We start from the raw sequence: 144,179 nt of genomic DNA on the forward strand, positions 1-144,179 counted from the left end.
CTTAATGTCAGATGCTTGGGAAACAAGAGGTGGGGATGAATGGGCCTTGGAGCTGGCTGATGGGAGGGCTCGGGGCAGGTGGGTGGCCAGTCTGCCTGTGACGTCTCCCCTTTGCTTCTCGAGATTCACAAACAAATTCCTGGTTCCTGGTGCCCTGGCCGCTCCCTGTCACCCTCTTTGTTGTTCTCTGCCTCCTTCAGGTGATGGTGGGCTCCTGCTCCACGTCCTGATGGGACTCTCTGGAGCTGACAGAACCCTTTACTGCCTACAACTTGGGCCTGGTGCTTCTTTCAAGGCATATGTTTTATGAGGTAAGGCTGCTCAGCGCTTTCTGCAGAGTTCCAGCATCTGTTACTCCTTGGAGAGCCCAAAGGATAAATAAAGCCATGAGCTTCTGACACAAAAAGTTCCAAAGCCTAGGCGGGGACATAGGCAGGGGCTGGGATTCTGTTGGTCTTTGACTTCTCCATCCCTGTTACCAACTTCTGTCCTCCATTTTCTTAAATAGAGGAGCAGAGGTCCTCACCGGCCTCCCTCCACATACAGGGGGGTGGTCAGGCCCCCAGAGCTGGGCTCCATAACTTAGTGGAAAGCAAGAGTGGAATTCCTAAAAGACCCCTCTCCCCTCCCCTTTCTATCTGAGGTGCTAGCCTTGGCCCAGCTTTCTGAGCCCCGACACCCGGTGTTCCACCCAGTTGCCTGGTCACTCAGAAAGTGACATTGAGCATATACTTTGTGCCAGACCCGCTAGGACCTACAGAGAAGGTCTGCCTGCTCCTGAGGAGCTCACAGATTAGGTAGAAGGGTAGGGACAGATGTGGAACTGGGCCGTGGCAATTCAGTGTTAGCAGACAACAGAGAGCAACGGAACAGTCTCTGGGCCAGGAAGTGGGGGTCCAGGAAAGTTTTGGAGCGGGTGGTGGTAATCAGGGCTTATTAGGGGCAAGAGGCTGCTCTGGGCACTTTGTGAGGATCCTTTCCTCACACTGCTGGAGGCACAGAACTTAGTGACTTAGCTGGTGGCAAGTGGTAGAGGCAGAATTCAAAAGCACTGTCCTTCCTGCAGAGCTCACATCTTCCACCCCAGAGCTCCCCGTCCTGGTGAGCCAGGGGGAAGCAGGGCCTGGAGAAGGCGGTCCCAAGCTAAGCTCCTTCCCCTTCTCTCCCTTGCTGCCTTCATTAGCTCATCTTCAGTCCGACCGCCACATTACCCACAGAAAACACCAAAGCATCCAAAGGATCTTACATTGCATTCTGGGGACCCTGATGGCTTCCCATGTAGCAAGAAAGCACTGAACTTCTTGGATGGGCTCATGAAGCCTCAGGTCCTTTCTGGCCTCTGCCTTCCTCTCCAGTCCAGCCTCCGTCTGCCCCCTCTCAGCAGCCCTCATCCAACACCCTCCCACCGGCCTCCCTCCACATACAGGGGCGTAGTCAGGCCCCCAGAGCTGGGCTCATCGCTGTCTTTCTACCAGTCTTTCAACCCCGGCTGCCCTTCTCCCCTGGCCCCCTGACAAATGCCCACACAGCCTTTAGACTCAGGTAAGTGGTCGCCTCTCTGCAAGCCTTTCCTCTCTCTCCCAGACCTGGCTATTAGCTTCCTACTGGGTTTCCACACTCTCGCTACAGGCCTCTATCCTCAGCAGCGGGCCGCTGGAGCCCACTCCACCAGCTGCGGAGCGCTGGTTGGTGGGTCTCTTCCCAAGTCCATGTTCAGGGATGTCTTGCTAAATAGCACGAAGTCAGCCCCTGCAGTATTTACACCACACAAATTCACAACACCACAGATCAGTGCTTCTTCTCCCACCCTGAGAGCCTGGCTGGCATGTTTGTCTCCTCCCCAACTGCAAGTCCATCAAAGGAAGGGCTGGGTCCTACTCCTGTTTGTAAAGGCAGGCCCAGCCAAATGTCTGGTATCAAGTGAGAAATAACTTGCCAGACAGGAGACTTGTCTTGGGGAATTTGTCAATTGTGATGACAGTACATTCTGTTGCCCCCCACCCCCATCCTTCAAACACTGCCACACTCTTGTCAACTTCCTTCTTAAAGCGCTTAGGAGCTGCCTTTGCCTATAAGACCAGAATTCAAAGCCTGGAGGCTGGGGATTTTTTATCTGCCTTGCTTTGTCCCTGTGAATGGTGTGGAGAAGTGATTAGTACAACACTGCCAAATGAGTCAATAAGTAATCAAATCTAAGCTCCTTAACACAACACTCAGGCCCTTCACTAGACCACACGACTCTCCCTCAGTCGCTGTGGTTGCTTCCTCTGGGTAGGAATCCTCCCACTGATCCTCTCGCCAGCACACAGGGTTAGGACCCAAGGCCAAGCACCACCATAAAATCATCTCTCCTTCCCCTCCATTTGCCAAAGGCCTCTTCACTCTTGCATCTCTGCTGACTTCCAGAACACCCTGTGTCCTTCTGTAGTAACAACCTCAAAGATTGGGATTATTTCCTCCATTCTTTGTGGGGCTCTGAGCTCCTTGGAGGCAGGGCACATGTGTGGATGGCCTTGGGTTCACCCTGGCCCTTCATCAAACTTAGTATCTCACATGTGGGGATCCATATCTGTGGTCTATGGTTTACTCACATTAAAAAAAAATAGAGACTAATGAGATGTGTGCAAATCCTGTCTGTGATCTATCCACTTCAGGGAATAGTATGGGTTAGGAAAATCTAACCTAGTATCACTAGGGGTTGGAGGGGGACAGTGCTGTGGGGAACATGACCAAATCCAGAATCAGCCTCACTGGCCCTGGTGTCTGATCTCATGGTGGAGTGGCCTTATGACTTGATAATTTCCTTTTTCCTCTTTCCTTCCAGTTCATGACCACCTTGCTCCTGGATGACTGTAACTACTTCTGCCAGCCAGTGGACTACAACTGAGCAAGCTCAGGGTGAGGGTACAGCAGGAAGTGGGACAATTAAGGCTGAAGAGGGAGGGTTGGTGGAAAGACCCTCATATAACAACCAGAACTGGATCAAGACAAAGTACCAAGCTTTCTGACGGGAGGCTGGGGACTGGCTGGTTAGGCACAGGCTTTGGAATCAGAGGAGCTCAGACCTCAGTTTGGACATCAGATCTGCCAGTTACTGGCCATGTGACATACTTTTTTTGGATCTCAATTTTCTAATCTATGTAATGGAGATAGGAACACTTACTTTATAAAAGGAAACTTTGGGGAGAGATTGAATTAGACGATGTCTGAGTGTTTAGCTCTGAGACAGGCGCATATTACTGGTATCTAAGTGGTTGTTATTTCATTATTGCTAGCTGTTCTCAGTTTCAACTGGAAGTAGAACAAAAGGCTTCCCAGCAGTAAGAAAGCTAAGCTTTGACAGGTCACCGAGTAGTGATAGGGATGTTGAGTCACTGGAGTTCCAACAAGGAGCTAAAAGTCTTGCCACTCAAAATATGGTCCACAGATCAGCAGCATCAGCATCACTGGGAGCTTGTTCAATAAGCAAAATCTGTGCCCCACCTCATGCAGCAAGCACATGGATTAAGAATCTGCTTTTCAATAAACAAGATCTGCATGTGCTTAGGATTGAACTGAGCACATTTGGAAAGTCCTCCTTTGACCACTCGAAAGCTGTGCCACCTTATTCCTGGGCTAACAATCAGACAGGTAGGTAGGCACTTTGGGAACACAAAGTGTGCAGGAACAGGGAGGGCTGAATCCTGCCCTGCTGGGCAAGCTGTGCCACCAGCAGGACCAGAGTCTGATGGAACTTCCCCTTCATGCCCAGCAGATGGCGAGGGTGTGCTGGTGGTGCTACTCAAAGGCTGCTGAGTCTCTAGGCAAGGTGAGACTCCCCAAGCACTGGCTCCTTTACAGTTCTATCAGCCAGGTCTCAGACAGTGTTTCACCTGCCCAGTGTGAATGCTTTCCTCCAGCATCCCTGTTGGATGTAAAGCCTTGGTTCCAGTATCTGACTGAGAAAGGATGCTCGGGGACTGATGTAGCATCTCACTGCTACAGGCTTCCACTGAGTCCCCATTGTTCATCTATTCACCTGCATAAAAGTAGTCATTTTCCCCCAATAGCAAATCCAGAGGGTTTGTAGGACCTAGTGGGTCAAGATCATAATGTGGGGTGGTGGTGATGAGAAGGTGCTGAATCCTCCCTCCGTCCACTGCCCTGGGTGGCAGGATAGGATGTTGGAAAGAGGCAAGTCTCAGAAACCCACCGCTCCAATACTTTTTTGGTCACCTATTAGTTGTGTGCCATTAGGCACATTACTTAACCTTGGATGCCTCAGTTTCCCCCACCTATAAAATGGATATAATGGGAGTATAAATTGCATATTATTATGCAGCATTTAAATTGTTTCTTGATACATATAATGTACCTGGCACATAGTAGATGCTAAAAAGGTGTTTGACTACTTTTTCCCTTTCATTTTAGTCCCTCCTTCAGTAAAGCAGGCAGAATCATTACCTGTCCTCTCTCTTTCTTTTTTCCTTTTTTTTTTTTGAGGGACTTATTAGGGATTGAACCCAGGACCTCACATATGTTAAGCAAACGTTATATCCCCAGCACACCCTGAAGGAATACCTGAGGTCCCAGGAGAAGATTCCAGAGAAAGCCTGAAGCATTGATACCATATTTTCTTCCTCTTCAGATTTTCTTTACATTGCAGAAGAAGCCAGATTAACTTAGCTTCTACTGGTGGGTTGGAGTCCAATATGTGCCAGGTGGTTCAGGTTAGTGATGCAACACAAGGCAGACCCTTGTGTGGAAGGTCTCTGCTGGGCTCAGTGATGGCTTGGGAGAGGAGCTTCCCTGTACTATGACGTATTGTCTCTGAGGCGTCCCTTCTCTGAAGCCATGAAGCCAGAACTCTGCTCCCTTTCTATCTCTGTGGCTCCTCAGAGCCACCTAGCTCCTCCTCCCTGGGGTGGGGCAGGCAGCTGGGAGATGCTCATAGTTATCAGCCCAGAGAGGGCCCAGGGAGGTATAAAAACACTCACTTAACCATTTGACCCAGCTATCCCACTCCTCAGTCTATACCCAAAGGAATTAAAATCAGCATACCGTGGTAACGAAGCCACATCAATGTTTATAGCAGCTCAATTCACAATAGCTAAACTGTGGAACCCAACTAGATGCCCTTCAATAGATATATGAATGGATGAAGAAATTGCAGTATATATATATATATATACAATGGAATATTACTCAGCATTAAAAGAAAATAAAATTATGGCATTTTCAGGTAAATGGATGGAGTAGGAGAATATCATGCTAAGTGATGTTAGCCAATCCCCCAAAACCAAAGGCTGAATGTTCTCTCTGATAAGTGGATGCTGATCCATAATGGGGGGGGATGAGAGAAATGGAGGAACTTTGATTGAGCAAAGGGGAGTGTGGAGTGGGGAGGGGATAGTCAAAATGCACTTTACTGTCATATATACCTAATTAAACTTAATTAATTAATGAAAAACTTTAAAACACTAACTTGGCATCCAGTTTCCCCAGGCCTCCAGCGTGACTTCAGATGGCTCAAGCCTGACCTCCTCCATCTGAGACCTTCCCAAGGATTTTCTCTGTAGGGTTTGTTGGAGTGCTCTCAGAAGACTGGAGGGTTGAAACCTGGAAGAGAAAACCCTAATCACATCTGGGCCCTGCTCCACTTATTTTCCTCCACCTCCTCACCCTACTCTGCAGTTTTCTCCATCAGGATGCTTCATTCTTTGGTCCACATCTTCATGCACCTATACTGAGGACGGGCCAGCCTGGGGCCTCCCATGTGGCTATACCATGTGGAAATGATATTCTATCATCTGGTGAGAAGACTCCCAAATCTCCAGAGACCTAAACTGAGCCCAGCTCTGTTTTTGGCTACACCAGTGACTTGGTATCTGACCATGAACACCTAATCTCTGGATCGAATCTCTGGATCTTCCTTAGTCCCCCAATTTGCTAGTGTCTCAGTGGCTGTCTCAGATCTTGGCACCAATCCTATCTTGAACTTTGAGCAAGAGACTTCCATGTTGCGGCCTCAACATCATCACCTGTAGAATGAAGAGCTCAGCTAGATGACCGCAAAGCACAATGTCCTGTAAGTCTGTGAATGGATTCATCACAGATGCTGGGGTGTCCTGGAGGTTAGAGACCATCATTGCTAGATGATGGTGATGGACTAAGCTGTCCCTCAGGGAGCTTGGATGGATGGCTTCATCATCAGCACCAGCATGACATGGCTAAATGGGTGTAAATGGGGAACCAGACCAAGAGTGGGGACAGGAAGATTCCAAGAGGAACCATGGATTGGGCTTCATCATTCCTCTTCTTCCTGGTTGTAAAGGACTATACCTCTGGTTATCAGGATAATAGTGTGGACATTATAAATCAGAAAGCTAATTGCATTTGGCAAAACAGTCAAATTCCTCCCCAATGTAGAAGTTCATCTCTCTGGACTACTGTAGATAATGATAAGGAAAGGTGCTGGCTGGAGTTTTAAAGATACACTATAACAGGGCTCAGCTAAATTGCCCGATAGTGCCCATTTGCCCAGGCAGGGGGTCCCAGAGTAACAGGTGGGACAGGGGAGGTGCCACTGATGGAAGAGGACCTGCCCCTTTACTTCCGTCTCCCAGAAGGGTCCAATAGCTGATGTCCTAGCTATTGCCTCATAGATCGGGGTGCATCTAATTGATGGACTTTTCAGTCCACCCTAAATGGAACAGTTTCACGGGACCCTTCCAGCTCAGTATTCTGTAAGGATATTCCCTCCCTGCCTTCCCTCCCCATCCCAATTTCTCTCTTTCTTGCAGTTTCCTTATAAATGGAAACACCCGCTTATAACAAAGGTAACTTCTGTCTTTTGTCCTCCGTCCTTGAATAGTTGTGTTAGTTAGCTTTGGTTTTCTATGACCAATGTACTTGACGACAGTAATTGGAGGAAGAAAAGTTCATTTGGCCTCATGAATTCAGAGGTTCAGTTCATGGTTGGCTGTTTCCATTGCTCTGGGCTTGAATTAGGCAGACCTTCATGGTGGGAGGGCATGGTAGAGGACATCTGCTTAGCTTGCGGCAGCCAGGAAGCAGGGGGGGGGAGTCTGAGGAGAAGATAAACTCTTCCGGGGCATGCCCCTAGTGACCTGCTTTCTCTGACTAGGTCTCACGTCCCTGTAGTCCATTCAGCCATTAATAGATGGATGGACAAATCCACTAATGACATCAGAGCCCTCATGATCTAAACATTTCCCCAAAGCACCACCTCTGGGCACATGAAATTTTGGAGGACATTCCAGATCCAAAACAGAACAGTAGTCACTGGGTAAAATATAAATTACAAAAGAAATGGAGGGTGTTGACTATTTGTTTTGGAAATTTAAACCCTCACTATCAGGATCTGGTGTCTTGTGGGTGTGAGAGCTTCAGGTGGTCAACCAGATGCATCATGGATGTGTGGTGGGAAGAGGAGGGATAAGGGACCAAAGGGATACATTTTAGTAGCTTCAGAGAGATCAAGGGATCATGAATAAAATCAGGGAATATTTATTTAAAGCAGACCACACCAACCCATCCTCAAATCAGAGACTCACTTGCAGAGCAGGTATCCCTGTTGTCTCAGAACCCCTGAGTTCAGAATCCTCCCTCTTCCTGTCTAAGGGAGTGGGGTGCTGCTAACATCATCTGCTGGTGACTTTTTCATGGACAGAATTCAGAAAAACAGGTGTTTTCAGCTCTAACGAACTCTGACAGAGTTGGAACATTGACACATAGTACAAACCCTTTCTTTAAAAAACACAATTTAGCAAATATAATATTAAACAAAAAGGGAGAAAATGCCAATTTTGAAAATAATTATAAATAAAACTGTAAACAGATATGGTAGCTGGTGAAATTATGGATATTTTAAAATTTTCTTTGTTGTTTTCCTTTTTCTATAATGCCTATTCTTTTTTAATCATAACATTTTAATATTACAATTTGCTGAATTCAGAATACCGAGGCAGCTTTTTTTTTTCCTCCTGAGAATTACTGAAGGATTTATTTGATCTGCTCATTAGGTCTTCATCTTTGACCTAGAGGACATACCTGACCCTACTGAAATATTAAGGAGTCTGGTGTTAGAGACCTAGACACAGGACCAACCTGGCTTCCTTTGTAAGGTCCCTAAATGCTTAGAAAGTCAGATATTTAACAATATCTACTGCTTTGGGGAAAGTTGGGAATAAGGCCAGTCTCATCCCAGTGTGGGAGTGAAATCTTTGAACAAAAATTTAAACAAAATACCAAATGTGATTATGGGGCTGCTTACCACCGGTCCAGTGGACCTGATTCAGAATGGAATGGTGACTCCATTCCTTAGGCTGAAGGGAGCTCCCAGGACACCAGAACACCAGCACATAGCCAAGTACAAGTCTAAAACGCCCTCTTAAAGGCCACTGAAATGTTAGGCACTTTTTAAATTATCCACATGTAAAAACTAACTTGCACAGATCATGGGCCCATTTGGGGTTCATAGAAAGGGCTTCTTGGAGTAAGAATCCAAGGAATATTAGAGAAAAATTATTCAATGATACTTATTGAAACCTGGAAAGGAAGATTACTCAGGACATCAAGGTAAGTGTAGGGACCCCTGCAGTGGGGTCCTGCACTGGGGGAAACTGAGTACGCTTAACTCCAAATACCACATGGGCATTGGGAATTTATAGCCAAGAGCTGGTGTGTCAGTGGATGGAAAATGACTAGGAGGAAACATCTGGGGTAAGGGGAATTCTGGCTAAACTGACCTAATAGGAGGATTCTTGTAGATGGGCCAGGGTGGTCATTTGGGAGATGGTAGAAGACAAGGAACCTGATCAGATAGGGAGGAGGGTGAGATAGTGAGGACTGGCATTTTATTTTATATTTTGGTTTGCTAAAACTGCATTTTATATGAGGAAGTGCACAGATGGACCTAGGAGAAGGGTCAGGAGCTTAACCAAAGTTTGGCCAAGCAAAGCACTTTTACCAGGGGAAGCCTTGACGACTGTCTTCATAAAATATTACAACAGATCCTCAACAGTAGTGAAGGGTGGCAATCTTTGAACTAGCTCTTTCAAGTTAAAAATGACCATTGTATTTACAAACTTTTCTGAGAAATGAAGAAAATGTTTTTTTTTTTTTTTTTTTTTTTTTTTTTTTATAGATGAGAAGAGACTTGGCCAGAATCCATAGCGTGACAGACTAGAACTGGGACCTCAACACATAACTCTCTTACCAGCACTCTGTGTCCTCTAGAACTGGGTCAAGGTGAAAAGAATATTTACCCACAGGGTCATTTAGATATCCTGGATCTGAACCCCAGCTTCTGATATAGCTCATCCATCTGGAAAACTTGATAATAGACTTCTACTTTCTATTACCTCCCACCCTCATGTATCTCTTTCCTTTCAAATATATACATGAAGAGAGAGAGAGAGAGAGAGAGAGAGAGAGAGAGAGAGAGAGAGAGACCCACCTTCTATGCTGATTAAATTTACCATTTAACTCAGTTGTGAAATATCAAGATAGGATCAGGATGGGAAAAAGTAGAAGAGAGAAAGACACAAAGGAAAGAAATTTAAGTAGCCTATTTTTAAAAGGAAGAGGGGGGAAATGGTCTGTATCAGTGTCCATCTTCTCAAGGAGTCACAAAAGAAACACAGGGTGTCTCCCAGACCTGCCGCATCAGATCTGAGGACAACAGCCTTACAGAGACAGGTTCAGCCAGCCCCCGCAGTGGCACAGCCACATCCCTGTAACGAATTCCATATTGCACATGCCTCCTAGCACTTCTGCTCTCCTGACAGCTGGTTTCTGCAACTGGTCTCAAGGCTATAGATGTCCTGTAGAAACCTCCTCCACTCACTTGTGAATTCCTATGCCCTTCATGCTCAGCCTAGTGGAAAAACACATTTCCTCCAAGTTCCCTAAAATTAATTAATTAATCATCTCATTGTTGCATTTTAATTAAACACCCACAAGTGTATGAGAGGTCCCTCCATATACACTATATAGATGTTGCCTTCCAGAAGCATTTGTGGGGCTCCAATGCAGCATAAATGAGGAGAAACCTTTAGTTAGAAAAAAAATTGCTCTGTATATTTGAATTGCAAACCTTGTGGCTCACTGTACAGGGCTCATCTAGGGTTTCAAACAATTGCTGTGGCATCTTTGTCAGGCATTGAGTCAGCCAGGGTCACATAAATTTCCCAGAGTTCCTTTGCCTGAGTGTTTCCAGTTAGAGTGGGGGAGGGGAGTCATTTTGCTTGAGACTTAAGGGCACAGGTGAAGCCTCAGCCCTGTTATTCTTCACTCTTAAAGGGTCGCAGCAGGTGCTTTTGCAGCTCAGCCCATTGCCGCTCACCACTTTCCCCTGGAAACTTCTTCAGCCTGTGTGTCCCAGGCCAGGCCTGTGCTTAGTTCTGAGACAGGACACCAGTTCCTCCTTCAGGACAGAGAGAACAGAGCTGAGCTCCATTCTTCCGGAGGGTTCCGAGGGTTCCGCTTGTCCTTGCCTCCTCCCATTTGACATCTTCCCACTTGACATCTATCCTCCCCTCCCTGCTGCCTTCCCAGGAGACCTTTATCTCCAGCACCAGAGGCCAAGATAGCCTCACAGAAACCATTCAACCAGCCCCCTCGATTGCAGAGTCAAGTCCCTGAAACTAATTCTGCACTTCCCACTGGTTCTGCTTCTCTGATTGAACCCTTGCTGATACAATGTCCTTGTGGCACATCCCAGTGCCACAAACTCCCCCAAAATCTCTGGAGAAAAAAAGGAAGAGAAGTTGTCTTGTAAGGAGAGATTAGAATGTGTAGGGGATCAGGGCTTTCCATTTTCTTCCTATCCCTTCCTACCCCCACCCTATAAAGCTGTAGGAAGACAGAAGAGCTGGAGATTAGGCAACTATGCTTCATTTTGTTTGGAATCTAAGTGGGGAGAGACTTTAGGGAAGGCTAGGGAGGTAACAAATCTTTGTAGATGAGGGACTGAATATACAAATCAATAATAGCCAGATCATGAGTGAAAATACAACTCTGGCCCACAATTGGCAGCAACCCATCCAGAAAAATAAAACATTATCTATAGGAGCCATCCCAGGAAATCAGCCTGCTATTTGGAAGTCAGACAGTCTTTCAGAAGGTCAGACTACTATTTCTAGCAATTGGGACCAGGAACAAAAATAATAACTCCTCTAAGATAGCCAACTTTCTGTTACTATATCAAAATACCTGAGATAATTGTCCTATAGAGAAAGGATTATTTTGGCTTTCAGGTTTGGAGGTCCCATTTCATGATCTATCTATTGACCCCATTAGTTTGGGGCCTATGGTGAGGTAGCAGGTAGCACATGGCAGAAAATAACTGCTTATTTCATGTTCAGGAAGCAAAGGAGAGTGCTGGGGGACCAGGGTCTCACCATCCTCCTCAAGGACACATCCCCAATCACCTAAAGACCTCCCATTAGGTCCCACCTCATAAAGCTTCCACTACTTTCTAAAAAGCACCTTCTCTGGGACTAAGCCTTTAATATATGGGGCCTTTGGGGTATATTGAAGATCCAAACTACAGTATCATGTAACAATTGACCTCAAGTGGCCAGAACTTAATTATTAATTGACCTCTTTCCTAATTTTTGTCTCTGCTTCTATTTTTGGACCAACCAAATGAGTCAAATATGAACCCTTCACGGATGGCATAGCATGCCTACTTCTAGTTACACCACCTACAGCTTCCCATGCAAATAGCCTCCCAGGGCACACCTGCAGTCTTCCTTTTTTTTTTTTCCAATAAGGCTTTTCCCACTCTTTTTTCTGCTTTTGAGTTTCTGCAAAAACACAAATGACACTGACTGGCTCCCTTGCTTTGGTGAGCTCTAAATACGTATCCTTTCCTGTTCCCATGTGGCTGGTCTCCACTGAGGTCCATATAAGGGAGGCCTCTGGCACCATGTAGCAGCCTTAAGATCAGGTGTTGGGAGGGCGTGCCTATGCTGAGGAGTGCTGGAGATAGTTCCCTGGTGTCCCATGGCTTTGTCATAGTCCAGGAGGTGGAGATGCAAGATGACAAGGCAGGATGACTCTTTCGTTTGAATTTCAGGTAAACAATGAATAATTTCAAGCATGAACATGTCACAGGCAGTATTTGGGACATACTAATGCCAAAAAATGTATTTATTATTTCTGTGGAATTGGAATGTAGCTAAGCCTCTTTATTTTTATTGGTAAAGCCTGGTCATCCTACAAAGAGGGCGATTAAAAGTTCTCCTGTCCCATTCCCATACTGGAAACAAAAAGTGAAGAGGGGGAGAAGGAATGTAGGAGGACTCCCAGGGGATTCAGAGAGAGGAAGGGACACCATATCAGAGGTGACATGGATAGCCCTCCCAGGGACTGGGTGAGGACACAGATGTATCAACAGATTGCCAGGGTAGAAGGGACCTGTCCAAGAACCACTGGAGAAATGACTGTCTCTTTAGACAGCAGTCTAAGGCCCAGGCTTATGTGGGTCTGCATGCCTGTTCCCCATGAATGCTACACTACCTTAGCATTAGCACCATTTGCCACCCTGTTCAAGATTGACATCAACTCCAGAAGGAAGGAAAGCGAATGGGAGAAATGTACTGAAAACCACTGAGCGGTCAACCTGTAATGAAATTTTAAAACTTCTAGGGGGATCATGTCAACACTGCTGAATGTGACTAGTTTTACCTACCAATGACTGGGTTCATTTTCTGCCTCTGTAAATGAACACTCAATATTTTAAAAAAATAATATATATATATATATATATATATATATATATATACACACACACACACACACACACACACACACACACACACATATATATATATATATATATATATATATATAATGATCAGAAATTAATATTTTTACATATGAATTTATTGAGGTTTTCCATCTGGAAAGCAGTATGGAGATTCCTTGAAAAACTTGGAATGAAACCACCATTTCACCCAACTATCTCATTCCTCAGTTTATACCCAAAGGACTTAAAAACAGCATACTACAGTAACACAGCCACATCAATTTTTATAGCAGCACAATTCACAATAGCTAAATTGAGGAGCCAACCTAGATGTCCTTCAACAGATGAATAGATAAAGAAACTGGTATATATACACAATAGAATATTACTCAGCATTAAAAGAGTATAAAATCATGGCATTTCGAGGTATATTATGCTAATATTATGCTAAGTGAATATTATGCTAAGTGAAGCAAGCCAATCCCCAGAAACCAAAGGCTGAATGTTTTCTCTGATGCGTAATGCTGATCCATGATGGGGGTGGGGTGCAGAGCATGGGAGGAATGGAGGAACTTTGGATTGGGCAAAAGGGAGGGAGTGGAAGCGAAGGGAAGGGAGGGGGTACAGGGGTAGGAAAGATGGTGGAGTGAGATGGACATCATTACCTTAAGTACATGTATGGCTGTGACTCTAATTTGTGTACAACCAGAGATGTGAAAAATTGTCCTCTATATGTGTAATATGAACTTAAATGCATTCTTCTGTCATGTATAACAAATTAGAATGAATGAATAAATAAATAAATAAATAAATAAAACTGATTCTATTCATTTTTTTCATGTATTCTACATTGAATCAGAAAATGTCCCTCTTTAATCCATTAAATATGTTGGCCTTAAAAAAATTTATTGAGATTTAAAAAAAATCATAGCCACCATATGCCTGAGTTTTTGATCTTTTTAAGTACATGCTTCAGAGAGATATGACACCTTTTGAAAATTAAACTCTTCCCAGCCCATCCCCTCACCTTGACTTTCCTATCTGGCAATTTTCCAAGGAGTCATTTTCTGCAGAGAGATAAGTTGAACATCACTTTATTTGGTCTATTTTTAAAAAATAATAGTGATTTTTTTCTCTTTCTAACCATCAATCTATATTACGTTATTGAATGCACTTTTCAACCTTCAAGTTTACCCCCAGCCCTTTAATGTTGATGTGCTACCTGGAGTCTTTACTTACACTCACACTCTTAATTCTTGCTGTGTTTTTCTTCTTATTTCTAGGCAGAAAAGATGGGGACAGTGGTGACAACAGCAACCCCTGATTGAGGGCTGGCTGGGTCATAGTTACTTTCATACATATATCACCATCTGGGGGATAACCCTATACAAAAGGTATCCTCATCTCCTCTTACAAATGAGAGAAGTGACGCTCAGAGAGGTAATGTGACTTGCTCGAGGTAACACAGACAGTAAGTGGTGAAGTGTGATTTAAACTCAGACTTATCCTAGAGTATATATATATTTACATTCTGACTTACTGCTTAGCTACCATGGTTCCCTAATTCACAGGAAATTTTTGTGCCTTTGGTTGGCTCTAATTATAGCCTTCCTAAGGAGGAATGTATTGGGTTCTTCTCCTGGTATGGAAGGTACCTCCACCCTAAAGTGTCATTATTAATAAACTTACACATAGTGCCTGCTGTGTGTCAGACACTGGTCTAAGCAATTTACAAATATTAACTTATTTAATCTTTCCAAAAACCTCACAGGTTAAGATGCCATCATAATTCCTCTCATTTTACACATACAGAAAATTAAAGCACAAAGAAGTTAAGAGACTCACCCAAGATCACACAACCATTACATTCTGCAAAGTCAGGTTTCACACTTATAACCATGCACACAGGTCTCTTTCCTTCAAAGATTTGAACTTCCCATCCTAGCCCATCTCCTACTTCCTGTTCAGTGATGAGAGGGTGATGGGGTCAAGGATCCAGAGTTTTCCCAAAGGAAGGCCCTGAAAAACAATAAGTCTTTATAAAGTTCATCATGAGGGGAAAGCTAACATGGTCCATCTATAGCTCCTGGCCACTGAGTTCTTTCTCAAAAACAATGATCACGGCCTCTAGGAGGATCCTTCTTTTGAGATTGAAAACCAAATTCACAAGAGTCTTTTTTTTTTGTATTAGGATTGAACCCAGGTGCAACTAACCACAGAGCTATGGCCCCACTCACCCCTTTTGTTTTTTACTTTGAAAGAGGGTCTCAATAAATTGCTGAGGTTGGCATTCAACTTGTGATCCTGCTCAACCTCCAGAGTCACTGGGGTTAAAGGCACCTGCCACCATGTCCACCATGATTCCTGATAGCTTCCTTCTCACCTCACTTCCTCTGATCTCAGCTATGTGCATGGATCTGACTGTGCAAGAGAGAAGCCATCAGGTGGGAAGAATTCTGTCCTGGAGAAGCAATGTGGCTGCCCCAACATCAGAAGTCACAGAAAACCAGATAAAAGATCTCCACCTCTTTGAGTCACTTAGTTTTGACAAGATGCTGGACCTCCCTCCTTTTAGAGGTTGTTGTGTGATAAAAAGCAGAGACCTGGAGCTGTCCTTCACACCTTGCCCTGGTTATTCTCCAACTGGGTCAGGGACTTGAGGGAACCAAGGGCATATTGGAAGACCACGGAGGGACAGGAAGGGAAACCCAGTGGAAAAGGTCCTCTCCCCTACAGCTCTTCAAAGGGATGTCCCAATAATGCACAGTAATCTGCAGTTAGCAGAGCTCTGCCATTACTACTCAATAGATCTTCAACAATCTCCTTAACTTAATGAGCTGTCAGTTTCTATATCTAAAGATGAGGATTGATAATGGCAACTACCATCCAGGATTGTTTGGGGGGGATTAAATGTCACAGTGTATGTAAAAGTTCGGGCATACGATAACAGCTCAAGAAATGTTAACCAATATACAGCAAGATATGCCTGTGCCTGCAAAGCTGAATTGACCATCAGGGTCTGCAACCACCAACCATCAGTTCTTAATCTTGTCTGAGGAATTTTGAGCAAGTTGTACATAATAGTAGGCAGGAGTTTATTTGAAGGGAAAGGAAAAGGGATAAAGGGACACTCAAGGGAGAAAGGGAGAGAGTATTTCCTCTCAAAGAGAGGAATAGTGTGTCTCTCTGATAGGTCAGTTTTTTGGGGGGTCTCAGGGAAGTTTCCAGAGACTCCCTCCCAGGAGCACCATGTAATTTTTGACTGACAGCAGGATCGAGTCAGACCTTCAAGTTCCCATTGCATAGGGTCTCATTTCATGAAGGGGAGATTTTGTAAGATCTGCTGAAAACTCAAGGCAACCCTGAGTCAGCTGGGCCCAGGCTGACTTGTTCTAATTGGAACTTGTCCTGGAATCTGGTCTGTGTAAAGGTCACAAAAGTCTCCCTTTAGAGTACTTTCTGTTCTTCTAACTGTCTTGGAAGAGTGTTTGGTCTGCATTTTTCCTGCAGATAACAGATTGTTTGCTGAGGAAGGCAGCATATCCTATTGAGTTAAGTCAGCTAGGGTCGAGAGTGGTGTCAAGTAAACTGTTTTTTACAAAAAAAAAGCATGTGTGTGTGTGGGGGGGGGTCAGCACAGTAGGCCCAGTGCCGTGACATGTGACTAAATTAGTCAGGGTCACTCCAGGTGAATTGGGCTGGCACGAAATAATCACTCAGGGACAGAAAGTACCTTTTTATTGGGGTTTAGCCATGGCTCCTCTGCCCCAGCTCCCACAAGGGAGTCAAGGGAAGCTGGCAAAAGAGAGAGCGAGCACACCTGAAGCCCTATTTATTGAGGGGAAAGACACTCGAGAAAGTTCCACCCAAATGAAGAAAGAGATTGGATTTGGGGGGGGTGTAGTCCAGTCTCATTGTGTGACGCCCACTCCCAGAGCTTTATTCCCCTGTGGAGTGAGGTGAGATCCACCTGTTTCTGCATGCAGGAAACCAGTCTCACACCTCCATTGCTCAAAGGTAAGGGTCCATGCTCACCCTTTTGTGGCAGCTCCCGACAGCCCAGTCTATGAAATTATCCATTAACCTGATGTTCCCATTGCTCATGTCTGTCTGCGATCTATCATTAACTACTATGATAACATCATTCTGAAAATATAAGGAAAAGAACCAAACTCGGTCTCATATTTCACAACATGCATCTGACACCGAGTGTGGTGGGGTTTTGCTCATCCAGCTAGCAATCTAGGCTGCAATAGCGGAATTTAATTCTGACACCGTCTACTGGGAGACATCATTAGATCCCACAGGTGGATGGCTCAGTTCCCCAAACTTGTCACTCCACCCCCAATCCAGATGCCAATCACCAGTCCCAGTTTGTTTCACCTGTGCTTCTGACCCAGAGTTCCCAGAGCTTGGGGAAATACTTAGTCACATTCACTGGCTTATTATAAAAGATATTACAAAGGATACAAATGAAGTAATGAACAGCGTGATGATTGGGGGAGGGGACACGGAGCTTCCAGACTCTCCTGGGGGCAGCCTCTAGCTTTCATGGGTTCAGCCATTCAGAAGCTCTCCTCTCTCTCTCTCTCTCCCTCTCTCTCTCTCTCTCTTTAAGGAGGGGGTTTCATTACATAGACATGACTGGCAAAATTATTGACCATTAGTGGGGTCAAACTAATCCTCACCCTTCTTTTCTTCCCAGAGTTGGGGGCTGGGGCTAAAAAGTCCCAACCTTCTAACCCTGCCTTGGTCTTTCTGGTAACCAGCCCCCATCCTATAGCTAAACTAGGGGCTGCCAGCTACCAGCCAACTTGATAGCATACCCCCCCAAAAAAAAATTAAAAAAAAAGAAAGAAAAGAAGAAGAATAATTATCACTTTGAACTTGCAAGCATTTAGGAGTTATATGCTGGGAAATGAGGATGAGGACCAACTCTGTATTTCACCATGTTACAGTAGACCCCAGTTTAACCACAACGTGCCCTTTACAGGAGACCCATTATAACCTATGATTTGAATGCAATATTTCCTATTTAATGGATTGAAAAAAGATCTGAGCAGGCAAATTACTTACCCAAACCTTGTCACTAATAGAAGTACAAAGTGGGACTCAAATCCTGATTTTCTGCCTGCCAACGTCATGCTCATTACATTATTAAGAGAGTTAGCAGCAATCCTCTCCTCACCCTTAGCATAACACTCTCTCTCTCTCTCTCTCTCTCTCTCTCTCTCTCTCTCTCTCTCTCTCTCATATTCCAATTTTGTCTTACTCTTGAGCTCTAGAATACCAGCCCATACCATTTGATAATTGACTTTCAAGATCACTCAGACTAGTCGAACAATATTGGGGAGCTGAGAATAGCCAGGCAGTTCATGAAGCCAGCAGCCTTGGGGGCTTTCATCAGCCATGTCTTTGTTGCAGAGACAAAAACTCTAACACTCAGTTGAAAAATCCAGTGGGTGATGGCTGAGCCCCAGCTCAGTGTGAAAATCCTTACTCTGATCCTCATTATCATATTCTCACAAGTGGCATCAATCCACTAAAAATAAGAAAGTTATTTCCCAAGATTAATAAAAAGAAAGAAAGAGGGTGGGTGTGTGGAGGATTCAGCACTGGGCTAGGGCAGGGGGAAACAGAAGAAGGCAGACATTAAAATAGCAGTAAATGGACACGATGTAATTTCAAACAGTCGATAATGTCACACTGCAAGGTTGGTAATTCTGCTTAGATAATTGCTCTTCCCAAGATTACTGTCTTTACCAGAGAAAGAAATGATTGTTGTGTGTGAGAAATCTCGCTGTCTCCTGCTTCATGAGAAGTGGCAGTGACTAATGAGAGACCAGGCTTTTGATTTGCAAATATTCCATCCATGCACAGGAACTTTCAGTTGTAGAGAGACAGCTTTTATAGAAGAATCCTTGGGATGATTCAGCCTTTGGTGTCACCTTTTATTTTCGAGGAAATTTCGGTGGCACCATGGAGCTAGATTCCATAAATCTAGGTTTAAAACCAAGGTCTCGGGTTGCTTAGCTTCTGCTGCATCTCCAGAGAAAATCTCCAAATGTTTGTTAACTGCAAAAGAAGATGATTTGATTAGTTAAACTCCTGGATCCTTTGCAGTACTCCAAGATCCATCCTGGGAATCTCCTTAAATGCTTCATAGGGTTGAGAACAATACAGTAAGCACAATAATGATCTCCCCCAAATGTCCTTGTCTAGTCCCTGAAACCTATACTGCATGGGGCCAATGTCACCACAAGGGTCCTTAAAAGATAGAAGTGCCAGAGGAGGAGACATGACAAAGGAGCAGAGGTTGGATGAAGGAAAATGATTGTTCACTTTGATGAGCCAAGGAGTGTCGAATCCTCTAGAAGCTGGGAAAAGAAAATGAATTTTCCTCCATTTTTCCATCTAACCATCCCTGCCAACAGTTTGATTCTAGCACACAGCCATTTTGGACTGCTAACCTCAAGAATTGCAAGATAGTAATTTTATGTTGTTTGTTTGGAAGTTTGTTATAGCAACAATAGGAAACTGCTACCACCAGGAAGGTTCAGGCCCTGGTATCTCTTGCCCTGATACCAGCATCAAGGCATCTGCTGAGGCTAATACCCAGGGATCCATTTGTCTAATTTTCACTAACCTGGAAGATCATGACTACCTCATTGGATCAACAAAGAGAAAGGCCAGTGATTACCTTTATGGTCACTCTAGACAACTAATGTGTATAATTTAGGGACCGTATATGCATTTTCCAGCTATTAAGTACATAGACCACCTAGCATTAACAAATGAGCTTCTATTTATTGAGTGCTTATGATTTGCTAGACATGTAATACTTCATTACAGATGAAGAAATGGGCCTAGCAAAGCTGAGTGTTATCATGAGCTGTGGGGACTCTGTACAGGCCTATGTCAATCCAGGCCCCAAGCCATTTTCCAGAGTTTATTTCCCAGCTTCCAGATTCCTTATGCACCATAGTATCCAGTAAAAGGACCAGAATCTCACATGGGACAGTGTTTCCCAACTTTGGTGGGTATCAGAATCATGTCAAGAGCTTGTTAAAATGGATTCCTGGGCCACATAGATACTCTAATTCAGTGTGCCTGGGGAGGGGCTTGGGAAATTATTTTCCTAGTAAGTTTCTAGGTGATCTCAACATGGCAAGTCCATGGACCACACTTAGAGTAACCAGGCCCTAAAAGCCATCCTATCTCAGCCTTCATCTCTAGAACCAGCCAGCCACATTGATGCCATAGGTGAGCCTTAATTGTGTTCCATGACTAAACCAACATTTTGCCAAATCAGAATACAGAGGATTTATTTTCAAAGGGTCATTGAGAAAAAAATAGATGCAAAGATCTGGCCTGCATGAACTGTGATAGTAAAAGCAAAAGAGACTCCATTTTGTTTAGTGACTTCATTTTGTAAAACAACCATGCCAAGTAGAAGAGTCATGACTGGGGCAAGATGTTCTTTTCCTTTTGCTATAGAAACCTTTAAGAACACGGAACTACCTAATGAGGTATTATTTCTGTACCTAGGGTAACGGGGCTCTGTTTCTGTAACTGGGGTGACTGGGCTAACTGTGATTAGTTACGCTTCCCACCGCTTGACTGCACTGTCCCGCTTTTGTAACCTGGCTTGCTTGCATTGGCTAGACCCCCCGAACATTCCTTTTGCAGTTTTCAGGCTTATAAGGAGCGCCCTTGCAATTGTTGGAGACTGATCAGGGGAACAGCTTTATGTTCTGGTCAGTTACCACCGGTGTGCTTCAATAAAGGCTTGATTTGATTATACATGAGTGGTCTAGAAGTAGATTTATGAAACCCCAGGACGAAGCTTTAACTATAACTACTCAGTGGTGGGCTGGGGATGTGACTTAAGTGGTAGCATGCTCGCCTGGCATGCGTCCGGCCCAGGTTCAATTCTCAGCACCACATAAAAAAAACAAAGATGTTGTGTCCGCCGAAAACTAAAAAATAAATATTAAAAAAAAATTCTCTCTCTCTCTCTCTTAAAAAAAAAAAAAAAAAAGAACTACTCAGTGGTCCCATGTTTTTTCCAGACTTATTATGCTGGTTATAGAATAACAAAACTGTCTTACATTTGTTTAGCATTTTTAGAATAAAGTTTTTTTTTGCATATATCTTGATATATACCCTAAATTCATAAATACATTATGCAATATGGGCTCTCATCACGGAAGAAAAGCCATTGAATATAAAATGCTCAACTTGTATCTTTCTTGGTCTGGGAGCATGAGCAGAAAGTTAGAAACCAAGAACTGGAGCTGGTACTGAGAAAAGCAGACACACTTCAAACATCTCTAACCCTCAAGAGCAAGGGAAGGTATTGATTCACAATTTCATAGTGAGTGAATTTCATGTTATGTGAGTGAATACTATAGTAAGATATTTGAGAGTGGAAGAGAGGGACATGAGAAAAAAAGAAAGAGAAATGGTGACAACACAGTTCTAACCATCCAGCTTGTCAGTGGAAGAAGGACAGGCAGGGAAAGAAGGAGAGAGGGAAAACTAGTTAGTTCCCAGGGCAAGCTGTCCCTTGAGCCTCCCAGCCACTGTATTTAGGTCACCTCACTCTCTGTTAGGCCTCTGAAAGTGCACTGAACCCATTAATGAATTTTTTCCTGGATTATATCTAGGGAGGAATGTGGGGTGGGGGAATGGAGAAAAAGCCAAGCTCCAGATGTGAGCTTTGATTTGTGAATGGTCTCTCATCTTAATCCTCTGAATAGGAAATCCTGGGAGGTCTCTCTCAGGATCTGGGTCAATGGAAGTATAATCTCTCTGCTCCTCTTCCCTCTCCCTCTTGGATGGCTCTTCCCGCCTACCTGCTCCCACTTCTTGCAGTAATTAAACGATCTCCAGTCCCTAGCACATGCATATGTTTTGTACACTTGTTCTGCTCCACTCCACCTTTGGGTTTCCACCAAACAGCAAAGGAAAGTCATTTTCAGGGCTTCCTTCCCAAGGTGTTAGACTGAGGGGCAAGTGAGAAGGGAAGTGGAGGGAAAGGAAGAACATCTGCTCCCCTTGTTAAAATATTTGCTTTTTTTTTTTTTTGCTACAGATCTTAGAAATAAATGCATCTGGGATAGAGGATTCAATGAAAGAACTTTACTATTTTGCTGATTGATACTCTATTACCAATTATTGCTAATCAGATATCCTTGCAGTGTGTTATTTAATGGTATCATACCATAGAATTGCTTGCTTCATAATAGCAGTGAGACCCAGCCTACCAAGGATCTATTAATCAAGTTTTCCTTTTTTTTTAAGTTGAGAAGAGGTGCAATTTTTTAATTTTGACACTGCCTTCTCTTTGGCTCTCACTGGTCCAGCCTGAGAAGTCCTGAACCTGCTCCCCCAGCTAATGACACCTCTATGTTCCCTTAGAAAGATGCTGTTGGGGAGGTTAGATAAAACAAATCTTCCCAGTCTGGGGTTGACAGGTCCTTGAGGAAGGAGATACAATGGTGGTCTGACTAGTTTCCCTTTTTAATGGAAAGGGGATCCTGAGACCCAGGGCAGATGTGTGATCAGGTTATTTGGAATAACTAGTTTACCAGGATCATAGAAAAGTGAGGGCTCATTGTAGAGTGTGCTTCTCTTACTTTATGAAATCTGACCTCCCTCCATGGAACCTGGGGTTTGGTTGTTGGAGCCCCCCAGAGATGGCTGGATATACATTACAGGTGTGGTTCTTGCAACAGCACCCATTTGTCCATCTTCTTAAGTGAAAGGAGAAGTAGGCTGAGTCCTGAGACTTAGACTGTGTAGTTAGTAGTGTTAGTTGGCTTGTAGCATTTCAGTGCAGGTTATTACCAGGACTCACTCCAGAATCCCAGGGCAGCACCAATGTGGCTCCCATGGCTGTCAATCACTTCAAGGAGGAGGGGCAAAATTCATGTTTGACAGGTAAGAGATGAATGGCATAATTAAAAAAATATTATTTTTTGTCTCCTCCTTGACTCTTCAAATTCTGTCTAGAAATGAAAGGTTTCCCGTTGAACTGGGTGAAAATCCAACAGGTCTTCATGTTTTTGTTTGATTCTAATATAACAAAAACAGAGCTACAGTAACTTTAGGCCTTACAAACACTAGGAATTAAATTGCACAACCCAATATACTAAATTATTGTTTTACCCACACAGCTGTTTTTATCTACACAATTGAGGAGGCTTATGCAACAATAGATAATACAGTGATATATATAAATATATATATATATATATATATATATATATATATATATATATATATATATATGAACAAAGGGCCAGAGAAAATTTAATTTACCACTTAGCCTATTTGGCCATTCAAATGAGTCTTCATTATTTAAGTGATTTCAGAAATTACCCTTCATTCCTGTCCCTCAGTTTCCCCTTCCTCCTTGCTGCAACAGGTGAATTTCTTTATCTTAGTTCAATTGCATTCAGCACATATTTATTGAAATGCATGATGTTAATTCAGCACCATGTTTGGTGTTGGAAGGAAAATCAGATAAGTAAAGAGTAGTTCCTGATTTTATGATCTCTGTCTTTGTGTATCTGTCGCCTACTGTCCATTTATCTATTGATACACAAATAGATGATAGATAAATAGGTCAGCAGGTAGACAGATGGATTAATGGTGTGGAAGGTACCAGTTATAGATAAGATAGATACATACATATTCACAAAGATTAAACCAAAGATATATTCTAATAGGAATGAAAGGAATAGGGTACAAAATGAGCAACTGGAAGCTAAAATAAAACCATATGGTTTTATTTAACAGAGAAACAAGCAAAGAATCTGAATACAGAAGAAAGAAACTATTATGCCATCTTGCTGGGGACATGGTGAAATGTGATGGAGCAGGCTTTTCACGACTTTATGTTCATCTTTCTCTCCGACTCAATCTCACAAAACTCTTCCTTGGCCCTCTGTGTCAACGACATTAGCTTTCTTTTGTTCCTCAAGGCAACCCTGTCCCTTCCTTTACTGGTGTCTCAGGACACACTCTTCCTTCCACCTGAAATAGCTTGTCTTCCCCATCACAACCTCAGGAAATCTTCCCTGAGCCCTAGGTAGAGTCAGGATCCCCACTATTCTCATAGTACTCCACATTCTAGTTGGTGCCAATCATCAAAACTGTAATCAAACAATTAATTTAAGATTAGATGCTCTGTGTCTTTTGCTTTCCCTAGGATGTACCATCTAGGGAAATGAATCACATATATCTTGGTCATCAAAGGCTTGTACATAAATCAGGTACTCTGTAAATACATTTGGAATGGATAATAAACTTGACATTTAGGATTCCTTCTCCTCTTCCTCTTCTTCCTTTCCTTCTCCTCCAGCCCAGCTCTCTCTCCCTTCAATACCTGTCTTAAAATCACTCTTTTTCTCTTTGGTTCTATATTCCTTCCAAGTCCTCCTATTATATGATAGGACCAGTCCAATGAATTAACAGAAGAACTCCCATTTGTTCTCCTCGGTGCATGTCATTCTAGGAACATATCTAGAAATGGAAAAAATGCTAGAAACTTTGATTGGATCTTGTCTGAGAAGAGGCTGATGGTCAGATCTGTAGATAGGAACAGCAGTATCACCTGGAAGTGTGTTTGAAATTAGTCTAAAATGCACACCAGAGCAGACTCTGCATTTTAACAAGATCCTGAGGTGATGGTCCACCTTTAAACACTACTATAAAAGAACATATTTTCTAGGACTAGATGTGTAGAAAAGAAGGCAGGTTTCAGTTATGTGATGTGTCTTCTGGGGAGAAGATAAGAGATGGAATGCAAGAGGTTTATTGGAAGATGATAAAAGACAAAAGTGATAGGAAGCAGAATTCCTTAGGTAAAGCATTCAAACAATGATGCTGATACAAGACTTGGGAAAGGAAAGAGAAGCCAAAGACAGGTTGGAAAGGGTGAATCTCAGAATACAACACAGATCTCAGTCTTGGCTGACTCAATGGGGACCTCCAGAGCAAAGGTTACTCTTAGGGGAATTTTGCATTGGGCAGAAGTGGACAGGTCCTTGCAACTCTTCTGTGCACAGTCATTGGCCGAGGGCTGCCTGGGGGTTGGGGGGGAGCGAGACGTCTGCTGGAAAGCTGAGACAGAGTGAGAAGGTGCTAACAGATGGGAGTTGACAACTAACTGCACTCCTGCAGCTGATAACCAAGTTCTTTCTTAAGGGAGATCTCCATGGCTGCCAATTATGACATCTGAAGGTAATTTTGCAAGAAACTTGGGAGAGATAGTAAAAGCACAGGAAGTCAATTTAAGAAAATACCACCTTAAAGGAAGCCTGACTTAAGTGCAGGACTGTTTATGTTGTATTCTGATTCTTCAGAGAACAGTCTTCCCCAAGGTGCCTAGAAGACAAGAGACTCCAGAGACTCTTTCCCTTGGGGAATCCAAAGGGGATTAATATGGCATTTACAAGATGCTTGATTTAGTAAACAGGACACCGTGCTCATGAGTGTCTGACCTCATCCTCCACAAGCTCAGTAGGGGCAGACCTGATGCTGACTGGCAACTTTAAAGAGCCACAGAAAACAAAAGGGGCTCAGGGCTTGCTCAGAGGTAGAGCACTTGCCTACCATGCACAAGGCCAATGCTTAAGGACCTGAGTTCAATCCTCAGCACTCCCCCACCCCCCGAAAGAATAAAAGCCCAGTAGAGATGAAACAGAGTTTGGGGGAGGAGAATACAAGTCCCTGTGGTTAGCCAGTGATGTCTCCACATACTGATTTTCACATTCATTCCCCTTCTTCATTTATGCACATCTGCAAAGACAGCAGAGTCACACACAACAAAAAACATTTACATGAACCCGATTCACAGCAACTCTGGCACAAGCTTGTATGTCTACACTCTGCTATTTCAACAAAAATTTGTACACCCAGAACCAAGTTTCTGATCATCCCCCTGTGTAGATAAATTCATAGACCAGAGGCTGTAACATCCACAGCTATAAATCCCCAAACAATTACAGGAACAAAAATAGACAATCTAATGAGATATTCAAGAATTTAGTGACTATGGTCATTTAAAATCAAGAATCTGTAGGCTGTGTCTGGAACAGCCAGACATTCCTGGAAAGATTTCCCTTGGTTTGAATCCCCAGCTTTGCCACTTTCTACTTTTGAGATGCTGGGCAAATTAGCTAATCTCTCTGTACTTTTGTTTCTTCATTTATAAGATGGAAACAAAAATAATACTCACAAAATAGATTGCTGTAAGAATACGTGAGTTAATATTTGTAAAGCACCAAGAATTGGCTGATACATAGTAAGAGCAAAGTAATTCCCTCTCATCATCCACCCTTCACCCCATCTCCCTACACCATGCACCATGCAGTTGCTAACTATAAGGTTCACCAGGCAGGATCAGTCCTCACCAGGATTTTTAAGTCCTTCCTTCCCCTCCTGTTATGATTTTTGTAAATAAGATTTGGTTGAGAGGGCTGATGGGTTGTGGCAGGGTTATGGGACCAGACAGCTAATCTCATGTTGAGGCTGCCAGCCTGGGGCTGCCTTTGGATCTGTCCTGGTTCACCACTGCTGTCTGAGCTGGGGATAGGACTTTTCCCAGGTCAAGGGCAGGGGGTGCTGCAAGGTTCAGCCTAGTATCTTTTTGTGGGTTTGTAGATAAATGGGAAGACAGATGCGTCTCTCTCTCTCTCTCTCTCTCTCTCTCTCTCTCTCTCTCTCTCTCTCTCTCTATATATATATATATATATATATATATATATATATATATATATCAAGGTCCATAGCTCTGCCATGCCCCCTCCTGTCTGTAATTCTTCCCAAAGAAAATATCATTATTCCTCCAAAGGGAAATATGTATACACACACACACACACACACACACACACACACACACACACACACGGAACTGTTGTCTCCTTTCTCCTACTTTGACTCAGCACAAAGCTTAGTGCTTTCATAGCATGATAGTTGATTTCCCCTCAGGTCCATTCGGCTTTCAGCGGGTTCCCAGGTGAACTGAAATGCAGAGCTGTTCTCATCTGGTTGCCCTGGGAGTTTCTACGGTCTCAGTACAACCAGTTCCTCTCTCGCGCGGCTCCCTCCCTCTCTTCCACCCTTCGCGGGTGTGGGGACCTTTTTGCCCCCCTCCTTTCTCTAGCCCAGGGCCCCAGCTGCGCCCTCTTGGAAGACACCCGCTGCCACATACTCGGGAAGGGAAGCTGGAGAAGAAGGCGGAGGAGGCACAAAGGGTGGAGGCCGTGCAGCAGCAGCGCAGCCAGAGGGGCGGCTGAAGGTTGCATCTGCTGGAAGGAGGCTTTTCGGCTGCCTGGTAACCAGCTGCCAGAACAGAGAGAGAGAGAGGGAGAGAGAGGGAGAGGAGCATAGAGCAGGGCAGCAGCTCCTGACGTCAGGACTCAGGGAGAGGATCGTGCCAGCAACCCCAGCCCGCCCCAAAGCCAGACCAGCGGACTGCAGGAGAGGAGCCCAACAAGAGGTGCAGGCGGAACCTGAGTGGGGGGCGCAAGAGCCCTTGGCTAGGGAGCAGCATGCCCCCTGCTCCGGGGCCATGGAGATCACCCTGGTGCCCCTGGAGAACGATGTGCCATGACCATCAGAGGAGAAGGTGAGGCAAGAGCAGGCTGTGGTCAGACCACCGGGGAGGAGAGCTTCAGTATCCTCCGACGGCTGGGCTTAGCGATGGGCACAAGGAGCAGGCTCCAAGGGGGCGCAGCACATAGAGGGGCAAGGACCCAGGAGGGCGACCTTTGCATCCGCTGCCTCAGGAACAGCCTCAGCCTAGATGGCCCACTCCAGAGGATGAGGAGGGAGAAGGCGACCCCAGCTTGGGCATGGTGGAGGACCAGGTACCAGTACTGGGAGCGGGGTCCCTTCACCACCAGCGAGTTCTCATAAACATCTCTGGGCTGCGCTTCGAGACGCAGCTGGGCACCTTGGCACAGTTCCCCAATACCCTCCTGTGGGACCCAGCCAAGCGTCTGCGCTACTTTGACCCTCTGAGAAATGAGTACTTCTTCAACTGCAATCGGCCCAGCTTCCATGGCATCTTCTACTACTACCAGTCTGGAGGTCGCCTGCGGAGGCCAGTCAATGTCTCCCTGGACGTGTTGGCAGATGAGATCCGCTTTTACCAGCTGGGGGAGGAGGCCATGGAGGGCTTCCGGGAGGACGAGGGCTTCATTAAAGAAGAGGAGAAACCCCTGCCCCGTAACCAGTTCCAAAGTCAGGTGTGGCTGATCTTTGAATACCCGGAAAGCTCTGAGTCTGCACGGGCCATCGCCATCATCTCCATCTTAGTCATTCTCATTTCTATCATCACCTTCTGCTTGGAGACCCTGCCTGAGTTCAGGGATGAACGTGAGCTTCTTCAACATCCCCAGTGCCTCACCAGCCTTCTGCCCCCGTCTCAGGGACCAATGGCAGTGGGGCCATGGCACCTCCCTCTGGCCCCACAGTGGCCCCACTCCTGCCTAGGACATTGGCGGACCCTTTCTTCATTGTAGAGAGCACGTGTGTCATCTGGTTCACTTTTGAGCTGCTTGTGCGCTTCTTTGCCTGTCCCAGCAAGGCAGAGTTCTCCAGGAACATCATGAACATCATTGATATTGTGGCCATCTTCCCCTACTTCATCACCCTGGGCACTGAACTTGCAGAACAACAGCCAGGAGGTGGAGGAGGGGGTGGCCAGAACGGGCAGCAGGCCATGTCCTTGGCCATCCTCAGGGTGATCCGCCTGGTCCGGGTGTTCCTCATCTTCAAGCTCTCGAGACAACCCAAGGGGCTGCAGATCCTGGGGAAGACCTTGCAGGCCTCCATGAGGGAGCTGGGGCTGCTCATCTTCTTCCTTTTCCTTGGAGTCATCCTCTTTTCCAGTGCCGTCTACTTTGCAAAAGCAGACAACCAGGGGTCCCACTTCTCCAGCATTCCTGATGCCTTCTGGTGGGCAGTAGTCACTATGACCACCATGGGCTATGGGGACATGAGGACCATCACCGTGGGTGGTAAGATTGTGGGCTCTCTGTGTGCCATTGCTGGGGTCCTCACCATTGCCCTGCCTGTGCCCGTCATTGTCTCCAACTTTAACTACTTCTACCACCGGGAGACAGACCATGAAGAGCAGGCAGCCCTGAAGGAAGAGCAAGGCAACCAGAGATGGGTTTCTGGACTAGACTCCGGAGGCCAAAGGAAGTCCAGCTGAAGCAAGGCTTCCCTCTGCAAGGCTGGGGGGTCCCTAGAGAATTCCGACAGTAACCGAAGGGGCAGCTGCCCCCTGGAGAAGTGTAATCTCAAGGCCGAGAGCAATGTTGACTTGCGGAGATCTCTGTATGCCCTCTGTCTGGACAGCAGCCGGGAAACAGACTTGTAAAGGGAGGCAGCAGATTGGGGAACAGGGGTGGCCTCTGAAGCTGGAGATTTACTTTATACCACAGAGTATTCCAAGTCCACCTTGTTTCTGAAGCCTGTTTTTCTCTTCCTCCTACCCTCTAACTCCCCATTTTCCCTCTTTTTTCCGTGACACCAAGGGTCGCCTATTTTTAAAAAGTACCACATTCCATGACGCAGGAGCTGTTGAAATGGTGAGCGCTGTGAGATGGATGTATTTGTAGCCAGTTTCCTATACCCAGCAGAGGGATAACCCAAACAAAAATGACTTTAAATAGCTCAGATCCCAAGAGATTTTGTAGCTCTCCCCATCCATGTGTTCCAAATTTGTTTTACATATTATTATATTTGTGTATAGGAGACAATGCTATTTTTATGGCTGGTGAGTGAATTTTTGTACTGTAGTTCAGAGGGAGAATATTTGCATTTATTCCCAAGATATATGTTGAATTTATGGAAAGGAGTTTTTTGATGTTTTCCTGGGATACTTGGAGCCAGAGATCCTGGCATGGCTGTTTCTTCAAGTCTCTCTCTTTTCTGGGATGTGATATGGGTGCTCTGTATCTAGGGTAAGGAATGTTCTGGAAAAAAAAAACAACAAAAAACAGATATGACTTTTTCTGTGAGCCTTAAGTGATTGAAAAGCATTCTAATGGTGTTAGAGGAAGACTTCTGATAATCTATTTTCCTTATTTTTAATCCCAGGAAATAAATTGTGACTTACTTGGGGCAAGTGTTAGTTTTTTTTTTTTAATTTTAGATAATAGTCTGCCACTTGTTGTTTCTGGTTTTGGAGTCAGGGCAAATGCCTCGACTGGGGGTAGAAGACTTGGAAAGCTAATAATGGTTTCTCTGAGCCTCAGAGGCGATGGTGGATAGATTCTGTTTGTTTCAGGCTGCCTTTGACACAGACACACTGCAAGGTGCTGTGTGATGCGTGGTATCAGACACCCCATCAGTATGGAATGTGCAGGGGGCTAAAAGGAAGAGGATGGTGAGTACACACCCCCCCCGCCCCAGTGGTTCCCTGGGGTCTGAAATCTGAAGTGTCCTTTTCTGCAGGTTTTAGGACTTCCTTGGCACTGCTCTCAATAGCTCTGAGAAACAAATCTGATTTCCACAGGCATGAAATCTGTTCACAAAAGCGCAGATGAGTGTGAAAGTCACACAGGGAACAGTGCCTGATGCCCACTGCCCTATGGCACAGCGGAGGAATGAGCAAAGCCTTTATGGTGGACAGTAGCAGCAAGAGGCCAGGGGAAAGATTTTCCTGTTCCCATTAAAGGCTGGTTTTGACAGATTGTAGCCTTGCCCTGAGCAGTCCCTGAAGTTAAAGCAAATCCCTTTGTTTCCTTTATACTGAGTGGCTGTGGCAAAACATGACAATAGGAATAACCCTGGCTACAATTTCTCTCTGGGTCTATATATCAAGATTCCTGCCGCTGCTTTTCCTGCTGGATAATCCAAAGACTGGTTGTTTTCCAGTTTCAGCAGGGAGGGCCTGTGGCCCATAATCACAGGTCCTCTCCTCAAGAGTGGGCTTATTGACTGATTCTGAAGGTGTGTCCAGGTGGAGGATCCACTAACTCCATGTCTGGGAATTGTGGATTTAAATAAGATACAAGAATAAAAGCCAGTGTCTGTGAATGCCCGAGTCATTTCCACTCAAGAGCTGTTAACAACGATATCGGGCAGGCAGGGCTCTGTTTTTTTTTTTTTTTTATTTCATGCTAAAGCAAAGGAAGAAGAACACTCTATTTATTTCTAATTTACAGTCTGCCTGAAAGCAGGGCATCTTGCCAAAACTCAATCCCACTCGTCTTACCTTCAAACCCTCTATGTCTTTAAAACCAGTGCTTGTGGCTTAGCACTGACATAGCAATTGGGACTGACTGATAACCTCTAGACCTCTACCCTCCCTAAAAAAAACAAAACCCATGTCACCACCTTCCATCTGAAGGGCCCTTCTTTTAGGCTTAAGTAACGCAGAGCACTGAGGTCCTGTACCTGTCTGTGTACCTGACTAGGTGTTGTTCCATTCAGATGGACTGCTGCATCTTTAGATGTCCAATGCGTGGGTATAATCTTATACACATCCTCAGTGATAGCAAGAAGGAAATGAGAAAGTGAAGCCCCCCCCCCCAATTTTCAAGGGATTGGAGGCTGGTATCTCAAGTTGATTTTACAAAGGGGACCAAGCTGATTTAAGAGGGAACCCTGGAGTCTGTCCAGCCTACCAGTCTCCTATTACAGCCTCCCATCCTGAGGGCCAGTGACATGGGACCTGTCCTGCAGCACCGGGAGGAACATTCACTAGACAGTTCAAAGTGTCTCAGTCTCTCCATATTCTCAGTGCACCTGTTGCTCTGATTCTGGAAACTACTCCACTGTTCCACCCAAGCCATCATGGTTTGTCTTTGTAGGTAATTAGCAGGAGCAATCTAAAGGTCAAGGCTCTTCCCCAGGCCAACTGAGGTAAGGAGACCCTTCCTGCCCTCTGCCACTCTCCCTTCTCTGCTGTCACTGATTTTCCATAACCTTTACCTTCCTGAGGAGATAAAATCAAGTGGCCTCAGCCAAGCTTTTTATCCAGATGTTACTTCTTGGCTCCCACAGCAGGAAACCCTTTCTGGGTTTTTATGATCTCCCAGTTTTGGCAAATGAGACACAGAAAGAAGAGCTATACTTGGGTGCCAGGCACTTTGTGAATTCAGCAAAGCATCTGGCCCCCTCTTTTTTTTTATTTTTTCAAAGATTGTAAAGAAGGTGACTTTAAAAAAATGTTCTAATTAGTTATACATGACAGTAGACTGCATTTTGACACATCATACACAAATGGAGCATAACTTCTCATTCCTCTGGCTGTACATAGAGGTCCCCTATTTTATCACCACTCAGATGTTTCTTTTTCTCAGTGCATGCTCTCTGAACCCTAAGGCATTACAGTTTCAGGAAAATAAAACAAAACACCTTTTTCACTTTCTTTAAAAGCCCCAGCTCCTTAGTTTGCCCTGCAGCCTGCTGGGATACTCCCTGGAGAGAGGAAAGAAATAAAACAGAGTACTGGCCCTTGCAGAATTTTCCCAGAGACTTAGGATTTGCATTATTCTAAGGGGATGATGTAAGACTCCAGGCTTGAACTGGATTGAGCAGAGGTTTGGGGCAGGGACACCTTGCTCTTGATTTCCTCCAGAAATGGCAGGTTTGTGCACAGGGAGTTTGACTGTAGATGAGGGTCAAATGCTCTTTTTGTATTGAACTTGAGCAGCACACGTCTACTTGGCCAGTTGTCTCCTAGGTGTGGTGAGAGATACTGGGTAAAAAAGCTGGGATGTGGTCCCTGTCATCAGATAGCTTACAGTCCCATTGGGAAGCCATCAAAATAAAACAAAAACAAGTTGTATAGGCCAGGAGTATTCAAGTATCATGTAGAGGTTCTAAGATGGAGAGACAAGGGTTAGGGGTGGGTGGGGAAGAGGAGAAAAGAGAAACTCCTGCAGATCTTGCAGGGTAGCCAGGAAGAGGAGTGGACAATTAGGTGAGGGAAGTAAGGGCAGTGATCCAGAGAAGAAGCACTGCCCTGTCCCCATCACCGTCCTTCAGGATGGAGTATCGAGTCAAGTGTGGGTAACCCCATTGGAGCTCCAGTTTTAACAAGAGCAGGATATTCAGCAATTCTTAGGGCCAGGACTGGCAAAATCTGAAAAGGGACAGCAGGTAAATATTTGACACATCTGAGGCCAAGAGGCAGAATTGATGCTGTTATACAGTTATTTATATAACCATTTAAAATGTTGCTGGTATAGTGGCACGTGCCTGAAATCCCAGTGACTCCAGAGGCCGAGACAGGAGAATTACAAGTTTGAAGCCAGCCTCAGCAACTCAGTGAGGCCTTAAGCAACTTCGTGAGACTCTGCCTCAAACAAAAACAAAAAAAGGACTGGGAGTGTAGCTGTGTGGTAAAGTCCTTGGGTTCAATCCCCAGTAACAAGACAAATAAATAAAAAAAACAAAAACAAAAGTGAAAAATATGTAACCCTTAAAAAGTTTATAAAACTATCCATACTCAAGAGCTGTCCATCACCTCTGTCACGTCCGTTTATCCATCTCACAGAGTGGTGCCTCCTTGGTCATGTTTGGGAAGCTCTGATCCATCTTTGATTTGATTTTACTCAATTCAACTTGTATCTATTTGCAAATGCCAACCCTTGGTTTGTGGAGGAAATCTTATACCATCATTTTTTATATGATTTGCCCAGGGAACACTATATAAGGAATATTTAGCTTTCTTCTATCCATCTTAAAAAAATGCGAGTTTCCTGCATGGCTATGGGATAGGATACTCTATTTCTAGGAAGGAAGAAGATGTCCAAATTGGAAATTCTTCCTGGACAGTGTTGGCTCTGAGTTGTTAATAGAAGTGGCAGTCTGGGCCACTCCTCCTCCTTTGGTCTCTGAGGCTTTTCCTTGACATGGTATTGCATAGGCACCTGGAGGATGCACTTCACCTGCCCCTCTTTGCCTGGTGCTTTTTTTTTTTTTTGGCTGTAGAGAGACACCTCAGGAAGTCACAGCTTCTGTGTGTACATAGTGTGAACCTGTCCAGCAGCCTGCATGGATAGTAGGCAGCATGGTCCAGCCTAGAGAGATTCAACTCCAGACCACAGGCCTCCAGACAGAGCATGATAGTCATTACCTTCCCTTAAGTTGATGTTTATTTTCTAATGTGAAACTATGCACCATGTGTTAATCTGGTATTTCCCACTCATTTTACAGATTAGCCAACTGTGGCCCACAGGGGTGGTTTATCCAAGGCCACAACCCCAGTTCAATAAAGTAGGATTGCAATCATTTCCCCTGATTGTGAGAGTGGATTTTTCTTAGAAAGTCCACTCAGCTCCTTCTGCATGAAAGTCTCCAAGTTCTCATTCAGCTGTCTCCTCCTATCTGCTCTGCCTCCCAAGGCACATCTCTGCCATGTCAGTTTATTTACATCCAGCTGCCTGTGAGGGCTGCCTCCTGGGTTTCCCATCATGCCTGTGGAATTCTGTTCTGACTCCTCTGATTTAATTGTATCTCATTCAACTTGCAGCATTTATTGAAAATTTGAAGCCTGCATAGGCAATGGAAATCCAGCCTTGTGATGAACAGGGTCTCATAAATAAGTGACTCATTGTCTGGGGAAGAAGGGAGGGGATCAATATTTCCAATCCAGTGTACTTAGTATTATCACTCATTCATTCGGCAAATGTTTGACAAATATTTACCATGCTAGGCATTAGGAATAACTGGCATGGGATCTGCCCTGACTGTTTTTCCAGTCTAGTGGTGAGAAATTTGCAATCAAGTAAGCAAATGAATAAAGAGATAATTGTCAAACTAAGGTCCTAGCCATGGAGGAAATGAGGAGCCTCATGACTGGGGAGAGACGTGCTAGTGAAGAGAGACTCATGCTATTGAAGAGGTAACAGTGAATGAAGCAAAACAAGGCATGGAAGTGGGGGCAAAAAGTGGGGACAAGGATGTGGGGACTCTGGAGACCTAGGAGGGAGTCTATGTTTCCATCTGGAAAATGGAAGGTTTCCCATCCCAGCACCATTCTTGTAAGTCACCATGATGAGCAAGAAGGTGACTTTGGCATTGTGGCTGGCCAAAGAGATGCTCCCAATTCTGCTGGAAGCAAGCAATGGGTTTCCGTCTGATTCTTTCCCTTTAACTTGAAGGGAGGGCAGATAAAGCTCCTCAAATACTTCTTGACTATTTTCCCAGCTGATAGGGACCCCAGTAGATTTTGAATTGGTGTCAAGAAGCAGGAATGGGAAATTTGGGGCTACCAATGAGGCAGGCCTAGGAGGAGGGGTGAAAAGAGGAGCACATGGGGAGAAGAAGCCCTAGAGACAAATTGTTCTGTACAGCTATTGGAAGACCATGAATGGAAGTTGGAAAAGATAAAGACCGATCATAGTGGGTCAAGAAGAGAGTGTGAGGACAGCTGAACTTCTTGGTGCAACACATGCCATTGCCTGCTAGGGTGAAGGCTCCACTCACCCTGGACTGAGAACTCAGCTGGGACCCATTCAAGAGTATTTCTTCATGTTTCTTTCAGTACTGAAAAGCTCTGAAGGACAATGAGATCTCCACGTCATCCTGCCCATATTGCTTCTTCCTTCTGGTACCTCTCAGTAGGTAGGATCAGTGTGTGTGTGTGTGTGTGTGTGTGTGTGTGTGTGTGTGTGTGTGAGTGTGTGTGTGTGTGAGAGAGAGAGAGAGAGAGAGAGAGAGAGAGAGAGAGAGAGAGAGAGAGAGAGATTGTGATCCCACTTTTGGGAGAAGCAGAGAGGTGTGGACAAGTTAGAAGCTAGTGACCAGATGAATGGGGATGCTGAGCAAGCCCCTTTGACTGACCATCAAAGGGGCTTGCTCAGCGTCCCCATTCATTCACTGCACTCTCTATAACCTCTCTTATGGGTGATGACCTGGGCACTGACAGAGTCTCTCTGCCTCCAGCAAGGGTCTTGAATCTGGTGGCACAAGCCTGGAAGTCCTAGGTATGATGATGGGGATAGAAATGGGACAGATTCTGCCCTCTGGAAACTTATCAACTGATGTCTGCAGGTTACAGTTGCCTGTACTTCAAGGAGATATGTGTAAGAATCCAAACAAAACCAAAAAAAAAAAAAAAACCCACAAAAACCCAGCTGTCAATGTCCCTGGTTAATATAGTTCTGTGTACAGGTCGGGATTGGTGTAGGTACAGTGAAGTTATTTGAGAAAGAATTCCTGGAAGAGGAGATTTTCAGAAGAGCTTGAAGGGAAGATCACTTTTTTTTTGTTAGCTATTGTAAGTTATCCTGATTCTCCTGCCCCTGTGAACCTCCTCTCAATTCCCACAGCCTTCACCTGTCACTTGTTTCTCCATGGCCTGAACTGGTTGTTTCAGCCCTGTCTTATCTCCTATGCTGAGAGATGGCCTCCTCAGCAGATGGTTTCTTGTCACTCTGTGGCTCTTTCTACTCCTTAGAAACAAATCAAACCCTGTGCCCTGCTCTAATTTAAAGGTGAGAGATCAATAATGGTCTGTTGAACCCCAAGGCTACATAGGAAAGCATGAACTTGGCCTTTCTTCCTCTTAAATATCCAGTTTTACAGTAACTGATCTCCTGGAACCAGGCTACTTTCAGGTTTTTTCAGCTTCATGGTTTAGTAATTGTATGAATTGTGTCACAACATAAGACCTGCACTTTAGAAAGTTCCAGGTGCTTGTAATGTGACACTATTGCAATGTAATGTGTATACATTTCCAAATTACTATTATTATGAAGCCAAAGATTTATACAGCAGCTTTGTTCCAAAGAGTCCAAACAGCTGTCCCTTGGGCCATGTATTGTCAACAGTGGAGATCATTACAACTTGAATGCTATGTCTCAGTAATTTATGCCAGTTACAGGAAATGTATTTTAGGTGCCCATGCTGGTGTGTATGCTCCCCGCCCCCGGGGTAAACTTTCTGTTCCTGCAATCACTTGCATTTCCTAAGTGGACATTACCTAGACAATTGAGACAGGGTGGTCCCAAGTGTACTTAGGTAGCCAAGGCAAACCTTTGCCCTGCAAGTTGATATCTTAACATGCACAATGGAGAGTTGCCTATATGCCTATTTCTCAGTTATACTCTCTCTGCAGTGTACTATTATAATTATGCTATTGCTGTTTATTGTTATTGTTTGGTTGTAGTAAGATCATCTATAGCACGTCACTTGGACACCAGTATTTTTTTTTCTGTAGTTCTGGGTATCAGACCCAAGACTTGCCCATGCCAGGCAAGTGCAACATCCAAAGCCATATCCTCTGGATACCAGTTTTGAACTAGAGTCTGGAGTGACCATAATCACCTCCTCATAGTCCTTCTACTTTCTATCTTAGTTTTCTTTCACTTTATACCTTAGTTCATCCTACATAGGATTTCCAAATTAATCTCTCCAGAGGACAGCTCCTATCGTCATATCATCCCAGGGCTCCCCAAAAGAATAATTTTGATCTCTTTAACTTGACTTTGAAAATCCACAGTGTGATGCCAAAGACCTTTTCTCAAAGAAGTTGTCTTCAGTCCCACCAGTTTAAAGCCATTTCCTCTTCTTTGGTATTCCTTTCACAAGCACATTCTGCCCCAACCATGGCTAGTATTTATCTACTTCCCTACCACCCAAATGCAACCCCCTCCTTGATAATAGAGGATGATTCCTCATCTTCTTATTCATCTTGGCACCTAGCCTAAGGCCTTGACTCTAGCAGGTACTCAGCAGGGATTTCTGAACTGTGCTGACTCCTATTTGTTTTAAAATACAGCCACTTCTGGGCCTCTTACTTTCATGCTGTCCTTCAGCAATTGATACAGAGACTCCTTGGCAATCAGGCAGCTGTGAGTAAATGGTGTTTGTTTGACAGACAGCTCCCCTTTCTCTGCCTGACTCACCAGGTGTGTGGTGCAGATGGATAATAGCATATAATGTGAGCTGGGGCTTCCAGAATTATCAAGGGCAATGGTTTGGGCAAGGATTCAGGGGAGTGTTGCAGAAATCAAGGATCTAGAGAATGGGGATGGAAGAGAGGTTGAGGTGAGGGATAGAGGTGAAAAGTTAGAGAAATCAGAACTCTGAGTTAAAAAACAATGTTGATGAGGGAGAGAATGATCAAGTTTTCCCAGGACAACCCAGATTGTCTTGTTACCTGTTGTTGACCACTTTCCTCATTTGAAGATGAATTACATGGTCACCTAAGAGAAGGTGGATGGGGCGTAGTGACAGTCCTCTTCCCATTATATTCTGCTGTCATTTTCAGGAGGGAGCCTGAGTCACCAGGTTAGTTAATGATAATACCAGTAGCAGGTGGTGCATACTGGGCCAAGGTCACCTAAGCCACTGTGTATACTCTGAGCTACCCCATGCCAGCTACTCTGCCAGATGCTGGGATTTAGGCATAAATAAGACATTAAAGGACCCTCTCTGGCATTTACTCCATGTCTTCAACCCCAAACCAAGAAATATACTTCTGCAATCCCCAGCCTAAGGCTGGATGGAATCTTTAGAAGTCCCAAGAACTGAATAGAACATGATGCTCCTCCTGCATATGTAATTCAAAATAAAAAACAGACCAACCGAAACATACATTAAGAATGCCATCCCCCCACCTCCCCAGTTCTAATATTTCCCTTTTTAATGAAATGTCGAATGTCAAATAATTTCAAAAATATTTTGGACCTCCTGTTGAGCTGGCGCCCTCAGCTCAGGTTAACCCTTCTAATTGTTAGTCCTAATCTTTGCAGGTCCCCTACCCTTCCCTGTCTTGTCATCCACAGGGGACCCTCTCCACCCTCCCCCTTTGACCACATGCCGGGGTTCAATCATGGGCAAGTCAGTTCTGTCTGGGTGGCTTTGCAAGTGGAAATGCATTCCAGATGTTGACAGCTGGTGGCTACCAAGGCAGACCTGAGTCTGAGTGGGGTTTGGAATTTCCCAGAGCCACAGAGGTCTTTGTTCTGCAGCTCTGAAGGGGACTATTCTGATGTCACCAGTCCCCCAACCCCAACAGGGTCTGTTCATTGGTGTTTTCTGGGAGAACTCCAGAGAAGTAAAAAAAAAACTGAAGATGATGTCTCTGCAGTGAATTAGAGATGACCTGTATCCTGGGTGGTCCTCTCAGGTCACCCTCATGTGGTGGGCAGCAGAGGGCGAACACTGCATTTCAGAGATGGAGGAGACTATCCTGAAACAAAGGAACAATGAATAATATGATCATAATGAAACTTGTTCATTAAGGAGACAATTGAATTGTATGATAATGTGTGTGTGGAAGAGATCTGGCCATAAACTCAATAGAAAAATTTTAAGCAAATATATTCATATGGAGCTAGGCATACAAATAGGTAAATATTCAAAGGGGTCATTTTGGAGAAAGTTGGGCATATAACTAGGAAATATTATCATTGCTGGAAACAATGCTGGAGTTGTTCTTGGGGAACACATTCAAAACAGTTCTTAGAGTTGACAGATAGCTCTTTTCAAATAGCAGTTCCCATTGAACTTTAAGGAGTTAATAGTCATTCACACTTTAGTTCAAGCTTCTTAACTCAAAAGCAGCTAACTAATCTGACACTTTAGGAGATGCGAGCTTATGCTTAGGGATGAGTATAGGCAGAGCTTTGCAGTAGCATGCTGGAATAGGTTAAAGAATTCTGGGGAGGACTGAGGATATAGTGGTAGAACTCTTGCCTAGTATACACAAAATCCTGGGTTCAAGTCCCTGCGGTGCCAAAACTATAAAAATAAATAAAGGGAGAGGGTAATTTAGGGCCTCCAGAGAGCAGCTGTACAGCTTGCCATGTCCAGAAGGTAGAATATTGAAGGGCTGGGTAACAGTGGAAGAGAGAACTCGGAAAAGTATAAAGGAGCCTTCACACTGCACTGAAAGAAGTATGCAGCAGTCTAGCACCTTGATTAAATGAGTGAGGTTTGGAGGCTGGTTAGATCTGAGTTCAGATCCTGATATTGGTCATTCATTAGCTATGTGACTGTTTTAGTCAGCTTTTTCACTGCTGTGACTAAAAGATCTGACCAGAATAATTATAGAGGAGGAACAATTTATTTGGGAGCTCACAGTTTCAGAGGTCTTAGTCCATAGACATCTGGCTTTATTCCTCAGGGCTCCAGGTGAGACTGAACATCATCAGGGGAGAGTGTGGCTGAGGGGAGCAGCTCACATGATGATCAGAAAGCAGAGAGAGAAAGAGAGAAACTCCACTCTCCAATCACAAAATACATACCATTAAGGCACACCCCCAATGACACACCTCCTCCAGCCACACCTTACCTGCCTTAGTTCCACTCATTTAATCTCTATCAGGGGATTAATTCACTGGAGGGGTTAAGGCTCTCACAACCCAACATTTCCCCTCATTTTACCTTCTTGCATTGTCTCATGCATGAGCTTGAGACACCTCACACCTCACCATAATAGTGACCAACTGTGATATCTTTCTAAATGGTCTACTATGAAATAGTCTTTTTCAGATATAAAATATGGACAATAATAGGGTTTTCTTTCAGAGCTGTCATGGGACAAATGTAACAAACTACATTAGGCTGGGGTGTAAGTGGTGGAGCTCTTGCCAAGCATGCATGAAGCCCTGTTTTTGATCCTCATCACTGAGAAAATAACTAAGTAAGTAAAAAGATAACAAAACAACCTACATAGATGTTTGTCAGGCAGTAATCCCTCAGCAGAAGTAAGTTATTGTTGTTATTATCAACTAAATCTCTAAGAGAAAGCCTAAAATAGGCTTCCTTTGAAATAACACTGTCAAATTTAGCTCAGCAGTGTTTACTGAGTATTAATTTCAAGGGTGCTGTGCTAGAGCTATTAGATGTAAAAAGATTAATTAAAGGAAATTATCTGCCCAAAATCTAGCCAGTAGCCCAGAACAAACACGTAAATGACTCAAACAGGCATAGGGGTCAGGAAGGATGTGTCAGATTTAGGATTTCAGGTGAAGACGAGGGTCAGACATGGAAGATGCTATCAATAGGTTTTCCTTACTGAGGAGGACTGTGTTTGAGAAGGATCTGAAGGGATGGAGGTGTTGAGACAGCTAAGGAAAAGGACAGGAAGGGCCAGGAGAAGGATTGGTCTGAGCAAAAACTCAGAGGTGGGAATATCTGTGTATGTGATGGAACCAATGACAGCTATGTAGTGGCAATAGAACTCTTATGTCACAACACATGTGAAACCCTAAATATGATGCTGGCTTTGGGGGCTGAGGCAGGAGGATGGCAAATTAAAAGCCAGCCTAAGCAACTTAGTGAGACCCTATCTCTAAATAAAGCAAAACCAAAACAAGCTATTTTTTTTTAACTTTTTGATTTGCCCAACTTGAGAAACTAAAATATTTTTCAGATTGCCTTCTGTCTAAGAAAAGTGGCTATTTGGTAGGATACTGAAAAAGGTGTGAGCATCTGGGTACAATTATGCAACAGATGCAATTTAATACATGCATATGGATTCCAATAAGTCAAAGCATAAAGCATACAGTTGCCATTTTTGTTTCTGTCCAAGACCTCAAATCAAGGCAGGGTCTTTCATGTGTTCATACATGCATAGGAGTTGAGGCCACGTGGTCTGGTAATAGAGTACCCAGGTTTAAATCTGAGCTGTTTTGCTCATCTTCTGTGAAACCTGTTTATGTCTGTCACATAGGACAACAGCAACTTCCTCATATGGCGGTCATAAGAATTAGATGAGATAGTGCATGGCATGTGCTGACTACATTGGCTGGTAGATAGTAAACAGACACTCTTACTCTCCTACATTCATTCAGCATCTATTATGTACCAGGTAATGTGCATTAGGCTGTGGGTGAAGTATAGGCCTTGACCTTAACTCAGAGACACAGAAAGTTACAGGAGCAGCAGCTGTGTGTTCATTTCCATATCCTTTGTGTTTCTCTAGGATTTATCCACAGGTCTCTTCATTCATTTCTTACCTCTTTTGACAGACTATTCATACCAACCCTTCAGAAAGACTGGCCTCCAGCCCCTCTAACCTCATCCATCTCTGAACCTATATTTGTTTACTGTTTGCCTTTTTCTCCTACTAGAATATAAGCTCCGTGTGCACCTTACCCTCTGTATTCCTGGCACACAGTGGTGTTTAAGAAATGTTTGTTGAATGACTACTGGATGAAGGTCAGCAGACACAGTCTTTGGGGTGGCTTTGGGCAGATCTGATAAAACAACGTGACTTTAAATTAGTCCTTGAAGATTGTGTTAGCAAGCTTTTCATCACTGTGACCAAAACACCTGACATAAACAAGTTAAAGGACGAAAGATTTACTTTGGCTCATAGTTTCAGAGGTGCTCATGATTGGTTGGCTCCATTTCTTTGACTCTGAGGCCAGACACGACATCATGGAAGCAGGGTGTGACAGAGCAGAGCTGCTTACCTCCTGGCAGCCAGGAGAATCAGAGAGAGCTTAAGGAAGGGGCCAGGGACAAGCCACGCCCTCAGTGACCCATTTTCTCCCTTGAGGCCCTATCACTTACACTTTCCATCATCTCTCAGTAAACCCTCAGTGAATTAATACATGGATTAATACTTGGATTAATAATGGATTCTCACAGGGATGAGGCAGGAGCCTCATGATCCAATGCTTTCACCAAATCCCTCCTCTGAATACTGTTGCATTGGAGACTAAGCCTTGCACCCATGAGCCTTTGGGGGACATTCCAGAACCAAGCTACAGAGGCCAAGTTTTCTTCTGTTATCTTTCTTGGCTGCCCATGGAACTCTGGATTCAAAATAAAGTATGATAAATATTTACAAGTTGATTGATGAGTTGGAGGTTGAATGCAGAGGAGGTGCATCCAGATACCCGGATGGAGTAAAAGAACTATTGAGATTATGGGTCTTGAGGTCAAAACATTTTAAGAAATAAAACTTAAAAAAAGGCATAGGAAATTGTTTTTAGTGTATGGGAGGTTTTATTATTCTAGTAGGGTAAGGACAAGTAGATTTGTAGTTATTTTTCCTGCTTATAAGTTTAAAAATATGGAACATGAGCTTATACAAGAAAGCTGGAGATTTCACAATTTTTTATCACTTTGAAATAGAGGTGACTTCCAACCTACACTGGCATCCACCCCTTTGGGCCTACGTGACATTTACAAGTCATTAATCAGCACTGAACTCCCAAGAGCTTGCTCTGCCATTCTCCAAGATGTTGGCTGACATTCCCTGACAGGAGATGACGGGATGTGTTTTGACAACCAAGTGGTTTCCTGAGCAAGCTGCCGGCATTGTCAGGCAGTGCAGCAGAGTTTCAGCTTTCAAATCAAGCCTGCAACTCTCAAGGGCTTCCCTTTATAGAGCACATGTTGATTGCAGTCTATGTGTTGACTGTATTTGTTCCTGGGCTCCATGGAGCTGCCTTGTCAGTTGAGTGCACAGTTGGTTGTCCCTCACCCCCTGTGATTTTTCCCTTAAAAAAGCCAGTGAATACATAGCACAAACACCCGGCAACCTCAGAAAAACATCTCCTGAATCCTTGCTAAGCAACGAGAAGTGAGTGAAGTATTGTAGTGGGAGGGGGGTGCGGAGTACAGCAAAGACACCAAGTCATACTGAGGCATGACTGCTTCACAGATGAAGAGAGGTACTACTGTCACTGTCAGTTACCACTTGCTGAGCACCTACTGTGTGCCATGCATTATCATAGGCATTTTATATACATTATCCTAATGACCAAAGTAACCCTGACCGGCTGAAGGGACAATGAAATTTAGAGGGGGTGATGGTGTATCTTCACAACGCCAAATTAGTTGAACTGGATTTCAATTCATGCTCTTTACCTCCAACTGGATGTCTCCCTCCAACCCATCGGCTACAAGAGTTGAGCAGGGAAGAGTGGAGGTCTGAGTCGGTGGCTGTCAAAGCAGAGCAATGGAGACGCACCTTCAGGTAGAGAGGTAGAGAGGAGGGGCCACGTGGGAGCTCTGTAGCAGGGAGAGGAGATCCAAGCAGCAGCAAAAGCCTGCAGGTGGGCATATGGGAAACACAGAGTGAATCGCTGGCATAGAAGACTTGTGAGCAGTTGAGAGGGGTCCTGGGAATTGTGAGAGCCAGCTTTGTTTAGACTTGCTGAAGCTGGGCTGTGGTGAACTCTGAATAGCAGACTAAGGAATTCCATTCGGAACTGCCACCACACTTGCAGTGAGGCTGTGGAGGTTTACAAGAGGTGACCAACCTAGCAAAAGTGGAATTTTAAAAGGGCATGTGGATATCTGAGGCAGGGAGGCTAGAGATGAGGCCCTATAATGCAGAAGGCATGAGGAAGCTGGCATGTCCCCTCTCCTGCTCCACCTCAGTGCCATGTCCCATCCTCTGTGCTCAGCTTAACACAGCTACTGCTGATCAATTAACAGACTTTGCTGGGTGTTCTAAGCAGCTCCTGCTAGGGGGGCTGGACTCTTTGAGACCTGGACCAACCCTGGGACAAGCTTGTCTAGTCATGCTGGGCCTCACATATCTGAAGAAGCATGTTGCCCCCTATGCTGAGGGAAGCCTGCCAAGGAGGTTCGAATACTTTCTCTCTTACAAAGAAAAAAAAATGTTCCTGGTTGTTATGGAAGCAACTTGGACATTTTAGAATATCCTTTATTTCCCCTGTTCCATTCTCAGAAAGATGAGATATTGTCTCTTGTTTAAGAGGAAAAACCAAGGTCACATATTCCATAACCTCATGCTTATCTTTGCTGAAAACTTCTTGCACATGAAGTAGAGATGGGATGTCATGGGTTTCCCCTGCTATGCTATAATTTGGATAAATGGACCCCAAAGGTCCATGTGTTAAGGACTTGATACCCAGGGTGGTGGAACCTTTGGGAAGTGGGGCCTGGTGGGAGGTCCTTAGGTCATTAGGGCATGCCCTCCAAGGGGATAATGAGACCCCAGTCTCTTTTGGCCTCTCTCTGCTTCCAGGCTCATGGGATGAGGAGTTTGCTTTGCCACACATTCTCACTCTGTGAAGTACCAACTACCCTTGCCACAGGCCCAAAGCAATATTGGATATTAGACTGAATACTCCAGAACCATAAGCCAAAATAAAACTTTTCTCTTTAAAAATTTGTTGCCTCAGATATTTTGTTGTAGTGACAGAAAGCTAATATCCCCTGTAAGGGAGTCAGGACTTCTAGAAAAGACAGTGTTATTTTGAGCAAAAAAGGTGCCAGTTCCCTGATTGTGGATTTTTATGAAAGCATCACAGGCCTAAGTGACACACCTATAACAGCTTGGATACTTCCAAAAATCGAAATTGCTGGGCATACTCCCAGAGCTTATGTCTTAGGAGGTCTGGGAAACCTGATTTATTAGTTGGAACTCTTTATTGTCAACAATAAGAACTGATTCTTATCTGATTAAGCTGTGTGGGCAAGATTATTCCTGGGACTACAGACTCTGCAAAGGAGGAGGTGTAATGCCATCTGAGAGGGGGTCATCTGGTCAACCTGATTGCATCACCACCATATGCAGCCTTATTCACACACTTTATATCCCTTCAGAAGGGCATAAAGCTCTTCCTGAACTTCCTGGTCACTGGCCTTCTGATTCTGGCCTTTTTATGTCCTTAACTAGGACGCCAAAGCATTGACCACTTCTTATAATTTTATGTAGGACCTTATTTTAGACTATCTTCCCTTCCAGATAAAGGAAATCCCTTGGTCCACTGGATAGAGACAAATTTTGTGTTACAAACTCTTGACATTTTTAATTAGAACTAATATAGTGTTATGAATACTGTTAAACGTCAGTCCTTGTAATAACCAGAAAATGGCTGTCCTGTTATCATTCCCATTTTATAGATGAAGAAGCTGAAACCCAGAGAGATTAAGCAACATGCCCAAGAATGACTTTGATGGGGTTTAAGCTTAGGTGTTTTGACTCCTGTTTCAGAGGTGTTAACCACTACTCTGCCCTTGAACTCTCCATCTTTGGAAGGACTGATTCTGTGAACCAACTCAATTATGACTTTTATTAGTCCTCTAGCTATTACATCTGGGAGGTTTTTTCCCTAAGGAAAATAAGCTGTTTTTGGAATACCCACTTAATATATCTTGATCCTAGATGCTTATCTATTATCAAAAGTCTCTATGGTTTACATCTTGATTTCTTCAGCAATATCATTGTCTATTAAGGTAAACATGTCTGCCCTGTCTCTTGTTATATCTCTAGATAGAACCAGTGTCTTAATTTGACAATTACAGTTAGAAAATCTTTTCTGTTTTAACTCTCAAGACTGCCTCCTTGGATAAATGTAATGCATAGAATATTTCCTCCTGTATTGAAAAGAACAAAATCAAATCTGCTCCTTTAGTTATCCACCATCTGAAGCAGACTGTAATTAGCTAATATTTATTGAGTATTTACATTTGCAAGAAACTATTTTAAGAGGGTTATATGGATTATCTCTTTTACTCCTAAAAACAACCATAGGGAATAGGTACTACTATGATCACCATTTGGGACTATAAAATGAGGCAGGAGAGAGAAATTTGTCTAAGGTCTCATAGGGAATAAGTTGCAGAGCGAGGATTTAATACCACACAATCTAGCTTCAGAGCGAGTGCTGAGCTAATCCTTTCTGTCATAGCTTAAGCTCATTCTCTTTGCTATGTCAGCAGTGAAAATTAATCCATCCATTCAATAAATATTGATTGAGTCTCTACTCTTTGACAGATGGGGGGAAACTGTATAATCTCTGACTTTGTATAGCTTAGTCTAATGGGGTAGAAAGATCCAATAGTCCTACAAATTCATGTCAAATTGCGTGTGTGGAAGGGCATCTAAGGAGGTGTCTGCGATGCCATGAGAGTGGGTCATAAGATTCTACCTGGTCTGGGAGATGGGAGATGGAGGCAGAAACACCCAAATCTCTTATGATGGGCCCAACAAGCTTATTTATGCCCAACTGCTGCTAGGAATTCTGAGACTTAACCCTAGCTATGGAAGACTTGGTGTGGAAGGAGGATAGATTAGACAGGAGAAAAGGCTATGAAACCTGTTAGGCAGCTTCTCTTCTGTCCTCTCTATGGTTTCCTTTTCCAGTCTTTGGCAGATTTCTTGAGAGGAGTGAGAGGGCCAGGCCCCCCGGAAGGACATCCTGAAGTTTGGTCTTTCCCAGTATGAGAATTTGGTGTCAAGCCCTCTGAGATAGAAGAAAATTCTTGAAAGGTACCAACCACATATCAATCTACTAGACGGGAAATGGGTGTCAAGCACACAGATCCCAGGGGAGGGGAGGGTGACAACCCCAATGGAGTGGGGGGTCCCCAAGGCAGATGTCAGGAACTCAGGGCTGATCAGAGAGCTGGATTCCAGTTTATCAAGGTTCAGGGATGCATTTTCTTGTAGACCTATCAGCCAGAGTGATTCTATTGCTTTGGGAGCCCATGGTGGAAGCTTTCACCCAGCTGTACTTTCTCTTGAACAATTGATTTGCAAAAAATAATTATGAGGAGGATCTGATTGGAAGTGTTCCCTACTTTGAGGAAACATGATTAGAGTAGATGGAAACAAAAAGATACTTCTGTCTAAGGTAAGGATGCTGAAGGAAAAGTAGTACAGTTGAATTAGTTCCAAATGTGGAGTCCGGAGTCCCAGTTTTGTCCCTTACTGGCAGCCTTATGTAGTCCTTTAAGCCCGATGTTCTCACTCCCTTGTTGTAAAATGGAGCTGATGCCATCTGCCTTATAAAGTTGTGGATCACAATGATGTAATGTTTTTTTAATGTAAGAGCTTTTTAAAAACTATAAAGTATTTCGTAATTTAAAAAGTTCATTTTCTTCAATCTGAAAATTAATTAAGTCCAAGCATTAAGTAGAATTAGAATATTTCCCAATACTGTTACAAATTTAAAGTAGTCGTGTTGCTAGTCACATTACATTCAACATGAATGATGCTTTTAGAAGCATAATGTGATGGTGTCCCCTGTGGTGGCAATGTAGTGGTGTCCAATCAGATAGAAGTAATCATACTTAACAAATGGAAAAGCATTTTAGTACACAATTCCAGTTTATTTTCCTTAAATTATTAAATCAGCAAAACATCAATATGTATCAGTAAGGATTGGTTAGAGTATGCTACAGTAACAAAATAACCCATTTTCTTATTCATCCATCATGGGACAGCAGGAAATTTTGGTTATCTAGTCAATGAGGAACCAACAGTGACGGAGCAACCATCATCTTGAACATTGTAAATCATCATGCCAAAGGGAAAGAGACCTCTAAAGAGCATTGCATTGGTAACTATATTTGCTTAGAAATGACAGACATTACTCTTATTCCAAATCATTTTGGCCAGAACTGGTCATGTGACTCTGATAACCTGCAAATGATCCTGAAATAACAATTCTGCCCAGAAGAAAGAGAGCCAAAAGTACTCAGAAACAATAATCACTACCCCAATTAGGTATTAAAATCTAACCTATCAGCACAATAATAGATTTATAAGGCACAAAACCCCTAAGGATGGCCAGTGTCACCTTCTAAAATGACACTGGGGTATGATCTAATTCTTCATTTTATTAGATGTCTAAATAGTCTATTTAAAGTATTCTCATTGCTATGAAAACTAACTTTAACTAAATGCCATCTGTTTTTGTATTTATCAAGCCCTAGCATGGCACAGGTAGACAAGACCTCAGAGCTCAACCAGTTTAGAATTAGGGCACAGATCCAGGTGGTGGCTGAAGGGGGTTTTCCCTAGTTACACTGCCCCTGGGGACCAGCCTCAGACCAGCGCCAGCTTTCTTGCTCACTGGACTCCATATCATATTTCCTCTAGCTCTTTTCCCAGAACCAGATGTTTCCATTTTGTGATACCAGTTCTGATGCTATTTTTACTGAGACAGCTGGCTCATCTAACAGAATTCATCTGCTGTTACCTCTTTTATCAAACAATGGAATATCTGCTTGGTGAGACCAATATGCGGAGGCCTCTTTGTGGAGTGGCCTTTTCTCAAACTGTTCACAAGCCATTTTTGGGGACTGTGGTTGACTTACTGAGTTTATATAAGAAAACTGTCAGTTGCAGCTATTAGACAATTAGAAGGATGTAATTGTCCTCTGATCACGTGTTCTAATGATCTTTAGTTATGTGGTTACAAACAATGCCAAGAACAACCATGCATCTTTTCTTAGATGGCAAACCCCATGAGAATAGGGACTATTTTCTTTGGTCCATTACCACAATTACAGTAAAATTTGTGACATCAATAATTCAGCCAACTACTTAATTCAGCCAAGTACTCAAAAACAATGATCACTTCCCCAATTAGGTATTAAAAACTAACCTATCAGCACAATAATAGATTTATAAGGCACATTCAGCCAAGTGCTTAATTAATGAGATAGCTTGGCCTCACAGAGACCTTGCTATATAGTTCCATTTTACACATGAGGAAACTGAGGCTAAGCAGTGAAGGCCATATAACTAATAAATGAATGATCCAGGGTTTAATAAATATACATATGGCTTCAAAGGGTGCACTGTTTCTACAGAACCAGTTTTTCTTCTTTTTCAACACTTAACCTCTATTTTGTCCATTTTTCTATCATTTTAAGCCAGTTCTACATTACCATAGTGAGTACTTACTTTCCTCTCTGTTTGTTGTTTTCCAGGCCCTATCTATGTATAATTTTCTTTAAATAATACTTATCAGTTAATATGATCTCTTAAAAATCATACTACAGAAAAACTATTGTTTGCCTTATAAAATCCATGATGGTTGAAGTCATGTTTGTGAATTGTCTCTGTACCAGATTGTTCCATTGTAGGTTTTCAACCATTTTCTTCTTTGAAAGAGCTTCTTCCCCCAGCAGCTTGTCATCTCCTAGTATATACTGGAAAAATGCCTTCTGAATGTTTTGTGTAGTAGGGAAATTAAGTTAAAATTTAATGTCAAACTGGCAGATAATAGGCACTCATCTAATATTTGTGGAGTAAAGACCTGTGGGTCTTTCAGGTAGACTCTGCACTCCCTGGGGACAGCTAGTGTCCCCCATTCACTTGCTCCACCTAGCACAGGTAGTCATTGTTTGCCCAAAACATGCAGGAACTAGACAAAGGTAGTGGTTGTACAGTATTGTGAATGCCCCCTGGAGGGTGCAGACTTCTATGAAATAATGCAACAGTCACTAAACAAGTCAGCAAATAACAAGGCCCAAGGGTAGAAGAATTCCAGTATCCAGAGTTGCTAAAATGTATTTTTCTAAAATATTCATCAGCCAATAAAACAGGATGTGCAAAGAAATATCAAAGTATAACTCATTCATCAGATAAAAGGAGGCAACAGAAACCACCTATGAGTACAACTAGATGGCAGACTTCAGAGTATGTTCCAGAACTCAAGGAAAGCTTAAAGAAGTTAAGGAAGGGTTGGGATTGTGGCTCAGCGGTAGAGCGCTCACCTAGCATGCACGGGGCCCTGGGTTTGATCCTCAGCACCACATAAAAATAAATGAATGGAATAAAGGTATTGTGTCCAACTACAACTAAAAAAATAAAAACGAAGTTAAGGAAGGCATGGCAACATTGGACTGAATACAGAATACCAATAAAGAGACAAATTTTAATAAAGAATCAAATAGAAATTCTATAGTTGCAAAGTACAATAATAGAAGTTAAAAAAAATTCACTAAAGGACCATGTGATGGTCAATTTTATGTGTCAACTTGACTGGGCTAAGGGATGCCCAGATAGCAGGCAAGACATTTTTGGATATGTCTATGAGGGTGTTTCTAGAAGAGATTAATATTTGAATTGGTAAGCTGAGAAAAGATGATCTCTCTCACCAATATGAGTGGAAATCATCCAACATATTGAAGGTTTAAAGAGATAAAGATGGAGAAAAAGCAAACTGGGAGGTGGTGGAATCTTTAGTAGGTAGGGTCTAGTGAAGGCAATTAGACCACAGCCCTGAAATGAACTTTTGGGGCACTCCCCCACCCCAACAACCTTTGCTTCCTGGCCACCATAATGTTAACAGGCCACCTCTGCCACACACTCCCCTGCCATAATGTATAGTAAAACACCTCCACAGGCCCAAGTGACCACAGACTGAACCTCTGAAACTATGAGCCACAGTAAATCTTTTCCTCTTCCAAGTTTATTTTTTGGGGTTATTGGGTCTTGGTGATAAAAAGCTATATAGACAGTATATATACAGACACATATGGGCATACAGACCCGTGTGTATCCATATAAGGTAACACTGCTCATCCATAAGAAATGAGATGCTGATACATGCCATAAGATGAATGAATCTTGAAAACATTATGCCATATGAAAGAAGCCAGTCACACTATACAATTTCATTTATACCAAAGTCCAGAAGAGGGAAATCTACATAGATGGGAGGATTAGTGGTTGCCTAGGGTAGGCAGACAAGATGATGAGAACCAGGGCAGTGACAGATACAGGGGACAGGATTTCTTTTTTAAGGTGATGAAAATGCTCTAAAATTGACTGTGGTCATGGATGTAGACATCTGTTAGCATACCAAAACACACTGAACTTTGAACTTTAAATGAGTATAATGTATAATATGTAAATTATGTCTCAATAAAGCTGTTGATATTTTTCTTAAATACATTTTTGCAGAATGAATCATTTACCAAATGTTTACTAAACGTGCATTAACCACCAAGCACTGGTCAGACACACCAGATTTAATACCAGTCCTGGTCCAGGGATCTATGACTACTTAATTGGTTTTGCCTGGTTTCTCGATTGTGGTCAACCAAAGCACATTAGGTGCATTAGGATCCCTACCACCACCAGCAAGTGAGACATGTAATTATTCTTGTCCTACCCTCACAATGCCTACCTATAACCCTCCCAAACTAGCCATCCCACGAAATTAGAATTCTGCCTTATTTTTAAGTAGAAATCCTATGTTACCTGCTAAAACTGGTACCCTTCCCAGCTTCCTTAGAGGTATTCCTGACATCCTCATCAACCTCTGCCAATCTCATGGGTCAGTTCTTATTCTTCCAAGTGGCGAATTAAGATGGACAGTAACTGTACTATGATTACCAACTAAATTCAAGACAGCCTAGGAATCCCATGTGCCAGGTATAGTGTCTCATGATTCCAAAGTATAACTGGTCTACCCCCCTTCAGAACTTGTAATTGTATGCACAAATATTTACTAAATATATTTACTAATATATATGTACCTACAGCTGCCTGCATCTGGTATATCCACTGACCCCTCCTCTGCCTGGAATGCCCTTCACATTCATCATTTACACTCTACCTCCTCTGTGAGACACCTGAAGAATTAGCAGCCTCTGTGCTCTTCTAGGTGGTAGACCAATACCTCAGAGCCTAAGCTCTGAAATCATCTACCTGAATTCAAACTTCTCCACCACTTAATAACTCTGATTAAGTACTTCAACCACTCTGCCTTGGTTTTCCCAACTACAAAAAAGACATGAAAATATTTACAGGGTTGTTATGAGAATTAAATGAGATACAAATGTTTAGAACAAGACAGGCACTGTGACTGTCTCTATCTAATTCTGTCTGATGGTACACTTGTTTACATACCTCTTTCCTGCCAGTCCCTCTTCATAGACATGTCATCTGTTTTTTTCATGTTCACAGCATATAATACAGTGCTAGGCACAGGTGAGGTACATGTAAAAGGCCCATGATAAAAATAACAACTCTTAGTCCAGCAATGGCAAAGGTTATTGAAATCACACTTTGACAATAAAAATGAGGGCACATGGTTTGTGTGTAGTAGAACTGAATATCTAAAAGCAGGCCTGCCCTGGAAAATCCAAGCTGTCTGACTGCCTGAACTATCTCGAAAGAATCCAAGGGCTCAACAGTGAAGAGTGGTTACATAAATGACAGCAAATCAACACAGGGGATTTCACCCAACCATAACAGGAGGCCTGTGCTGATCCCTCAAAGTCTGGACAAAACACTGAGCAGAACAACAGCAGAAGAGTAGGCACAGATGATGCAGAGCTGTTCAAAGAGCCATGATCAAAGAAAACAGACTGTGCATCTAATACTACAGAGACAGATCCTTTACATTCTTTGAATTAATTTTGATGCTACAGACAGCTTAATAAGAAACTAATAATAATGCCTCTAATGCCTTTACCTAAGAAACAAGACAAATGACCTGGAGATTCCAAAACTTTAGAGCTCTTACATGAGACACAGGGAGAAGGGTTGAGCTTATCTATTACTATCTCTGAACTGATAAGTTTCCTGATAAGAAAAAAAACCACCTACTACTGTTACAGTCAATTCTCTTTTTCAGAGGTAGACCCTTCACAGCCAGTCACTTCTTTTGTTTATGTCAAGGATTAATAATCTGATTAATCAAGATGCTTCCTGATTAATACTTCTCATTTGGCACAATTAAATACTAAAATCTAAAAAGTCTGTATTTGTACACAAAGAGATTTCCTTCAGCAATATTTCTCTTGTTTTCCCCCTAAGAGTCCATTCCCCAAATAAGAGAAAGACAAACACTGGGAAAACAATACTATACTTGCTTATACATAGATCCACAGAAGTATATATGCACAGAGATCTATATACAGAAACAAACATACACCAAAAAAACTGAGTCAAGAAACAATCTTTTCAATTTCTTCATGAGACAATACAATAATGTCAGCAATAGCATCTTCAAATAGCCCAGGTGATGATGATATTATAACTTGACTAATAAAATAAATCCCAACACCTCCATCTTTCTTGCCATCAACAGCCTTAGATTAATATGAGGAAAGGAGCAAATGAAAGGAATTTACTCCAAATATTCTCTCTTCAAAAAAGAAAAGGTGGAAATTCATTATTCCTCAATATAACAATTTCTAGCAGTGAACAGATAACTTTCCTTTAAAACACAGTTCAATAGTCTAAATAAAAAACTTTTAATATTCCAATCAGCATGTCTCCTCACCAGCTTCTCAAACGCTTTTGCCTAAGCACCAATCAGTCCAGGCCTGTGGTTTAAATAATTAACTACACAGCACCAAATCATTAGCATAATTGGCCTGTAAATTTCATGAAGGCACTGATTGTGTCCTTTTAAGTGTTCTACACAACAGCCAGTACAAGAAAGCTTATTAAACATTTATGATGATTAGCTAAAAAATAAAACAAAATACCCAAACAAAAGTCTTTGTTATTCAACTTGGCTGTCATGTGTAGTGTAAACCACTGATCAGTATCTGTTTCTCCAAGTGCAATTATAAGACATTGAAAACAAAACAAACCCCTTTGGAATTAGAAATTCTGTCTCCTCTGTCCAAGAATACATTGCATTTCTGTGTCAAAAGAAACTGCCAGCAGAGAGCAAGCAAATGCAGGTTGCTAGGATATTTAACTTGAGCATCAGTGCACCATTTACAAAGCAAAAAGCCCCCATATTTCACGCACATATCCACAGACATTTTCCCTACCTTTCCAATTTGCCAAGATAAAGTGAGGAACGACGTGATAACTGCTAAAGCAGTGGCTACAGTTCCATTTCTGAGCCTCATCTCATTTCACCATCACACTGGTTCGTATGTTTGTGATGACAACCAAGACTGATTTCTTTTTAGCCTGAAGTCAACTGAATCCAGTACTCCTGGCTCCAGGCCAAACAAAACAATCAATGCAAGAGGTTCATTTCAGATGCTCAGGCAGAAGGTGTCTAGCAAGAATACCATTCACAATTGCTACTCAGGATTGTCTTCGCCATCTTCATGTGCTCCTGTCTTGGGCTGTTTTCTCCCTATCAGTGGGAGAAGAGAAAGAAAACTTGTTCAATAATGCAGAGCACAGGTTTCTTCACTGATTACCCCACTCTGAATGGATTTTTGGCAGGGCTAAGCTGTCCTACCTCCCAACTACACATTTCATATACCAGAATTATGGTCTTTCCCCTCCAAGGAAAAAGTTTCAAATGATATTCCTTCTTCACTGGTTTGGTTATGTCTGTGAAAAGAAACTTCCGGTTTCTTATTTACATGAAGAAGTTACAGGGCTTAGGAGACTCTAGTGATCATACAATGGCTCCTGAGTAACAATCTTGACTCTCCCCAGTTTTCCTATGGCACAGTAACAAGAAATATTTAGAAACACACACACACACACACACACACACACACGTGTATTTGTGAAAACTGACAAACAATATAGAAGTGTCAAAAGACCTGAGTCCTAGATCCAGGTCTGACATTACTTACTCCAAGGTTCACCTATAAAATGAGAAAAGCACTTGTCTTTCACATATTATCTTTCACATATTGTCATAAATAGTAAAAAGCCTACAGTTATTATTACTGTTCATCATCATCGCAAAATAACCTCAGTCTTCCCAGTGACTAACCTAATTCCTAGGGGATAAATTCAGAATAATTAGCATTTAGAAAACGCAGCAATCCAGCCCCTACCTTATCACCCAGGGCCTATCACTTCACATTGTTTTAAGTCAGGAAATGTGGGAGATCACCACCAACCTAACAAAACTGCTGAGAAAATGAAAAGAAATGAGGTCCTTACAAGTACTTAAGTATAGTGCCCAGCACATAATACACTCCCAATAAATGTTAACTACATAAAAATATAGAAGCAAACAGCCACTCCTTCAGTCTTCTGTACATATAAACAGTCCCATTCCCCAGGGGTGTGTCAGGCAATCTGAGATGTGCATGGACTCCTGGTTGCCTCGAGGGGACCACAGAGATGCTCTTGGCAATATACTAAATGATACTCTAGTGGAGTGAGTTAATGCATCCCGAAAATGCCTAACAAACCCAAGGGGCAATTCTCTCAGTGGAAGACCATGGCAGGCAATTCAGAACTACCACCTCAGCTACGTCTCATCACTGAATACTACTAGAAATCTCCACTAGTAAAGAAAGGTCACAGGTACACCTAATAATGACAAATAGAACCACAACTCACTGAATGTCTCCTATGTGCTGGGTCAACTATGTGGTCTAAACCTTTACAAAATCCTACAAGATGGGCATCATTAACACTATTTTACACACAAAGAAATCAACATAAAGAGAAAAGCTAGATTTGTATGATCCCAAAGTTCAAACACTTTGCCCCTCAAATTCAGCCACCTGTAGTACAGCAGTATAAAGAGAAGAGCCAGGGATACTGGAAGTCTCAGGTTAAACTGGACGATCTTCCCAAAATGTTAATTTTACCCAACTGTAAGTGTGAATCTCAAAAATGTTTTATATTCTAGAACAAATATGGATTCATTATGGTAAAAGTTGCAAAATTCATAGTAATTTTCAAAGTCTAAACATACAACTTTTAACAAATTTCTCACTTCCTACAGCTTTTGGCTAGTTCCCCATCCCAGAACTCCCAACAAAGCATGCCTGTTTCCCGGCTTTGGACAGCAGCTCTTATTTCCATATATCATTCTAAAAATACCAAACCCCACTCCATTGGTTCCTCTTACTACCTGAGCACAAAGACATTATCACATAAAGTTATCACTGCTAAACCAAATGTGTTGACCTTTCTATAGTCAAGATAACTTAATACTGAACCGCTTAGAATCAAAATCTTTGTGGCAAAAAAATCTTATAATTTAAAATTCCATAGAGCATCTAATTGTCTGAAATCAATAAGCACCCAACAATGAGTTCTGATTATAAAAATAGAGGTGATAATGGAATGAATTATATAACTTGGAATTCTCATCCTGGTATGATATTACACAAAAATGCTTGCAAATTTCTGTTGATATGCACTTAGCCATATTTTACTTCAGAAAGAATTTTTTTCTAGTAAGAGATCTAAAAAATATACAGGTCATTAGAGTAAACACTCACTAATGGAGAAGCAGAGAAACAGAATCATTGAATAAGGATATTTCAAAATACTGTTTTATTAAGTAGGGAAAAATCTGCATAAAATTCAGTACAAATGTGTGAAGGCAAACTCTAAAATTAAAATCGACTATAGCTATGCTATCCATAATACATGAAAAACATAAGTAAAATTAAATACTGGATTCAAGAAATTAGCAAACTCAGGTTTGAAGAAGATACTTATAATGAATTTTACTAATAAGACCTGAAATTTCACAAGAAAAATATGAGAGCCTTTCACTCAACAAGAATGTAGTCATACATTTTTAATTAGGATTTCTAAACTAATGTAGTTTAACTGGGCAGCACAAGTGAATGAAATCTCCAGATGAGGGCAAAACTAATGAGCTACAAGCTCTTAAATCACCACAGGCAGTATCAGGCTGGCTTGTCAGACACAGGTGACCCACATTTTTATCAGTGTCCACATATGCAAACATTTTAATCTAACACCTGAATACTCTCACTTAACACATTTGAATCTTTAAACCACACACGCAGGCGCACACACACAAGTAGTGGCTAAAATTACTTGTCATTTCTCTAGCCTCCCAAAGATGAATGGAACTTTCAACTCCTGACCTCATGATGAAAATTCTGTTTGGTTAACAGACTTAACAGTCTTACGTCGTTAGTCTTATACTGCTGGATTCAAAACCATTTAAAGTGTTCACTGAAATATTTAGCATGCTCCATGGCTGGGAGAACACTTTGCTGAACGTTTGGCATATTCCTTAATCAGCATCCCACAGACAGAGGTGCCTGAAGAACAGAAGGCACAATCCGGATATCCACAATCAATGAAAACCATGACGTAAGCTTTGATAACTTTACCACCACAATTATGTTAAAATCGTGTTGTTTTCCCTTTATAAAGGGATGGATCTTTTTCTTTAATACAGCTGACATAATTTCGTCGTCCAGTGCGTTTTCACATTTAACTCTTGCGGATTAAAGAAACCCATCTCACACTAACCTGTTAATCACCCTATTTTTTTAAAACATTCAGCAAAAGAAATAAACCACACCTATTATCTGATTCTAAATGTAGACTTCTCTCTTCCAACAAAGGGCTGTGTCGTCCTTTTATCAAGATCTCGTCCAACAGCAAAAGGCACAGCAGCCTCTGGGACGCACAGGGTCCCTGCCCTCGGCTCTCGGTGCGGAAGGCGAGCACCGCGAGGGCTCCAGGAAGCAGGGTCCTGCGAGCGGCACTGGGGCCAGCCACAAGAGCTCCCCTTCCAGATGTCACCTGGCCCCAGCCTCAGGGTCCCGCTTGGCCCAGTCCGGACAGGGAGCTGAGGCCTGGGGCACTGGGGGGGAGGTGCTCTCTCACCCCGGACCACCAGGTCGTCACTTCACGGCAAATCCGCCACCCTGGCGGCTCGCCCGGTCCCCTCAGCGGGAGCAGCCCCTGCCCAGGCGCCCTGGAGCCTCGCGGGGCGGCTCCCGGTCCGGCGGGCAGCAGACCCCGGCCCCCCGGCGCCCCTCCCTCCCGCTCCCCACCCTTGGGAAGCCCACACACTTTGCTCTACTTTCCCCCAAATTTGAGGAGCCCGGCGAGCGCCGGGAACGCACCTGGCGCTGGGTAGGCCGCCGGGAGGGCGCGCGGCACCGCGCAGTGCTGGGCGATGCGAGGAAGGCATCCCGGCCCGCGCCGCGCCCCCAAGGCCCAGGCAGCGCCCCTGGCCAGCTCCGCGCGCCAGAGGCGAGAGCACCTCCCGGCGCACCAGCTCCCGGCCGGGCCGCGGCGCCCGCGGCTCGGTTACCAGCAGCTGGATCTCCCACAATTGCAGCGCCCCTCAACCCGCTCCCTCTGCGCAGCCGTCCAGCGCTCCCGCCGCCAGGCCGCCTCGGGCCTCCGCAGCCCAGAGCCGCTCACCTGCCGCTGGCGCCTGCGCTCCCGCCGCGGCCACAGGCAGAGCTGCGCCCCGCCCCCCCGCCCCGGCTACGCCCCGCCCCCGCCCCGGCTACGCCCCACCCCGCCCAGCCCGCGACCCCGCCAGCCATTGGCCGCCCGTTGCCGCGCCAGTGGCCCGCCCAGCTGTCACTTAGGGGCGCCGTCGCTTGGCCTATATAACTCTTGTGAGATCTTTCCCCGGGCACTGGGCATCACAGCATGGTCCAAGCGGTGCCTCGCTCCCCGCGCCCAGGCTCCGGTGCTCGGCGCACTCGCCGCCGCCTCAGCTGGCTTTGGTCCTCCGTGGCGTGTGCGGAGGCAGCTCCCGCCGCCAACAAAGGCCTCGGCGCGCGACTGGACCGCCCAGGGCTGCCCGCGAGTTCCATCCCTTCCCTCAGCGCCCGTCGCATCCATGGTCCTCATTCCCAGGGACAAGTCCCGGCCCTAATCCAGGGTCAGCTTCCAGGCCCTGGGGTTCCGGGCATTTCACTGACAGCCCCAGCGGGAGACATCGTTGTCTCCAACTCACCAATGAGGAAGACGGGACTGGAAAGATTGACTTAAACCCCTAGGACGAGGAAACAGGGCTAGGATTTAAATGCATATCATTCGGGTGCTCATGCCCCTAGTTTTCCCGTTAGGCCACGCAGTTTTGCCCCTTTCTCCTGAGCCCTAATCTATCACCGTTTCATGAAGTTTGAAGTTAATTTTAGAACCAAATAGGAAATCATCCATAAAAACCTGGGTGGGCTGACCCTCCTTTTTTGTAGTGTCTGTGAGCATCGTGACTTAATAGTAACTACCCGTGGGCACACCATCTTTTGGATACTTACTATATACCAAGCCCCATATTACATATTTAATTGCATCCTCTCATATTTTAACTCCCATTTTTTCCCATGAGGAAACTAGAGCACAGAGAAGTTTAAAAAGTTTACCCAAGGTCACAGGCCGGTAAGCGATAGATCTCCTTTCAAACACAAAGGATGTGTTGTCTTTGGTGCTACAATAAAGCTTACAACAACCCTGCAAGATAATTTGCAGGGAGTAGAGGGGCAAAAGATCAAGGAGACAGGCTTGTCCGTGCCAATCTCCCAAGGTAATAGATTCTATTCAGAAAACAGTAATTCAAATATTGAAAACTAAGAGAAAACATCAATCAGAATGAGTTTATACTTTCCAACATAATTCTTTTATTTTTGTCTCAAGATAACAGTAATTAATAATCAGCTTTGACATGTGCAGGCATCTTGATTCTCTCATGTTTAGGTTTCTCCCCATGACTGTTAAACTGTTTTAAAAGTGCAAGGCAACACATGACACCCCTCTTCCCATGGTTCCCCACTGACTGAGGAGGAGCAGACAGGTTTTGTCCACTCTCCAGCACTGTAGACATGACTTGTGCATAACAGTCATAATACCCAATGACAACTTTGCTCTCTACTTAGGGAAGTAGAGCCTGGTTTCTTATATTATATGGCACACACATTGCCACATAGCAAGTTGGTGACAGATTTCATGTCGGATGTATACAATAAAGACAAACCATTCCAGGATACACCTGACACATTGTTGGATATATCATGCTTAAAACATCTAGGAGTAGACTACCCTAGGCCTTGCTATGCAGTGCTCCCCCTAAATCAGTGAGAGACCAGGGGAAGTGGGTGTCATGTGTCTCCTCGGACTTCTAAAATAGTTTAACTGTCATGGAGAGAAACCTGAGCATGAGATCCAAGAAACCCACGCATGTCCTAACTGATTATTAATTACTGTTATCTTGAGACTAAAGTAAAAGAATTTTTGGGGGAATAAAAAATTCTGAATAACGTTGTCTATTAGTTTTCAATCTTTGAAACACTGTTTTCTGAACATCCTCTTCATGACAGACAAGCAAACTACTCCTTGCAGATGAAGAGAGCATTGCCTTTCTTAAAAACTCTTATTTTTTTTGGACACAATATCTTTATTTATTTTATGAGGTGATCGAACCTACTGTCTCATGTGTGTGAGGCAAGCTCTCTGCCACTGAGCCCCAGCCCCAGCCCCAAGCATTGCCTTTTGAGAGAAAGTTCCCAAGCTACTTCCACAGGATTGACCAAAAGACCAAACAGCACAAGTAACTATCATAATCCTTATAGAGGAAGAAACTTGAGACCCTGAGAAATTAAGTAATTTGGCAGATGCAAATAGTAATTTAGGCAAGTAATAAATGGCCAAGTCAGAATTCAAATCCAGGTCTGTTTGATTCCAGAGCCTGTATGATACTCCATTGCCTTTCTTCCTTCTTTAGCAATGGGCAAAATCTTGTTGTGTGGATGAATAGTAAAAAGATGTATTTCTCTCCCTCTTCTCCATTTTTTTCCCTCTTTGTGAAGATTTGAAACCATATGTTAGAGACATATGTCAAGAGGAGAAAGGAAAGGAAAGAGGACATATAAGTTTCAGTTACAGCCTGGCTGACTTATTCAGAAAGACAGCAGAAATTCCTCCTAAGCTCTGGTTAGTGGCAAAGCTCACAGCCAGGACAAAAAGCAAACAAAAACAAAACAACTGCCTTGCTTTGAGGATCTATTTGATACTTTGTCACTACTTCAACTGGCAGCAGAAGGACCATATGGTTAAACTTGTATCGGACTATTCACCCTGTTGCTCAGGGAAGAGTAGAATTCAACTAGTGTCCTAACCAATCAAAATACTCAGGAATACAGGCTTCCCAGATGTGGGTGTGAATTGGTGATTCATCTTACTTTTGCAGAGTACAAAATATTGAATTTTTCCAACTATATCTGTTCAATTAACAATCAAAGACCGTCAATCCAAACCCCATGGAGTCCTATAGATTTCTTTCTCCTTGTTTTATCTTTTTCATGATGATTTCCCTTCTATCACCTTTTTTGTTTGTTTGTTTGTTTGTTTCTTCTCCACCTCTGCAGTGTCTGGGTTTACCTTCTCCTGACCTTTATTTCACACTGTCAGTGGAATTATTGACAAGAAGTTCTGCCTATAATCTCACCATTCTATAGTCTGTCCCCAACAAAGCTGCCACGTGGTAGCTCTCCTTTCCAACATTTTCATTATTCCATCCACTTTTTCTGAGGCCTGTGATTACAGAGGCAGCTGGTGCCTCACCATGGAGCATTCACAGACTAGTGGAAGACATTGGTAAGTAATTAAACCACAGTACACCATGCTGGGACAGCAGATAGGATGGGGTCATTAATCAGATCCTCTGGGCAGGGAAGCCTTCCTGGAAATGACATTAGAGCTAAAAGCAGATACCACACAGGAAATGAATCTTTGCCATTTATCTCTTTGATGGTAAGTGTTTACTGGTGGGGCCATGTCTATATCAATCAGTCTCTAAAAAATCAAGCTCAGGATCTCTAGTTCTTTTCTACTCTGCCCCTCATCCATGCATTAACAATCAGACTTGCATCATTTATGAGCATTTATAAATGTGATTCTGGAGTCTTCTACTACAGGCTCTAGTGGGACCTTTTTGAAGTATACAATCTACAAGAGGCATCACTTCAGGAGGTTCTCCCTGGCTTTTTAAATGATGCATGTAGATGTGGTAGAAGACATCTTATTTTAATTGGTAGACAGTGCATTCAATGACTTTCAAGCAAAAACTATAGTGGACCTGGGACCCTGATGGGCCATAAGAGTCTATGGACCCTTTGCTAGCTGCAAAATGTTTCAGATGTAGTAACAATTTCTCTAATGTCATCAGACAGGGCACATGCCGTCCCAGAAATCAATGAAAGGGAATGCAAATGGAACCAACCACCACATTTACAATTCAACTCTACACGGAAATTAAGGTCCATACAGATGAAGAACAGCAGAGAGCTAAATTATTCTTAATTTTTATTCTCCTTCCTCTCACCTTGGCTCATGAAAGATGCCTGTCCTAAATCACATTTATATCACTGGAATAAATGTACCTACTGGATTATTCAGACAAAAGCCAGATTGTGTGCCCCCCAGTGATGGAATCATAAGATCTTATCGTATTTAAATGCCTTGGCCATCGAAGTTTACATAATGTGTACAAGGCATTGCTGAAGTTTTTCAAGGAAACCCTAAAACAAAAGAGAATCCATCTTGCTGGGAACAGCCTCTCTCCCAAGCACTGTTAGAACAATCAGCAATGCTGGGACAGAAAAAGTCCCTGCCAAGACAGACTAAGAAGCTGTGACAGCTACACCATTAAAGCTGATTCACTTGTTTTTATTATATTTGATGTATACTCAGAAGGCATAATGGAGAGAACAGTGTGACAGAGAATTACGAGCTTTGGATTCTGTTTTTGTTGGTTTTTCCTTTGTGAATTTTGTACTTGTAAAAGGTGTTGGATCAACAGCTATGCATCTGAAATCCATCCATGCATAAAACCAATCTAAGGAGTCCAACCCTGCTACTCTATCAATACATTTCAAACAGGATAAAAACCTTGACTAATCTAATATACCCAGGACCATGACCGTCAATGCTGCGGTTCTAGGTATCTGGAAAATCTCAGATTTTTTTTTTTACATTCTTTTAGGGTAACTGAACATACTTAACCCTACTGGTAAGTGTATTGGATTTCAGTCTGGAAGAGGAGGAGGAGAAAAGGAGGAAGCTGAAGAGGAGGGAGGGAGAAAAAGAGAAGATGGAAAGAAGAGGAGAGGAGGAGGCAGAAAACTCGGAAGGAGAGAAGGGGAAGGGGGAGGAAGAGAAGGAGCAGGAAGACAATTTTAGGTATTTTGGACAGAGTGACTATCATACAGGGGGTTGGATGCAAAGGTTTTGGGAGGACTGGAAGAACCCAGTTGGGGGGGGGAGAGGGACCTGAAGAACAAAGAGGAACAAAGAGGAAGCAGGATGGATTCCCAAGGATCAGAAGCTTCTGTGCTGGTGACCCTGAGCTCACCTCTGCGGATGGACTCTTGATGTTGGTTCTGGAAGCCTGAAAAACCTGGACAGCAGGAAGTAGGGCTTGCCCTCCCCCACTGCTCTGGCAACCACCTGCATCTGTTGCCAATCACCTGCATCAACTGCCACACTTGTTAGGGGGAGGCAAAAGCAGGAAGTCACTCTCCTTTCTCTACCCTCTGATCCCCCGCCACAGCCTCCCCCTTACAGAAGCAAACAGAAAGCCATCTGGTGATGGAACCCAGGATCTGTAGCTAGCTAGCCCCAGTGTGGCAGGTTGGAATACAGAAAGGCAGCGCATGAGACTGAAAATGTGGGGTAAATACCAACCAACATCAGAATAAAAAAAGCACAGTTGGGCATTCTTTCAAGCTAGACCATAAGTTTGTCCCGGAATCCAAGGGGCGAGATAAGTGTAAGCCTCAGGTCTTTCAGCTTAAGTGAGACTCATACAAACTCTAGAAAACATCTCTCATGCTGGCATGGCTTCACAAAAAGACTGTTCTCTCTCATGGCTACTGTCACAACAGTATCACTGGTAGAAACTTTTCTACCAAATAATGACGCTGTATTGAGCCTCCATCTAGGGATCAACAGTTCCAAAAACCCAGGATTGTAAAAATGTGATCTTGACCCTCAAGAGATCAAAGTCTGGCTGGTGGAACCAGGACCCACCTCATCTCACCACTAGGGCTGCCTTTTAACCACCCCTTAAGCTGAGCCATGCTCACCTCTCCACAAAGGGCACATGCAATGGCCTCTGGCACACTCCCTCTCCACCCCCACTCCACTACCCTCTTTAACATCCTTCAAGACTGAACTTGTTGTCACCTGTCCTGGAAGCCCTCCCTTGCCCCAAACCTGGGAGAAGTACCCACTGCCCAGTCACCCTGCACCTACCAGTACATTTCGCACACGGTAGCATCACCCCAAGTTTCCAAGCTGGTGTGCTCTACACATCGTGATTGGAGGAAGAACACACTTAAGAGCCTTTCATCTTTTGGAGTAGCTGAGTGTGACCTGGAGCTGTTGAAGCCTCCAGGTACAAGCAGACCCCAGGTGCCAAGGTGAACATAATTATTTTCTCTGTGTTTTATTAAGTGAAAAAGACTGGTCAGCCCAGCATCATTATCTGCTGACTTATCTGCCTCCTGCACTCAGCTGTAGGCTGCTTGAGGTCAGGGATGATCTTATTTATCAATAAGGCACTTGGGAGCCTTCCTGTGAACAGGAAAGACTGGGTCTGAACCTCAAGGAACAAGAGTAGGATTTGGACAGTTGTAGGGAGAGGGAAATAAGCTTTACAAGAGAAGCAGCACAGAGTCCCAAAGAGGGCAGGGCCTCCTCTGTGTTCCAGGCACCTGGGCAGGATGGCATGACCAATATGGAGGACAGGGACAGACACCTGGCAGGCCAGGAGAGCTAGGCAGGAGAGGGTGCAGGTGAGCAGTGGGTAAGAGGAGAGCTCTGAAGATACCCGAATAGAGAAGCAATGTGATGGCAGAAGTGTTCAGAGGTGACTATTTGAACCAAAAACAAAAGTATGAAAATATTCAAACATAAAATATATGGGAAAAGGACGAATTAGGTAGCCTGATGTCAATGCTGCCAGCTAGATAGTCACTGTAATATTTTCAACTTGAATGAAAAAATGGGTCTTTTAAAAATTAAAAATTACTGAGTAGCTATAGTACACCCAGGCTATATATCTCTAGTAAAGGCGCACAATAAATATTTGCTTCTTCTGTTGGGTTTGCCTCCTAATTTAAATTTTACAATGATCTAGGATTAAAATCACAAGGTTTAATAAAGGATAAAGGAGAGTGGGGAAGGAAAGCTCTCTTCCGGATGTGATTGAGAGTTCTAATATTAATGTCTCAGATGGAACTGAAAATGCCAGATTTTTGAGAGCCACAGCCAAAGGGGCCCCAGCAAACTTCCAGCTGCCAGCAAACTTCCAGCTGCTGGCTGATGATTGGCTTACAGCGGCCCCAGCAACATCTAGCTGATTGGCTCCTCTGCGGTGATGTTCATTGGGCTGGTTCCCCGCCCTTCAGACTGCCAGCTGATGATTAGCTCACAGCGGCCCCAACAACAACTAGCTGATTGGCTCCTCTGCGGTGATGTTCATTGGGCTGTTTCCCCACCCTTCAGACTACAAAGCTGATGATTGGCTCACAGCGGCCCCAGCAACATCTAGCTGATTGGCTCCTCTGCGGCGATGTTCATTGGGGTGTTTCCCTGCCCTTTCAGACCACGGAGCTGCTCATTGGGGGACTTCTTTGGCTCCACCCATGCGACCCAGCCAATCGGCCTCAAGAGCAGGAGGATTGAGGGAGGTGGACAGGCTTGTGTGGGGGAGAGGCTTGTGGAAGCCGGTGGTGGCAGTTGGGCTCTGAGGGTTTTTTTTTTTTTTTTTTTTTCCTGAGGAGCTGTTTTGCTTGGCGTTTGTAGTTCTAAAAATAAAGTTAGTTTCTTTTGACAAGTGGCTCCTGAATTGTGCCCAGCCAGACTGCGGCACCAGATCACTTCAGAAGTGCCTCTTTAGAGAAAATAATCTTCCAGAACTATGAACACTCCACTCAATAGACTTGTTCAAGTCCACCTCTATGTAAGGAATATGGGAAGACAGGGACTGTAAGAAATCCAGAATGCTGTCCAAAAGTAACATCTCAGCCTACGGAAGTATCAATAAACTACTCCATGATAATCTCCATAGAGTGCATGGTAAACCTAGTTTTATTTTGCTTTCTGGTTTTTGTTTGTTTGTTTTGGTACCAGGGATTAAACTCAGGGCCACTCAACCACTGAGCCATATCCCCAGCCCTATTTTGTATTTTATGTACAGACAGGATCTCACTGAGTTGCTTAGCTCCTCACTTTTGCCGAGGCTGGCTCTGAACTCATGATCCTCCTTCTTCAGCCTCCTGAGCAGCTGGGATTTGGGGGAAAAATAAAATAAAATCTTTAAGAGCATTTTGATAGCAACGTGTTTTGTGTTCTTAACAAATGTTTATGGAAGATACACACTGTAAGAGTAAGCTTCCTCTGGTTCCGCATGGGAATGGAATCGAGGAGCAAAGTTTACAACTTAGCCTGGAGCTGAGAAGATGCCAGCAAGTCCTTCCTGGTTATAGAAGAGAAGAACAATTTTTAGAGAGTTGCCAAAAACCTGAACACAGTTGAGTCACAAAACAGAGGCCTCTTCCCAGCAGAACTTAGGTCTCACACCATCCAGGTTCCAGTCCTCTTTGGGACCCCAGGCTGGTTCATAGTTTGGACCCAGCCTCCATCCAGCCCACCGTGATTTCCCGAGCTGTCTTATTTCACCAACTAAATAGTTCCTCCATCCTTTCTTTCAACACCAATAACATTTTGTTCCTGTTGTTTTTCCTCCTGTGGACTCCAAGTCATCTGAAGCTTTCTTACATCAAGTAGGCAAATGTATTTAGTATCATTTCCTTATTATCCACCAAATCATACACAGACATACAGATTATATAGTTCTGTGTGTGATCCTGGTATGGCTATCACAGAGATAGCCACTAGCAGAATACAGGGTCATATCCCTTGGACCCACCCCATAGGGATGATTTGAATTGGACCAAGACCAACAGAACTCCCAGATCTTACCTAGGAAGGCCTTTGACATACAGTCTCATTCACTGTCAGAGCAGAACAGAAACACAGGACAGAGTATGCAAAAGCTGTGAGTGAAGCAAGAGGAAGCCAATGGCAGAGAGGAAAGGAGTGGGTACCGGTGTAGGGTAGCGGGGAGAAGTGAGCCAACAATAGGGGAAGAAGCCGAGAATCAAAGGAGAAACAGACAGAGGGATCCGGTAAGGCTGTTGTTGGAGCTACTTTGGAAGCCGAGTTGCTGTGGGACTCTAGAAGGATCTGCTCTTGCAGGACAGGAACAGACAGACTCAAATGTGTTCATGAGGCTGAAGGACATTCCTGTCTGGGTTCCTGCTCTTCTTAAGACTTACCATCATCAAGGGCAGTATAGAGGAGTCTGGGCATTGAGAAAGGGTGTTGGGTCATTAGGAATTCACAACTCTTTGTGAAGGACGGTGAATTCTTACAGCATCACATGTGCAGAGCCAAATGCAAACGAGAAAACAATCTAGAATGAAAGGCTTCTGGATTCTCCATGGTGTGTGTTATGTGTTCTGTCTGCCCATTAGTTAGAAAAAGACTGTAGCAGGGCTGGGGACATAGCTTAGGGTGGAGCACTTCTCTGTCATGCATGTGACCCTGGGTTCTATCCCCACTCCTACAAGCAAAAACCCTGGACAAAGAAGAACTTCATTAAGTATAATTTAAATTTCATTTTAAAGTTTGAATGCAAGACAAATGAGCATACAGTAAAGAGGTAGAGAGATCAAACTTCCAAATCTCATCAAGGCACCAGATAGCTGTGAGGCCAAAGTCTAATAATGTGTGACTTACCAATTCTTTTTTTTTTTTTTTTTGCAAAGGAACCTCCCAACAGAGTGAACCCAGGGCACTTGACCACTGAGCCACATGAACTGCCCTATTTTGTATTTTATTTAGGGACAGGGATTCACCAAGTTATGAGAGCCTTCATAAGTTGCTGAGGCTGGCTTTGATCTCATCATCCTCCTGCCTCAGTCTCCTGAACCACAGGGATTACAGGCATGGATCACCATGTCTGACCCCAAATTATCTATTTCTAATAATCAATATCATGATATTCCTGTTACATTCATTTTACCAAAAAACAAAATACTGTAAAATGATCAGATCATCCAGATTCATTCAGCATTCACTGGAACCATCTATGTGAGATTATTTTTTTTTAAATCATTCTTCTTATTTTTGTACATGAATCCTATCTCACTGGCCACATTTTTGTCATCATTCAGCAATAACAGAGGAGGCGATATTCAGAAGTATTGGGGAACTTCTAGCAGGATGTGGATTTGGCATCATGGGGTTATAGTGAAAAAAATATAAAACTGCTCCCAGCTAATAGAAAAATAAATTGGAATTGTGTCGGGAAAGTGCCCAAAAGAACTCACCTCAAATAAGAACTGGGTTTTTATTAGAAAAATCTGAAAAGAGTGAAAAAAATCCCCCCCAATAATCCGATGATCTTTATATTTCATTGTTTCATGACCTTCCTACAAAAGGATTTTCCGTTTCTTCTACCCAGAAAACTTAAGTAATTTTTTCTTTCAAATGAAAGCTTCAACCTCATGGTAAATAAGTCCATGTGCCAGCCTGGCATGGTGGCACAAACATGTCATCCCAGTCACACGGGAGGCTGAGGAGAAAAGATGGCAGTTTGGAAGCCAACAAGGGCCACTTAGCAAGACTCTGCTTAAAAAGTAAAAGGACTGGGGATGTTGCTCAGTGGCAAAGAGCCCCGAATTCAACCCCTAGTAGAGCGTAATAATAATAATGATAATAATAATAATAGGGGCTGGGGCTGGGGCTCAATGATAGAGTGCTTTCCTAGCATGTATGAGACACTGGATTCAATCCTCAGCACCGCAGAAAAATAAATTTTAAAAATGAAGGTGTTGTGTCCATCTACAACTAAAAAATTTTTTCTTTTAAATTATAATGATGATAATAATATCCACAGACTGGTTTCTTCCAAGCACTGAAGGCAGAGCAATCATCTTGACACAAATACTTAGGAAGCTGCTTCTTGTGGACCTCAGTATTTGCCATAGTGGCTCTTTGATTATATATCCAGTTCCTTTCCTGTTTAACAAATCCTTACTAGATGATTTCCTTGTGCTTGGCCCAAACCCTGCTTGACTGTCACACACTGAAAACACACAGCTGAAAGGCTCTTGGTACAGGTGGAAATGCTGGCACAGGAAGATGGAAATGGGAGTCTCTGTGCTTTTATGTGTCTATGGGAAGATGGGGCGCATCAGGGTTGACATAAGGAGCTCGGATTGTATTCTGGTTGATAATTTGAGCTCTTTTGAGAATGACCTGGTCAGAGCTGTGGGTCAGGAGAGTGTCTTGGTGACAGCCCCTGGGTGGGAGGACAGGGAGGGTGGGGTCATCTGAGCAGGAGCTCGTCAGTGCTGACTTAGGGCTACTGAGGGGGCAGATAAGAAGAGAAGGCACACGTGGCATTGAAGTTTTGGAATAGTGTCAGAAAAGTGCCCAAAAGAACTCACCTCAAATAAGAACTGGGTTTTTATTAGAAAAATATGATAAAAGTGAAAAAAAATCCCCCCAATAATCTGATGATCTTTATGTTTCACTATGTCAGGGCTGATGGCAGCATTCCACATCAAACCAGTGATCCCATGCCGATGTAGGGAGGAAGATGACCTCTGTGTTGGCTCCTCTTAAAGTCAGCAGTCAGAGACATGTTCATGCTCACTTTGTTGCTCTTTGGACAAAGTAGAAATGAGCATTAGAGCTTAAGAGAAAGACCTTGTCCAGCTTAAGAGAAAGTCCATGCCTATCATCCCAGTGGCTCAGGAGGCTGAGGCAGGAGGATCCCAAGTTCAAAGCCAGCCTCTGCAATAGTGAGGGACTAAGCAACTCAGTGAGACCCTGTCTCTACATAAAATACAAAATAGGACTGGGGTTGTGGCTCAGTGACTGAATGCCCCTGAGTTCAATCCCCAGTATCCACCCCCCCCCAAAAAAAGTGAAGGATCTGGTGACACTGGCAAGATGGAGAGAGATGGAGCCATGCACAGAAACTATGGGGTCCACCCACTCGGTTCTGGTCATCTTTGCAAGAGCCACTTCAGCAGTGTGCTATTGGCCAAAGGCACATGGCCATTTGTTGGGGGTGTGAAAGAAATGAGGCAGAGACAGTGAGCTTGAGTTGTGATTTTATAGGGTTTAGCGAACGCATTCTGGTTTTCTTAAGAAAAGTTTGAGGGCTAGGGTTGTGGCTCAGCAGTAAAGTGCTCGCCTAGCATGTGTGAGGCCCTGGGTTCGATCCTCAGCACCACATAAAAATAAAGAAAATAAAAGGCATTGTTTCTGGCTGCAACTAAAAAATAAATATTAAAAAAAAGAAAAATTTGATGAGTAATAAGAAGGGGGTCTGATGGATGAACTGTGATCTTTTGCAGGATTGACTCTGTCCTGCTAGGCGTTCCCTTTGGATTTTTCCAGCTAGTTTTCCTAACTATTCCCAATGCCTCTGCTATTTTTTTGTAATTGTAGAATGAAATAATAGTAAAAAATAGCTAGCATTCCAGGGTGTTCCTGCCCTACCAGGCTTTGCTCTAAGAATATCATTACATTTTAATTCATCTGATCTTCAGAACGCCCTTGAAAGGTTGAGGCTCCTGGTTTTTTTGTTTTGTTTTTGTTTGTTTGTTTGTTTGTTTGTTTGTTTTCCTGTTTCACAGATGAGAAGACCAAGGCAAGAGAAGTTAAATAACTCACATCAACTCACCCAACTGGGAAGTACCTGAGCTGGGGTTCGCTCAGGCTGTCTGCTGAAATCCACGTGTTTTATCAGGATGTTGGCTACGACCAGCCATTGCACAGATATAGAAGGAGTCCTGGGACGTTTGCAGATACTAATGTTTGGAAAGCTCTCAAACATTTGTTTTATTTATACACTGGCTCATTTGAGAGAGGGGAAACAGGCTAAGTTCAACATCATGGTTGCTTTAGGATAAATCGTTATATAGGACTGCTGAAAGATCTGCCAACATCTTTTTTTAAAAAGAAATTTTTGATAGTTGTAGATAGACATAATGCCTTTATTTGTTTATTTTTATGTCTTGCTGAGGATCGAACCCAGTGCCTCATGCATGCTAGGCAAGTGCTCTGCCACAGAGCTACAGCCCCAGCCCCCAACATGTTTTTTTTTTTTATTTGCTCTTTTTAGATATACATGACAGTGGAGTGCATTTTGACGTATTGTACACTTGTGGAGCATAACTTATTCTGATTAGGATCCCATTCTTGTGGTTTTACATGATGTAGAGTTACACTGGTTGTGTATTCATATATGAACACAGGAAAGCTATGTCCAATTCATTCTACTATCTTTCCCAATCCCATCCCCACATCCATTCCCCTTGGTCTGATCCGAAAATGAACTTCTATTCTCTCCAACCCCCACCCCCATTGTGTGATAGCATCCACGTATCAGAGAGAACATTCAGCCTTTTGTTTTTTGGAACTGGCTTATTTTACTCAGCTTATTTTACTCCAGTTCCATCCATTTTCTGACAAATACCACAATTTCATTCTTCTTTATGACTGAATAATATTCTATTGAGTAGAGATACCACAGTTTCTTTATCCATTTATCTGCTTAAGGGCATCCAGGTTGCTTCCATAGTTTAGCTACTGTGAATTGATCTGCTACAAACATTGATGTGGCTGCATTACTACAGTATGATAATTTCAAGTCCTTTGGGTATAGAACAAGGAGTGGGATAACTGGGTCACTTGGTGGTTCCATTCCAGGTTTTCTGAGGAATCTCCATTCTGCTTTCCAGAGCCGTTGTACCAAATTTTTCTGCCAACATCTTAAGCCTGGAATCAAGGACTCTTGGAGCTGGAAGAGACTTTGAAGACTCTCTGGTCAAGTGTCTTCTTTTACATACGAAAAAGCTCTCATCGGGGGCAGTAGAGAGTGGCTTGGCCAAGGTCCCATCACAGCTAAGAGCTGAGTCTGGAACTCAATGAACTCCATGCCAAGGAGCTGGAGGTGGAGGAGATGGGAAGGGCTGCAGGCAGACAGGAAAGAGGCACCTGGGATGAGGCTGGGGCAGAACCTGGTCAGGTGGAGGGTTCTGAGGTGCTGCCTGCTCACAGGCTGCAGGCCTGGCCTGGGCTCCTGCTGAGAGTCCCCCTGAGTTTGCATGTCCCTCTCTGCCATTTACCTCTCTCTCTCTCTCTCTCTCTCTCTCTCTCTCTCTCTCTCTCTCTCTCTCTCTCTCTCTCTCTCTCTCTCTCTCTCCCACTGGGGACCTTACACTATCTGAGCCCAGAATAAAGTGCTGGTGGGGCCTGGCTCCTGAGTGCTTAATTAATATTTTTAATTAATTAATTGATCATTTAAGAGGCCATGATCAAAAGAGAAATGCACAGGAAAAGTAGCTCCATGTATCTGTCCTTGGAGAAGCGAGACTCGATCCGGAGAATCCTTTGGAATCCTACCAAAAAAAACGTTCTGTACAAGTGACTTGAACTGTGCCGTGATGGCTCTGGCTCTTATTTTATTCTTATTTTTATCTTTTTTTTTTTTTTTTTGTACGTTGTAATTACACATCATGGTGGGGTGGTGCTACGTCTTCGGGTACTGGTGTCTTTAAAGATTTTGTCCACTTCTTTAACATGGAAGGTGCAGGCAAAGGTGCTGCAGTTGATGACTTTCACCTTTTAGTGGCATTTCATCTCGCTGCCAGCAGGAAGGCAGCAATGTGAAAACACCACAGGAGTGTTTCTTGCGAAAACAGCCTTCCATCCAGGGGAGAAGTTCACTGTGCAAACATGGCTGGCCCCTAAATGGCGCCACACGTAGGCCAAGAAGCAAAAAGCACATTTTACAAAATAACCACTTCTCCCAAAACTCTGATAACTTTTTTTTTGGGGGGGGGGGGTATTGGGGAGGGGATGGCATTAAATCTTACAAACAAGAGCAGGAGAAATGATTCCCAGCCAACCATCATCTTATGCATTCACGTACGGCATTTGGAAGCCATTCCACGTGCATAGTGAAGCTCAAGGATGTGAGGAAAATACGAAAGCACTTTTCATATCCAACATATAACTGGTTTCTGGCTGGGACTGGACAGTATGCAAAGCAGGCAGTGATTTTTATGGGTTTGATTAAGGACATCAGAGCCACCCCAGACCAAACAGAAGACTTTTCTTGGGGGTCCTCTAAGGCCTGAATGTGTGCCCTTCTTTATGAATGGTGACCCCAGTGTGGGCTTTCCCTTGGCCAAGAGTGAATGCCCATGGAAGGGACAACGCATCACGCCAAGGTAGACACGAGCCCGTCTGTGGGTGCAAAGAGCTTGGTCAGAACTTCCCTGTCTGGGCACCGCTGAGGACCGCCATGCCTGTCCAAGTCAGGGAGGCAGGAGGGAGGCCTGGTCATGGTCTGAGGGGGCAGCCACCACCCAGCTCCACACACTTGTCACCTCCTGGAATAGAAGCCAGATGAGTCACATCTTCCCCTTTTTCTGAAGACATTGAAATTTTGATGCTGACATTAATTGACCCTATGTTAAGGTAGCAAGAGGACAAGGTGGGTCACCTTTTCTAGCCATATCTGGCTTGGGGACCTCAGCATCCAACCTCTGAGAAAGCCCCTTGGTTATCATTGTCTCAATGTGAACCTGTGGATTGAGTCCTTAGACCTGGTCAGAAGCCCAGACTTTCCATTAAGTATCTGGGTTAAATATGAAAATATGGCTTATAATATATATGCTGCATATTAATGTCATAGATTATATATTTATTAATATATATGTACATTATTATGTTAATATAGTATAATATATACTCTACATATTACACTAGTGAAATATACAATATATACCCAACCGGTTCTGTATGTTATATTAATATACTTGTAGAAGCTCAGTTTTCACATCTGTAAAATAAAAATAGCCAGCTTTTCATTACTATAATGAAACACCTGAGGTAGGCTGCTTTATAAGGAAAATAAGTTTATTTTGGCTCATGGTTCTAGAAATATAAGATCCAAACATTATGGCATAAAATCTGTTGAGGAACACGCTGGGCTGCTTCACATGATAGCAGGAATGCACATGTGTCTCTATGTGATCTCTCTCCCTCTCATGAAGCCATCAGGATTCTATCATGGGGACTTCACCATAATAACCTAATCTAATTGCATCACTTCCCACAGCTCCCACGCCTAACACCATAGTTAGATTAAGTTTCCTCTCTCTTAATCCCACTCATGTACAACTTTGGGGATGAAACTCTTGCATGAGTTTGGAGGAAATGAACCCTATTTGAAGTGCAGCAGCAGCCACCTTGCGGGGCTGTGGTGCTGACGGCAAACTTGCATGTTTTAGGGGAGCTACCTGAAACCTGGGGCCTCCTCAGTTGGATACTTTGGGGGAAAAAATCTTGTCCTAGAGCCAGAGTGAGGCACACAGGAACGGATCTGAGACGGGGGAGTTGGGGGACATTGGAGCAGCGGAGGAAGGGAAGGCGGAGGGGCAGGTTTCCTATCCCCAGCTCCTGGCTCCTGTTTTCTTGACAGTCTGGACCCTGGTGTAAGGCAGGTCCTTCCCAGGAGCACTGGGCTGTCAAACTGGACCAGAGGTGAGTGGGCAGGGTTTGGGGTAGCAGAGAGGAACTGGGGCAGGAAGTGACCCCCGCCTGCCCAGGTGGGTGTGTTCTCCCAGGCTGGGCACCGTAGCCCTCCTGCCTCCCTGACGTCTGATCTGGCCCAGACCCATCCAGACCCCAGGATTCGAAGTTCACCAAAGTCAGCCGAAGAATCCTAACTTCATAAGAAGAAGAGCATGTGCACACCAATACGGGAAACCTCCTGTGTGGGACTCGCCAAAATGAGGGTGGGAGGGGAGCTGGGAGAGTTCCAGTTTTATCTTTGTGTTGGCCAAATGGACAGTTTTCCACGGCATCCATGAGCTCCCAAATCCCATGTTCTCAGGGTGCATTTCCCGCCCTCCCCAACAGCACCATCCTCTGCTCTCCCCTACACTGCTGGGCCCTGCACCTCCCTGGACTTTCTGCCTTCTTTCTGCCTGCCATGGTGATGGGTCCAGGTCCTCATCCGAGTCCTCTCTGTTCTCTTTCTCCCAGAGTATCCTTTATTCCCTCTTCCACCCCCGTTTCTGCACCTGAATCAGACCCACTGGTCCATCTCCCTGTGAGGAGTATCTGCAGGGGGTCTACACTGTAAAATGCAGACACAGAACTAGCCCAGAGTGCAAAATGGGAGGACCCAGCTCTCATCCCCTTTCCCTTCTGAAACCAAACACATCATTTCCCCTCCCCCAAAATGCATCTTTGTTCTACTGAAATTTGCATGGGGTGTGTCCCCCCCCCAAGAGTTCACACATGAGAAGCTTGGTCCCCAGGGGGGCAGTGTCAAGTGGTGGTGGAACCCAGCCGGCCAGTGGGAGGTGACTGCATCATTAGGGGCATGACCCTCAGAAGGAGCTAACCTAGTTCTTGTGGGACCCTACTTAGTTCCATGACGATGAGTTTTTTCTAAAAGAAGTAACCCTGAACTCCCTCTGTCACTGGCTTTCTCTCTCATCATGTGTGAAGAGCAGAAGAGCCCCTGATCATCAGCTGATTCTGCCTCCTAGGCAAAGGCAAGCCCAGGAAACATTCCTTGCCAAAGGCGAAGATGTTATCAGCTTTGACTCTTGGCTCTGATGCTCATAGTTATCAGAAGTCCCAGGACAATGGGTGTCCTGGGTACAGCAGGATGATTACAGAATGTTCTTAGCACTCTAGGACAGTGCTACAAAATGTTGCTAGCTCTGTAACTTTTTAGTGTACAAAGAAGCCTCTGACAGTTTACAACAGTTCACAACAATGCCCCTATGTTTAACTTCTGGATAATCAAACTCTATATAATAAACTTGTGAGCTAGTTCTCGGTCACTGTTACTCCATCAAAGTACAGTTTTCCCACCTGGCCCTGGCTTTTCATAAAATTATCTCTGTGTCCTTGTCTCTGTGTTTTTCTTTGTCTCCCATCCCCTACTTGAGAGTCCTTCCTGGATGCTGCCCAGGTTTCGGCAATCACGTGATCCATGTGGCACCCCTTCCTGCTGTGACAACAGGTAACACCTAATCTCCGACTTTCAGCTTCCAAAACTGTGATCTAAATAAACCTCTTTCTTTATGCACTACCAGCCTCAGGTGTTTGGTTATAGCAACAGAAAACAGACTAATACATCCTCCCAACTTTCCTAAGTGGGACATTGCATCCTCTTGCTCACCGTGACTGCAGTCCACATCTCAGCCTCAGCTCTGTTGTTCTTTCTTGTCTTGCACATCAAATCAGTTGCCAACTCCCACATGCCTGCCTTTTTAAGCTGTCATTGATTATTTTTCTCAAATACATCACAAAGTTTCTTGCTTCTTTCTTCATACCATTCAGAAAAACATGATTTTAAATTGCAAGGGCCTTTATAATTTTTTAAGAGAGAGAGAGAGAGAGAGAGAGAGAGAGAGAGAGAGAGAGAGAGAGAGAAAGAGAGATTTAATATTTAGTTTTTGGTGGACACAACATTTTTATTTTTTTATTTTTATGTGGTGCTGAGGATCGAACCCAGTGCCCCACGCATGCCAGGTGAGCACGCTACCGCTTGAGCCACATCCCCAGTCCTCTTTATAAATTTTAAACAAGAAATGTGAAATACAAAAAGAAACATGTCTCTTTAAGGTGAAGACCTCATTTTCAGTAAGACACATATAAACCTAAGGCTTAATTTGCCTTGACCTCCGAAAACACACTCTTGTTTTAAATAAATTTACAATCAGATGCATGAAAGAAGTTTCCTCCACTGTATACTGAAGGGATTCCAGAGATGTGAAGGTATGCTCCAAATGTTCCCACCCCCTGCAAATTCCTATGTGGAAGCCCCAACACTCAAGGCGAGGGTATATGCAGGTGGGAACCTTTGAAAGGTGATCAGGTCATGGGAGTAGAGCCCCAAGAATGGAATCTTGCCCTTATGAAAAAGGTCCCAAGCTGGCCATGGTAGTGCATCCTGTAATCCCAGCAGCTCTGGAGGCTGAGGCAGGAGGATCACAAGTTCAAAGCCAGCCTCAGCAAAAGTGAGGTGCTAAAGCAACTCAGGGAGACCCTGTCTCTAAATAATATACAATATAGGGCTGGGGATGTAATACAGGGCCATAGTGTCCCTGGATTCAATCTCCAGTGCCAATACGGATCAGTCTATCAATCAATTAATCAATCAAAGAGATCCCATAGAGATCCCTCACTCCTCCCATCATAAGAAGACACGTAAGTGTAAAGATGGTCGCCAGACATGGAATCTGCCAGTGCCTTGATTTTGGACTTCCCAGGCTCTCAAACTATGCAAAATAAATTTCTGTTGTTTATAAACTATCCAGTTTATGATATTTTATTACAGTAGCCCACAAGGATTAAGGCAGAGGGGAACTCTAATGGGCTTCTGTTGATTGTTGTTGGACAGGCATTATAAATAACCATTATCCACTCTTCCTCACTAATGGAACCCTAATTTTCAAGGGATGGCAATATGCTCAACCACACAAATACATTTCCCAGCCTGACCTTGTAGATGAGTGACAACATGATGAAATTCCTGTCACTCATAATCAATCCGAAGTTTCTAGGTGTGGCTTTTACCCCGGGTTCTTCTTCTTATTTGAGGAATGTGGATCTGATGTATGAGGCTTTAGCAGTCATTTTATGACTATGAGAAAAAAGTAGAGCATAGATCTGGGAGAAGGTTGGGTCCCTAATGTTCTGTGAAGCTGCCACACCAGCCCTGAACTGACTAACTTCAGATTTCTTTCTTTGTGAAAAATTAAATAAATAGAGCCTCTAATCCATAGTTCCCATCTTTGGTAGCCCAATGGGCCTTACCAGAGGAAGTTTAAAATTATTGCTACCCAGATCTCACCTCAAAAGATTCTGATGTAATGGATATGGGGTGCAGCGCCAACATGTAGTTTTCCAAAACTTCCAGAGAATTCTGTGTTGCAGCAGCAGAAGATGAGTACCACCACCCCACTTTGTTTAAACCACTGATTTCTAGTTTTGGGTACTTCCAGCCAAATAAAATGTTTCATAGTTACTACTTTTTTCTAGATGGGTATTCCAGCTAGAATCATAATCAGGCATGTAGATGTGGGGCATACAAGATGTCACACAGAATTAGTAGGGGGGACCAGGGGCTAGACCAATAACCCAACCAGGACCAGTCAAACACAGTTTTAGAAGCAGGGGAGGAAATTCCATGGTTCTAGGGCAAAAGATTTATTCAACAGAATGTAAAAAGCCCTCACCATAAAAGAAAAAAAAATGGCAAGATTTTTCTTTTATTTTATTAAAATAAAAAATCCAGGGCTGGGGATATAGCTGAGTTGGTAAACAGCTTGCCTTGCATGCACAAGGCCCTGGGTTCACTCCTAGCACCACAAAAAGAAAAAAATCCATTCACAGAAAGATACTGGTAAATGTATGAAAGGAAAAAACCTTGGACAGGAGAAGATATTTGCAATCTAGAACAAAAGACTTATATCCAGAAAAAAAAATAGTGCATGTCGATCAATAAATAAGAGGGAATCAGCCCAATAGAAAATGGATGGAAGGCTTGATCAGGCACTTTATTAAATATGATGTTCAAATGGTCATCAGTTCCTGAAAAGGTGCTCAATCTACTTGATCCTAAGAAAAATGTCAAATAGAGTCAGACTTAGTGGTGCACACCTGTAATCCCAGCAATTCAGGAGGCTGAGGCAGGAAGATCTCAAGTTCAAAACCAGCCTTGGCAACTTAGCGAGGCACTAAGCAACTCAGTGGGACCCTGTCTCTAAATAAAATACAAAATAGGGCTGGGGATGTTGCTCAGTGATTGAGTGTCCCTGAGTTCAATCCCTGGTGCCCCCCCCAAAAAAAAAAATTTCAAGTGGAACTACAGCGTGATCCCTCTCCATAGCCACTGTCCTCTGCTGTAAGACCAAAAAGACTGACAAAACCCAATGTTGCTGAGAATATGGAGTAGCTGGAAATCTGCATTGCCAGTTGGTGGGTAACGAACGCAACAGCATTGGAAAACTGTCCAGCAACATCTGTAAAAGCTAAATCTTGAGCCAGGTGCGGTGGTGCATACCGGTAATCCCAGCAACTCAGGAAGCTGAGGCAGGAGGATCTCAAGTTCAAAGCCAGCCCCAGCAACTTAGTGGGACCCTAAGCAACAAAGTGAGACCCTGTCTCTGAAAAAAATATAAAAACTGTGGGGATGTGGCTGAGTGGTTAAGTACCCGTGGGTTCAATCCCCGGTACCAAATAATAATAATAATAATAATAATAATAATAATAATCCTAAATCTTGAATTTTTTGAAGGGAATAATGTGGAATAATTTTTTTAGACACCTTTTATAACCACCCAAATCTTTCTCGGCTCTCAAATTCAATATACTTTAAAAAGAAAGAAAAACAACCCCACCTTCGAATCAGTAATGCTGTAGGACCAAGTAAACAGTATAATGTGTTTTATAATGTGTTTATAGCAATGACACATGGTGATGCCACCTCAGCTTGGAGACAACATATCCATCCAGGGGCTAGTGGGCCAGCTCAGTGACAGAGCACCTGCTTTGACCTGCTTTTCATGTTCAATGCCCCGGGGTCCATCCTCAGCAAAAACATACAAGGAAAAAAGAGTTAAAGGTTTTGCTTTTATTTTTGTTTTTTGGTTGTTGGTTTTTTTTTTTTTTTTTTTTTTTTTTTTTATTCTGGGGATTGAATCCAGGGGTGCTTAACAATTGAGCCACATCTCCAACCCTTTTTATGTTTTATTTTGAGACAAGATCTCAATAAGTTGCTCAGGGCCTCACCAAATTGCTGAGGCTGGCTTTGAACTCACAGTTCTCCTGCTTCGCCTTCCAAGTTGCTGGGATGACAGGTGTGGTGTGTGCCACCACACCTGGCCTATAAAAGGTCTTTATGAACTCATCCCTGGTGTAAAATGTAATTGCTGTGTGTACGTAATTTATTTGTTTTATTTAGTGACGCCTGGTTTAGCTTCACTGTAATAATTAGGACCACTTTGGTTGCAAGTGGCGGAACCCAATTAGAACGACACTAGCAAAAAAAGGAGGATTATCAGTCAGAAGTCATTTGGGGATAGGGAGGAAGATGACTTCAGGAAGGAGTGGGTGCAGACACCCCTGGGAGGCCCTCTCTCCCTGGCTCCTGCCTCTCTCCAGTGTGGCCTTACTCTTTGTGCTAATCATGGTCTTGCCTCTGTCTATGTCGTCTCAGGTTATAATTCTGTCCACTGGGCTGACACTCACAGTGCCTTCCCAGGCAAAGAGGCTGATTAGCCCAGTGTGGGTCCAGACCCCACCCTTGAATCACTCCATTATTGCCTGGGAGTGAGGCATGACAGAGGCATTGTGAAAGGGCAGCTCTGGCCAGGTGCCCGGCTTCATACCAGTTGATCAGGGCTCGGAGGCAGATTCTCAAAATGCCTGCTCCTGAATCACCAGGAAGACGAGATGAGCGCAAGGAGAAGCAATGCCAAGAAGTGGGGAGCACCATATGATAGAGCAATGGGAGGCCCTGCTGCAGGGAACAGGGACTGTGACCATTGAATATCAGGTGGCCTGACTGTGTTTTCCTGTATGGCCAGTTCTCCAGGGTAGCCTCTCGAAAGGCTGCAACTGGTAGAAAATCAGCCACAGGCCCTTTGAGAAGTACCCAGGAGAACATGGGATGCTTCAAACATGTGCCCCACATCTGTCAGCTATGATATGCAACTGAACTTACAGACTAAGAAACACAGAGAACCTGGAATACAAAAAGACAGGAGCTCATTGAAAAATACAGACCATGCTGTGTTCCCTAAACCAGAACCTAAGGGGTGCTAGAGGAAGCTGAGTGACAAAGCATGGATGACAGAAGTGCATCCCCATCCTGCAGAGTCCTGGAGGAGCACCACACGCCCCAGGCATGGAATGTGTTCTCTGGAGACAGTCAACTTGGGAGACCACGAAATGCAGCTCTGTACTGTCCAAGACAAAATATGGAGGCAAAAATTTGTATGTAAGCCAGGCACAGTGGTGCATGTCTATAATCCCAGCAGCTTGGGAGGTCGAGGCAGAGGATCATAAGTTCAAAGCCAGCCTCACCAACTTAGTGAGGCCCTAAGCAACTCAGCAAGACCCTGTCTCAAAATAAAATATTTTAAAGAAAGTACTCTTGAGTTCAATCCTCAATGCCAAAAAAGAAAAAAATGTATAAGACAGAATTTCTGAATACATCAAATCCCAAAGAGTGGAGATCAAGCTGTTCCCTAGAGAAAAATTTGAAATGTCTTTATTAGGGTCACTATAGCTGCATATATCTAATGAAATCCCACAAGCTCCAAAACGTGGCAGACATACCTTTAAAGAATGAATTGTATACATGTGACTGAGACTCAGACCACAACAGTAAAACTCTGCCTTCCTATCATGAGTTTTATCTTCCAACAGTTAAAGCAGTTTATAGAACTTATTCTTCCCATATGTTGACCAGTACAGAAGATGTGTGGTACTGATCTCCCAGCCTGCCACCTGCACTCAAGGTCATGTACACTCACAGTAGACCCCCCACCCCCCACCCCGACAAACAATGGCAGACTTCCCGATCACATCTTGGTTTATACACAGGTTGAAAGCAAATATTGCTTCATCCAGTGTTTCTTAACCCATTTCCTCCGCAATTTCAGCTGTCTTCTTTCAATTCCCCAAAATGTTCATTAATATTTATGATAGTAACATTGTGATTCCTAAAAATTTGACTCCTGAGTGTCATTAAAGAAGTAGCATACATAGAGCAAAGGGACCCTGCTACACTTGCTGCTGGGGGTGGTGTAAATTAGTATAGTCATTATGAGATGCCGTAGGAGGGTCCTCAGAACATTGAAGAGAGAATTACCATATGATTCAGCCATCCCATTACTCTGTACATATCCACAGGAAACAAAATCAGTGTGCTGAAAAAGACCCACACTCCTCTGTTTAGTGCAAAATTTTTCATACTCTTCAAGATGTGGAAGCAATCTAATCACTGGATGAATGGATAAAAAACTGAATGAAACACTATCCAGTCTTAAAGAAGAAGGAAGTCCTGACATTTGCAACAGTGTAGATGAACTCGGAGGACAGTGTGCTAAATTGAATAAGCCTGAAACAGAATGGTAAATACTGCAACAATATCAATTATAAGTGGGATCCAAGAAAGTTGAACTCCGTCGGGTGTGGTGGCACACACCTGTAATCCCAGTGACTCAGGAGGCTGAGGCAGGAGGATTACAATCTCCAGGCTGGCCTCAGCAATTTAGGGAAGAACTAAGCAACTTAGTCAGATTCTGTCTCAAAATAAAAAAGACAAAAAGAGCTGGGGGATATGGCTCAGTGGCTAAGCACCCCTGGGTTCAATCCCTGGTACCAAAAAAATTAAAAAATTAAAAAGTTGAACTTGTGTCACTAGAGGGTAGAGGCATGGGGTGGAGATTAGGGAAAGAGGGTTGGGTGGGGAATGGGAAGATGTTGGTCAAAAGATTCAAAATTTCAGCTACACAGGAGGAATCAGTTCAAGAGATCAATTTTATAGCATATGACTACAGTTAATAACAGCATATCTTATCCTTGAAAATTGCTAAGAGAGTAGGTTGCACATGTTAATTAATTTACTTTAGCCATTCTACAATATATTCACATATCAAAACATGTTAAACTCATAAACAGATAGTTTTATCAATAAAAAAGTAATCTGGATCTACTTCCAATTGACCGAGCCAATCTGTGTGTCAATATTACAGGGAAATAATTTAAAAACAAAGAACTAAATAAATTGCCTGTTAGCATCAAAAGAGCCATTTATCAAACTAAATTCTACTGGAAGATTTTGGATACTACGCAGAAAGAGCCTAGGATTCTCCAGGACCTCAGAGTTTTTATCATCAAAGACACATTTCTCTGGTTGAATGGAGGCAGGGTACCAAAGATGGTGGACAGAGAGAGCCAGGAACATGGCCAGATGGGGTCTCAGCCACCTGTGCTCAAGAATGCACAGAAGACAGTCTGGATGAACTAATGTGCATTTACCTGCTTTCATGTCACCTTAAAACAGAGACCTGGAACCCAATGTGAATTCTCCCTGCTTCCCTACAATGCTGGTCATACCCTGGTAATGCAGAAGGTGAAACTCAGGAAGGAAGATTTAGCTACAATTTTTAAATCAATGAGGACATGTGGTCAACATTGGCCAGTGTGTTTCCTGTTCATACTGCCCCTGGTTCTCCTAGAGTCTGGAGAACTTTGAGAAACAAAGAGAAAAAATACAGGAAGAAAAATCTATAACAGTGATCAAGGAGGGGAGTTCACATCTAACTTTAAAAATCATAGTTTGTGCAAGTGCTCTGCACCATGCAAGGAGGGATGAAGGTAGAAGAATCCCAAGGAAAGATGGGAGAAATAGAAATTAGAGTTTCCTCCCATGAAAAGCTACCACTTGTACAAGTATACAAGTGAGATAAGAGACTACAAACAGCCTGGGTGAATTGGACCAGTCGACAGGTGTATTCAGCCCGGTGATTTGAAACTCAGGAGAATTCCATATTAATGGGACTCTGACTTTTTGTGAGGATGTGCAACACCAGGGGTGTCACTGAAACACCTGTGTGAGTCACACAGCAGCTGGTGCTATTTAGTTAGCCAGAGTGACCCCCCCCCACCCACATCCCTCTTGCATTCCTCTTCATCAGCAGAATTGTTTGGACCCTACAGGAATTGCACACTTCTGGCCATGACACCTACAATGTGAAATTCAAGTACAATTGTGTTAATTCAACAAAAGGCTACTTATTACATGGCCACCAGTAATTCTTTGTAGATGGAGGAACAGCACTAAACGATTTCATAAATGATCCCAAGGATGACTGCTGAATGGATTCATCCATCTTCTGGCAGTTGGACAGGGAAACCTAATCGTTAGTGGCCAATTGAGTGCCAATCACCCGCCCTGAGCCCACTTGGGTGAGCCCTCATCATGGAGAGGAGGAGTGGACTCTAAGATGAGGCACCAACTGTATACACAGCTGCTCAGCTCAGGGCTCAGAGAGGGGAACCATGGGTCCTGTCTAGACATCAGCCTTCAATATGGGGGGGCTTGTAGCTCAGTGGTGGAGAGCTTGCCTTGCATGTGGGAGACACCGGGTTTGATCCTCATCACTGCATAAAAATAAATAAAGGTATTGTGTCCACCTACAATTAAAATTAAAAAAAAAACACATCAGGATGGGATGGAGGACCCCATGAATCATTCATATCACAAGCAGATTGGTGCTCAGCAAGCCTCCATGGGAATGAATGGCCTCGTGTGCATTTCCTGCCCAAATGTCACTGTCTTTTTACTGGTTCCTGGGATGAGCTTATGAATAGCTGCATTCTCTGATCCCTTTGCTTTAGGGGATGTAGTTTTAGAATCTGGGCTCCAGTTTCCAGTTTCTGACATGGCTACTTACAAACGGTATATCATATGATTTCAAGTGACACATGACTAAAAATCATACCCCTCCTTCAGAGGAATCTGGATGGGAAGAGAACAAGGTTTTTTCATGTATCTGGACCATGCAAACCAAAGTGAGGTGGGCCGGGTGTTCTCATGTGGAAAGGGGAGGGGATTAACATGAACATATTGCAAACTTTGCCTACAAAGAAACCTCAGAGAGATTGTGGGCTCAGTTCCGGAGCACTGCATCAAAGCAAACAGGGCAGTAAAGTGAGTCTCATAAATGTTTTTTTTTTTTTTTCTGATACACTCCAAAGTTAGGTTCACACTGTACTCGACTGTTAGTTGTTAATAGACAGCTAGAAAAACAAAAAAACAATGTGCATACTTTAATTAAAAGCATTTTATAGGGTTAGGGTGTGGCTCAGTGGTAGGACATTTGCCTAGAATACGCAAGGCCCTGGGTTTGATCCCCAGCATCACAAACTAAACAAAACCAAAAGCAAGAAAACTTAAAAAGCCCTTCATGCTAAAAAATTGTGATAGTCATCTAAGTTGCCAATAACCTGGTTTGATGCAGGGTTACCACAAACTTCCTTCTCCTTTTTAAATTTTGTATTGGGAACAGAACCCAGAGGTGCTTAGCCACTGAGCCACATCCCTAGGCACCCCTGCCACTTAAAAAAAAAATTGGGGACAGGGTCTTGCTAAGTTGCTGAGGCTCGCCTCAAACTTGTGATCCTTCTGCCTCAGCCTTCCAAGTAGCTGTGCAGCACAGGTACGCACCCCCACACCTGGCTCCAGGGATGCTATAAACTTTCAACACACAGACGATGCAATATCTGGACCCACAATCCTGAGAGGCACAGTCAGAGTATATATGCCTGTAATGAAGAATCATCTGCTTTGGAAACACTTTTGTTCAACAGAAATATAATTCAAGACTTGCTTGTAGTTTAAAAATTTCTAGTAAACATGAGTTGGAGGTATTACTCGGTGGTAGAACTTTTGCCTCACATGCATGAGACTCTGGTTTGATCCCCAGCACTGCAACATAAATTAAAATAAAGTTTTCTAGCAGCCACCTTCAAGACAAAAATAAAAAGGATAAAATCAGTGGCGCGAGGTGGGTGCACATGTAATCCCAGAGACTCTGGAGGCTGGACAGCAGGATTTCGAGTTTATAGCCAGCCTTAGCAATGGCGAGAACCTAAGCAACTGAGTGAGACCCTGTCTCTAAATAAAATACAAAATAGGGCTGGGGATATGGCTTAGTGGTCGAGTGCTCCTCAGTTCAATCCTCAGGACCAAAAAATAAAAAATGGTAAAATTAATTAGAATGCTATATTTTATCTAACAATATATCAAAAACAAACATTTAAGTATGTAGATGATAAAAATACTACTGAGATATCAGCCAGGCACGGTGGTACACACCTGTAATCCCGGCGACTTTGGAGGCTGAGGCAGGAGAATCTCAAGTTTGAGGCCAGCCTGGGCAACTTAGAGAGACTCTGTTTCAACAAAATTTTTTTAATAAACAAATGATATGTTTTGTTATTTTTTTGGATAAAGTCTTCAAAGTTCAATGAATTGCTTTCACTGAGAGCCTAGACAAATCAAGGGTGCAATGGTTACGTGAGGAAATAACTTGGGGAGATGAATGTACTCAAAGTTGCATAATGTTGGGAAAATTGCTTCTCTGGTCCCCTATTTCTTTTTTTTATTTTTTTTATTATTAGTTGTTCAAAACATTACAAAGCTCTTGACATATCATATTTCATACACTTGATTCAAGTGGATTACAAACTCCCATTTTTACCCCATGTATAGATTGCAGAATCACATCAGTTACACATCCACGTTTTTACATACTGCCATACTAGTGTCTGTTGAGGGGAGGGGAGGGGGGATAGTAGAAGATAGGAAGGGCAGCGGAATACAACAGACACTAGTATGGTCCCCTATTTCCTTATCATAAAACGTGAACATTAGGTTTTCCCCAACACAAGTGTGCCTGCACAGTTCCTCCCAGGTCAGAGGATAACAGATAGGCAGGACACAATGATCTTTGCTACATGGGCATGGATTTCTGCCAGTACAAACAAATAGAAAGATTATATTCAAAATATAATTAGAAGTTGGATCTCAGTTCCGGGTCACATGGACGGTTAAAGGTTGACTCAAAACCACATTCACCTTGGGGTGACACGGTGGCATTCAAGGCCTGCTCAGCTCCCATCTCAGGCTTCCAGCACGCTGTCAGGCCTCGACCTGCACAGGCAGAAGTCCAGTGCCATCTCCGAGGATCTGGAGAGAGGACAGTTTCTTCAACCTTATCACACTGAGATGTGTGTGGCCCACGCTCATTTACAATGATCCCCGAGCCAAAATGACAAGATATGTGCAAAAGTGTCATGTGAGCTTGTTTGGATTGAAGTTACTCAATTTCATTCAGACCATTTAGGAAATATTTTTGGTATTGTTATTCAAATAGTTCAATTGAGGCAAAACCTTAGCTAATAAAAGTTAGCTAGAATGAAATTTTTACAGAATGTCGAATATCTTTTGTTTCCAAAGGGAAATTTGTCCTGATAAGAAAGCCCAAGTACAGAATAATGTGCAGTTTAAGAATATCATGAGGGGCCGGCTGTGGAGGCAAATGCCGCTGAGGCAGGAGGATCGAAAGTTCAAAGCCAGCCTCAGCAACTTAGGGAGGCAACAAGCAACTTAGTGAGACCCTGTTTCTAAATAAAATATAAAAAAGAACTGGGGGTGTGGTTCTGTGGTTGAGCACCCCTGGGTTCAATCCCTGGTACAAAAAAGAAAAAGACTATCACAAGAGGTCAAGGTATGGAGGGACATAACTGGAGTCACATCCTACACTCTTGGGAGGCTGAGGCAGGAGGATTGCTTGAGTCCAGGCAATTGAGACCAGCCTGAGTAATATGGTAAGACCCTGTCTCCAATAAATAAATTAATAATAACTGATCAATCAGTCAACATGATTGGGGACAGCACAGAGAGGGGAAGGGCATGCCTTTGGAGCCAGCGTCTTGCTCTTCCATCTTGTTTTTCCCCCCACTTTTTCTTTTATGTGACTTTGTGTTCTTACCTTCAAAATGGGAACGATATTTACTTTCCAGAGTTACAGAAAGGATTTAAGTTCTTAGCACTGATAGTTTCCTTTTTTTTCTATATTGGTTAGAAAGAATGGAGTGAAACAGTGAAAAAAAAAAAACCAACACACAAGGGCTTTTATAGTGTTGTTATTTGATTTTGCTTTTTGGTGACCTCATTTTTAAACAACACATAACTAATTATCCTGCTGAGTAGAAAAGTACCAGCATGAGGAGGTCTCTACCTGAACCTTCCAGGTTCTTGACCATGTCATAAAAAAGAACTTAAGCAGGGGTTAGGAATGAGGGTCAGAGCAACGGGTTTGTTACAAAGGGAAAGTGTTCCACAGTCGAGAACTGGAATGTGGTCAGTTTTAGAGAAAGTGAGTTGGGTCTACACTTTAATCTCATAATCTTCATAATAACCTTCAGAGTTGTGTTAAATGTTGGTTTTATAGGAATAAAACTCCACTTTTTTATACCCTACATTTACATTAAATTACTTAATGTTCCTAATTTGGCATTCACACTTCATTTAGAATGATTGTTTTAACTTGGTAAGAATATAACTCTGAGTTCTGTTAATTTTGTTATTCTTGTGTAGCTGGCTTTTACCAATTGCCTGGAGGCAGGTATTTTCTTGTTGTCCAGAAGGCGGGAGTGTGAGTCTGACTCCTGCTCACCTTTTAAGAAAGATAAGGTGTAGTATGTGTCATATTGACCCATTCTAAATGAGTAACAGACAACCTCAGACATTTCCTCACTTGTCAATGGTTTTAAAAGCCCATATCTGTGTTGGTTTCCTTATTTTGAGAACAGTAATATGATGTAAGAACTAGTTCTAAGAAGCTTTGACTTTGAAAGATGCCTTTTGCTGTGCCTTTTGTCACAATGGTATGAGAATATTTAGGCTTCTGAAATGGAAACATTTGAGAATTTTTATGAGAATTGGTATGAAAGGGATTCATATTGGCTGTGTTGAAATAAAAAAATGTGCTTATTATGTATAATAATCTTTAGAGTTTGGATGAGAATAATTTCAACATTACATGACAAAGTAAAGAACTTCTAGTGAATGGAGTAACTCTCAAAAAAACTTAAGTCTCAGCTTAGCTGCTTAAGTAGTAGCAGACCTTGAAAAAGCCTCTTTATACTGTTTTAATCAAATCATGATAATAATATCTATTTATATTGTCCTGGGATTTAAATTACATAAAGTATTTTATACATTGCTAAGTACTGTACAGATGTGCCAATATTAGACAGCATTTTTATGATTTTCAATGTCAAAATGATTGTTAAGGCTTATTACAATTTGCTTTTATTATTGATGCCTCTTTACCAAAGACTTAACCTGCTTGTTTCTCTCCTTTATTAACTTGAAAGACGTCAAACTATATTAGGGTTCTGTTATTTTCAGAATAAAGAGACCTTGTTTCTGAGTAATTTAACAGATGTATATCAATCAGCATTTCTTATGGCTGAATGCCAGAAAAGATCAGTTAGAGTAACTCTCAAGGAGAGGAGAAAGTATATGCTAAAGTTTCCAATAAATAACATTTCAAAAAATAGCAATACATTTGTGTTCCTAGGTCCTTTTGATCTTAAATATTTTAACAAATATTAATGTATATCTGCTTACTAAAACATGTGAAAGTAATTTTTGTTGTAGATTTTGTTTCTTAAGCAGAATACTTAAAATTATCAAATCATCTTGTTTTGGTTTCTTTTTGGTTCTAATTCTTACTTTTTTTGAAATCTTGAATAGTGTTCAAAGAAGAAATGAGATTTTTATGTTTAACAGAGGAGCACAAGTTAAAAATAGTTAAGTTTTCATTTCCAGAGTATGCACTCATTTCCAGATGAAGAGACTAAGCTCCATGAAGTTTGCATTTATTGTACATTTTGGTCCAATTATAATGGGGAAATGAAGCCCAATCAGAAGTCTGGAATATTTGGGTTTGGTTATTGTTTTCCTCTCTCTCATTCTGCTAATATTTTCCAAGTACAAGTGTTGTAGCAATTCAGAATATGTGAATGACTACCTTTAGCTTGTTATAGTATGGAAATGACACTCTCTTTGTCAATGATAGAGAAATTAAACATCAATTAAGGCAACTGACATGCCAACAATTTAAATCTCATTTGCTGCTTTGAGGAATGTGTCATTTATTGTATATAGGGTATTCCTTGAAAAAGACTGTGTGCTTCAGAGGAAGTACTTTGCTGAGAAAGTACTTGTTGTTGTTGTTGTTCCTTCCTCTGAATAATTCTGAAATATCAACCCTTTTGACATTTATTGGTGATTTTCTGTGCCATTTCTGTATTCATTTTCTTCTTTTTTTATGGCAAAATGTCTTAAAGTTATAATAATGGAAGAAATTAAATCTTCTTTCAGAGTGATCTATGAAAGTCCATTCCATATATTAAACGTAGTCCATTTGGAAATATCACTGTATTTCTCCATTTTATCTGGTTTCCACACCTATGAGGACTGTGTGTGTATGTGGGGGAAGGGGAGCATGCATTTTAGTTAATATATCTTAAATTCACCTGCTTATGGAAACTGAGCATTTCTCCTCTTTCTTAGACACAGGTGTGGTAACAATGTCTTTTTTTTTTTTGTTTGGTTTCTTAGGATCCCAACCAGGGGTCTCTAAAGGCATTTGCAGTTACATCAACTTTTCCAAGTTAACAACTAGAAATATTTTAACTTGACTATAGCTAAGCTACTCTTTGATCAGTATTAGAATACTGATCATTTGAATTGTCTTAAGTTTCTGACTTAGAATATTGAAGAAAATTTTAAATTGATTAGGTAATGGATATAATGAGAATTTCTGATTCTATTGCCTGTTATTTACTGTGGAGAGAATACTTTCCCTACAGAATGACTAGGAACAAGATAATAAAAAATGTAAGCTAGGATGGAAAACCATATTTTGGTCAGCTTTATAGAAGACATGCTTCCCTACTTATGAATCTTCCAGTTGTTCCATCTACCCACCCCTGTCTGATTCTTCAGGTTTCTTTGGAGAGTATACTTAGTGCTCTGTTGAGTAAGGCAGTAATGCAGTACATGTGTGGCGATGTCAAAAGCTGAAGGCTGTTTCCTAGAGCAGCCATATTTTATATTATGAACTTTTGCTTTGCACTGTGTTTGTGTGTGTGTGTGTAAGAAATGTATTTTTTATTTCCTTTTGTCCAATCCTTCTCTGCTCTTGTATGTTAACAAAATAAGAAGGCAGCAGGACTGCATTTGTCAGAGGCAGTAGGAGGAAGTACAAAAATATGAAATGGTTACTGTTCACATTTCCCTCTGACCTTACTGAGATGTAATTCCTTTCTCTTCTTTTTTGATAGATACTTCTCCAAGTCCCTTTGTCATTAAACAGTTAATTCCTCCATAATCTCCTGTGCCCAAGCCCTAAGGTAGTCTATACCTCAGTGGCCTAGCCATAACTTTGCTCTCTCATAGAAAAAAAACTGGTGTGTAGTCATCAGTTATGTAGAGATAGTACATCAACATTCTTAAAACTGATAAACAAATTCATTATTTTTATAGTAGAAAAACACTTCAAAATAAGAGAACTCATGTATAATGACATAATTTGGCGTAAACATACTTTATAATTAGAGTTAGGAAAAATTATGCTATGAATGGATAATTATGAATGTAACACATTCCACTATTGTCATGTATGTAAAAAAACACAAAAAGAACTAAAAAAAAAGAAAAACACTTTTCCCAAAGATTAACTGTTATTAGGTGAAGCTAAAGAGCAGTGTCATTCAACAAACATTTACAGAATATAATATAAGCAGCATTGTTCTTGGAATTGTGGGCTCTCCAGGTATGTGTACTATCTTATTTGTGCCATCTAAATCCCCCATACTTCTCAGTAATCAGGACATGTATACTAGTGAAGCCAAGCACTAACTTAAATTATACTAAATATGTTTGGATGCTAAATGAGAGGCATGAACCAGAAGCAGATAGTTTAGGGAAGGGAGAAATGATTTTGGATTGAATTAGAGAGTAGAGTATAATTTGTAGAGGAAACATGAATAGGATGTTAAACAAATAATTAGTATTTGGATATAAGGAGTGAGTAGGCTGACATTTATAAATAAGGGGAACAGTTCTCATACCTCCTGTTCCCAGAAGCAATATAGAAAAAAAAATGGCAAAACCTTAAATGGGTGGTGGAGACAATACACTTGTATTCTCCTGAAGTCGACTTTTAGCTTCCACTTAGAACCCACAACAGCTATTTTAGCTACCATAAGATCACTTCCACAGGAGATGCTTCTGAATTTCAGTAGAAAGACAGAAGTAGGAAAGTTATATTGAAAAGCTGTCATTCATGACTACACAAAGGTTCATCCAATCTCAATGAAAAGTTTAATGGTATTCATTGCTGAGTGATATCTTGACTTGAATTCTAACATGTAAGAAGGTATTTCCAATTTCACTATTATTTTATCATATCTAGGTTTCTGTAGGTACTATAGATAAATTTCACAGCATGTTTTTGTTAACCTCTTAAAAAATTTTTTAGAGTAAAGTAATTATTCTACTAATATCACAGATTATTTTAATCCCAGTCCTTACTTTTGTGGAAAAAATTATAGAATTTAGAGATATCTTTTAGATGTATTTAATTTTAAAAAGGCAAATACACTAGCATATTTAGGGTCAATTTTTTCTTTCATTGAAAAGCTAAAGGAAAAATCAAAAAGTTGTACAGAAATGAAGCCAGTTTTATTAACATAGTAAAGACAGAATTTTAAGGCAATCTGCTGATTTTATTCTTTTTAGTTTTGACCAGTAGCAAATTTATGTGGCCCTGTGCATGTTTCTGAATCTCCACATATGTTCAACTGAATGAACTGCTTTCAGAATGACAATGGAGGAGAAACTATAACTAACTGGTTTCTCATACAATATTTTTGTAAAGTTCTATAGTTTTTTTAAAAATATTACTAGTTAGTCAATAATTAAAGGGCTTAGTAGTCAGTTACTTTTAGAAACGGTGGGAGCAATCACAGTATATATGGACATTTTATTTAACCCAGAATTTTACAAATTTATTTGAACTTGGAAATACTCCATCTTCCTTCAAACTTCCATTGTTTCTTTCCTTTAAAAGCATACTTATTAAATTCTCCCACAGGACAAGTCAGGAATCGTCACTAAGAAGTTTCCTACACATATGCGTTTGCACACATATTATTTTGGTTCTTTTACTTTAGATTGCTCTAAATAATCAGGAGTTAACCAAGCATAGTAGAAGTTAAAGTTATTTCTGGGGGGAAAGAAAAGGGTAGGTTAGATATAAAAATGAAAATTCCCCTTTGTACCCTGAATACTTGCTTTATATGCTTTCGTCTAAATTCCTTTTGTAAACTCAAGAACAAAAAACAAGTGAAAAGGTGCTTATGCAATAGCGAGTCCTCCAGGCCAGCTCTCACTGCCACTGGAGCACAGAAGAGGAGCTGCAGGAGGCACAGGAGCCACAACTGCCTCCCAGAAGGAGTGGCCAAAGCGCAGGAGACAAAACTGCAGCAGGAGCACAGGAGCTGCTGGAGCCAAAGGTACCGCTGCGGTGCAGGAGGTCATGCACTACCTCCAGGGAATGGGAGAGAGCCACCAGAGTATGCAAGCCGCTGGAGTGCAGGAGGAGCCGCCGCCGCCTTGAATTTGCTGGAGTGCAGGAGGCAATCCTGCTGCCAGAGTGGAGGAGCCAATGAGGCTGCCACCAGAGTGTGGGACCCAACATCACCTTGTTGGTGGCATCAAGAATTCAGAATCCCCCAAGGCTGCCAACAGAGTACCAGAGATGCTGGGGTGCAGGAGCCAGTGCTGTTGCAGCTGGAATGCATGAGCTGCTGCCACCAGAGCTCAGAGCCACCTTCTATGGGACACAAGCCAAAGGAGGTCGCAGCAGCGCCTCTGTGAAGACAGATGATGAACCCAGACGTGGGACCCAGCAGGGACTACAGAACCTAAGGATACTGGCTACATGAACATGACCAAGAGATGGTGGACCACAGGACCCAAGCATTTTGAGGAGGCACAAAAGACCTGTGTGCAGAATGCCACCTTGAGCTCAGCTGCCATGTAAGGACTGCACTCACTACATGATGCTCAGTCAAGCAAGTGGCAGTAGTGGTTCCTTGGTTTAGCTCCTTGCTAAAGGAGGAAAATATTTTATGCGCTACTAGGAAAAAGGAAATGTTTTTGCTGGAGAAGTTGAAAGAAGAAACTTCAGAGAGAACAAATAAGATTGTTCTGTAAATTTGGCGCTGGGTTGGGATTTAATCTGAGAAGGCAGTCTGCTGCCTACAAAATTAGAAAATCCTCATGCTTGCTAACATTGAAAGAGATTGGCATGCCCGCATTTTACCATTGATTTCCTTTCCTATAGTTTATGTTCACTTAAAGTGCTTAATTCTAATCTGATTACTATATACCTTGTGTGAAAGCATAAAGTATAGAGAAGAGATTAGAAAACTTTAATGTTTAACATGGGATTTATTCAAATCCTGATTTCTTTTGCGTAATGGCTTACAATCTGATGATTGATATTGGTGGTGTGTTATATATGGAATTGTCTTCTATAGTATTTTTGAAAAATTTGAAACATTCAGAGTTAACATATTGGTCAGAAAATGAGTCTTTCAATCAAGAATTTTATACTGTATGTCAATATTAATAAGTTTGATATTGCATCTTTTAACCAAATTCAAATTCTTGCAGATTATACTTTGAGCACTTATTTATCTGCAGAGGATGGAAAATATTCTACATATTACTGTTTTAGAAATGTATGTTAAATAAAAATATACTGAAATGCATTGAGAAGTCTATCTGAGATTTTTAAAAATTTTCCAAAATCGTGTTAAGTTCATAATGTGTAGCTTTAAAAACAAATTTTATAAGATATAACAAAACATTCTTTAAAAGTAGTAGTCACAATTCTTTTATTTTGGTGGAGGAAAGAATGAAGGAAAGCCGGAACTTTTTGAAAAACAAAATTGGTGCAAGAAAATCTTTTGAGTAATATATATAAAACTGCACTGTTCAATTTATTATCCATTTTACAGAAGGAAAGTTGCAGGGATTTTTTCCTGCTTTAGGTAAATTTTAAATCTGGTGAGTTGCCATTTTTAACTTGGTTTTGTTTTATGTGAGATTCAGATACACAGTGATATCTATCTGGTTCTTTGAAAGGCTTTCAGCTGCTGAGGAAGTGTATTTATGTTTTCAGTTCAAAAGAACTGATTCCCTGGAAAGCACTGAAAAAATGAGGATATTTCAGACTTATTTTCAGATTATTTTTATATTCCTATTGATGCTATAAGTTATTATATCTGTTATAGGTGAAAAGAACTTTTTTAGAATCTGTATTTTTTTAGGTATAGATGGACACAACACAACGTGTTTATTTATTTATTTTTTATGTGGTGCTGAGAATCGAATCTGGTCCCCCCATGCTAGGCGCTCTACTGCTGAGCTGCAATGCCAGCCCTTAAGCACTTTTTTATGAAGTAAAAATTTAGACTATATTTAGAAAAAATAAATAGCTATATCTGATTTTTAAAAGATGTTTTGTCAAAAGCACAAATTAACAGAGGTGACAAGTTAATGGAGATGGACAAGAAAATAGCATATGCTTGCTGATATCAGAGCACATATAGGATTCCCTGGAGCTCTTAGTTTGGGCAATGATTTAGCCGATAAAACTACACATGACATATATATTTTCTCTACACTAGAAGAAGCTACAAATTTTCATGAAAGGTTCCATGTCAATGCTAATACTTTTCAAACGCATTTTAAAATAACTAAGGAACAAGCTAGACAAATAATAAAACAATGCCAAAATTGTGTGACCTTTTTACCACAAGTTAATCTTGGAGTCAATCCTAGAGGACTGGTACCTAACCATATTTGGCAGATGGACATCACACACTTGCCAGAATTTGGAAAATTAAAATATTTGCATGGTTACAGTTGATACTTCTTCTGGATTTTTGATGGGCTCCCTTCATGCTGGAGAAAAAACTAAAGACATTATAGCTCATTGCTTACAAAATTTTGACACTGTGGGTGTTCCAAAACGGTTAAAAACAGATAATGGTCCTGGTTACACTTCTACCTCTTTTAAACAATTTTGCTCATCATTTGGCATTACTCACATAACAGGAATTCCATACAATCCACAAGGACAAGGCATAGTTGAAAGAGCTCATCAAACTATTAAAATGTACTTATTAAAGCAAAAAGAGGGAATTGGGAAAGGGTACATATCCCCCAAAGATAAACTTAAAATAACCCTTTTTACTCTAAACTTTTTAAATTTGGATTCATCAGGGCTTAGTGCTATGGAAAGACATATGTATCCAAAAAATGTACATAAGCCTAAGGTACTTTGGAAGCATATTCTAACAGGACAATGTAAAGGTCCTGACCCAGTAATTGTCTGGAGTACGCAGTTCTGTTTGTGTGTTTCCACAGGGAGAACAGCAGCCAATTTGGATTCCAGAGAGACTAACCAAAGTGATTTCTACAGACCAAAAAGAAGATGATTTGACACAAATCCATAATGGCTGATATCCAGAGCTCTAGCTTGGCTATTCTTACATCTGTGACAGTGATTCTCCCACACCTGGAGGCTAATGAATAATGAACACCATTAAGGCCTCTTTCAAATGTAAAAAACCTTGAGGCTTGCTTGTGGGAATACCTTCAGACCCATATGCAAGTTACAGAAAAAAGGATGGGATATCCAAATAAGAGTCAAACCCAGGTGGTAACCAGGATGCTTTTTTCATTATCTATTTCATTATTGCCTTTTCCCACATCATAAAGTTCTATTTTATTTTTTGAGCTCATACAGATCTAGGTTAATGTTTTTCTGATCAATTTTATTTTTGACTGTGGAGTTTTTAAACATTGCAATGGAGATTTCACCTGTGTAAAGCTACAAGGCCTTTACTATTGTCTTATGGGTTGTATATTTGTGTGCACACTTGTGTTTTGTGTTGTATGTCTGTGTGTGCGTATGTCCATATATCATATATGAGGAGTGCTCATGAAAAAATGTATCCAAATATTTTTTTTTATTCATGTGACTTAAATGGTTTAATTTAAATTGTGTAAACAGCTGTTGAGGATTGTTTTAATATGTTAACAAATAAGGAGTTTAACAGATCTGTTTGTTTGCTATCACATTTTTTTCATTATATTTAATAATTCTGTTCAGGATAATGTAAATTGTTCAGAAAATTGTTTTCTTAGTATCTATTTGAGTGTTACATATTTTTTTAGCCATCATTGCCAGAATTCCTATCTTCATCCTAGTGCTGGTGAAGACAAAGATGAAACCAAACTACAGCTTCTTTGATTGCTATCACAGTAAACTGTATAAACTGATATATCAATGAATAATAACAACTAATGCTCAATCAAGGAGTCTATTTACTTTGGCAGGAAATGGACATATTGATAGATTCCTCTACTTTGAACTGCTTGCAGAACTTGCCTGGACTATGTATCACTTGTATGCATTGTGAACTATCTGTTGATGCAGCGAATTTGGGTAGTGCCAGAGTGATGGTGTCACCAGTGGTACAGTTTTTACAAAGGAGCCATCATTTGGCTCCTCCCTTCTGCTACTGATGGTCTAAAATTTGAGGGCCAAAAGAGGTGAGGCAAAGAACATCACCCCCCCACTGGCAAAGGCCAAATTGGAGGCCAACAGAGGGGAGGCAAAGAACCTCACCCCCCCACACACTGGTGCATAGGCCTATCCACAAGTATGGATGCATGCTGGACTGGTAGTCAGTGACAAGTAAGATCCAATTGCAGTGGTACCAACCTACGATGGGAGGCTGATGCCTTGGGGTCAGCTCATCCAATGACGAGTAAGGACCACATGTAGTATTGGACAGCCTAACAGGCATGGTCCCTAAGCCACATAGCTTGTTGTTTAATTAAACAGAAGGGAGAGATGTTGAGAGCCATGACAGGTCAGAATGATGAATTCAATGTTGAATATTTTTAAAAAATATTTTACTTTAGTTATAGTTGGACACAATACCTTTATTTTATTTTTATGTGGTGCTGAGGATCGAATCCAGTGCCTTGCACGTGCTAGATGAGCACCACTGAGCCACAACTCTAGCCCATTGATGTTGAATAATTTTTATAAAGCAAAATTATACCACATATATACAACATAACAAGAAAAGCAAAACTGTTAGATGTTAGTTTTAAAGTGAATTATAAATAAATGTAAACCCAGAAATTAATATTTAATGTATTTTAAAAAATTTAAGAAACATGTTGTCAATATATTAGAATGGATAATTTTAGGCATTATTTTTGGTGCATGTTGTACAAATGAATCATAATATTTTTGGGGGGAAAAGTGGCACAATAAATCATGTGAATAGGGCATAATTCCATAATATTAGTTTTTATAAAAGAAATAATTCTTAAAATTATATTGGAAGAGATCATAGAAGACTGAGTATTTATCTTGAAATATTTTAACTTGTGTTCTAGAAACCTGACTAGTTGGAATGCATTAAGAAACACTGTCACTCCCCTACAAAAATTAAAAATAGTTTCTTTGATATTGAGGTTTATGATTACATTTATTCCTTAGTGATTGTGTGTGTTGTGTCCATGTATGTGTTTGTGTGTGAGTTTGTGTTGAGAAAAGAAGAGTGGGGGAGTTTGTGTATCTCTCTTTAATAACTGCAGTTTTTGCACTATGATTCTAACTATATTACTTGTTCTGTAGATATGTTTAATGTTACCTTTATTTTCTCAACTGGAGATGATGCCTGGCTGCTCTCACAAGCTGTGAACTGACCCAGTTAAATTCTGTAGTCAGTAATAACACTTAACACTGTGGTTATTATATCTCGTGATCCATACATAGTCATTAAATCCCAGTTTATATAATAATTTTTGTGTTAATGGGAGATACTTCAGTTAATGTTCTCCTCCTGCACTGAGAAAGATACTGGTACTGAGCTTCATTCTGATTATTCCCAGAGGCTGAAGTTAGAACAGATTTGACAAAGAATACACAAGTTCTCCATCTGTACCTCTCACTTCCAAGGTTCAGGACCCTTAGGTTAAGTTAATAATCTGGCAGAAAAAGCATGAACTAAAGACTAACTTGAGGCATGTTTGACAGCTTATTTTTCTGCCATTCCCAGTCTGTGATGGTATCAGGGACCTATAATGCCATAGTTTAGGTGTGTCGTGTGTATTCACGTGTGAAATGACATACTACTTTGTCAAGTAATTTTTTTTTATTTATACCACTGGGTCAGCTCTCTTCTTGACTTTTTTCTTTCTTTCCTTCTTTTCAAAGTTAATCAATTATATTTCTTCCTTTTTTTTTTTGCCTTACCCCATTAGCCCTCAGGAATCACCATTCTGCCCACTGTCTCAAAGTGTTCAACTTATTTAGATTCCAAATATAAATGAGATTATGCAATAATGTCTTTACCTGCTTATTTTACATGGAATGTCCTTTGAGTTTATACATTTTGTTGCAAATGACAAAAATTCCTTTATTTTTAAAGACTGACAGAAATTCCATTGTTTATATACCATGTCTATCCATCCAGCTATTGATGGATTCCTTATTTCAGTCATTGTGAATATGTTATAATGAACATGAACATCTCTTCTACATATTGCTTTCCTTTGGTATATGCCCTAAAGAGGGATATACCAAAGGTAATTCTGTTTTTAATATCTGGAGAAACTCTCATATGCTTTTTAAAATATAATGGCTATGCTACTTTAGATTCCTACTAACAGTGTACAAGTGTATCCATTTCTCCACATCCTCATCAACATTTGTTGTCTTTTGTCTTGCTGATAATAGCCATTTTAAGATGCATATTCCTTTACAGTTTTAATTGACAGTCATTGATGTTTAGTGATGTTGAGCATTTTTTCATATTTTCTATTTATATGTTTCCTTATGAGAACTGTCTATTCCATTTATGTACCCATTTTTAATTGTTTTTTTTCTTATTATTGAATTTTTAAACTATTTTAGATATCAACCTCTTAATTTATGCATGGATTGCAAATTTTTCTCCTGTCTGTATTTTGTCTCTTCATTTTGTGAATTACTACCTTTGCTGTGTGGAAGTTTATAAACTTCCTGCAAGCCTATTGTCTATTTTTGCTTTTGTTGATTATACTTTTAGGGGCCAAAAAAAGTTATTTCCTAGACTACTGATATAAAATTTCCCCTTGTTTTCTTCTAGTGGTTTTATAGTTTCAGATCTTATATTTAAATATTTAATCCATTTTGAGTTGCTTTGTCAATGGTATGAAATAAGTCCCCACTTCCATTCTTTGGCTCATGGGTATTCATTTCCCCAGTATACCTTATTGAAGAGATTGTCCTTACCTTGCTTTGTATTCTTGGCACCTTTGTTGAAGGTCAACAAAGGAAAATAAATTGTGTTTGTTCTGAACATAAATAGAATGTTTTTTTTCTTGTAATTATTCCCTAAAATAATACAGTACAACAACAATTTACATAGTATTTACATATATTATAAGGAATTCAGAGATAATTTAAAATATATGGGAGTATGTATATAGACACCTGGCTATTTTATATAAGGACTTAAGTATTTTAATATTTGAGGATGATTGTCTTGAAAGGAATCTGTCATGGATACTGAAGGATTATTGTTTATATTGTATTTTTAAATTCTCTGAAAAAGATAAGATTGTCCCTTTAATTTTAGCATGAATACTTACAGTGACTTCAACAATTTCTTATGTTTCATTGAAAATACACACATTTTCCTTATGTTTATTACTTAAATATTCTTTAAAATGTATTTGTCCAGTAATGTGCAATAAAAATATTGTAGTCTACACAGAAAGAGTTTGGGAGCTATTTAACTTTGTAGTTTGCATAGAAGCATATTAAATTTGAATAATTTAGTAGCCATGGTGATAGTGAACTCATCAAATTGACAATGTATCATAATTGTGCTGTTATCAGAAAAATGTCAGTTATTTCCTTTTACCAGATTGTTGTATTTCTCATAGTTTTGACATATTATATGTTTATGAGCTTCTCTCTCATAGTCTGAAAGTTGTTTGTGACATTTTGTGATTTCAGTGACTTTCATCATAGCATTTCATGAACTTCACCTATAATATCAGAAGTAGGTAAGTGCATTTGACATGTGCTAATTTTCCTAAAATATTGTTGTTAAATTACCTTCTTTAAAAGTCAAGACGTTTATATTCAGTTCTCCTAAGATTACATGGATTGCATTTTTTTTTATTTTTGAGAAAGAATGGGTTTTATAAAGACTATATATTTTTCTAGTCTTACTTTGTTTCATGTATACAGTATCTGTTCTAATAATAATAAGTTTAGGAAACCATCAAAACCTGATGCAAAATCAGGTGCAAGTTTATAAGAATTTCAGTTCAAAATAGAACTGCCATAACAATTCTGTCATTGGCAGTGACAGAGGGGATAAAAAGCCAAGAGGAATGCTTAAAATGTTGAAAACAGGACTTTTAAAATTGATGCAGATTTTTAGCAGCTTACTCCAAAATCTTGCTTCTATAAATAAGGAAACTCGCATTGAAAATGGCCATAATGACCACTGGATCCTTAATAAATTATAATTTTCAAACTGTTTTCAGATATTTGAGATGTAATTTTTCCTTGACATGGCATGTACTATACAAGCAATATGTCTGTACAAAATTGGATTAAGAAGAACTAACTATGATCAAAACATATTAGTGGTACAGCACATACCTACCATGTGTGAAGCCCTGGATTCAATCCAGAGTGCTGAAAAAAAAGCAGGGGGAGATATTTCATATACTAACTATCATTTATCCACTAATAGAAGTATCATCAGGAAAATGAGCTAGAAATTTGACATATAAGTGCAGGCAAGAATTGTTGTTTTCCTGGATTAGGGTGATGCAATGATGTGAAAATAGGGAGAAGGATTAAGATGTGATCTTCTGGCAGACTTACTGATAAGATTGGGTGATGTAGATTGAAGGAAAAGGAAGAATCAGGGATGATCCTAGGTTTCTAGTCCTTGAACAACTGGTACAGTTTACCCAGAAGGTACAATTTATTGTAAGTGGAATCGTTTTGGTAAGGGGAAGAGTTTAATGTTTGTAATAAGAATTTTGAAAGTACATGTAGTACAGCACTAAATGGAGGATTCATGTAGGTAATTGGATACATTAATCTGGATCACATGGAAATGGTCTTATCTAGAAGCATGCATTTGGTAGTCACCATCCTAGGTGATCAAAGACAATCAATCAGAGAAAAAAATGTAGACATTATATTCCAGATGCTGAGTATTAATATTTTAACAAAATATTTTTCTAGTTATCAATGAACCTTTACTTATTTAATTAATTTATTTATATGTGGTGCTGAGAATTGAACCCAAGTCCTCACTTGCGCTAGGTAAGCACTTTACCACTGGGCTACAACTCCAACCCTGCCAAATATTAATATTTTTAGTGAATATTATAGTGGTGGTATTTTAATGATTTTCTTATTAATATGTTATATGATGTTAATGAGTATGGAATAACATAAATGTGTACATTTATAAAAATCTTGATATTAATACTGTTACTATTGAATAATGTTAAAGTTATTTATTAATATTTAATTTATATTAAAATAAATCCCACTATTTGATATAGCTTTATGTAAATTTAAGGCTCTAAGTAACAACAAAAATATTCTTAAGAGGCTACATTGGGTAACATAATTGTTAATCACAAAAGCCTAAGAAAAGTGGATAACCAACAGTGTATTTACAAAAAAATATAAGTCAAGCTATAGTGAAATGATTGAATCCAAGAAAGAATAGAATGCTTGACTCAATAATATTTGATACATAAATTTCATACAAGGAAAAATTAAAGATTTTATTTAATACTGATTGTTAATCTATCAAAATACTTTAGAGTTCTGACTCTGCATTCCCTCATAGTTATCAATTGTTTTACCAAAATCAAAACAAAACAATTAGAAATTTAAGAATAAAAACAGATATATGCAATATGAGAGTAGAAGATTCACAGAACATCTCTGCAATTACACATTGTTGGTTCATATAGTTTGTCAAAATTTGATTACTTTGGCTATAAAAATGGCAAATTCACATATTTCAATTAATCAGAGAAAAACAAATGTTATAAAAAATTTCAAAGACATTTTTAAATGTATTCATTATTACAAGTAAAATAGACAAACTTCTTGTTTTCATTGACCATTCATTCCAAAAGACAATGAGCTTGATCTAATGGATATTAAAATAGATTAGAGAGAGAAACAGAATTAAATTTCCTGGATTTCTTAGTTTTTATGGGGAATAACCCTGGGTCTCCTGGTGTGTATAAATATATAGAGAACATCCATTTTTACCTTCCTCATAATACTCTTCACATACATTACGATGAGGTGAGTGGCCATTTGTCTTGTTTTTGCTCTTTTTTGAAGGAGTAACAAAACTTAAATTCTCTTCCAGAAAAGGACCAAATGGTTACAACCTCTATTAACTCTTTAGGGTAAACTCTAGGTTATTATTAATATTGGACCATTCTCATTTTCAGTTATTTACATGTTAATAAGCAGAAAGACCCAGAACATAGAAAAATCTCTAAGTAGGAAAAACGGAAGCACAAGGGTCATCTGGTTCCTAGATGGATTTTAACCAAAGAATTGTGTTTAAGATTCTGGTCTTTTACATTTCCAAGAAGACCCATTTTAGAAGTGGATGGAAACAGCTGGCTCCTCCTTCCTTATAAGCAGAGAAAATCATTGCTTCCATCCTTCACCTAGGGGGTTCCACCTACTCATGTAGAACAACTTATCTGGTTTTAACTATGCCACCCAAAATGGAATCATGGAGTTCTTTTCCTTTTCAGTGCCAGAGTACAATCTGTAATTAATAGAGCACTTGAATAAATTAAGAAACAGTGACTCAAAATAGTATGGACTATATTTTAAAATTGCTTGCATTCCTGAAACAATTTATAATGGAAAATTCTAACAGATGATATTATAGAGATTTTTTTATGGACACACAAGTATAAATAATGCTTATGGACCTGTTATTCAACCTAAGGAAACCTTAATTCATGCCAATACTGCACCACCCATAACAAAAACATCATTTATCACCAGTTAGGGACATCAGTAGCTCCTTTCTCTAGAGCTGCTGTGTGGTTAAAGGCTGGAGCTACTGTGATTGGTACTGTATCTACTCCAGAGAATGAGTTCTAGACATTTCCTTCTCCTGCTTTGCTGGCAATCTCAGAGATGAGCTGTGTTCCAGAGGGGAGCAATTGCCACCACGACACCCCACAGACATTCATGTAGAGAAGAAGCTATTCTCTGGGACAAGCAATAAGAAGAGAACTGGACAATTATTCCATTTCAGTCACCTCCTTTAACCCATGCTCCTAACATAAGGGATCTTGATATTAAAGAATCCTTAATCTACTCGAACCACGTAAAAGGGTTAAAGAACTTGAAAGAGGGATGAATTATTAAAATTTTCTCACAAGTGTCCCTCTGTAGTATTACAAGGTAATTCCATAGCTTTGCTCTAAACTATTAATCTGCAAAGCCCAAACATTATAAAAATTTGTATTTCCAATTTTGGAGTATATTCCAACAATATAATAATTTTACTCTCAACTTTTAAACTTTAGTGTTTATATAGGTCATTAAGTGGAAAACAAATGGTGTTTTTATTTTTACACGTGTGAAAAAATTATTCTGTATTTTCATTTATTATTAAAGTAAATGTGCAAAAAATGCTTAAATAATGCTTCTAGAGACAAGTTTTAGAATTTGTTTACTTCCTAAATAAACACATTTATTTAAATTAATCAGACATATATGAGGTGGTTAATTCTATTAATTTGATCCTGGAAATTCATGCCAGAAAACACTACATTGTGTTATTAAATTCATGAAGTAATATATGTTTAAGACAATATCACTTGCAATAGTCAATAACTGAGAAATTGACTCCAGTGTTCTGTTAGAAAACAAATAAATGTCAACCACAGCAACAAATAAATGAGGTAAATAATCATTTAAATCAAATCTATGACCTAGCTTTCTCAGCATGTTAAGTTTGTCACAACTCTAAATTAAGGGTAATTTATTATTGTGAAAAACAAAGCTGTATTATAGAAGCCACTAATAAGTTTTTCTAATGCTCAAAGCATCAATCTTAAGAATTAAAATCCTCAGTGACAAGACCCAACACATTCATTTAAGTGAATTGGTCTCCATGCCTCATGAACCTTCTAACCAAGAACAATCAATTGAGCAGAGCAGTAGAATTAATGCATTTTGAGTATAAAAAGGGGGTTAGTCATAGTAGCTAACTGTTTTCCAGGATTTCATATATTAAATGTCATCATCCATAAAAACTTTAATGTTAATGACAATGTACATACCAATATCTTTTTATGGAAAACATTTTATTTAACACTCATTTAGTATAGTTATCAAATGTAGTTTTACTCTGTACAAATGAACATGGTGTACACGTTACCCTCTCCTGCAGTCTTAACCCCTTTTAGCCCTGCTCCATGCCCTGACCCATTCAACAAACTTCATCCTTTGTTCTCATTGTTCCTGCAAAACACCCTGGACTCTGTCACATCCAGAGCTTTATCCAAATCCTCTCTCTAAACCCCCTGTTTTCTCCTGTGTCTTTGACACAACTAAGTCCTGTCGTTTTCCAAGAAAACATCAGAGATCACTGTGAGATTTATAAACTCACAGGGTGCCTGTCTGAGCATCATCTGTAATTCGAGGAACATGTCAACTTCACATACGCCCCTGTTTAAGTATAAGCCTGAAGAATGTGAAGTCTGGTAAGTGAAACGTTGACCTTCTGCAAGATTTTAGGGCTTTGTGAATAGAGGCTGTTTTCTCCCCCTTTCTCCTCATTGGGATGAAGAGCAGGAAGGTTTTTGCTTCCCAAAAGAATAATATACAAATAGCACACTGGAAGGGAGAACTAGGGTTTCCATCTCCAACTGGACAACTGCTGAGCTGCAGGTTCATTAGTAGCTTCTCAATAACCAATGCTAGGAGAAATGGATGTTGCTGCAAGGTCTCCAGTGACGTCCACTTGAAAGAGGGGTAGGACATCTCTTCCTTGGATTCTCAGTTCCTAAGCAGTTTGAAAGAGAAAATTAAATGCCTAAGAAATAAAGACTGAAATATCATGTAGGCTTATTGAAGACTGAGGAGTAAATAATTATATAGACCAAGAAAATCATGTAAGTTCACCCAAACTGGGGATTAGGGAAACAAATGACCAGTGGCTACCCAGGGAAGCAGTTGGGAAGGAACTCTCATCAGCACTGTTAATATTTAATTTCTTATTTATAAACTAGTTACAGGTAAAACTACACTCCTGGGGAAACATAGTAAAATTTTAAACATTTTTATTTGAGTCATCTTTTATGATTTATAATCCTTATTGGAGGAAATGAAGAAATTTTTATTGAACTAATAAAAAGTTGTGGATATTTTGAGTAAGTATTTCTTAATTAGAGTTCCTCTAATCTTCCCATGTTCCCCCTTCCAACCCCACTATGAATCAGCCTCCTTATATCAGAGAAAATATTTGGCATTTGTTTTTTTGGGATTGGCTAACTTCACTTAGCATTATCTTCTCCATCTCTATCCATTTACCTGCAAATGCCATGATTATATTCTCTTTTATTGCTGAGTGATATTCCATTATATATATATCACAGTTTCTTTATCCATTCATCTACTGAAGGGCATCTACGTTGGTTCCAAAGTTTAGCTATTATGAATTGTGCAGCAATAAACATTGATCTGGCTGTGTTCCTTTAGTATGCTATTTTTAAGTCCTTTAAATATGTGTTAAAACAGAAATACAAAACATTTTGCTAAATGATCTCTGATTCTTTTTCACATAGCTGCTTTTAAATTTCATGGAAAGATCTCTACCTAATAGGCCTAGTTATTTGCCATTGAATATGGTATTCCAATCAAACCAATCTTATATGCTTTCCAAACTTATGTCAAGTTGATTCTGACCTCCAGAATTTCTCTCACAGTATTCTTTCTCTAGTGGCACGAGTAGAGGGGCAACAAAGAAAGCAGTTGTTCCCTCTAATTATTTTTTTTTCCTTTGCGGCTATGACACATTACCATAGAGTGAGTGGCTTAAAACAACTGCATTTTAGTATCTTTCAGTTTTGTAGAATTTTAGGGTTCACTGGACTTAAATCAAGATGTCAGGAGGGCTGTGTATTTTTTGCATGCTCTGGAGAAAGATCTGTTTTCAATTAATTTGAGTTGTTGGCAGAATTCGGCTCTTCATAGGACTGAGTTAACATTTTCTTCACTGAATGTCAGCTGAGAGCCATTCCCAGATTCTTGAGGCAGCCACATTGGTTGTCTGAAGACCCCTCCTCTACCATCGAAGTCAGTTGGGTGCTGTTCTTCTTATCTGTGAATCTTTCCTGCCTCTTCTTGAGTCTCATCCTCTTAATACAGCTGAGAAATCCTTTATCCTTTGAAGGGCTATCTGATTGGGTCAGACAGACTTAAATAAACCATAATGATCTTATTATGTCCACAGGTTCTCAAGGATTAGAGCATGGACATCTTTGGGAGTCCATTATGCTGCCTGCCATACTCCTCTCAAACATATACCCCAAAGGAGGAAATTTTTAATGATATTAATATGCCATCTTAATAGTTGTTAACATGATGATGAAAACATATCGGAGGACAAACCATGAATGCAAAAGGCAAATTTGCTGACTGCATGCTCTAAACAGAAGTTATAGCATGCAACACACACAGCTGGATTAATTTTCATTGTTCCAAGTGGTGAGTATTTAAGGAATTTTGAATTCAACAAAGAATTGTAATAAATGAAGTATACTTACGTTTATAAATTCTTGATTTCCAGTGACATTATAAGTTTAAAAAGCACAAATAAGTACTTAAAATATACTAGTAGAACCCACATTCTGTAATAAAAATCACTTTGGCTATTTTTCATTTTCTAAGTACAGGTAATTTTACTTATCTAAGTGAGGGTATTTGGAAAGGGAACAGGTTTTTCATTTGAATGATTCTTGCCATTTCAGTTTTTAAAAGTACTCTATGTTCCAGTTTTCTTACAAAATAAATTATAGACCATCATGACTAGGATGCCTGAGCTTTAAATTGAAAACCCAAGGAAATGTGATTAAACAAGGCCCAGATGAATACAATATAAAAATCAATAAGTATAGTAAGAAATAATAATAATCTCCATAATCTTTCAATAATTCAAAAAATAGATAATCTTACAAAAGGAAATCTAATTTACTGACGAAAAATCCCTTTCATGTTTTTTTTTTCAAAAATTTAACCAGATTTGAACTATTTCTTGTCACTCCACCATCATCATGTTTCTCTAAGTCATTGTCATCTTTTTCCTAAATACTTGAAATATTCTCCCAATTCACTACTCTTTTTCTAGGCACATCCTCTTCACTATATTTTCTACATGAAATCAAAATGTAAATAGTAAAACATAAAACCCGATCATGCCACTTCTTCTAATGGCTTCCCAGTAAGCCAGATTTAAAGACTGGTATTCAGAGCAGTTTAGTAAACCAGGTATGATGCAGTAAGTGGAGTTTGATTTGAGTCCTGGAATTGTTTTGGGGAAATATCTACATGGTTGATTATTTCACTTCACTTCTTTTCTCACCTTCCTAGTAAGATCTTCCCTAACAAATAACAGAACCTCCAGTTTCTATTTCCTGTCCCCCTTGTTCTGCTAATTATCTTCATAGCTTTTATCACATTTAAAAATGATACATATTTTTTCTTATGGCTCTTATGTGTATATTCTTTTTCTTCAATGAAATTATAGATAAGAAAAAAATTTTTGCCTTTGTATTTGTAGCTGCATCCTCAGCACTTGGAATAATGGAAAGTTGGAACTCCATTAGTTTATTGAATACTGCTTAAAGAGTACAGCAAACATAGATATGAATATAATCATATAATAATAGACCTCATTCTAATAAATGAGATAAATTGAGACAATCAGTTCAGATTCTAACCACCCTATGTGAAGTAGCAGCTCCATAAAAACATATGCAAAAAATTTCTCTATCTTATCACTGTTTATTTCTTATTCCCTGCTGATCATAGCATAAAATGGCTTATTTGTATTTAAAGATCCTCTGGACAAGACAAGTGTTCAACAAGTTCAAAGTGCAGGGGCTGGGGATGTGGCTCAAGCCTGGCATGCATGCAGCCCGGGTTCGATCCTCAGCACCACATACAAAGATGTTGTGTCCGCCAAGAACTAAAAAAAAAATAAATATTAAAAAAATTCTCTCTCTCTCTCTCTCTCTCTCTCTCTCTCTCTCTCTCTCTCCCTCACTATCTTTAAAAAAAAAGTGCAGCCTAAGACGTCAGAACAGTTCACGATATTTCACAGAGCTCATCAAATGCTAGTTACATGGAGAAATGAATGGATGATGCAGTTTGTAGAACAAATGCATTCAGTGATGACAAAAGGGCTATAAATCAGAAATTCAGACAGGAAGTGGAGAGGAAAGAAAAAAAATCATTTTCTGTTGGCACTAAAAAGAAAAAAAAATAACCTGCTCAAATTGCACTGCAAACACACACACACACACCACCACCACCACCACCACCACCACCACACAAAAGAAGCAATTAGTGAAACTCAGATACTTACATAAAATCAAACCATTCCATCTCCCCCTACCACTCAGGCAGATATAGAGGACAAATCACCACACTATGTTGTACCATATGTGTGTGATGTGGACTTCATGATGCTTTGTCCTTCAGGGATGTCATGCTAATGAATTTGTTCTGATTTCTCCTCTAATAATTTAAGGGTAAAGATGGACATAAAAGATAGGAACACAGGGGAATTTGGCCAGGAATTATGGCCACTCTGGGTCTCCAATATGGGGTCAGTTAACAGTCCTGCTCTTTGTGTTCATTTCTCACCTGCACCAACCTTTTTCACTCATCATTTTGGCTTGTGGTTATGCATAAGATTTACAAAAGGAAGAGAACATAAAATAAAAATTCACTTTTAAAACTCCCAGTCATGGAACTAATTAGAAATTATAATTTTATCATCAGACTTCCTTCAGTCTATTAATTTATTTACTTAATAAATCTAGAATAAGTTGATAAAGAGGTTTATTTTTTTTAATAACACATTGATTTACACACAAAAATGGATCTCACTATTCTTTATTTATTCCTGACCAGTGCTAAAATTACAAGTTCCTATTAGAAAAAGAGAGGTGGCCATTTAAGAGGCTGGTATACAATATTGCTGGTGCACAAACCCCTTAATCTTTTGATATACTTATCCATAACTGCCAAGCTCTGGAATAATGTGATTGCAGTAATAGAAAGAAATGGTTGTGCTCTTGAAGCAGTAGGTGGCTTTGCCTAGTGCAGATGAATTACTGCCAAGGAATACATTGGTCATGCACAAAGCTACTGTATTTTGCTTCCTCTGATTTAGTTAAACTACACTATGAATCAGTGGTGCTCAAAATTGGTCGAAAGTTCCATCAAATGCAGCAGAAATACCAATGCAGGTTTAACTCAGCTTGAAATTTGCAAACTAAAGTTAAAAGGCTGCTTTTCAAAATAGGATTATATTAAGCATCTTCTTTCCTGGCAAAAAATCTAAAAAATGATTTAAAAATCATTTTTGTCTACCATTCAATTATTAGTATTTAAATTAAGCAATATTCATTTATTATTTAAGAATGCATAGCAAATATTTAGCAGGCACTAGGCAATTTTCTACTTCCCACAGATATAGCTGTGAATCAAGTAAAGTCCTTGCTTCTGAGAGGCTTATATTTTACTTGGGAAAGTAGACAATACACAAACCATTAATTAATAATATAATTTCACTTGGAATGAAGCATTATGGTAAACAAAACAAAATGAGTTAATGGCTAAGGGTGACAGAGTAGAGTAGGACCCTTTGAAGAAGTGACATTTGTACTGAGGTTAGGAGGAGAACAAATCTGTGCCCAGTATAGAATCCTGCTAGGGAATGGACTTGGCTTGTTCAAGGGATAACCAGAAATATATGCCCAAACATGATGTGTCAGGCTCGAGAGTAAAAATGAGACTAGTGGGAATGATCTAAGGTAAGTACTGTAGGGCTCTACAAGGTGTTCAATGAGTATAAAGAACTATTTCACATTTGAAGAGGTGGGGCCAAGATGAAAGTAATTAGAGATCTTTCAGCCACTTCGGAAGGAGATAACAGGTATGAAGAATAAATAAGTGGACAGCAATGAAGTTGATGAGAAACATTTTAACTAACATTTAATTTGTTTTAAAGATAGTTCCAACTGACTTGCCAATGTGGAATTTGTAAGAGGAATCAACGATGACTATGCATTTGACCTTGATTTTTTTCTATTTTTTTTAAGGTAGAAAACAATCCTAAAAGAAGAGGAAGTTTGAAAGGCATCATATCTGAGATGCACCATAGCTCTACAAGAATAGAGAAACACAGGCAGTGATACAGCCAAGAGCTTTAGAAAGGCACAAAATGAAGCCTGAATGTATTTCAAATTACTGACACATTGACTATATTCTGAGTGAGGATTTTTAAGTGAAAAGTCAAGTAATAAGAAAAACAACCTCTCCTCATCTTTCATTATCAAAATACACTTATAAATATCTTGAGATAGAATCTCAAAGACAGTTTTTATAATTAGAAACAAGCTATAAATTCAATTGTAATATAGAAATACTTGGGATATTGACTAAAGTTGTATGGAGGGGTAAACATTTAGTTATTAATGCCCGTGTTTTAAAGTTGACAAAATTAAATCAATGAGGGAAACAACAAAATTCAGGAAGCAGTATGCTTCCTCATTTACAGAAATATTTCTAAATAGATTTTTTCTAAACAAAAATAAGTATGTGAAAAAGTAGACTTATTATTTTTAATGTCATTTCCCTGGCTACTGTTATGTTTGAACATCTCTTAGCTTGTTCCTGGGCTTTGTGTGTGCTTTCTAGGTTTTAGGATCTGTGAATATTCTTAAGTGGTATTGTCCATTCTTATGCATTACAGAGGCTCTCTTCATCTATCTATCTATCTATCTATCTACTCTACACACTCATTTTTTTGTTAGTGCTGTGTATTTAAAAAAAAATCTAGTTTCTATCTATGGCTTATTTATTTATTTATTTCAACCAGAGTTTGAACCCAGGGGCACTCAATCACTGAGTTACACCTCAGCACTTTTTATTTTTTTCTTTTGTGAGTCCAGGTCCTGCTAATTTGCTAAGGGCCTCATTAAGTTGCTGAGGCTGGCTTTGGACTTTCAATCCTCCTGCCTCAGCCTCCTGAGTCATAGGGATAACAGGTGTGCCACCATGCCTGGTTCTATTCATTTTTTTCCATCTTGTCCTTTGTAGAAACTTCTAGAAATGTTTTATGTAGTTTAATTAACCATTTATCTTCTTTCAAAATGATTTATGCCTCATCCTTTTCCTATTTAATGAATTATTTCCCCATGTTTTCTTGTAACAATTTATAGTTTTGTTTTTCACGTTTAGTTAAATTACATACATTCAATATTTTGTGTGTGGTGACCGGTAAAATCTGATTTTTATTGTCAATCCATCTTTCCAATGTTTATCTGTAAACTTATTCCATGATCTATTCGTCTTCAATATGTGACAAAACCTTAGTCTCACTATTTTTTTTTCATGATCGATAACCGACTATTTAATATACCATTCCCTTATAGTTAGTAAGCTTAATGCCTTATAAATAGGTAGTTATTTGGTCCTTTTCTTCCAATCACTAGTACTATGTTGGTCTTTTATTTCCACATGAATAAAATATTAAAGTCAACTTATCAAATTTGTAGAAAGCCAATTTTGGATTCACATATAGTTGCATTTCCTTTATAAATGAAATTGGAAAGAACCAATATCATAATGACATTTTATTTCTTCTAAACTATAATATATGTCTGCATTTATTCCAAGTATTTAGTTATTTATTCTATTCTGTACTGACTTTCAACAGTGCCGCAATTTCTCTGTGAAAATTGCCATGGCTTGTCAAAATTATTTCTAGTTATATACTTCAAATGTAACCTGTCTTAAAAAAAAAAAAAGAACACCCAGTTGTTCTTGGAATTTAAAACTGCTATTGATTTTTTATATTGATCATCTTTCAACAAATCTCACTGAACTCTTATTATTTCAACAAGTTTTTTAGTGAAATGTCTTGGCTTCTACTTGCTCTCATTATTACTGCTCTTGTTGGTCAAAAACAGCATATTCAGGTTCTATCTTTCTGTCACTCTCTATGGAATGGCCCAGGACACATTCTTAAAATTGTTTACTTTTTTGATATAGCTTATTACTTTAAACATTTTTATTGATTGCTTTTGCTAGAATTTTTTATATTTTATTATTCCCATCAAAGAAATAAACTTCAGTTTATTAAATTGTTTGCACATATCTTCTTTGTTCTTTAGTTTGCTTTAGTTCTGCTCTCAGTTCTATACACAGGCTAGAAATAGTTTCTCTCTAACTTGAGTTGAATTCACCCCTTAATTTTTCTCTTATTTTTTATAATAAGTATTGATGTCTATATGTCTAGACAGACCTTTGTCTATCTATACCAGTCCATCTATCTGACCATCTTTCTGTCTAATCTCCTCTCTCTCTTTCTTAGATACTACTTTGGCTGTAACACAGAAATATTGCATTTCATTTTTATTGCTATGTGCATCTTAGTAATTTGCATATCATTTCTTATGAGGTTCTTATTTTCTAATAAGTTGTCTTTTTAAAATAAAATTACCTTTCTTATGTGTTGTGGATATCTTTGTCTATTAACGAGTAAAAGTATACTTCCCTTCTGTGCATTGCTTCCACAATGCAATAATGATATCACAATAATGATATCTTTAGATGGACAGAGGTTCTTAATTTTAATGTGACTTACCAAACATTTCTTTTATTGTCTTTGTGCTTTTTTGTCTAGTATTGAACATCTTGTGTATTTAAATGAGTGGAGATGTTTTCTTATATATTCTTATGTATTGATTATCATTTGCTTTTTAAATTCAAAGTTACAGCCTACTTGGAACTTAAGTTTGTGGATTGTAGAGGAAAATGACAAGATTTGTTTTTTTTTTCTATACAAGTAATGAGATGACTCACATAAATTATTGAAAACATAATTCTTTTTTCAAAAAGTACTCACTTTTTTCATAATATTTCTAAGTATGAAAGTCTGCTCTGGGATCTTTATTATTTTCTGCAAACCTACTTATACTTTAGTTAAGACTATATTTCTTTAATATTATATTAGTTGTTTAGCTCTCTGATAGTCTTGATATCATCATATAGTATAAATCCTTCAGCTTTCTTCTTTTTTCTACAAGACCCTTACACCTGGATATTTATACTTTCATATGATGTAGACTTGACTTGTTAATGCATATATACACACACAGAGAAAATCAATTTGAAAATAATTATCATAACAATATTGAATCTTCAAGTCTATGAGCCTAGATTTATTTAAGCCTTCTCTAAATTTTATTTTTAAATTTGTGCTATAGATGTTCCTGTGTGTTCCATTTGTTAGGTCTGTTCTGAATTGCTACAGACTGAATATTTGTGTCCTCTTAAAATTCATGTCTTAAAACCAAATCCTCAATGTGATGGAGTTTTTGGAGAGGGTAAAGGAGTCTTCAGTGTGTGGACCTCATGAATAGGATTAGTACCCTTATAGAAGAATTCCCAGAGATAATCCTTGCCCCTTCCTCCCTGTAATTTTTAGAGCTCCTTCATGGCCCTCTATCAACTAGGACACAGACTCCTACCAGACATCATCTACAGGTGCCTTGGTCTTGGACTTCTCAAGGTCCAGAACTGTGAAACATGTTTCTTTTACTTATAAGCTAATATGTAAGGTAACTCTGTTGACAGCAGCCCACACAGAATATGATATCAGGAATGCAAATTTTATTTTATTTTTTACATAAATTGTTACTAGTGTGCCAAAATAAATTAATGCTTGCCTATGTATCTTAACTCTATAAATCTTGATAACTTCACAAAATTATTTTTATGACTTGTAATCTTCCCTTGGGTTTTCTATATATAAAATCATATTGTCTAAGAATGCAAAGTTTATTTTCTGATCATATTATTTCATAGCTAAAATTTCCAATACAATGTTGAATAGAATAGAATGGGCAGTGGGTTTTCATTCTTGACCTCAGAGAAAATATTTAATGGGATAAATTATAATTTATTTTCAAATATTACAAGATTAGCAATCTTGCTTTGTCAAATTAAATAGAGACATATTATGGTATAATATCCATTTGTAAATATTTTTTAAATATTTTTATTTTCTTTCTGAATGAAACTGGTTTATATTTTCCTTTCTTATTATTGGATCCAAAATTTATTATGGTATAAAAAACAATGTTGTGGTGGCACATGCCTGTAATTGCAACTGTTCAGGAGGCTGAGACAGGAGGATGACAAGTTCAAAGCAAGGAACTAAGCAACTCAGTGAGACTCTGTCTCTAAATAAAATACCAAATACAATAGGGCTGGGAATATGGCTCAGTGGTGGAGTGCCCCTGAGTTCAAACCATGGTGCTCCCCACCCACCCCCTGCCAAAAAGAAAGTCTAAATTTCTATTCCTTATGAGATTTTTAGTAATGTTTGCATTATTTGATTTTCACTGTTTAGGAGAAATAAATATGAGTCATATGAACTTCAAGTTTTCTTCATGAGATTATATTAATGGAAGATATATTTTTTTAGTCTCAGTTTCTGAATCCTTATAAAACTACTTCTTTTTTTAATTTTTGTTTGTGTCAGTATGCTCCCTTCTACTCCTGCAGTAGGCATTTGTTCGTTTTATTAAAGTTTGAAAATGTAGTAACAGAATTTTCTTGAAATGACCTGTTATTGTACATCAACACACTCTGTATGATTTCAATATTCATCTTTTTTCTTAATGGTTCATTAAGTTGCCATTTTTTGCAAATTTGAATTGCATACATGATAAGATTATGCATTCCGTGACACAGACTTCAACATATAGTAAGTCAAAGTTGGTGTTAACCTTGTGTACATATTTTTGACTGATTTGTTAAATCCATGCAATATAGTTTGAGTTTGGGTGTTTGCATGTTGCATTTTTATAATTTTTACTTTCTTATTTTCTAGAGTCTTCAGTTTTCTGTAGAATTTTTCTATAATGTCTCATATTTTTTCTAAAATATTCCACACAGTTATTTCAAACTCTATTTAAATCAAAACTCCATTATCTATGTATCTGGATGCATGCTCAGGATTCATTTCAAATTGAGGCCTTTTGTCAGTTGTATATAATTTTCAGCCATTCTTCCTTTGAACCCTTACTTCCTCTATGCCTTACTAGAACTCCTCTTAACTATATGTTGCATTTTCTTACAATTTTCCCCCATGTACTTTAATATCCCACACTTAATTTGATCTAATAGTCTGTTTTATTTTGCATATTTCATTCCAAGTTTTCTTTTCTTTCACTATTTCCCTTGTTAGCTTCATTAAACTTTATTTTTACATCACTCATTTTTTTTTATTCTGGAACTCCATTTTTTTAAATTTATGGGACATATTTTGATATTCCTTCTGATTATTGATTTTAATTTTCAAGGAGTGGCTATGCCTAGTGTATCTCCCAAGGGTTCATGCTGGAAGTCTGTCTGTCAGTGTGGCGAAGTGGAGGAACCTTTAAGGGGCAGAGCCTCCAGGGAGGTGATAAGTTCACTGGGAGCACCACCCTTGTAAGAGATGAAGTAGTCCCTCCTGGAAGCCCAGTCTGTCCTGAAAGTGTGGGCTAGTATAACAAGAGAACACTGTCTCCTTCCCACTCGCTGGCTTATTATGTGATCTCTCCCTTCATCATGATGCCATCTGTCCTTAGGCCCTCACCAAAGGCTGACCAATGAGACCAACCAATCTTGGACTTTTGACCTCCAAAAATTAGATAAATAATCTGTTATCTTTATACATTTCTCAGTTTCAGATATTTTGTAACAGCAACAAAAAACAGGGTAACATACCTTATGTATCTTCAGTTAAATATGTTAACTCAAAGGCAATATCCTTCACGATTTCCCTGTCATTCACCAGCATGGGCATGATGAACAAGACAATATAAGTCCTGACTCACCTGACATTTTAATTCTAAGCACGTGTGGACATGGTGACACCATGCTGTGTTCTGCTGTCAACTGTAATTGCATGTCCTTTCCATGACATAATAGATACCATGTTTTTACACACACATACTTTGTTTGGTGACCTCGAGGTTTGAAGGCCCCTGAATGTAGTGCTGAAGTGTTCTCGGCTTTTCCTTAGCACAGCAGGCTGAGATGGGCCTTACTGGGGAAAACCAGTAAGGCAAGCATGCTCTACCGCTGAGCCACAACCCCAGCCCCTCTGGGGATATTTTTGATGGGAGTTCAAAGGCTACTGGAATCAAGTGGGTGGCAGCCAGTGCTGCTGCTGAAGTGAAGAATACCCCAACCCTCCCATAACAAAGAAGTTTGCACTTGAGAATTTCTAGCAAGCTAAGCCTGAGAAATACCAGTTTAAAGGGAGATTTATACAAAATGTCAATGTTTAAATTACTGTAAAAATTACAAATTCTAAGTTCTATAAATTCTCTACTGTTTAAAATGTTTAAGAAAGTGAACATTTTCCCTTTCAACCTGCTTACATTCTTTAAAACAAATGATCAGAAATTTAGTAATTGAATTTATTAATAAATTATATGAAATCCTCATGCATTTCACATTAACTACTAGACATCATAATTCACCACTCACAATCAGTGGTTGCAAGTAACATATTAGAAAGCAAAAGGAAATAGCACATAGACCTGCTCTGATTCAACTAAATACTCACAACTAAAATGATATTTGGCCCAAAGAGTGTCATCTAATATTACATGATATGATGTATGACAAAGCTTGAACCCGTTGTTCGTATGGTTTTAGAAATTTACTTCTCTTCTTTATATGTCACAATTATGTAAACAAATAATTGTATAAACATTGGTTAGAAAAGAGAATGTAGCATTTTTTTTTCAAGTAAATATAGAGTCCTGAAGCTATTGTAAGGATATGACTTTCATTTCTGTTAATTTGAAGAATGAAGATAATATAAATTTTTCCTATTTAAAGCACATAGAATGTCCAAAAGGAAATATGTTAATATTTAAATGTATAAATATTTATTAATATCTATAAAATCCACACATTTAGATCTGCAAAAATGAGTCTTGACTCACTGATTTTGATTCTCAGGTGGAAACCTAGCTGATTCAATGCCTTTCATATATTTATATCAGAAGCAATTTCTTTGTGAGATATGAAGAAGTAAAGACTTTTTGAACATTGAAAACCTTCTAAAGTTCAGTGATGAGGTGTTTAACTTTTAGGACTATAGTTACTGATATTTTCTTTTGTGAAAAAATAATAGATTCTTCTGTGTGCACAAATTATGTTAAATGTAAAATTACTGTTGTGAGTGGTGACAGAGGGAACACTTATAAATCCGATTAATTTGTGAAGAAGATCATAGCATATTTTATAGTGATCTTTGGACAGTTAATTTGTGAAGAAGATCATAGCATATTTTATAGTGATCTTCCCATACATTTTCATCATTATTAAGATGGACTTAATTCCTTGGGCCAAATAAAATCACAGGTTTTCTGAGTCATGTACATAAGCCAAATACAACATGGACAAAGTATAAAATGAGTCTGTGTATTTTCTTCTCTTTATCTCCTGATTTCCTCATGCTTTCTCCTACTGATGAAATGGGGTCCAACTAAAGTACATGAACTATGCAATTGCATCGCCATGGATAACTGCTACCAATATGAGTTATTTGAGTTATCATTATTTATAATTTTTAGAGATCATTTTAGAGTGCAAAGTCTTCAATAATGCAGACTTAGATTTTAATCTGGGTTTTGTGATTTAGTGTCTGTGTGATCTTGAGAAAATGACCTAATCTCTCTGAACTTTAGTGCCCTGATCTGCATGTAATTTAAAGTTACAATTGCTTCTTCCCATGGAGCTTAACTATGAGAAGACAGCTTCTCTAAATAAGTCTCTTCTAATTAGCTCCCCAATTTCTTATTGCCATGCTTAAAAAGGCCTGAGCCTTGATCTAGGCACTTTGGCCTCTACTGTGTGGGCTCTACTGCTCATCACTCCTCCAGACATCCATCTTCCATCCCCGTACCCATGGCTGATCCCAGGTCTCTGGACTTGGAGGCCAGAGATGTTGTTTTTCTTTTCCACTTTATCCTACGTGCAACAAGACTTTTCCTTGAATTTTCCGCAGCACTGCAAAGACCATAAACAGCAGCTTTTAATGTTATTATCCTTAAGATTAGATTAAAATAAAAAAGAATAGAAACACTGTAATACTTTCCAAATTAGAGCTCACAACTGTTAAAGTGCCCTGGGAGCCCAGAGTTCATCTCAGAGAAAGGACGGAGTTGGTCTTCACGCTTTTATAACACACACCAAGACTTCCTTTCCTAGGTCAGCATTCAACTTTCCTTAGTTGGTGGGCTTTGGCTGTGTTCCTTTCCTGTGAAGGAACTTCTTTTGTTTCCCACATACACACACACACACACACACACACACACACACACACACACAACTAATTTTAAGATGTGTTCTGGCTGAGAACATGCAATAAGATGATCAGATGGAATAGATTAGTTCATATCCCCAAGTCGTAACTGTTCTACCTTGAGTAATTTCAAGAAGGATGCCAGTAGAATGGGTGGGCTTGGTTCAGTCCCATATTTAACAATGCCTTTTTCATCAAGCATTAAAAGTATGAGATTCAATATCGCTGAGGAGTACCACAATAATATACAATTTATTTCTCTCTACTGAGGAAATCTAATAAAAATGATAAAAGTAATGCATTAACAAAACACTTAGCAAATTGAATTACTCCCATCTCTCCTCTCAAATGTGAACAGTCTGGCTCATCTGTTCATCTCCTAGGTATGAAACTTAAGCTTTATTTTAATTGTGAAACCAAATGCTTTACTCTGGGGGTTTTTGGCTCATAGCGAAACAATTTTGCTCAAAAACAGTGTTCATTGTGATTTAGTTTCTCACACAGTCTTTAAGTCAGTTTACCTAAGAGCAAAACCCTCTCTACAGAGGAAATTATGTTGTAAGTCAGAATGAACCATATATGTTGAATGAAGTAATAACTGAATGGAGTAAAATTTAGTAATATATAATTGTACTTCACTCCAACACAAGAGCCTCCGATTCATCCCAGAGAAAGAGGAGCTGTGATATGAAAGAGGCCTCTTGCCAATATCAACCCACACTTAGAAGGTCAAGTAAGAACATGAGAGGAAAAGCGTAGAGAGAGCAGAAGATAAAAACAAGTCCTGAGTGTCCTATTATTGACCTGAGAAAGAGAACCAAGGGATATCTTGGCTAACGTATAATCTAGAACTACAAACAAATCAGGGCTAACATTTTAGCAGGTTCAGGGATCCTTCAGCTTTTGCAATTTGCTAGTGAAATGCTTCTCAATAATTTCAGTTTACAGGTGAATTTGAGGCTGTTCAATGACTCCAGAAGCCGATTCAGCCTGCTAGTGTTATAATACACATTGTGATAGCAATTAACTGTACTTGTGTGTTCATATAGATTTCCTGAACTCACTCTGTAAGAAATGTGACTATCAAATCATGAGGTATCTCTCAAGAGAGGACAAATTATTACTGTTCGGATAGTATTACTTCCCCTGCAAAAGTACATGTTACTATTGTCATATGTATATCCACATATGGTGTCATTTTCCATAACACAGAATGCATATAGAGTGTTTCAGAATTAATACTTGGTTATTTGTACATGATTGGTTGAACTGAGGATCTCTATTTTCAGATTGATTATATTGTATGCTAAAACATAAAGTTCTCAAAAAGATGGTTTTATAATTTCAAACAGATGAAAATTATATATTTAAAACAATTTGAAATTAATTTTTAAAAAAGCTTCAATGTTCTTTTTAAAATTGGCTTTGAAATAGAATGAAATATTTTAAAAGGTGTCCTAATCAAATATAGAACATAAGAATGAAAACTGAGTAAATGCACTCTCACAATAATATATGATAATTCAGCTCCTCTGACATTAATATCATTTTTAAATTGATGTTTCTTAGATTTAATAAAGGCAGCTTTTCAACACACAAATATGTTTGTGTGTGTATTTATATACATTTATGGTTAAAGTTTTGCAAAAGCATAAACAATGTCTTCTAAAAGTAATACACAACTTGCATAATAGCTAATTATGCTGCCAGTTGGATGTAACCCACCCAAAGCATATATATATATATATATATATATATATATATATATATATATATATATCCTACATTCAGAAAAAATTACGCAATGCCCAAAATCCAAAAGTATTATTAGAAGCCCCTGATTTTTATTATGATTTTATCATGTTAACAATTTTAAAATATCCTGGGAAAATCATAGTTTAGAAAGACATTTTAATTTGCTCTTAAGCAATCCAATTTAGTAATTTTGATTATAGCATTGTCAATATTATGGGCAGATATAATAGAGTTTTGATTTTTTTCCTTCATTATTAAATACTTTCTTCAGATCAAATGTATAACTCATATTTTAGAGCAAATACTTAACAATTGTTTTCAAGCACTTAATATATAACATTAATATGCTAGTTAAAACAAACGGACTTATTTTAAATAAGTAACTACCAAGTTATTATAGAATCATAAGCCATTTTAACAAGCTGTGGACAATGCTGTTAGCCTAAATGTTCTCAGGTGATTGAAGAATACACAACCAAATTACTTTCAGGATGATGACTTCATGTAGATCATTTATATCATTAAATGCAATTACTATAAGTTGGTTAAATATATGTGTTTTCTAATAATATTCAACTAATTGTATTACTGTGGTATCCTAGTTGAATCCGTGAGAAATATCTTATATGAACTGGCTGGAATGTTGTAAAAATTCCTACAAATACAATAATCACTGTGTTTATAGTCACCACCTCAACAGTCCTGGATTGTTAATATGGCTTCCATCTTTTGACTGGCAGAGAGCATACTGAAGAGTCACAGTTTCTGAAAGAAAATAATCATAATAGTGAAACTATTACATCCTAACTTTGTGCCAAAACCTGTGCTGAGTTTTGTGTAGAGATTATCTCTGTTTTGTTTTTGTGATGGGTTTTGCTATGTTGCCTAGGCTGGTCTTGAACTTGTAGGCTCAAGCAATGCCTCTGCCTCAGCCTCCCAAGAGGCTGGAGCTACAAGCGTGCACCACCAGGTCTAGCTGGTGGGGTAGCTCATTTAATCCTAGCTACAGCACTGTACGCTGAGCTCTATTATATCCCTATTTACAGATAAAAACACCGGGGTTGACTGTCCATAGTTATATACCCAGTCATTATTACCCCAACAAGCATTTCACTAGACATTTCTTGTCCATTAACTACTTTTCAAATATCTTTCTTGGCACAATATCTCAAGATGAATACTCAACTTGAATCGATATTAGTTTATCAATGTAGAGGATTATTTTATATATGGTGCCATATAACTGAGAAAATTGTTTCAAGTAGGTTTCATTTTGTATTATTGAGTTTTTTGAAGTTTAAATGACTAGGGCATTTTTCCAATATATAAGTGAGAATTTGAAAATAGGAACTATTGTTTTACTACTTTTTTCCTATAGGGTGGCATCTATCTTCTGAGAACTTAATGAGTCAATCAAATTTTATAATTAAATAAAATCCAGAATGATAGCTGTTTTTTTCTTATGAGCCTTACAATTAATAACATTTGGGGAGAAAAATAAAAATCATTAGGGGAAAAAAAGAATGGTTTTTGCACTGACAAGAAAGACCCCATTTTATTTGATTACTTCCAGTAGTGCAAGGGGGTTACTACTGAAATCTGGTATGTGTGTGTGGTAGGGGCGTGCAGGGGCACGTTACTACTGGAAATGAAGAGAATAAAAATTATGCATATGGCATAGAGGAAACAAAAACAAGTTTTGAAAGTACATTCAGTATATCTCCAGTTTTCATCAAAATTCTGTGGTTTGTTAAACTGAAAAAAAATGATCTCAAGATTTGGGGTTCTAAAAAGAAAAATATTTAACTTAACCTTATACACCATGAGAAATGATCAGAGTATTTACACTTTTCTTACTCTTCACTGATTTTAAAGAATAAAAGATAAACCATCCAGCTTTTAACTTCCAGAAATAGTGTCAAATAATAAGAATTAAAGCATTAGTAATTTCAATTCTATTCATTACTGATTTAACTAATTTATTGTGATTATACAAAGGAATATATTCTGAGACTACAATGAAAGTTCTGTGCCCTCTCTTGTCCTCATCAAATTTGTCTTTATTTTCAAAGTAATCAAAGCTGATAAAATGCAGCAACAGAGATAATAAAAAGTATTTGAAAATAAATTGAGGCTCATGAGATAGAATGAGGGATGTGGCTGATAACTGAAATTTTGGAAAAAGAAAAAGAATGGTATGGAATATGATGGACTGTGTTGGTGTGCACAAAGTATATTTGTAATTATTGAACAGTACACACACACACACACATACACACACACAGGTTCTCTCATAGAAGCTACAATGCTTCTTTTGATGTAAAATTAATTGAAGGCCTGGGGAGGTAGCTCAGTGGTTCAGTGCTTGCCCAGCATGTTCAAGGTCCTGAGTTCAATCCCCATCACTGCAAAATGAAAGAATGGAAGGAAGAAAGGAAAATAAAGAAAGCTCCCATTGTGGAGAGGAAATAATACATGCACATTTCACTCAACCTGACTTTAAAAAGGCATTCTCTGCCCGTATATATTTGATACAGGGCATTCTCTAATTGTTCCAGATAATGCTATATAGAAAACAAGATTGCAAGCTGTAGGAAATAATCTACTATACACAAATAAACAGTAGCTTGATATATGTGTGTGTTTTTATTATGTATACCATATCCTTTGTATTCACATACAAGCTTTGCATTTGGAATATGCATTGTCATATATGTGTTTGGTCCCCTGGACTGAGTACAAATAATAATGCCAATATTAAACTGAAATGTTACATTGCCTTCAAGAGAACTGCATGCTAAGAAGTGAGTTAGCACAATGCAATACACCTTTCTGAAATAACTCTAAGAGGGAGGGCCATGGAATATAAATAAAATATGTGCTGTATTCTCTGAATTTGTGAAAAATAAACATGAAATCAAATTTAGCAAAGAGTGCACTGACATTCCTTATTTAATTTTACCCAATAACATACCCTCTTTTTCTGATTAGAAATCCATTATGTAAACACAAGGCTGCCTGAGATCTGCAGGTTGTCTTCCTATTTTTCATTAAGAGCCCTTTGACATGGCAGAGAGGGAGATAAGAGTTCTGAGAACAGAAAGAAATTGTACTTTTATTGGACTAAGCATTCTCATCCTCATTGGGACTGAATACACTAAATGTTAAATTTATTTCATGTTCGTCAATGGAGTTTCAGTAAATCTAAACAAAATTCAAGCCCATGATCTAACATTATTTGTCAAAATTTATAAAATCTCCATTGGCTTCTGGCAATTGAAGGGAATCATTCACCATGTGCTGCAACATTTTATGCTAGATGCTTTAATTAGAAAGGTTATCACGTGCTTAAGTGTAGGAAAAAAGTTGATCCAAGTGTAATGGGAAGATGTGCACTGGGCATGAACAATGAATCAGGAAATTAACTCATTAAGGCTTGCCCTAGGAAAAAGGTTGCACATAATAGCTGCTTACTTCAACCTTACAGAGGAAGGAAAGACACTCGACACTCTCCAGATAAGCTCTGTAAGAATCAATTCAATTATATTATTTCATAGAGAAGATGGGAACTGAATGACTTCAACTGCAAAACCCCATCTGGTAATATCAACTCAATTTACCATGTCTTATATTGACAGCTTCACCTTTAACTCAGAGCTATCATACAATCAGCCAAGGAGCTTTCTGGCAATCATTCAAAGTACTTAGGAAGCAGGTTTGTTAAACATTTTAAGATATGACCAAGAAATGGGCTAGTATACAGTGTATTTTTAAGTTAATGAAATAGTATATAGGGGGCATATACATTTATATAGTGGTAAACTGATACTACTTGATCATGTTTAACCTCATCCCTCTTCAATTTTGGAAAATCGTTTTTAGTAATATTCATTAAAAAATAAAATTATACCTTCAAGAACAAAAAGACAGATAATAAAACCTTATGAATGAGTTCACAGTATGAGTACCTCCAATTTCCTCCCTTTCATCTGAGTACATTTTAAGAATAAATATTATACAATTTTTATTAAAATATATTTAAGAAGACAACTAAATTAAAAATATGCTATATTTTTACATAGGGAAACACAATATTAGAAAGATATTGTGAAGATGTTGATTTTCCCCCAAATTGATTTTTTTTTCTTTTTCTTTTTTTCTTTTCTTTTTTTTTTTTGGCAGTAATGATTCCAAGCTCCATCTCCATTTTTGTGCTTTTTTCATTTTGGAATTTAGTTACTTTGAAGAAATGGTTGAAAAACACAAGTCATGGCTTCAAAAATCTTATAAATTTTTTTTTGAGATGATACTTCAGTTGAACCAGAAACCTCACTTATAGTATGTTTGGAGTAGCATTTATAATGAAGCCCCTTTTAGTGTTTTTATGTCACCTCTGCCCTGTCAAGCCAAGCTGTTGGGTCCTTGAGCACAGGTCACACTGGCCTCCTCATGAATGCAGGAAGCCATATACCTGCTTGAAACCCCTCAGTGACCTGTCTGTATTTACCAACCCTCCGCAGTTAGCAACATCTGTGTCTTTTCTGAAGGACCCATTTCGCCTTTGGAAAATCCACTAGCAGCTTAACATGTCAAAGCCCCTTTTGCTTAGTGTGCACATTGTTTAAGTCCCCCCAGAGGACTTTATTTTCCAAGTGTTATTTCGAGCATCTGATTTCCTTACTTTTCTGCCTTTTCAATGCTCCTAGTCAACAATATATCACATGACTAGGCTTAAGTCACTAATGAATAACCATAGATTCCCTCCTGATTTCAAAATAATTGAGTAACAAATTAGGTAAAATGTGGAAAATAAAGCATCCCTTTATTAATCATAAAACTGACATCACAGTAGACAGCAATGTCTGCCCATCAAAAACTAGCTATTACTTTGCTAAACTAGATAAATTTATGTAGTCATAGATATTGCCAGTACAGAGTAACTATAAATCTATTTCTCAGAGTAAAAAGTTGGAGGCCTGGGGATGCAGTTCCATGGTAGAGCCCTCACCTACCATGCATGAGGCCCTGGGTTTGATCTTCAGTACCAAACACACACACACACACACACACACACACACACACACACACACACACATAAAGACTGAAAATATGATAAGTATTTAGAAAAATTGAATTTTTATATAAATGATAGATATATTTTTCCATCATTAAAAGGAACTAGGCATCTGTTATTAGTGTGCATATGTGAGTGCATGTGTATATATACACGGGTGTAATATAGAGAAAGCACAATTCATATATGCATACACACCTACATGTACATGTTCAGTTTCTCTAAAGTCTTCTCTATCAGTATTAACTTTTTATAATCTTTTATTTTTCAAATCTCCAACCACATTTCTAGTGTTTTCTATTAAAAGAACATGACACCAGAGTTGTTTACATTGTATTATTTTCTGCTTCTTATTTCAACCATTATTTCTGAACAGCAAGAATTCATTTATCTCAATAATATTTTGGGGGTACTACATAAGACATCTTAATATCGATCATTTACTTGAGTGACACTTTATAAAGTATTGGGTTAAGCACTTTGTGACTTAAATTATCACAAAACACATGATGAGGCTTGTCTTCAAACATTGGAAGCTTAATTTAAATGTTTTCTAGACATGATGTTTTCATTGTATTTTAACTATTCTCTCATGGGACAATAAACAGGACACATTTATCTTCTAAAGATAGAGAAGATAACACACTTTGAATAATCTTCTAGCTGATCTATTTTTATATTTTACTCATTAATTTTGAGAGGTGAATAGATCACAATGAACACATTCCTTAAACGTGTGGAAAAAGCCACTCCTGAATGTGAACAGACAGCTCTGCCAATGTCTTCTAGTTGGTCTCACTTTTCATAGTCGTTACTATTTTCAATCTTTCATTTCTTTGCAGTGATTATTTTCAGCATGTACCTTTATACAAACAAATATCCTTTCTAACAGCAGTTCGGCAGCCATTATTTTATCGTTTCAGGTTTCAATGTCATGAAAACTGCCTGAGAGTTTCTTTAATGTGAAGATTTTACTGCTGTAACTTCCTCTGGGACATCTGTATCCTCTCACAACCACTGTCCTCATTTATGTCAATAAACGTGCCTCTACTGAGATTCTGAGCCTGGTATGGCATCAGTGTCAACATTCCTTAGTAAGCTATTTGCTCTACGACTCCACTGACTTCCATTTGAAATCTCCAAAGTTATTTTGTTATAGAAAAGTTTCTGCCATAGTATATGCAATTCAAAAATATAGCTGTTTTAGGTTTTTATTGCTGTAATAACAAATTACCACAAATTTGGTGGCTTAAAACAAATTCACCCTCATATAATTCTGCAGTTTGGACGTCTGCTCTCTCTAGCTCCTTCCTGGAGGCCGTGTGCCAGGCAATTTTCCTCCTTCCTGCCCTTCCACCATGACATTCTTCCTCTTCTCAATCCCACAGCAATAAAGCCAGTCAACCATAGACTAAAACCTCTAAAATTGAAAGAAAACTAAATTTTTCCTCTTTTCAATCGTTTTTCTCAGGTATCTGTCCCAGTAGCAAAAAGCTGATTAGCACAGACCATAAATAGTTTTTGTTCTCTGGACAACCCTGGCTTATTGTACTCATTATACTTGTTCGGTATGGTCTGCACCGTAACTTCATGCAGACCCAGGATTCCTTTTATCATTGTTTTACTTTTGCCATTTCCAATCTAATTATAACTCATTTTATTTTCTGCACTCTTACATTTTTTTTCTTTTGCTTGCTACACGTTTGACTTTGTTGGACAGATATTTCTCTTCATTATAATTTTTTAAATAAAATGTTACCTGAGTTTTTCACTGAGAGCAAAGGAAGCAACAGAAATATATAAATCCACTATCTTTGCATAAATTGAACAAGGAATGTACAGTGACCAATCACTGACAGACTTGAAAGAAAGATATGATTGGTCGTGGAATGTAATTACATCAAATGACTGTTATCAAGAATACAAATACTTATAAATGTGAGTGAGGATGAGCGCCAAAAAGCACACTCATGTATTGTTGATTGGACAGCACATTAGTGCATGCACTCTGGAAAAGAGAATTGGAATGAAACCACAAGTAGGCCCTAATCTTCATCCTGTGGGATTACACCCCACTTTCCTTAATAAGACTCCTATAACACAAGAATTAAAACCAAGAATCAACAAATGGGATGGATTCAAACTAAAAAGCTTTTTCTCAGGAAAAGAAACAATCTGTGAGGTGAAAGGTAACCTATATCCTGGGAGCAAATTTTTACCCCTCACACATCAGATAGAGCACTAATCTCTAGGGTATATAAAGAACTAACAAGCTAAGCACCCAAAAAACAAATAATCCATTCAATAAATTGGCCAAGGACTTGAACAGACACTTCTCAGAAGAGGATGTACAATCAATCCACAAATATGTGAAAAAAATGTTCATCATCTCTAGCAATCAGAGAAATGCAAATCAAAACTACTCGAAGATACCATCTCACTCCAGTCATAATGGCAGCTATTATGAAGACAAACAACAAAAAGTGTTGGTGAGGATGTGGGGAAAAAGGTACACTCATACATTGCTGGTGGGAATGTAAATTGGTGCAGCCAATTTGGAAAGCAGTATGGAGATTCCTTGGAAATATAGGAATGGAACCACCATTTGACCCAGCTCTTCCTCTTTTCAGACTATATCCAAAGAACCTAAAAACAGCATTACACAGCCACATCAAAATGTTTATAGTAGCACAACTCACAATAGCTAAACTGTGGAGCCAATCTAGATGTCCTTCAGTAGATTAATAAATTTTTAAAAAAGTGGCATTGATACACAATAGAATATTACTCAGCACTAAAAAAGGACAAAATCATGGCATTTGCAGGTAAATAGATGGTGTTAGAGAAGATAATGCTAAGTGAAGTTAGCCAATCCCCAAAAAAACAAATGCAAATGTTTTCTCTGATATAATGGCAGTGATTCAAAGTGGGGAAGGGAGGGAGAGCATGAGAGGAAGATCATTTCTAGATAGGAAAGAGGGTTGGGAGGGAAAGGGAAGGGGAAGAGGATTAGCAAGGGTGATGGAATGGGATGGTCACCATTTTACAAAATACATGTATGAAGATTTGAATTTGGTGTCAACATACCATATATACAAACAGATATGAAAAATTTTTGTATATATGTATATTAAGAATTATAATGCCAAAAAAAGAGTACATGTATAATGGCATAATTTGGTGTGAACATACTTTATATACAAAGTTACAAAAAATTGTGCTGTATATGGGTAATAATGAGTGTAATGCCTTCCACTATTGGCATGTATTTAATAAATTATAATAATAAAAGCAATAAAAATGGTGAAGTATCAGGATATAAAATTAACGTAATAAAGCAATGGGTTTCTTATACTACAATAATGAATTTGCTGAGAAACAAATTGGGAAACTATCAATTCATAATAAACTCAAAAATTAAAATATTTGGGACTTAATGTAATAACAGAGGCAAAGAACATCTATAATGATAACTTTAAAACACTGAAAAGGAAATTGAAGATCCTAGAAGATGGAAAGACTTTACATGTTCTTGGATAGGGAGAATTATTATCAAAATGGACATACTACCAAGAGCATTAGAGAGATTCTATGCATACTCTTTTATAATACCAGTGACATTCTTCTCATAATGAGAAAAAATTCTAAAATTCATTAGTAAAACTAAAAGGCTAAGAATAGTCAAAGTAATTATGAGCAAGAAGAACAATGCTGGAGACATCATAGTACTGGACCTTAAATTATACCACAGAGCTAAAATGACAAAAACAGCATGGTTACTGGCACCGAGATCAGACATGAAAACCGATGGAATAGAGTATAAGACACAGAGGCAAACCAACATATATACAGTCACCTGATACTAGATAAAGGTGCCAAAAACATATTGGAGAAAAAGTAGCCTTTTTAAAAAACTGTGTGGGGAAAACTGGATGTTCTTTAAAAAGAAAAATGAAACTTGACCCCTACCTATCTGTCACCTTGCACAAAGTAAATTCAAAGTGGATTGAAGACAGAAGAATTAGAACAGAAACTCTGCAACTACTAGAAGAAAATGTAGGCCCAGCTTTCCAACATGTTGTCACAGGCATCAACTTCCTTAACAAGATACCTAAAACCCAAAAATTAAAGCAAAAAATCAGAGGCTGGGATTGTAGCTAAGTAGTAGAGCACTCTCCTTGCTTGTGCGAGGTGCTGGGTTCAATTCTCAGCACCACTTATAAATAAATAAATTAAGTAAAGGTATTGTGTCCAACTACAACTAAGGAAAAAATTTTAAAAATCAATAAGTGGGATGGCATCAAATTAAAAAGTTTCTCCACATGAAAGGAAACAAGAATAGGAAGAGGGAGCATACAGAATTGGAGAAGATCTCTGCCACCTGCTCCTCAGATAGGGGATCATCATTCAGAATATAAAACTTAACATAAAACCCCAAATAATACAAATGATAAATTGGTGAATGTATTAAACAGATACTTCACAAAGAAGAAATACAAATGACTAATAAATATATGAAAAAAATATTAAAAGTCTCTAGGGATCAGAGAAATGCAAATTGAAACTACATTGGGACAAAATGACTGTTATCCAGAATACAAATACTTATAAATGTGAGTGAGGATGAGCGTCAAAAAGCACACTCATGTATTGTTGATTGGACAGCACATTAGTGCATGCACTCTGGAAAAGAGAATTGGAATGAAACCACAAGTTGATCTAGCTATTCCACTCCTTGGTATATATCTGTTAAATCTAAAACCAGCATACTATAAGGATTCAGTCCCATCAATGTTTATAGCAATACAATTCACAATAGCCAAGCTATGGAACCAACTTAGGTCTCCATCAAAAGATGAATGAGTAAAGATAAAAGTGGCGTATAGGTGTGTGTGTGTGTGTGTGTGTGTGTGTGTGTGTGTGTGTGTATAAAATAGAGTATTACCTAGCCATAAAGACAATGGAGATTATGGCATTTACTGATCAATGGATGAAACTGTAGATTATCTTGCTAAGTGAAATAAAACAGACCCAGAAATTCAAAGATCAATATTTCTTTGATATATGGAAGCTAGTTCAAGATAAGAAGAGAAAGAAAAACAAAAATAAAATGATTCCATAAAAATAGAGGACAGATCTGTGGAGTAAAGGAAGGGGATTGAAGAGAGGGAGGAAAGTTGGGATAAGGGAAAAAGATGCAATAAATCTGACCTAAATCTCTTTAAATATATGAATATATTGACTGTACCACCAAGAATCTCAACTTTATGTGTATCCACAAGGTACTAATTAAAAAAAAAAAAACAACTATAGGTAAATGGGCAGAAAGATCAAGTAAAAATTACATAAAATACACAGTTTGGATTTCTTAACCATTAAAAGTAAATTTTACATCTATGCCATTTATATTTCATTGGTAAATTTACATTTTAGAAACAGACTTTTAGTTATAAGGAGAAATTTCTTATACTACTGATAATTATTCAGGAGGTAAAAATCTTTAATACAAAATTTCTATGTACCTATGAAATCAAATAAATAAATTTAAATGAAATTATTCTTGAAAAAAAGAAAATTAAAATAAAGATTAGAAATTTTCATTAAAGTGTGTAACCAAAAATTTAGGCTATTTTTTTTTAAATCTTCATTTATTTGCATTTATTCAAGGTAGCCCAAATTATTTTCTCTGAATATAATCTTGTTAAAAAGGAAAGTTTATAGAGTTCATCACAAATATAAAAGTATGAATGCAATTAGAATTTTGAAAATGTAAGGCTCTACCTTAAATTTAGATTTAGTACTCTGCTCCTCTTGTCACTCTATCAGAAGTGACAACAGGGGTAGAGTACTAGTATATAGATTCTGCTATATAATCCAAATATAAAAATGGTCTTCTGAATATTTAGTATGTTCTGTTCTTTTAGTAATATTTGTGTCATCATCCTTTAATGCATTAATTTGCCCAATTTCTCAACATTATTAATTTTTCCCAAGATTGGAATTTTTTAAATTTTGAATCCAAAGAAAATATTTTCACTTTTAGGAGACACTAATACAGATTTTCAGGGCTAAAATCTGTTATGATTCTTGACATAGGTTCCGAAAATATGTGACACAAGAAATGCTTAAAAGTAAATTGATTGCTGTCTAAAATTGTTATAGATCAAAACTGACTTATTTCTACAGTTAAATGACCAAAACAATATAAGTTGTATATAAATCCGATTGATTGTTTTACATATTTGTTTTCCAACATTTTAACATAACAGGGAATCTCAGCATTAAAAAAAAAAATTAGTTGTTCTGCTTTGCAAAGAATTCAGAACCTGGAGAGAGACGTGCCTGGTATAGTAACTGGGTCACCTCTAAGATGGTTTCCAGGCACTGCAGAGTAGCAATAGGGCCTCTGATTTTCTAGAACAGAACCAATTTAAAAATGTATTCCTAAGCATCGTTTGCCTCATTTTATTTCCACAAAGTGTGCTTCCTGATAGTACTTAACATTTCATTGAAAATAGAGCATTCATTCATCTTAACATAACATTTTGGTTGTTGCAGTTAAGTACAAGTAGCCCCAAGAGAATTATTTAGGAATATATAGGAATATACAATCTTGAATAAAGAATGAATTTTATTAAATATTCTCTACATCACTTCTGTTCCCATGGTTTCTTAATGATATCTTGTGAAGAAACTCAAAGGAGACACCAAGACAAGGTGCAGGGGCAGGGAAGGAAGGTGGCAGCGTGGATCTTTGTCCAAGTGGCCACATGTATTTATAACAATAGGTTACTTTAGTTCATTAGTACCATGACCACATTATTGTTTAGAGTATCAGTAAGGTTGCTTATTCTGCAGTTATATTTCACAGTTACAATATGAAATATTAGGAGCTTTGTGCTGTTCTCAGGAAAGTCCATTGCCTGAAGTTACTGATAGGTTGGCAGCTCCAGGAGCACTGGAGCTTGGTGAAACATTGTAGGTATCAAGCAAGCAAGTTCCTTTATTCCCAGGAGTTATGTGCCTAAGATCAAAGTCGAAGCTGATAAGACTCTAGCATGGAGGGCATAATGATAGCAACTGGGCATCCTATGCCTCTGCACAGAAACTTTCCCAAGCACCAAGCATGCCACAGCCATGAAGTCATCAGGGACCCCAATACCAAACACAGAACCCCTACAATGTCTTAATTTTTGTTGCATGTGCATGTGTGTGTGTGTGTGTGTGTGTTATGTGTAATATTATTCTGATCACATAAATAATTCTATATTTCCTTTATTTTCTGATACATGGTGATTGATATAAATCATCTCAAAGGTTTTGTGTTAACCATGTAGGTAATAACTGGCCATCTAAACAACTTAGAGTAAATCTAAGCCAAATGTATAAAAAATCATATTGCCATGCTGTTTTTTCCCATACAGTGAAAATGAGATTTTACAAAAATACATCTAAATTATACATTTTATGGTATAAATATATACACTGCTTGAACTGACATTATTAAATTGCCTATGTATCCAGATGACTTTTTAATAATAAAATGAAAGCCCCAAGGCATTGAAATGATTTCCTACATTCATCTATATGGGATATTCAATAGTATCTATTCAAACTTATTTATTCTTTCTGCTCCTGACAGCAGGAATAAAGGGATGAGGTTTTTAGTGTGACTTTTAATGCAATATAGTTCCTACTTTTCTGTTGAAAATAATATTCAATGGTTGCTTGCAACTGTCATAGTATCACAATTCCAGGGAGTTCCCTCTTTATTACAAGAAGAATATTTCTCCTCATCCTCACTCTTATAAGTAATTATGCTTATCAGCCACCCTTGAAAAATAATCTTTTTGCTCAGTTTACTGTCAAATTGAAAACGATCCATCTTACAGTCTCTGCCAGCTGAACATTTCCTCTCTCTTAGGCCAGTAATTTCAAAACATGATAAACATATTACTCTCCATTTTTTCATGCCTGGTTTCTTTTTATTTTTTTCTTTTACATGTCTTCATGTCAATGAAGTGTTTACATGTAGGACTTTCAGGTGTTGGGAGAGAATTGATCTTCCTGATCAATAGACAATTTAATAACATGCTGATAATCATTCTTCTTTGTTATATTTAACACAAAAGCACTAGAGAAAAAAGTATTGCATAATATTTTTTCTATACTTTTTGTGTGGGGGGACTCCACATTTACAAAACTGGAAGCCTTGTAAGACCTTGAAGGGTTCTAAAATACATATTTTAAGAAATATGACAATGAAAAATCTTTTTAAGAAACTTAAGATAAAGAGGAAGATTTATATCAGCCAAGTTTAAATATAATACATTAATATTTAATATAATTGTTAAAGTCTATAGACTTATTAGATAAAACATTAGGAAAGATGGAATCATTTCTAAGCTGATTTAAATTATAGCTTAAAGATTAGGAATTAAAAAGCAATTTAGTCAAAAGGTAAGTTATAGAGTAAGCTACTCTGAAATTGTTAATGTCTTTGAAAAGCCACTTGGAAGAGCTATAAGTATCAGTTTTGGGGGAACAAAAATTATTAACCAAAGGCTTGTAAAAACTTGTAGAGTGTCTGCTCAGGAATAAAAACTGAATCTCGAGGAAGTTGTGAGACTTGTGGCATTTTAACCATCCCCATTGCTATCTCACACTTTCCTACCCAGTGGTACCATTAGAAATAACAGCTCCTAATCCTTCTACCAGGAGCATAATGGACCTCATTCACTGAGAGGTATAATTATTTGTTGTGATTTGTTTGGAGCCCCTTGGAAGACAGGTTCAAAAGACTCACCTTTATTTCACCTGACTCAAGGGCCAGTGCTAAACCTACTATCCAAAAGGAAGTGGGAGACTGCCTATATTAAAAGCACTTAGGCAAATGTTTTAGTTTCTGCTGATTAAGGTGGAAAAAAGGCAAACAACAGACAAACTTAAAACTTGTGAGGAAAGACTGTGAAATAAGATGTGCATAAATATTTGAAAAACTCCTTAAAAAGAACTTATGATTTCCAGAGTAACCAAATTATAGTATTCAAAATGTTCAATCCTGAGATATAAGCATATAAGAATCAATAAAGTATATCCCATATACAGAGGTGGGGGGAAGTATCAATACATTTGTCCCAGAGGAAGCCCCAAAATTCAATTAATTCTATGTGAGTTTCATGAGCTGAGAAATGATGTCCAAAGAAATATATATATGTAATACCTAAACAAGTGGAGCAAAATGATAAATAGATAAAAACTTCAATATATATCATAGTGTTAAAAAGTACACATATAAATATAAAATATTTAGCACAGCAGCTTCACAGCAGATTTAAACAGAAAGAATAAATAAGCAGCAAAATTGAACACGGAGCAATTGAGATTGTGTAGTCTGAGGAACAGAACAAAGAAAAATAATGAAGAAAAATGAACAAAATCTCAAAGAACTCTGTGCCTAATTATGCACATTGAGAGTCCCAGAAATAAAAGAGAGAGACAAAGGACAGAAAAGATATTTGAAGCCATTCAAATATTCTATCCATTTGAAAATGACTAAAAACAAATCCCAAATGTGATGAAAAACACTAATCTACACATCAAAAAGTTCAAAGTTCTCTAACTAGAATAAACTCATAGTCAAACATAAATAAATATATTTTAATCAAATTTTCATAAAGCTAAAGCCAAAGAGAGAATCTTGACAGCAGGAGGAAAGAAGTAAATCATCACATACAAAAGATAATCAATAAGTTTAATAAACAATTTCACAACATAAATCACAGAGGCAATGAAATGACATATTAAAAGTTTTGAAAGAAAAATATCAACCAAGAATTCTAAATTAAGGAACAGACATCACTTAATCAACAGAAATATTATATTTTATTCCTTAATAATGGTTTCATTTTCTGAAATATCACATATTTATAGAAAACTACAGTCTGCTAGTATTAAGGAAAAATCTTCATAAATTAACAATTCATGTCTTTTACATTGCAAATCATCCTGAATAGCATAGTGAAATGTTGCTATGTAGCTCCTTCCCACTTGAATCATTCATTTCCCCTAACTATCTACATTGGATAGTGGCAACCATTCATAGCCACCTGGATTGTCCACCCACCTGTCATGGTGTAACAGTGTCTGTGTTCAAGTAATCATTAATTGACTTAACAGTAATTCCAAAGTGCAACCATAAAAAGGCTGGGGTTGTCTAGTTTATATGAACCCTTGAAACTGACCAGCTTGGATTATTTCATAGCATAAGTTTGCACAGTAATAAGATAGTATTGGAACTGGAGTAAAATTTGAGATCAATAATAGGAGTATCAAGGAATACTGGAGATATAAGTAGAGAAGGGAAACCAAATATGAACTTCTCAAAATGCAAGTCACCAACTTTTCAACTCTAAATAGAAACAATCAAAATACAACAACCATGAAATTATGCCACAAAGCAAAATCACACATGACACCAAAAAACATAAACTAATTTCTATGTGACCCAGAAGTATGATACACTGAAAAAATACTAAATAAAACATTTTCAGAAATAATTACAAATGAATGGTTATTACAGAAATAGAAACTAAATTAGAAGGAACAAAAGATGAAATAATTGCAATAGTTAACTCCTTAAAAGAAATACAAATTGAAAAAGACAATCAAAATAAACAAAATGTACAATAATTTGACAAAAATATTGAATATTAAAGTTCACCAGAATATAAATCAATAACTAATAAAATAAAAACAGGGGGAAACATGTAAATATTAAATATTGTAATTAAAATAAAAGCTTTACTAAATAAAAATTTTAAAAAATTGTTCAAAACTGCATTTTGGAAAAAGCATTCACATGAAAAGAATATTGATCTAGAATGATGACCATCCAAACATTTTTAAAAAATATTATTAAACCTCAAAGTAAAGGTAATTGTCCTTTGGAATCCAGGCAAGAAGACATGGTGACTTACAAGAAAAATAAAAATTAGATAATCATGACACTTTTCAAAAGAAATGATATGTCAGCAGAAATAAAAGTAGTATACTTCAGAAACTCAGTGAAAGAAAATGCAATTCAACGATTTTATACCCTGAGAAAAAAATGATTTGTAAGTATAAAGAGCACAGATGAAATATTATGAACATGAAAAAATTCAGGAACTTTTGTTCCTGTGAATCTTCAAGGAATATACTATGAGATTAACATAAAACATGGTGATGAGTATTAAAGGCATAGTTATTTGGAGAACAGAGACTAAATGGGGGATAGAAATGAAAGAAAAAGGTATAGACTACATAGTGTATACAGGCTATAGTAGTGATGCAAGTGTAGTTCAACTATTCAAAGAGAGAGAGAAAGAGAGAGAGAGAGAGAGAGAGAGAGAGAGAGAGAGAGAGAAAGAAACATGGATAAAAACAGATCAAAACTCAACAAGACAAGTGATTGATGGTCCCCCTGAACTGCCTTCTTGTGGTGAGCCGTTTCTTCGGACTATGGTCGCCATGACAAGATGGCGCTGGCTCCGCTGTGGTCTGTGACAAACAACTCCTTATTAGGGAGAGTTGGTGCGTTGTTTTTCAACACCCTATGAGAAACTTCCACGTGGCAGCTTCGCATTGGGGCTTGGGATGCTTTATTAAGGCTGGGAGGGGCATCCGAGGGGGATTAGAAGAAATAAACTGCTGAAAGAAGATTCCTGAGTTGCGTCTTCCTTGCAGGCAAGGGGTCGCGACACCTTCTCCTATGGTGTGAGTTATTAAAGCTGGGTGAACAGGAGGAATCATATTTTGATGATGTTGAAACATTCATTCACTGGATAATTTTTTTTCATTTAATTCATACCAAATAAGCATTTTTTTTTGAGTTGCAATTGTGTGGATGACAGAATGACAGTTAACTAGTGTATGTACAGTCATAAATAGGATAATAATAATAATATAACCTCTAGTTCAATGAAGCTTAAGCTTTTGATTTATCTTGAAAGATACCATGCCTACACATACACACACAAAATGCCACAAATATTAGTGGTATCAATAAGGTTAGTAGTATTCTGCTTCTTCCATAGCATAGGGGATAAATTGTAAATACAATAAGAGAAGGAATATTAGGGTCAGCAAAAATTATTATAAACATTTATCTGTCCCCAAAACAAAATACTAAAGATAAGACATTTTCATGCATTCTAACATTTTATTCTATAAAACTTTCCCCCAAGTAACAAAGTTGTTTTTTGTCCTGGGGATCATCTTATCATTAACTTCCCATGTTTTCTTAATTCATAACAGTTAAGAACAACAACATACAACACATTGGAAATTCATTAAAGATAATTTGGTTAATAAAATCATTTAAGTATAATAAACTCCAAGGGAGAAAAGATCTTGGTATTTTGTCAAGGAAAGTCCTTTATGGAAGTGGTCTTGGAATTGGGACTTGACGGATGAGTAGGATTTGAATGGCTAAACCAGGAAATAAGTACATTATATAAAAATACTCATTGGAGTGTAATTGAGAAGTATAAGCAGTATTTATGCTATGAATACTATAATTTTATTTTGATTTTTATTAGTCAACATAGAACTATTTTGAAAATGCACATTTTGGCAAAGGTTTATTTTACAGCCTTAATCTAAAATAAGTATATTCATATACTATTCCTCAGACAAATGCAATTCTATTCACTGCCTTTTGGTTAGCATAGTATTGTCAGGACATAGCTGTGGGTATTATGCAATCAATATTTTGTGATTTTGACATAAGGGCTAGAATTTAGATTAAATCTTCTGATTTTCTTCCATGATGAAAATGAAGGGGGGGGGGAAGCAAAAGAAAGCCATGGTCCTTGTGGAATTTAATTTATTTTGAATAAAACCGACAATAAAATGATTTGTTAATAGACTAATATATGAATTTATAAGTTAATTCCAAATGAGACAGAATGAGAAGTGACGTGTGTGCTAAAGAATAGCATAAAACAGGACAAGGTAAGAGGCACAGTGATGAAGTGACAAAGGTCACTGGGAGACCTCTATGAGAAGGTGACATCAGGTAAAGACACGATAGAAGCAAGAGGAGGAAGGGGCATGGACAGAGGAGGAGTGTGCTGAGCCAGGTTCCAGCAGAAAGGCTCTTGTTATCAGAGCAGAGGGAAGTGATAGAACAGGGGATAAGGACACACAAAGCCACCAGTCAGCTATTCCAGGGCCTAACTGGTATAGACTTTGGCTTTTATGCTGAGAGAGATGGTGCATCATCATTTGACACCAAGCACAGGTGCAACCTGAGCCAACTTTAGTAATAATGGGGTCATTTTTATTTTTTTCTGCTGCACAGTGATAGATTGCAAAACAGCCAGGAGAAAACCGTGGAGACCAGAATAAGCTATTTGGAGATGAGATAGTGACAGGCACTAGGATGGCAGCAACAAGTCTGGATCTAATTAAGGCAGAGAGAAATTTGCTATGAAGCTTTAATTTTGGGGACTCTGTCTTGCACACACTCCTTCCAAAGGAGGTTTGCATCACAAAATGAGCATGCCTTGTGGTTCCTACCATGAGCCTAAGTACCTTTGCCTAGGGACACAAAGAATAAAGAATTCAGAGGAGGGGACAAAGATGTATCAAGTTAGTCTGGAAAAATTTTCAAAGGATGGGAAATGTAAAATATTATGTGTATATTTCTTTTCTAATTAAAGTCCAGCCAAAAAACAAGTTTTCTCCTATCAGAGAAACATTTGGTAATGCTTCAAACAAAATTATAAACATAACTTTGGTAGTTAGAGTATGAAATAGAGTTTACCATGATTTCTGAGCTTATAGGTCAAAAACGTACAGCATTATTAAAACTAGCAACTATAACTTTCCTAAAAGTCACATATTTTATCAAACACATCTATGAAAATAACATGAATTTGTAATTCACAGTTATAATAAGGGCATCATTGACCAACTGGTTAGTACATGTCATCCATTCAAAAAATACCTAAAAGTATCCCATAGGATAATTGAGATGTCTGAAATTTAAATGTCATATATGAAGAAAAATTCATGAAATTATTCTAAATTCCAAAGTTTATGCCAGAAGGTAAACAATTCAATAAAATTAATACTCATATAGCATTGCAGAAAGTACTTTGTAACATGGAGATTTCACAACTTTTGTTTCCAAACTAAAATAGCTGCCAATCAGTTGTTATGAGAAAAATTGAATTGTCTTTTTATCATTTTTAATATGATGCAAAAATTCACATAGGAGAAAGTTACTAGTAAGCACAAAGCCTGTATTTTGTAGGAAAAGATGCTACAAAGATGATTCAGGCAGTTACTTAACAAAATTAGTTTATTTTTGTGATATCTTTGTATCAGCTATCAAACTTTTATATAATGTCGTGTCTTTCTTTTGAAAATAAATTTTCACATTTGTACTTAATTTTACTTTCAAATTTCTGCATTTCCTTTCTTGAAGTGGCCCATCTAAACTGAAAAGATTTTGAGTTTTATGAAACCTAGATAGGCCCTTATTTTTTGAGGTAGAATCAGTAAGATTTACTAACAATTTTTTCGAGAAGAAAGTGAAGAACATTTGTAACTATTTTGGTCTGAACAACTGTAAATTTGGATTGGCCTTCTGCAGACATGGAGAATTCTTTAAGAGGAGCATGTTTGCAGAAACAATCCAGAGCTCAATTTTGATCAGGTTACCTTTAAGGTATGGTTATACCATTCAGAAAGTTTAGAGTCCAAGACAGAGGTCCAGGGGTTCACAGGAGCTTGAGAAGCACCAGCTAATGGATAGCATTTGAGGCTATGAGGCTTGAGATACATGGCAGATAGGGAGCATGTGGTTGAATCTATGAATCTGAATGTTAGGAGAGGCATATATTTGAGAGTCATCAGTAGAAGTGCCTGTGATAAGTTTTAATGAGATATTGAAGTAAGATGAATGGAATAGACCCTTTAAAGGTGGAGGTAATATGGGGAAACCAGCAAAGGAGAGTAAAAATGCACAGTTGGGGGATAATAGGGAGTGTAGTGTCTCAATGACCTCACACACCGTGGAAGTATGAAAAGGGTTATTTTTTACTCTTACAATAGTATTTCTGGAGAGAACAGGATGAGCCTCCATCTGGATCCAAAATGGCCTGAGAGAACACAGAAAGGAGAAAGGCTTGGGGTTTTAACTGTGGCCAGGTTAGAACCAGTTTCAGGCACCCTGGGGTTTCCAAAGTTTGACACTCTTACAGGTGCCAAAGAAGATAACACATGGGCTTTCTGTTCAGCTTACCCAAGTGTGAGAATGTAGGAGTGACTTTTAAAAGGTATCAGCAATCTTATAAAGGAGTCAAGATTTTTGTTGTTGTTATTCTGTTTTGTTTCATACAAAGTGTGAGCAAATATTTGAGGAGAGTGACTTCAGGATGGAATGCAATGAGAGAACTGGGAAACAGTAGGATTAGAAACCTCAGAATTTTCTGTAAAAGGCATGGTACTGGGGATTAAAATAGAGTCCAGAGGAATTTTTAAGATGAATAAAATAATAATATATTAATAGAAATTACCATGCAGAAATAATTTGGTGCAGGAGATAAAGAGTGCTTGAGTGGGTAGAGGGGAAGAGGATCTAAGTTGCATGGCACAGAGCACAGAGCAGATGATGATGGATGAGTAATGACAGCTTGAGGGTCTTGTTTCTGCTTTCTCCAGCTATCTCAGTGAAAGCGTAAATGAGGTTATCCCTTGAAAGCAAGGAATGCAGACAAAAGTCAGAATTTTGAGGACAGGAGGGAAAATGAACAATAGTCATCTCCAGTTGGCTCTATCTACCTTGGAATTCACCCAGCCTGGACAAGCAATAATTTGACATTTAAAAAATATTTCCTTCCAAATATTTCTGAGTTCATTGCTATACCCTGAGAAGAGTTTTTTGTTGGTTTCTAGAGAGAAAGTTTGAGGTCACAAAATAATCCCATCAGCAAGAACTGGACCTCGTTTCCAGAGGTCAGTTTCCAAGAGAGTTGTTTTGGATAACTTAAGCATTTCCTATCAGTTTGTCACCTTTCAGTGATCTAGTGAACTCTGCTTCATATGCTACTTGTTTAGCACTCCCTAAATTGTTAGATATCCAAGGCCAGTTGCTGCCACCCTGAACAAGAAACAAGGGAATGGATTGTTTGGTGCAGAGAAAAAAGGAAGGCTATGATTACTACCTGAAACTCCCCCAGTATAATGGAATAACACCAGGTTATTATATATGTCATATATATGTCATATAGCACTATTCAGCCTTCATGCCCTACTTCTTATGCTTTCTGGAAAACATTTACTTCTGGGAGCATCAAAGCTCTTGGCCTATACCTGGGTGAACACCCTGTCAAATTTCTAGAAATTATAGTCACTTTGTTTACCTGTATCATTGTACAGAAGCTGAAGTTTTTTATACTGTACCCACATAAGGCTGGATTGAGACAAGTTTAGGGTAAACGTGTAATCTCAGACTAGAACCACAGTAGAAAGTCAGGCGAAAGTGTTGCCTTCAGGTTGAAACTCTACCTTTGATACATGACTATGTCCAGTATTCCCATGTGCATGAGAAAATCAAGTTAGAGGATAAAGAGAAAGGTGAGACTCTTCCTGTACTTCTATCACTGAAGAATTCTACCATTCTCTATTTCCATACACATAGGTCTCTAAGAGAGCTAAAGAGCACTTGCAAAGGATGGGTCTATGCAGAGTACATATAATATTAAGCCAGGGGAAAAACTGATCCTATCCGTGGATCTCAAAGACAAGGTGGGCACTAATGCCTTTTGAGGTAGCTGTTAAAGAGATATATTTCCCTTGTGTTTTGTGTGCAAATAGGCTAATCACCCCATTGAATCTGTTGTGATGGCCACATATCCCAATAATAATAGTCATTCCTCTAAGTTTTCAGTTCTGTGTGTGTGTGTGTGTGTGTGTGTGTATGTTTGTTTGCAATCTGTGTATCATGCTGATTCCACACCTATATCTCTACATGAGGTGTTGAATCTACCCCTGGATTTCTGAAACAGTTGACTTGAATCATGCTGGTGATCACAATATTAAAACATGTACTTGAACTAAACTAATACCAATAATAATACTAGATAAGATGGAGAGGTGTGAAGGAATTTTGCAGATGTCATTAAGCTCCCAAAAGAAGTGATATTAAGATAGGGATATTATCTAAAGGGAATAGATCCCCTAACTCTTAAAACTTTGGTTTAGAGGTCAAAAATAAGAGGTGTTTGATGATGAGGAAGACTTGACACATGGCAAAGACTTGATGCACCATTATTAGGTTGAGGATAGCTGGGGCCATGTCTCATGAGAAGCAAGAAGCCTTTAGGATCTGAGAATAGCTCCCCACTGATGGACAGAAATAAATTTGATATCTGAGTACTAGGTCTTCCCTAGACATGTTTTTTCAAAAGGGAAGAATGAACTTGGAAGTAGATTTCTGAGACTCCAAGTAAGAAATTAGTCCAGTCAACACCATGATTTCATCTTGAAATACTCTGCACAGAAAATCCAGTCATGTCATGCTGATTGTTAACCTGCAAATAAGCAAGTGTTGTTTTAAGCTACAAATTTGGTGGCAATTTGTTATACAGCAATGGAAAAATGAAATAGGACTATAT

At 39.7% G+C, this 144,179-nt stretch overlaps 1 pseudogene; it reads left to right on the top strand.

Annotated features, from left to right (window-relative positions):
• The first annotated feature begins 27,341 nt into the window (after positions 1-27,341).
• LOC144253021 (potassium voltage-gated channel subfamily A member 5-like) lies at positions 27,342-29,159 on the top strand (annotated as a pseudogene).
• Positions 29,160-144,179: the final 115,020 nt, after the last annotated feature.

Source organism: Urocitellus parryii, unplaced genomic scaffold, assembly GCF_045843805.1.
Source record: "Urocitellus parryii isolate mUroPar1 unplaced genomic scaffold, mUroPar1.hap1 Scaffold_86, whole genome shotgun sequence".
Taxonomy (NCBI): Eukaryota; Metazoa; Chordata; class Mammalia; order Rodentia; family Sciuridae; genus Urocitellus; species Urocitellus parryii.